The 120,064-nt window shown below is 44.2% G+C and overlaps 2 protein-coding genes and 1 pseudogene across 6 annotated transcripts; 2 read left to right on the top strand and 1 right to left on the bottom strand.

Annotated features, from left to right (window-relative positions):
• Positions 1–1,914: 1,914 nt before the first annotated feature.
• SMIM32 (small integral membrane protein 32) lies at positions 1,915–3,343 on the top strand. The gene has a single exon (XM_026507599.4). The coding sequence runs from the start codon at positions 2,262–2,264 to the stop codon at positions 2,571–2,573; it is 312 nt and encodes a 103-aa protein (XP_026363384.1). The 5' UTR covers positions 1,915–2,261; the 3' UTR covers positions 2,574–3,343.
• An 8,615-nt stretch (positions 3,344–11,958) lies between these two features.
• Positions 11,959–66,670, bottom strand: SMAD5 (SMAD family member 5). 5 transcript variants are annotated; one of them, XM_057307059.1, is made up of 9 exons: positions 66,405–66,542; positions 65,374–65,593; positions 62,760–62,859; positions 43,611–44,182; positions 37,826–38,077; positions 33,875–33,994; positions 20,595–20,816; positions 18,555–18,811; positions 11,959–16,983 (listed from the first exon to the last, which is right to left on the bottom strand). In XM_057307059.1, exons 4-9 carry the CDS (start codon positions 44,011–44,013, stop codon positions 16,840–16,842), a joined length of 1,398 nt encoding a protein of 465 aa, XP_057163042.1. In that variant the 5' UTR covers positions 44,014–44,182; positions 62,760–62,859; positions 65,374–65,593; positions 66,405–66,542; the 3' UTR covers positions 11,959–16,839. The 5 variants fall into 5 exon arrangements, with proteins under 5 accessions (XP_057163042.1, XP_026363826.1, XP_044243359.1 ...); XM_026508041.4 differs by lacking the exon at positions 62,760–62,859; XM_044387424.3 differs by lacking the exon at positions 65,374–65,593 and having other exon boundaries at positions 62,760–62,854.
• On the top strand, positions 32,004–32,355 carry LOC123001494 (60S ribosomal protein L35a-like; annotated as a pseudogene).
• Positions 66,671–120,064: the final 53,394 nt, after the last annotated feature.

The raw sequence follows: 120,064 nt of genomic DNA, 5'->3' as shown, positions 1-120,064 counted from the left end.
GCTGAGAAAAATGCCGTCCAAAATAGGTCAGGCCTTCAGAGAAAGGGCTACCTCCCCCCATTCGAGCAGCCCCCTCCCATGGCCACCGCATCACTCTTAATGTGGTGGCTGTCTTGTGCTAACATGCGTAAGCCTTGCTCCTCTCAGAGCCAGCTTTCCCTCCAGGAAAATAAGGGATTGGCCTAAGCATCAGCCAGGCCTCGGGGCTCAGCATCCTGTGCCCTAGAAGCACCTCGGGCAGCTCCCCAGAACTAAGGTGGGTGGAGGAGGCCGTGCTCCTTCCTGCCAGGTCCTGCTGTCCACGCCATGCACGCACATCCATCTCCCTGGGGAGGGCCCCCTCCACCCATCTGTGGGACCCAGAGGAAAGTACCACCCAGGACCTGCAGAGCCGGAGGCCTCACTTGGCTAGCAGTCGAACACTCTGGAGAGTCAGGTCTTGGACCCTAACGTCGGTGTTAGACAAAGAGGTTGCACAGGTGTTTCTCCCGGGCTGAGATGGGATTTGTGGGAATGACCTCTGGCCATGATTGGCCTTGCCCACCTCGGTTGGTCATGTTAGGCTTGTGGCCAGGTGTGGTCAGGGCAAGGGGAAGAACTACCTTATCTCTTCCTTCTGTTCACTCAGCCAGGGCTCACCAAACTCTCCCCACGCACTGCGCCTCAGGACGGGGTGAGAGACACAGCTATGAACATGGCTGACCCTGTAGGGATCTCAGACAAGTGGCCGGGCCACAGAACTGAGACTCTGGGGAGGGGTGAGGTATCTAGGCTGCAAAGCGGAAGGAGGTACACTCAGCTCCGACTGTGCACGTGCAGGACCCCGAAAGCGAGGGCCTCCATAGTTTCCTGCCCTGGGCTTCTCACCCGCGGCCCCCCAGCTCTGGCCCAGTCAGTGATAGTCCAGGGCGGTCAGTGCTTCCGAAGAGGTGCAGGGGCTCTGGCAGCCGGGGCAGCAGTTCTTAGTCCAGTCTGGGGGGCTTAGACAGTTTCTCAAACGAAGGGAAGAATTTGGACCAGGAGAAACCCTCTGTCCCATTGACGGCTCACCTCTCTTCTGGCCACCTGGCCTTTGCCAGGGCTGGCAGGTCAGGTGGGCCATCACCACCCTCACAACCCGCTCCTGCCCCCTGTGCCAGCAGAGACCAGGCAAGGGGAGCTGAGTGAGTGAGCTCACAGTGGGGGGAGCACACGCAGCTTCAGGCCACAGCACCAGTCCCAGCTTGTCAGGGAGTGCCTCTGCCACTGCCCCCGACCCCCCTGGAGGCAGTGTGTCCTGCCTGCGCTACCCAGCAGCCAGTGGGGCTCCGCGCCAACCTGGCTATGCTAGGAGGGAGAATATCAAGGAGAAGAATGGAAGCAGGTGTCCACGTCCTGCTGAGCCTTGCCTCTGAGTTGGTCTGCTGTCTCTGTTTTGCCTAGTCTCTCTTCATAGGTCTGTAACCATTTCTTTGTCCATCAGTCTTTCTGTAACCCTATTTTTCCTCCGTCCCTCTCTCTGTGTGTCCCTCTGGCCTTAAGTGATGTGAGGCCAGGCCAGTGCAGTCGCAGTGTGTCCTCTCTCGCCCCATTGGTTGGCAGCTGCTCCCTGGGGGCAGCCGCTGTCAGTCCCGCCCCCCACCCCCCCGCTGGGGACCTGAGCGCGCTCGGAGCCGCCTCGGAGCGCAGTCTCCTGCTCAAGACAGGAGCGCAGCAGCCAAAGCAAGTGGGGACAGGCTCGCCGCACACCAGGCGTCTGAGCGGGGACTCGCGGCTGCAGGACTGCCTGCTCCGAGACGCAGCGGCCACGGCGGCGCAGGAGGACTCCCCGTCACCCGCTCTCGGTGCATCTGGCGTCCCGGCGCTCAGCAGTCACCCCGAACTGCGGCCACACTCGCCGGGCACCTCTCGCCGCCGCTGCAGCCTAGGGGAGCCCCGAGCCCGGAGCTGACCGGAGCTGGGGGCCGGAGCCCAGAGCGCGGCTCCAAACCCGAGAGCCGGGTAATTGGCACCGCGGGGGGCGACGGCAGGACCTAGGGAAAGCCCGAGGGTCAAGGGCGCAGGGCCGTCCACCTCGGAGCCCCGGGGCCCGCCGCCCCGCGGGGACCGCAGCTGAGCGCGGAGGCGAGGGAGCGGCGCGGCCCGGGCTGACCCGAAGGCACCGGCTCCGGGTCAGGTGCGCGCAGCAGGGCGGGAGGAGCGCGCCATGGAGGCGCCCGGCGGCGCTGGTCGGCGCGACACCAAGTGAGGCGGTCCGACCGGGGTCGGCTGCCCCGCGGGCCATGTACGGAGACGTGTTCAACGCCACGGCCGGCCCCGAGGCGGCTGGAGGCGGCGCGCTGGCCCTGGCAGCCACGGTCAAGGCAGAGGGCGCTTTGCCGCTGGAGCTGGCCACGGCGCGCGGCATGAGGGACGGCGCGGCCACAAAGCCCGACCTGCCCACCTACCTGCTGCTCTTCTTCCTGCTGCTGCTGTCCGTGGCGCTCGTCGTCCTCTTCATCGGCTGCCAGCTGCGCCACTCGGCCTTCGCCGCGCTGCCCCACGACCGTTCGCTGCGCGACGCCCGCGCGCCCTGGAAGTCGCGGCCGGTGTAGCGGCGGGGGGAGCCAGGGCCGGCAGCCGCAGTGTCCCCGTCTCACCGGCGGCCGCCGGGAGGAGCTGGGCCGGGCGAGCCGGACGGCCGGGGTCGCTGGCCCCGGGGAAAGGGGCGCCCTGACCCAAAGACCTTTTGCGACCTCGAGCGGCCACCGGGGCGTAAAGGGAGCGGGAGGCGTTCGCAGGCTGCGCAGGGGCGTGATCCTAGCGGCCGCGGGCTACCAGGGTTCCGATCCCCTAGCGGAGTCTTTCTTCCCTCCGGACAGCGGGTCTAGCCCGGCTACCTTCCTGAAAGACGGCGAGCCAGCCAGGACGCAGGAGCCTGCCGACTGCCCTGCTTTGCACAAGGAAGGGGCAGGCACGGCTCGGCTAGGGCGCAACTAGCCGGGAGCTGCCTGTCCGGACTCCCTGGCCCCGCGGCTGTCTTCCCGCGGCTACTGCCGCCTCTTCCTCTCTTTGGCACCGAGGACCCCTCCCCCCCCAATCCGAGCGTGAACTCAGCCGGACTTGGAAAAGATGCCTTTGGGGGGCTGCGTCGCCCGGGGGAAGCGAGGGGATGCCGAGTTTCAGTAGGTCCCGCCCGGGTCCAAGGGCTCTGATTTCTCTGTGGGCACGGGCAGAGGGGAAGCTGGTCTAGAGGACAGGGTCGCACCTGCAACGCACGGTGGTCGGGGATCCGCGTCCCGCACTCTACAATAAAACCTCACCGAATTAGACCCAGTGCTGAGAACGCTCTGGTCTTTGGTTGCGCCACTTTGGAAAAGGGGATTAGGGCCTGGCGAGCGGGTGCAGCGACCCTCAAGCGCAATCCGCCTCCTACTTGGCCTTGACCCAGGTCAGTTTTAATGCTACTTCCTCCTCTCCAGCTTTTCCCCAGCCTCAGTCAGTCAGTTGTTCTGGGGAAGTGTTTTCAGAGCTGGTCTCAAAGAGGAACTGCTGCCTCATCTGCTAAAATACATTCCCTGTGAAGGCTCCATGGAGACCTTCCTACAGGCGCTTCCTTCCACCCGGTCCTCTTGCTCGCTGTCAGAGACGCTTGGGCCTGAGCCCTACCAAGAGCCAGTTCTGGGCCAGAACCATCTGGTGATGGAAGGACCTGGGTCCAGAGATGGGATCAGCTGCTCAGCTTTTCTTCCCAAAGTAGGCAGAAGCCGGCTCGGGAGAGCACAGGGGAGAAAGCAGTGTGTGAATAAAGCCAGCTATGAGGGGTGATTGAAGAGAAGCTGAGAGAGAATAAACAGAAAGATTTGTGATAACCTTGACCATTTTCAAAGTTAACCTAATTCTAGGGAGTCTACTTTAGGGGGGTTTAAAATAGTTTCAGGAGTTACCTGGCTCAGTAGGGCACTAGAGCTTAGAGAATGTGTGACTAAAAAAAGATGTGGTAGTTTATCTAATTCAGGAGTGCTAAACCACCTGAGGGTCACTCGGGGTTTGAGAATCTGAAGACGCTAGGATGTTGCATCAGGGCAAATGCAGACAGACACAGGATTCGGCAAACCTTTAATAAGGGTTGCCTAAGGACCCCAGCCAAGGGGGAAGGGGAGGGATTTCCTGGGGCTGGATGGAGTCTTAGGCCAGGGCTCCCCAGCGCTGTTTCCCCTCAGCTAGCGAGCGCCCGAGATTCCCTCCTGGCGCCTATCCCAGGAAGCAGGACCAATGAGCAGGAGACAAGGGCTCACGTTGGGCTTGATTAACCAGGTCTTGGAAAGCTAACACTGACGGTGTTCGTTCCGTGCTAATGGTGCTCATTCTATGAAGACCTCACAGAACATTTTAGTTGGGTCTTCGGAAACGTAGCCAAACCTCTCCAGCTTGTCCTAACGGTCACCCCACTCATCTGCATGACCCTTGGCTGCAGAGAAGATGAAATGACACAAATGTAAGGAAATACGAGGCCCCCTGGCCGGCGTAAAGAAATAGCACACTGCTGATAAGGGGGACCCTTTTTCGGCCTTGATCTGGGGGCTGAGAGGAGTAGGAGACTATGAAGAGACAGACTACCCCTTGTGCACATCTCCCGACAGGCAGCTCTAAAGGCACAAGCTCTGGAGTCGGACGGCTTTAAATGGCCGCTCACTGGCTATGTGACTCCAGGCTGCTTCCTCATCTGTGAAATGGGTATTCTGTCACCCAGCTCTACAGGTTGGAAACGTGGTAACAAATGTAACATGCTGGCTCGCTAGCCCCCAAACGTTAGCTCTTACTCTGAGCCTCAGGCTGGAGGCGGCCGTGCGGAAAGGCGAAGCTGACCCCCAAACAGTACGTGCTGTCACTAGGGCTCAGTCTCCGGTGACCAGAAACCAATGCAAAGGCTGGGCCCTGCAGGGGGAAATATGACTGGCTCAGAGGTCACCTGTGGTTCCTGGGCCAGAATCAGCCAGAGCCCGAGTGATACAGGAGGCTTTTGAGATCCCTTGGTACCATACTGGCCCAAGGCCTCAGGAGGTGGAACTTGAGCAGTGGTAAGATGGAGCCAGCCTGGAAAGCATCTCTGTGTGTCTGCAGGCTTGCAGCCGCTTCAGCCACCTGAGCCAATGGCTTGGCCACTTCAAAAACACAGTTCCTTTTGAAATAAACTCTTAGGTAACAGGGCCTACGCAGAGATGGACTCTAGGAACCAGGCGGGGTCCGTGAGAAGAACTAGACTGGGGCGCTGCTTTTGCCAGCACTGTGACCCCAAATACTTTCATTCTCTCTCTAGGCCAGTGTCAGACTAGTTGAGCAGTAACAGGCCTTTCTCATGTTGGACCCTAGCCCCAGATTCTTCCCTGGAAAGCAGGGATGTGGCTGAGTTCATGTCTACCCTCTCCTGACGGGCAGGGTCAGTGGAGTACAATGTGGCAAATGGACACGTAGATGGGGGAAGCAGGGAGGTAGGTCCATACACACATATCCTTCTGTCCTTTGCTCTTCCAACAATCCCATGAACCCTTGAAGCCGCCTCTGGAGTGAGCTGGACAGGGCAGGCTAAAAGTAAGAACAGGACCCACGACACAGGCAATGGGGCTGCTCCGCCATAACCAGCCACTGGGAGCAGGCAAGGGGGCCGAGCACACCTCCCTGATGGGGACTCGGGGGGGTGGGAGGGTGGAAATCAGGGAAGGTGGCTGCAGAAGCCAGGAACCAGGAAGAAGCAGCAGAGTGTAGGGACTGAGAGCCTCAGTCCTGCCCCTGGGTGGGAATCTGACCTGGGCCACCCACGCTACACCTTGATTGTGTTCCTGGATTTCTGGGAGCCTCACTTTGCTCACCTGTGAAATGGCGAGCACCTGGCTCACGGGGTTCTCAACATGGTGTGAGCCACGGCAGGTGATGTGCTTGGCTCATGCGTGTCACACAGTAAGCGCTCTGGATGGGAGCCCTCCCTATTGCTAACGAGGAGGACCGTGCCAGGTGTTTGCAGCAGCACTAACGTAACTGCTCCCCCCAAGGACTTGCAGTCCCTAAGCCTGTCCCTTTCCGGCAGTCCCGCCCAGGGTTGGAGGGCAGCTGTCCTGGGTTTTTTCTCTCTCTGCACAGTCTCGGTAAACCAGCTCATCCACTCTCATGGCTTCAGGGGCTTTTCAAATGACTCGCTCCTGACCTTATCCCTGGGCCCACTCGGTATCTCCACTTGGACAGCTCCTGGGGAACCTCAGACTCCGCATGTCTGAGAATCATCACCTTTCGATAAACAGCACATCTTCCTCCAGTCTCCACCCACTCAGTATTGCACCAGCATCTGGTGGCCCAAAGTCAAAGCCGCGGTGGTCGTTCTTGACCCCAAACTCTTCATCCTCCCACATGCAATCCATCACCTTCCAGACACCACTCCACCGCATCTACGCCTCTCCAGCTCTACCACCTGGAATCCAAGCCCGACATTCACTTCTGCCTCTCTCCAAAGCAACCTCCGAGCCCAGTACGTGGTTCCAGCTCCAGCTTATACTCCGATGGCTTTTCCTGGCCCTCTGGATTTAAAACAAAGCCCTAAGCTTGGCCTTCAAGACCCAGCACCATGTGGCCCCCACCAACCGCTCCAGCCTCACCTCCTCACATTCCTTCGTACCCCAGGCTCTAGTCACGGTGGCCTTTTTTAATAATATTTTTTTATTCTGTTAGTCACCATACAGTACAACCCTAGTTTTTGATGTAAAGTTCCAGTCACGGTGGTCTTTCAAGCCCTAAGGTCTCCTGCTTGAGCTATTTGTCTCCCCTCCCGCATCTTGCTAGTGCCTTCTCATCCTTCAGGTCTGACAGATCTCCTCCTCAAAAGGAGATCAGTTCCCTTCGGCCACAGCCCCCAGTCAGCTCTCTTATCATAACTATTAAATAACTGTGCAATTCAGAGCCTAATGCCTCTCCCCCTCCTACCCTGTAAGTTGTATGAGGTCAGGGACAACATCCGCCCTGGTCACTGCTTCTTCCCCAATGCCTAGCCAAGTGTTAAACACGAAAGAGACACTGAGTTTTGGTTGAATGAAAATAGAGTGGAAAGGCAGAGCTAGAGGCTTAAGGTGAATTTGCCTGTGGGTTCTTCATCTGAACGCTTTGCCTTTGATTTTCTGCCTTAAACTAAACTTGTATCAGATAAAATACTGAGTTGAACTCTCCTTATTGATTGGCCCTTCAAGTGGCCACTTTCCTGGAGGTGGTAATCCACAAAGTTGTTAGCAACTGACATTTCCTGTCTCCATCTATGTAACACCTCAGTTATTACTGTGTCTCCCGCAGAGACGAAAGAACGTGCAATTTAAGTTTGTACACTTAGCTATTACTGCATGAATCACGCTTCTTCCTTCAGGGAAGCAGAGATCTTTGCAGCATCATTCATGCTTTCTGGATTGTCTTGACTAAGAAGCAGTTAAATCACTGCTTCACACATTGACTTCCTCACCTCTTCCTGAATTTGGATCAAAGATTTTCTTCTCAATGCGACTTTCCCTGGATCCTTGATCTAAAACTTCAACAATCTTCCTCCCCCAACCCTGGATGTTTCAAAACTCCCTTTCCTACATTTTCTCCTTAAAATTTCCTACTACCCTATATATTTTATTGTTCTTGTTCTGTGTGTCCATTAACCAGAATGAAGATCCTTGAAGGAAAGAACTTTTGTTTTATTCCCTTTACCCTATGCCTGACTTCTAATACTAGCTGAACGAACGAGCAAACCACCTGGATACTGCTCCACACCAGAAAAAAAATACATTCAAGAAAACAGCAGCAGAGTCTATTGCTTCAGGTCTCCATTCTCCACTTCTGCTGCTTCTCCACCGTCCACACTGATCGGAGAACCCGAACTAGATGGACAGGGGTCAAAAACACTCAGCTGTTAGCTCTGCCTTCCACAAGGCCAGCTGCCAGCCCTGCCACAGCTCAAAGCTCAGTCTGGGGTAAAAGCACTCAGGGAAGAGCGGGCAAGAGTGAGGGAATGAGTCTGAACTGTCCTAACAAAGAACACTCCCCGCTGCCGAGCTCCTGTTTCACATCACCTTCCCGGAGTAGCAGAGCTTTGTCATCCTCATCCCCGGCCTTCCACGTCCATGTCCAAGCGGCTACTCCAGTTCCTGCCGCCATAGTTGCACTCCAGCTGTTGGGAAGGGGCAGGGGCAAGGACCTTCCTCTTTGGAGCATTATGCCAAATGGCACCTGTTTCTGCCCCTATCCTTAGTCACAAGACCATTATCTAGGGAAAGGGAGGCTGGGAAGCGTGGTGTGCCGCTGCACCTACGTGTTGTGTAATTAAGGAAGGGGAGGGTGGCTACTGGGCAGATTCGAGCAGTTTCTTACACAGACAAGGAAAGCAAAGCACCTGTCCTCCCATTTGTACGTAACTAGTCTGTGTTTGCATTCACCACCTTCCCGCTCGCTGCTATCACTAAGTAGGCTAAAGCAAATTTTGCAAAATGTAAAGAATTCTATGTGAAGAGAAAGCAATCAGGGAATGTCGACTATTAATCTTCTTAACAAACATTGGGATAGCCCTTCAAACTCCTCTGTGTTTTTTACCCACAACAATCCCACACACACTCTTCGGCAGAATTCATCTTGTATTTGGAAGCACAAACGCAGTCACTACGCTCTGTCTCTCAAAGGCGTCACGAGTGGTGCCCTACCCGAATGTTCAGTTAAAGGCTCTCATGCACAACTGGGGATGCTACGGTGAGATCGAAAACCGGGGTGCTAAAGTCAAACTGACTGCAGGGCTCTTAACACCACCACCCCTGCAAGCTATGAATAAGCACTTTTTGGTTCTTTTTCGGTCAAATACATCAAGTAAACTGTGCCCTTTGACTTTCTCTGAGGAAAATATTAAACACCAATAGGCTAAAGCTGTCAATTTTGTAGGTCTTCTAACCAACAATTCCAGGAACCTGATAACTTCAAGGTAAAGATCTAAAAGTTCAAGGAGAGGGGCGCCTGGGTAGCGCAGTCGTTAAGCGTCTGCCTTCGACTCAGGGCGTGATCCTGGCGTTCTGGGATCGAGCCCCACATCAGGCTCCTCTGCTGGGAGCCTGCTTCTTCCTCTCCCACTCCCCTGCTGTGTTCCCTCTCTCGCTGGCTGTCTCTATCTCTGTCAAATAAATAAAAATAAAATAAAATAAAAATAAATAAATAAATAAATAAATAAATAAAAGTTCAAGGAGAAAGAACAGATACTGGTCTCCTAATTTCTTTTTTTTTTTTTTTAAAGATTTTATTTATTTATTTGACAGAGACAGCCAGCGAGAGAGGGAACACAAGCAGGGGGAGTGGGAGAGGAAGAAGCAGGCTCCCAGCAGAGGAGCCTGATGTGGGACTCGATCCCAGAACGCTGGGATCATGCCCTGAGCCGAAGGCAGACGCTTAACGACTGAGCCACCCAGGCGCCCCTGGTCTCCTAATTTCTTAGTCTCCCCTTCTGCGATAAGGCATGCAATAAAGAGATCTAATATTTAAAGTGCTGAGCTATAAACCATCCAACTAAGAACTACCATATTACAGAACTCAAAAGATGAGTTCTAGTATAAAAACAAATCCCATCTGACTTCTGTCGTCTCATTCATTCCACAAATACTGGAGTGCTGACAATTTATCAAGAACTGCTCTAGCATTGGGAACACAGGTCTGGCCTCAGAGACCTTACATTCCCATGAGGTGAGACAGTCAGTAAATGGAGTAAAGAAAGAAAACCTATAGTACGTCAGGTGGGGATAAATGCCATAAAGAATGAAAACCCTTTCCCTTCTCCTTCATTTCCAAGGTCTTTTTTTCCTTCTTTCTGAAAGCCTTCTCGGATTAATCCCAATCGGCTTTGTCACTTCAGCAATCTCACTAAAATAGCTGGATAGCTAGGCTTGATGTTGTACATTTTGGAAAGTCTGCCATTTGACAAAAGAAGATACTGAAGAGAGGACAACGTTCTCTCGGGTATATAAAATCCAAGAAACACTTGGAACCAATTTCTCTGAGTGCTTTCAAAAAAGAAGCTATAGTTCCACTCCTACTAATCAGCTAAATTTTGGTCAAAGAAAGGAAAGGACTAATGCAGAGCAACTCCCCCACCAGGTTAGAAGGGAACACACGCTACACACGGAAATGTTTAATGGTTAGCTAGTGGCTTGGAGTTTTTTCGTTTATCCTTTTCTGTACTATTAGAATTCTCGGCATTTAGCTCAGATAAAAGTATTCCTTACAATGAAATAACATGTGAGATTTTTACTGGATAGGGAAGGGAGTAACAGATTAAAACAAAAGTATAAGGATGCTTTCAAAATCCATCCCCAAACATCAAAACACTGCCCCAGGAGCTGCCTCTCGCCGAACTTTTACACATAGCCACTTGATACGATATGGGTAATACGAGTCTAAACGCCCCTTCCCCCATTCATCCCACATAATTGAAGACAAGGATGGTTAAGGAAGCTACCAACTCTTCCTATACTTTCCCTATAGTCTCATCCTCCTTTCTTTAACTACAATCACAAAGTGATTTACATCAGAAGACACACCTTTTTTTTTTAAATCAAGTCTGTATTACCGATAGGCTTACAAATTCAACAAAAACACAGTAATATTTAACATGTTAAATGGAGGAACTTTAAAAAAAAAATACTTCCTGCTTTGAAGCATATATACTACAGAGCTTTCCAGATGTCCTTTCTTAAAAGTGTGCCCTAGCCTGCTGACAGCCTTCTTATAAGTATGTATAAAACCTGAGCTGGGGGCGCCTGGATGGCTCAGTCGTTAAGCGTCTGCCACGGCTCAGGGCGTGATCCCGGCGTTCTGGGATTGAGCCCCACATCAGGCTCCTCCACTGGGAGCCTGCTTCTTCCTCTCGCAACCCCCCCCCCCCCGCCTGTGTTCCCACTCTGTCAAATAAATAAATAAAATCTTTAAAAAAAATAAATAAATAAAATAAAACAGCCCCTGAAGCCACTACTGAATACCTTACGCTTAAAATAAAAAGGCCTAAGAAGGAACTGATTGGCAGAAAGTCTTGAAGTCTTGTCTCCAAAAAGAATAATTAGAGTTTTTACACTTATTCTTTTCGGTTAAAATATTTAGTTTGGGTCTTCCTCCTTTTCTAGCAGGGAGCACATAGATTTACACCATCCCTTCCTAATGAGAATGAGTTTGCATTTCTCCCATATACAACACAGCAGTGGTAAAAGCATGTAATTGGTGGGGCTGATAAAACTAATCTGTGACTTAAAGAAAATTTTTTTAAAGGAGAAAATAAAGAAAACTAATCGAGGGCATTTCTCCTAAAGTCAAGCAGCATCAAAAATAATTCCTCTCAAAGAAGCAGAAGAAATGCAAGAGACAGTAAGAATAAAAACGAGTTCTTGTGTGCCAGGCACTACCCTAAGTACTTTATTTGTATGACTTTTATCTAATCTTCCCCAAAATACCCTGAAGTAGACTGGAAACTGACGTACAGAGAAGTTAAGCAACTTGCCAAAGGGAAGGGCACAGAGCTAAGAGAGCTGTGAGGCCCAGCACCCTCGCGGAGGCAGGCAAAACCCAGAGCCAGTTCTGCTAAGAGCTACTCTCTCTCTTAACCATCCGGTCGACACCACCCATTTACAGACAGACCGAGAGAAATCAGTGTTTAAGCAAAAATACCCCAGACTAGATCTACTCCTTCAAAACACAACTAAATTAAACTCAACAACAAAGAATAATACATCAACTCTCTTACAAACAGAATGGAAAAACACTGATCATTCTGAGTAAATCCCCTGCTGAGTGGAAGGCACGGATGGTATACCCACTTTCCGTCGCCCGCGCACGCACAGATAACACAGCCGGTCACAGCAACTGGTCATCTCATCCTTTTTCGTAACTGCAATCACTGAAACACGTTAAACCAAAAGAGAGTACAAAACAAAAACCAAAAAAACCCACACACAAACTGAGCAGGTTTTGAGATTTATTAAAATAAAGTATTAGCAAACAATATGCAAAAACAAAGTTCTTAAGAGTTATGGCTTTGAAAAGCACAATATAGTAAAACCTAATACATTTTTATAAGTATCAAAAAGGCAACAGAATTGAAGCATGTTGCTAGAATTTCATTTTCTACAACATAAACAGAAGCAGAACAAATACAAATAGAAGATCTATAGTGCAGCCATTGGTTTGCTCTTTCTCATCTGCATATGAAATACCTTTTTAAGATGGGCAGGTACATACAAATATCCAGTTTTCCTGATTACAATCCTACCCAATTTTAAAATAAGTGATTTTCAAAATGCAATTTTAACCCACCGGATGAAGAAGAAAATCACTTGCCCAACTATTATCTTTAAGAGTCCCTACGCATAAAATACTTCATGAATAAATCAAAGCAACATCATCTCCAATGATATGAGAAGGGAAAATCTGATTCTAAAAAATTTCTTCTTTTATAAGGAACCCACGTGGAATTGTTTGGCCTCACTGTAGTTTTATTATAGTTAATACCAGCTAGTATCAATAAGGTGCTACTTATTAATGAAGGAAAAGAACCTACCTGTACACAAAATTTTGAACTTTTTAAGAACACCATCTTCAAATGAATCCTTAAAGGACAACGGTTTATGATGATCGCAAGAATTCTCAGAATTGAGTTATCTGGACAAGAACCGCACACACCTTTTTCGCTCTGCCTTGAATGACAGAAGACTCCTGTTCTTGGATCTTTTCGCCAAAACATCCCATCACTTGTTCTACAGCAACTGCTACCAGCAAGTATTATATCATAAGTTCTTACTTAAAAAACAATTTTTTTTTTTTTGCTATGTAAAATCCCTCCTATTGGTTTTTGTAAACCATCCAATTTCAGGTTAACACTTCAGTTATAACACAGTTGTATTTTAGAAGATATATTTCTATTATGAATCATCCAATATAACAAAGGCTTGATAAATACTGTTACCTCTTGTAATCAGGAAATGCTAAACTGTAATCCAGTGAATTCCAAAGAACTGTCCAGCAGGCACAACTGTCGACGCAGAAGAAATGCCTTGAATTGTCACTTTCCATACATGTATCCTCTGTGAGAAGAAAACCTGCCCCAAATCCCACCTGTATCAAGGAAAATGGCTGCGCTCTGGAGGAAACAGGCCTCCAACCTGAGATCACCCCCATAAAGCTGCCCTAGTTAGTATCTCAAGAGACCACCCATAAACCAATGTTTAGGAAACCTCCCTCCCATAAAAATCACCAAACATGCCGAAACCACCATGCTACCTCTTTAAAAGATCCTTGCTTATCTAGCTCATTGGTATAATGAGGACACATACTCATATTCCTATCTGAGAGTGAGTGAGGATTTAACTAATAAGACAAAGAAGGGGCTCAGACCCTCTTAAAAGTTAACAGATCCAAAACTGAAGTCATCGCTGGAAGGTGAATTCAAAATTATCAGAAGAGCCTTCCTTCTTCAGTAAGTACGAAAGATTTTAATATATTTTAACTGGGAAAGTGGTAACAATCCAAAGTAATGCTGAGCGAACAACTATAGAGAATACAAAGAAATGGATCTAAGCTGATGTATTAGATGCTCTCTGTAACAGAAAGACGGTACTTAAACAGGTACTATCAGACTTTTGGGAGGTTCTCTGCTATTGGTAGGATTTTCTTTTTTGTATAAACCTCCTCCTTCACCAGAATACTACTACAGGAGGTACCCTTGAGGGCTTTATACATGTGAGCCCCAGTTCTCATCTTGACAAGAGATTTCAGATCTTAACACTTATTGATCATTTTATATCTTAAAGGATATTTTACTCTCAAATGTTATGGAAAGTATAAAGGCGCTACAGCCTCTTTCTGTACTATGAGGTATACAGCTCACGGAACTACCTAGTAATCTTACTGTGGATTTCAACTCAGAAACCCAGCCAACTCTATTACCACGGTTCCCTTATATAACAATAAAATGTGAAAAATGATTTATATTCTGATATATATGACCTAACATTTTGATTGATGTCTGCTTTAATCTCTAAAGAGTAAGTGTTAGCTTCGGCAGATCAGTAACATGCCTACTGGTTGACATTCCATAACTGAAGCCAAGCAATACTGAAAAGACCATAATACTTTGTTATGTAGAGATGCTGATCAAATGCAACTCTTAATTTTCCCCCAATCATCTTTCTGTGGCATTAATTCATTACTCAGATTAATTTTGATTCTATTTCTCTTTTTGCATTTACCAAACCGGCTGTCATTTTATTATTTCCAGACTCTAGTCTTTTCAGCTCACATATGTTAATATCTTGTACAAGCTATAAAACGTGATTGTTCCAGTGGTGTTGATGTTTCCATAAATTTGACTATAAACCATTCTAGAGATTAAATAAAAATTTTATACTGTAGTTTTCTGAAAAGGTTTCTTTCAGAAGTGTCTTCTTCTCATTGGTCACTGGCAATTTTTATTTCCCATCCATGGATTTTGGGCACCCTCGGGAATTAGAGAAGCAGCTACACTGAACACAATTTTCACTTAAAATCCACAGATGCAGAGTTAATCACTTTAAGGAAATACAACAGGCTTATACTTTTCCATGAAACTCTTAACAGTTATGATCTTCAGTACTGCCCTTCATGAGATAAATTCCTTAGGGAAAACACAGAAAAGGCCAATAACATAAAACCCTGCCAACTCTAAAGGCTGTAACATGAATAAAAACAATTTTTAATTAACTCAACTGAAAACATCAATAAAACAATTCAATAGTTTCCACCAGTTCAAGCCCACTGAAGTTGATTACATGCATCTGTCATTCAACCCGGGTGGTTTTTTCTCCTATAAATTTGTCCCAAAGATTGTGCCATAAGCCTGGTAAGTAAAAGAATACTGTAAGTAGCTAGGTTCGAACACAAAGCAAATAATCCTCTTTCATGTGGCTGACACAACTCTGGAAGATGAAGAATGCATGTCATGTAAAACTTATGTTTAAGGCTCAGGTGACGGTCAGAAAGTATCCTTTTACCCAGCAAAGGACTGCGAGCTGAAACACATAGGGTTCCTCACCTGAAAGAACTAAAGCCATCCACTGGCTGCACTTTGTAAAAGCAATAAATAATGGCACAGAAAACAAAACGAACTGCATTCTCCTTTCCTCAAAAAAATGCATTTTTTTTCTTTGAAAAGCAGAAAGGGCAAAGTAGAAAGTCAAGCCAAACTAACATTTTAAATAGAAGACTGACATGGCTCCATGTATTTTCAAAAGGCACCAGAAAATAGCTTTCTCCGATAGGTAAATTAGGTCTTTTATTTTTCCCCCAAAATAACGGCTCTGTTCTCATGCCATAACAAAGTGTCATTTGCTCTCTAGGAAAAGAGGTCAAAAATTCTTCACCCAGAGACTTCAAGCATAACTAGATTGAATGGGTATTTCTGAGGGCTCATGTCTTTCCTCTCTTGAGGACTGTGTTCTGGGAGACGAGCATCCACAGAGGTGCAAAAAACCCGAAAAAAACCAGCATGCAGTAACTGACAGAACAGTCTGCCGTCTTTGATATGTGAATATTTTAAAGTCAACTATCTCCACAACCACTGCTTATTCATTCAAATACCAGACTAGCAGCCTCAGCTGGGGGCCAGACTGAAGAGGCTCTTCTGGCTACAGTACACAGGTCCTTTCCTTGCTCAAGGCAACTGACGCCACTAAGATCAACGGGATTAAGTATATGACTTTCCAACATAAGTAACGCCCATAAAGCGGTAGGGAATTAAAAAAGGCACCTGAAGTTGGAGCTACAGAATAACAGTCTTATAACCTAGGTAGAAAATACAACAAATGCTAGAAAAAGTATAACCTCCTACAACTGAAATCTATAAACTGCAGTGTCTGTTAATACAAAAGGGGACCAAGGAAGTAAGGATGAGCATCCAAGCCCAAGTCACTTGAGTGTGTTTCACAAAAGGTTACACTAAAAACTGTCACCCATCAAAGTGCAAAGTAAAAGATTAATGCATGTCCAAACTAGAGTTCCCGCAACACTGGCCAAAAGCAGCAAAGCTGAACAAGGCTGTGCGTGCACTGTCACTAGCTATAAAGCAGTACTTATGACAGATTCTGAGTGAATGACATATACTGGACATCTGTTGTTTACAATAATTTTTTTTTTAAAAAAGGAAATGTTTTACAAAAGATATAATGAGTGAAGTTACAACAGACTGACAAACATTTAGCTGTATTAAATGTAAATTTTATGACATCACCTAGAAAACCATCACTTTGCTTTTACTGAACACAACTGGTTAGAGCAGTGCATAGTGTTCCTTCAAAAAAAAAAAGGGCGGGTTGTTTTTTTTATAGTTTCTTTTCGGCCCCTACCATATGCTTTTACAAAACAATGAATTACACGTTCTCCACACTGGTAGGACAAAGAAACTGGTAAAAGTAGAGCGTCTGTAGGGTTAAGAGGAAAAGGGAAGACTTTTCATGGCATACCTATTATAATTTGTCATCATGTGATGTATTACTTTTAAAAAATTGAATAACAAGTTGGGTGGGACAAGAAGACAAAATTATGACCCAGTTTAAGATCAATGCTAAACTTGTGAACTGGGTACAACACTTACTTTGTATTTCTTACAACACTTCTGAGAGTTAATCACATGAACATGAATAACAAACAAATGTAGATTCATCACAAAATACAAATGTATTGGTCACAATTATGTAGAAAAAAAAATAAGCTGTAATATCTGTTTTCCATGTAAGCTCACAGTATCTGTACTGAAAGTTTCCCTAAAATTAAAATAAGTCCACTAATAATATAATCGACAGGACTACTTCTGCACTATGAGACGGAAGATATGGGGTTCAGAGGGGAGCCCATCTGAGTCAGGACTTTATCCAGCCACTGAAGAGGCCCATGAAGATGAATCTCAATCCAACACGGGGTGCTGGTGACATCCTGCCGGTGGTACTCGGCTCCCCAGCCCTAAGAAAAGGAAAAGATGTCATAGCAAATCCCTCTTTAAACTGTCAACCAGCCTAAAACAATTTTAACATACTAACAAAAAAATACTTTAACAGTGGAGACCACAAAACCAATCTCAGGATTCACCATGGAATTAAAAGCAGTAGTGCTGAAAGAGATAGGATTCCCTTAATAGAAACCCTTGGAGCATGGTATGTTTCAGAATTCTTTTTCTTTCTGAAGTTTAGAAAGTTAATACAGTACAATATCTCATAATGAAAACACTATTATTTCTGCAGTGAGATACATTCTCACTTAATGGGATAAATAAAACCCACAACAGCCTTATATAAGTTCACATCAGATTTTGGTATGAAAAAGTTTTGGGTTTTGAGGTTTGGGATTTTTTTAACTATCACTTAAGACACCGTAGATCTGATCAATGCATGCAACTGTAATTAAAGTAGCTGAGATGAATTAAGCTGGAACGCTTTAGCCTAAAATTCTAGATAAAGATTTTAATAGAATTTTTTTCACTTTTATTTGCCTGGATTCATCAAGCTCTCTGCTTTACAGCTTATGGTAGTGTTGGCCCAGAAAAATTAGGCTTCGGAGGGGAGGAGATGGGGGAGTAGAGATTAAACATATAAGTTATATCTCTGGGGCACTTGGGTGGCACAGTTGGTAAGAGTCCTGGGACTGGGCCCTGCATCCCTGCCCTGCATCCCCCACATAGTCAGGCTCCCTGCTCGGCAGGAAGTCTGCTTCTCACTCTCCCTCTGCTCCCCCCTCCCATACTCTCTCTCTCTCAAACAAATAAATAAAATCTTTAAAAAAAAAAAAAAAGTTATGTTTCTACGGAGGGGAATGCCTTTGGGGCTACTGATAAGCTGACGTACAGAAAAGACCGACAGCAAAGCAGCAAAGCAACACTGCTGCAGGTCTGAATGCCAAGAAGAAAAAGCCCACTCAAAGCATCTCACAATTGTTCTTCTTTGGTTAAATCCTTAAGGACCAAATGGACTGAGTACAGGATGCTTACATGTGTCACTAAAATTCTTCCCTAATTTTACCCACAAACCATCATCTTCGGAAGGCCAGTAAAATCAGGCCAAGAGCAAATGATAAATTTGAAAAGTTCTTTCAACTTTGCAAATCCTTAATAACAGAGGTTAAATGAAAGGAAGATAATTTTAGTCTTCTAAAGAATTTTTTAAGTCACTCCAGGGGGATCTAATAATAATTGAAAGTGCTGAAGCTAAGGAACTTCAGAAGCAATTTTAATATTAAATGCTTTCTAGCAATTCAGTCTTTAACAGAAGCTCTTTATAAACTCAGCCCCTATTCAATATCAAAATCAGTATCAGTATCATGCATTTTATAATGTCTGGATTATAAAATTAAAACTTAGACCTATCGTGTGGTTTTAAAGCTTGAAATTCAAGAATATCATTTAAAAGCCTATTAAAAGTCAGGTCAAAAGTAAGTAACGACTTTCATTTCACAAAGACATTTTAAAATCATAACCTAGAGAAATATAATATACATATTTACAGTAACTCTAATTAAGCTACAGGTTACAACCCACTCACCTTGACAAAACTCATTCGAATGGTACACATTTTGGTGAGCTCATACACGGCCTCAAACCCATGGTTGACAGACTGAGCCAGAAGCTGAGCAAACTCCTGGTTGTTAAAAATTTTGAGGCTGCAACTGCTGGGAATCTTACAGACCGTGGTAGGGTGAAAGCCGTGATGAAAGTTGCAGTTCCTACTCTGAACAAATATGCTGCTGTCACTGAGGCACTCTGCGTACACCTCGCCACCAACGTAGTACAGATGAACACCTACAAAGACGAGCGTTACAAGACTCACCTTAACACAGCAGTACGATGAAACCAAAGAGGCTGTATAAGGTACAATCAAGAATACCCGCTACCTTACAGCAAACGCCCAGCAGCCTGCAGACAGAAGCTACCACTAGAGGGCCTTACGCTGCCGAAGATAACCAAGAGGTCTCCCGAGGTCCTTAAAGAACGAAGACTTGAGCCTCAGGTTGGTAGCTTACTAGGTTTATCAGTTCTTAGGAGAGCTTCTCTTTGCCAACAATCATTTATGATCTCTATGAGAGTAAGCGAAGGCAAAAAGACAAAAAAGCACCTATGATGAGTCCTTTCAAAGGAACACTTGGTGCTAAGTTAGTTTAACTATCACAGTCAATTGGCAAAATGCTCTGCACTCTTTTTTACTAATGGAGAGTACAGGAGCATTAAAAAAGACCCTAAGTCACTTATGTAATTTCAGGTCACAGGAAGAGACTTTAAATGGCAGGTTTATTTTACTTCCCTTGAAAAGAATGGTTCTGGTAAATACAGTTTCAATATTAAAACTTCAAATTCTATAGCTAAAGCGGAACTTACTTCCAACTTTTCACCACCACAAACAGTGCTAAAAAGACCATTCTTGTACACTCATACCTCATACACATGTGAGTCAAAGACTTATATTAGGCTATGATACGAAAACCATGTTTTGTTTCTGAGCAAATAAAATGACCCATGGAGGAAGGGATCGTAGAACTGGATACTAGGAAAAATGGGAAAACAGATTCCAGAATTTAAGAATTCACCAGGTAGATTTCTCTTAATCAGTGTAGTGGGAAAACCAATACACAGAAGTGAGGCATTTCACCTACAAAATCAATGCCAAGTTGGCAAGAGAGTCAAAAAAGAACAGAAACTTTCTTTTCGACTTATTTTTGGCCATAGTATTTTGCTGAATCTCTTCTATAAGAAATCACATTACAATTATAATTGTATCTTTTGTAGGTACAAGTATAGTTTACCTTTTGTAGGTAAAAGGTGTACGTGTACCTTTTGTTCTAACTTGGACTAAGACTTTCTCAAGTCCAAGAAGCAAAACAGAGCAAGTGGCGAAAACTAAACTTACAAGACAGGCAATATACTCTACCTGGGATAGGTTTCCTTCCTGACCACTTGATGCATGAGACTCAGACATTTCACTGAGGTGGGAAAAGTTCCTCGTTTGTTGTGGCAACTGTCTTGCGGGATGAAATATAAATAAAACCTAGTTACCTGAATTTAAAAGGCAGAAGGGGTGGTGGTGAAGCCACTGGAGACTTGTTATCATTCAAACTGGACTTCTTACCTGTAACCCAGCTCTTCCAACATAACAGAAATTCTTACAAGACACCTCAACTCAAAATACCATAATTAAAAAATTCTAATCCTTCACACCAGCATTCATATATTCCACAAATATTTGTTGTGTATTTACTATGAGCCAGGCACTGTTCTAGCTGCTGAAAATAATGCTGTGAACAAAGCAAATTTCTGTCAAGTTTATATTCTAGTCAAGAAGGCACTCAAAAAATAAATATAGAAATAGTATGACTTCAGATCCTAAGTACAATGAAGAAAAAACTAAGCAGGATAAAGGAAAGAGGACTGATTAGGTCTTGACTTAATACATTCTCAAGCATCTGCAACTTGAGTGCACAGCCCACGCCTCAGGCTCATGGTATTCTCCAGAACCTTACACAACTCACGGTACACAGCGAGCACAATAAATGACTGATTTCAACTGAATGCAGGGAAATGACAAAATTACCTTTTCCGATATGTCGCCTAGTGTTTTCAATTGTTGAATTACGATTAACATTTGACAACAACCCCAAGCAGAATCTACTTTTGTTATTCGAAGGGTCTGTGAATCCATCTACTAACACGCTAGTAGAAGATGCATGAAAAGCCTCCCCAACACGATTGTTTAATTCATAGTAGACAATTGAACACCAATGTTTGGGCTCTTCATAGGCAACAGGCTGAACGTCTATAAACAAACCAGACAGAAAAAACGATTAATGAGTGAATTAGAAACCTCAGATTCTTTATGTGTTTCCCTTTAAGCCAACCCAAGCACTCCATGAAAAATATTTTCAGATATTTCACTTAAGTCTCACTGTCCTCCCTGGCTTTGAGTCTGTATCTTTAAAAAAAAAAAATCAGTAATGCCTTGAATATGATGACTTTAAAACTTACCGAAATACAAGGATAGGCAATATCACATTTATTTTATTTTTTTATTTTTCTTTTAAACTTTTTATTATTGAAGTAGAGTTGACATTCAATACCATAATGATTTCAGGTTGTACAACACAAAAACTAGATACTCCTATACAGTACTCAGTGCTCAACATGATAAATGTAGTTCCCATCGGTCACCAAACAACACTATACATTATTATATTATTACATTATTCTCTATGCTGTACTTTTCATCTCCATAACTTATTTAATATGTAACTGGAATTCTGTACCTTTTAATCCTCTTCTGTTTCATACACCTACTCCCTTCAGCAACCACCAGTTTGTTCTCCGTGTTTCTAGTTTTTTATTTGGTCATTTGCTTGGTTTTTTAGATTCCACATATGTGTGAAATCATATGGCACTTGTCTTTGTGCGATTTATTTCATTTAGCATAATACCCTCTAGGTCCATCCATCTTGTTGCAAAATGGCAAGCCCTCATTCATTTTTACAGCTGAATAATATCCCATTGCGCATATATCTCCTTTATCCACTTATCTATCGATGGACACTTCAGTTACTCCCATATCTTGGCTACTGTAAATAATGCTACAACAAACACAGGAGTGCATATATCTTTTCAAATTAGTGTTTTAGAAAAAAAAAAAATTAGTGTTTTTGTTTTCTCTGGGTAAATAGTTGAATTACTGGATAACATGGTATTTCTATTTTCAATTTTCTAAGAATCTGCACACTATTTTCCACAGTGGCTGTACCAATATGTACTTCCACAAACCGTGCACGAGGATTCTCTTTTCTCCATGTCCATGTCAACACTTGTTATGTGTCCTTTGATACTAGCCATTCAGACTTGTGTGAGGTGGCATCTCGCTGTGATTTGATTTGCATTTCCCTGATGATGAGTGATGCTGAAGGCCTTCCCATGCGTCTGTTGGCCAACTGTATGCCTTCTTCGGAAAAATGCCTATTCAGGTTCTCTGCCCATTTTTCTAATCAAATTGTCTGGTTTGGGGTTTTTTTGGTGTTGTGTTAGTTCTTCATTTATTTTGGATACTACCCTTTATCAGAGATACCATTTACAAATATCTTCTCACATCCAGCAGACTGCTTTTTCCTTTTGCTGAAGGTTTCCTTAACTGTTACAAAGCTTTTTATTTTGGTGTAGTCCTAACAGTTAACTTTTGCCTTTGTTTTCCTTGCTCGAGGAGCCATACCCCATAAATACGTTGCTAAGGCTGATGTCCAAGTGATCACTGCCCTATGTTTTTTGAGAAGTTTTATGGTTTCAGGTCTCACATTTAGGTCCTTAGTCTATTTTAAGTTTATTTTGGCGTATGGTATAAGAAAGTGGTCCGGTTTCATTTTTCACATGTAGCTGCCCAGTTTTCCCAACACCATTTACTGAAAAGACCGTCTTTTCCCATTGTATATGCTTCCCTCCCTTGTCGCACATTAACTGACCATATAAGTGTGAGCTTATTTTTGGGCTCTCTATCCTAGTCAACTGATCTAAAGTTGATCTTACAACTTTACTGATTTCATTTTTTAGTTCTAGTAGTTTTTCTGGTGGAGTCTTCAGGATTTTATCATGTAATTTGCAAATAATGAAAATTTTACTTCTTCCTTTCCAATCTGGGTGCCTTTTATTTCTTTTTCTTGTCTGATTGCTGCAGTTAGAACTTTCAGTACTATGTAGAATGCAAGAAAGGGGCAAGAGTGGACATCCTTATCTTGTTCCTAATCTTTTTTTTTTTTTAAGATTTTATTTATTTATTTGACAGAGAGAGAGACAGCCAGCAAGAGAGGGAACACAAGCAGGGGGAGTGGGAGAGGAAGAAGCAGGCTCCCAGCAGAGCAGGGAGCCCGACGCAGGGCTCGATTCCAGGACCCTGGGATCACGCCCTGAGCCGAAGGCAGATGCTACTGAGCCACCCAGGTGCCCCTCTGCTCCTAATCTTAAAAGAAAAAACTTTCAGCTTTTCACCACTGAGTATGATGTTACTTGTAGGTTTGTCATATATGGTCTTTACTATATTGAGGTATGTTTCCTCCAAATCCACTTTGTTCAGTTTTTATCATAAATAGATAATGATTTTCGTCAAATGCTTCTGCATCTACTGAGACGATTCTATGGTTTTTATCCTTCGTATGTTACTAAGGTAATATATCACACTGGTTGGTTTACAGATGCTAAAACACCCTTGCACCCGTGGAATAAAGCCCACTTGATTGTGGTGAATGATCCTTTTAATTTACTGTTCGATTTGTTAATATTTTGTTTAGGATTTGTGCATCTAAGTTCATCAGGGATATTGGCCCACAGGTTTCTTTTTTTGTGGTGTCTTGGTCTGGTTTTGGTGTAAGGGAAAGGCTGGCCTTGTAGCATTAATCTGGAAGCTTTCCTTCCTCTTCTATTTTTACAATAGTTTGAGAAAAATAGGTATTACCTCTTCTTAAATGTTTGATAGAATTCACCTCTGAAGCTATCTAGCCCTGAGCTTTTCTTTGTTGGGGAAATTTTTTGATTACTGATTCAACTTCATTACTAGTAATCAGTCTGTTCAGATTTTCTACTTCCTCCTGATTTAGTTTTAGAAACATGTCATTTACATGTTTCTAGGAATTTAGCCATTTCTTCTAGGTTGTCCAATTTGTTGGCATACCATTTTCCATAGTAGTCTCATATTCCTTTGTATTTCTGTGGTTTTAGCTGTCACTTCTCTCTCATTTCTGACTTCATTTATTTGGGCCTCTTCTTTTTTTTTTTTCTTCATGAGTCCAAGGGTTTGTCAATTTTGCTGATCTTTTCAAAGAACCAACTTTTGGTTTTAATGATCTTTTCTATTGTCTTTTAAAAATCTCTATTTCGTTTGTTTTCACTCTGATCTTTATTATTTCCTTCCTCCTACTAAGTTGAGCTTTGCTTGTTCTTCTCTTACTAGATACTTTAGATGTAAGGTTAGATTGTTTATTTCAGATTTTTCTTGTTTCTTCAAGTAGGCATACACTACCATAAACTTCCCTCTTAGAACTGCTTTTGCCGTGCCCCTAAGGTTTTCAACGGGTGTGTTTTAACATTTTAAATTGTTTCTCTACCACAATCTAATCGAGGTTTAAATTTGTAAAACAAGCCTCTGTATCAGCAACCTGAAAGACTTAACTACACCAGTATTTGTAAAATTATTCTAAACAAAAATATGAACTAAAAAACCAAGTGAGACTCTCAGGCAGGCTAGGGTAACTTCTACAGTTTGATAAAGAACATTTACAGGAACCTTATACCTAACTTCATACTTAATGGTGAGGAACTAGAAGATTTCCTGCCAAGATGAGTAACAAGTTAAGGATGTTCTCACCACTCCTTTTCCAACACTTTACTAGAAGTCCTAGCTAATACAGTAAGAGAAAGGGTAATAGAAAGTACACAAATTGGAAAGGAAGAAATACGATTGTCTTTGTTCACAAATGACATGACTGTCTACATAGAAAATCTGAAAAAAATGACCAAAAAAACCTCCTGGAACTAATTAAACTATTATAGCAAGGTTGCAAGATGCAAGGTTAATATACAAAAGTCAATCACTTTGCTATATATATCAGGAATGAACATGTGAAACTTGGAATTAAAAATTCATCACCATTTATATTAGCATTCAAAAGAAGAAATACTCAGGTAAAAATCCAACAAAACAGGTATAAGATCTATATGAAGAAACTATAAAACCCTAAACAGAGACATCAAAGAGGAACTAAATAAATGCAGAGATAGCCTATGTTAATGGAAAGGAAGTCTTAATACTGCCAAGAAGTCAGTTCTTCCCAACATGATCTACAGATATCAACGCAATCCCAATCCAAATCCCAGCAAATCATTTTGTGGATATGAACAAACCGATTCTAAAGTTTATTTGGGGCAGCAAAAGATCCAGAATACCCAACATAATACTGCAGAAGAACAAAATCAGAAGACTGACACTATTCAACTGCCCATAAAGCTACAGTTATCAAGACAGTATGGTACTGGCAAAAAGAATACACAAACAGATCAAAGGAACAGAAGACAGAGCCCAGAAAATGACCCATATAAATACAGTTAACCAATTTCTGATGAAGGAACAAAGGCATGGAGAAAAGACAGTCTTTTCAACAAATACTACAAGAACTGACATGCACATGCAAAAAAATTAATCTACACACAGACATCGCACCCTTCACAAAAATTACCTCAAAGTCAATTATAGACCTAAATGTACAACATGAAACTGTAAGAATTCTACAGGATAAAATAGCAGAAAATCTAGATGACCCATGAATATGGTAATCACTTTCTAGATACACCACCAAGGCATGAACCATGAAAGAACTAATAAGGCAGAGTTTATTAAAAAATTAAAAGCTTCTGCTTGCAAAAGACACTATCAACAGATTAAGAGGACAAGCCACAGACTGGGAGAAAGTATGTATAAAAGACATACCTGGTAAAGGACTATTATCCAAAATATACCAAGAATGCTTAAAATCCAACAAGAAAGTAAGTAACCCAATTTAAAAAATGGGTCAAAGACATAACCAGCCACCGCATCAAAGAAGATATATACATAACAGATAAGCATATAAAAACATGCTCCACATCATGTGTCATCAGTAAATGCAAATTAAGATAGCAATAAAACACCACTATACACCCATAAGAATGGCCAAAAATCAAAAGAGTGACAACACCAAAAGCTGGTGAGGATGTGGAGCAAGAGAATTCGCATTCACTCCTAGTGGAAATATAAAATGGTACAGCCACTTTGAAAGACAGTTTGGTGGTTTCTCACAAAACTGAACATACTCTTACCATAAAATCCATAAACACGCTCCTCAATGTTTACACAAAGGAGCTAAAAACTTGTGTCCACACAAAAACCTACACACAGATGTTTTATGGCAGCTTTATCTGTGATTGCCAAAACTTGAAAGCAACCAAGATGTCCTTTTGCAGGTGAATGGATAAATTGTGGGAAATTCCAGATGATGGAATATTATTCAGCTCTACAAAGAAATGAGCTATCAAGACATGAAAAGGGATGAGGGAACTTAAGTGCATGTTACTAAGTGAAAGAAACCAATCTGACAAGGCTACATACTGTATGATTTTAACCAGATGAAATTCTGGAAAAGGTAAAACTATGGAGACAGTAAAAATACCAGTGGTTGCAGGTTCGAAGGAGTGAGGAATGAACAGTATACTGTAGATATACTTCTGTATACCACCAGTACTATAGTGGTACATACCTGTCATGATTCATTTGTTACAATCCATGAAACGTACAACACCAAAAATGAACCTTAATGTAAACCATCAATTTGGGGTGATAATGATGTGTAAAGATAGGTAAGACTGTAATAAATGCACCACTCCAGTGTAGGGTTTTGGTAGCTGGCAAGGCTGGGCATATGAAGAGGCAGGGGGTGCGTGGGAACTCTCTGTACTTTCCACTCTTACTTGCTGTGAACCTAAAACTCACATAAAAAATAAAGTCTGTTTTACAAAAAACTAAAAGAAAAGAAAAAAAAAACACAACTAAGTGAGCATGAACTTTGGGTAAAAGGTGATATACATCTAATGTTAAACACCAGAACTGTCTATGGAAAAAGATATATACACAAAATAAACTACCGGCCAAACTCTTATTATTGTAAAGTTAACAATTCATAATGGACGTGATGGATGGGAAGGACACATGTAAATTTTTCACCCAGTGCTTGCAGATTATCTTTCTTGGGGCTGAAATCAGAAAGAAAAGACAGGAACCCTCAAGTTTCCTTTCAAAAAAGGCAGAAATTAAAAATGTCCAAAAAACCCTCAAGAATGGCTATGTGGCCTAGGTAGGCAGTACAAAATAATTGGTAAACTTTTAAGACTCAGTTTTGATTATTCAATTGCAAAGAATTCAGATAAGGAGGAACAGAAAAAATAAACGAATGTGGACCCATAAAGAGAAGTCCTAAGGGCTCACAATATAAAGAAGTTTATATAAACGATGGAACAGGGAGGGGCCCACAACCAAAGACACATACAAATGAGTTGCAAGCAGTTATAAGAATAGTGTCGGGAAAGCTAGAGCCGAGAATGAGCAGAAGCCTGTCGAGAAAAAACTGCTAAGCAAAACTAAAAAGACAATTTTGGTTCAGAGAAAAGAAGAAAAAGAAGAGCTCTGCTTCTGCTCCAAGAGTAGGACATATTGTCAACTGGCAATTCAAGGCGCTGCAGTTTAACTCTGATGTCCCTTTCGTCACCTCTCTGTCAAAATAAAAGAGACAGAAAAAACACAAAATAGAATTGAGACGAGAGGAAACTTTGGTGAAAAAAGACATCAATGAGGGTGAGAAGACTTGAGTGCCAAGTCTCCCTAAAGGGACTCAGCTGTTTGGCTACAACAAATGATAGTGCAAGGAGGACCTAACAGACAGCACCACGAAGCTGCACTCTGATCTCTGGACGGCCGGGACAAAGAAGGGAAGGAAGATGACAAGGCGGGTAAATCCAGTCCCAAGTTTCAGAAGGAGAATGAGAATACCATTTACTGGCTATCCCCTGATACGCGGTATGCGTTGCCCATTACACATAGTGTCTAATCCAATCGACAACCAATAATTCCTGTATAAAACTTCTGTTTAATGTACAAAATGGGGAAAGAGAAGCAGAGAGATTTTAAATGCTACCTGAGGCTGCAAAGTGAGCAGGGAGAGGTACAGGGATTCATATCGAGTCGCATTTTGCTCTAGATTAAGGTAGGTTCTATGAATTATCAGAAAATTAGTATGATAAAAGTCCTAGATAAATTCTAGACCTTGAAAAAGCAAAGACAGTATTGATACATTAACAAGACTACCAGGGAGGGCTGAAATTTAACTGTTCTTAGAAATGTGGGGCTCCCGGGAAAGCAAAGTATGACAAATACTCCTTCAGTATCATCACAAGCACGCAATGTAAACATCATTCTTTTAAGACATGTATAAAATGGCAGTACCTTACTTCTCCTAAACTTGTTACAGACTAAATAGATTAAAGTCTCAAAGCAAAGTGACTTTAGGAGCACCTGGGGGATGGCTCAGTCAGTTAAGTGTCTGCCTTCCATGATCATGGGGTCCGGGGATCAGCCCCACATCAGGCTCCCTGCTCAGCGGGAAGTCTGCTTCTCCCTCTCCTTCTGCCCCTCCCCCCACCCTTGTGCATGCGTGCGTACTGGTGCTCTCTCTAATAAATAAACATAATCTCAAAAAAAAACCAACAATGACTTTGGAACCAGATACCACTTCACATCCATTAAGGTGGCTATTTAAAAAAAACAACAACACGGAAATTAGTAAGTATTGGCAAAAATGTAGAGAAATCGAACTCTAAAGCACTGCTAGTGTTGGGGCGCCTGAGTGGCTCAGTCTGCCTTCAGCTCAGGGCATGATCCCAGGGTCCTGGGATCGAGCCCCACATTGGGTGCCCTGCTCCGCTGGAGCCTGCTTCTTCCTCTCCCACTCCCCCTGCTTTTGTTCCCTCTCTCACTGGCTGTCTCTCTCTGTCAAATAAATACATAAAATCTTAAAAAAAAAAAAAAAAAGCTCTGCTAGTGTTAATGTGTAAATGGTACAGCTGCCTTGGAAAACAGTTTGGCAGTTCCTCAAAAAGTTAGAGAATTACCACAGAATCCAGCAATTCTACTCCCAGGCATAGGATACCAAATGATTTAAAAAGCAGAGTCCAACAAACACCTGTACAACAATGTGCATGATGGCATTATTCACTCTTCTACCAACAGGCAGAAACAACCCATATGTCCATCGACTGACAAATGGGTTAACAAAATGTAGTATACGCGTACAAGAGAATACATTTAGTCTTGGAAAGAAATGAAATTCTGATACATGCTATAACATGAATAAACCTTGAGAAGATTAAGTGAAAAAAGCCAATCACAAAAGGACAAATATTGTATGATTCCACTTAGATAGGCAAATTCATAGAGACAGAAACTAGAATGGTAGTTACCAAGGGGCTAAGGGGAGGGGGGGTTACTGTTTAATGGGTAGAGAGTTCCATACAAGATGATGAAAAGTTCTGGAAATGGACACTGGTGACTGATGATTGCAAGACACTGTGGGTGTACTTAATGATATCGAGTTGTTTGTTCACTTTCCCAGCAGAGCCCCCAAAGCATATGAAGCAAAAACCAACACGAATGAAAGTAGAAATAAATGATCCAACAATAACAGTTGGGGGTATCCCAACTTGCAATGTCACACTCTCAACAACTAACAGAACAATTAGAAAGAAAACAAGCAACGATACACAAGACTTGAACAATACTATCAACCAACCTGATGTAACTAAAATCCACAGAACTTATGACACTCCACAGTATCAAAATACAAAGGTTTGTTTTTTTTTTCAAATGCACCTGGAATAGTCTCTAAAACAGACCACTGCTGCACCAGGAGTTGGCAAACCTTTCCTGTCCACCAAATCCAGGAACACATAAAAAGGATGAAATACGATGACCAACTGGAATGCAAATATTTTAGGTTTTACAAGCCACATATTATTTTTGTCACATATTTTTCTTCTTTAACAACTCTTTAATAATCTAAAAACCATTCTTAGATCACAGGCTATACAAAAACACAAACAATTCTCAATAAATTTTAAAAAGAACTGGAATCATACAAAGTTATTTCAATGCTTTGTAATCCCACACGGGAATGAGATTAGGAATCAACAGAAAAAACTGGGGAAATCCCAAAATATGTGGAAACTGATTAATGTATTACTAAATAATCCAAGGGTCAAAGTAAGAAATCACAAGGGAAATTTAAAAATATTTTGAACTAATTAAGCATGAAAACAAAACATACCAAAATTATGGGATGCAGCTAAAGGAGTGGTCTTGAATTCCTACGCTAAGAAAGAAGAAACAACTGAAACCAATACCCTAAGATTTCACCTTAAGGAACTATAAAAAGAAAACTAAACGTAGAGTAAGCAGAATAAAGAAAATAACAGCGAATGGATTTGGAAATCAATGAAAAAGAGAAAAACTGGTTCTTTCAAAAGATCAACAAAATTTACAATCCTTTAGCTAAACCAAGATACAAAATACAAAAACCAGGAATGAAGACATCACCACTAACCCCTACAGAAATTAGAAATATTGTAAAATATACTATGAAAAACTTTATGCCAGCTTATTAGACAATTTAGACAAAATGGACAAACTCCTAGCAAGACACAAATTACCAAAGCTGACTCAAGAAAAAATAGACTCTGAATAGACTGATCCAGCTAAGGAAACTGAATCAGTAATTAAAAATGTCCCCACAGAGAAAAGTCCAAGCCCAAACGGCTTCACTGTTAAATTCTATCAAATATTTAAAGAAGAAATAATACAAATAAGCTCTTCCAAAAATAGGAGGGAACACTTGCCAACTCACTCCATAAGGTCACTATTACCCTGATACCAATGTTAAAATAAAGACATCACAACAAAACTACACACCACTATCCCTCCCTCACAAATATACAAGCAAAAATATTCAACAATGTATCAGTAAATCAAATCCAGAAATACATTAAAAAGAATTATACCCCAAGACCACGTGGGAATATCCCAGGAATACAAGCCTGGTTTCACATCAGAAAATAAGTTCATGTAATACAACTTACTAACTAGAAAAAAGAAAAAAACCTCATCCGATCCTCTCCACAGATGCAGAAAAAGCTTCTGACAAAATCCAACATCCATTCATGGTAAAAATTCTCAGCAAACTAGGAATAGAACTAATAGTTTATGGCTAGACCCTCCAGAACAATGGTGAACAGAAGTAGTGAGAGGAGGCATCCTTCTCTTGTTCCCAATTGTAAGGGAAAAGTAATTCAGTCTTTACCATGGAAGATAACTATAGGTTTTTGATACATGCCCTGTAATGAGAGAGAGAAAAAAAAAATTTAAAGGCAACCAGATTGGATAGCGGGAAAAAAAAATGCTATTTGTTAGTGACATGTTCTTATATTTAGAAGATCCTAAGGAATCCAGATAAACACGCACACACAAAAAATCCCTACTAGAATTAATAAATGAATTCAGCAAGGCTGCAGGTTACAAGATTAATATATGAAAATCAACTGTATTTCAATATATTTAATTAAGAAGAAACCAAATTCCATTCATTTAGGAATACATCTACAAAGAGAAGCAAAGGTAAAAAAAAAAAAAATTATACTGAACAAAGGAAGATCTAAATAAATGGAAAGACATACCACACCTGTGCACTGGAAGATGATGGCAAACCTCCCCCAACTGATTTAGAGATTCAACGTGATCTCTATCAAAATCCAAGGAGGGGATTTTTGGGAGGCAGAAATTAACAAACCAATACCAAAATGATACGCAAATGCAAAGAATGAAGAAGTGCTAAACAATTCTGAAAAAGAACAAAGTTGGAGGAATAACACTTCTCGTTTTCAAATATGAAGCTTTAGTAAGTATCTTAAGACTATGAAGTATAGACATACCAATCAATGAACAAATTGAGAGTCCTGTAATAAACTCTTACATTTATTCCATTGATTTCTGAAAAACATGCCAAGGCAATTCAATGGAGAAATGGTAGATACTCTTTTCAACAAAATAGTGCTAGAACCAAATGAATGTCTACAGGCGCAAAGACGAACGTAGATCTTTACCATACAGAGAGCTTAACTCAAAATAAATCACAGACTTAAAAGTAAAAGCTAAAGCTATAGAATTTTAGAAGACGAAAGAGAAAATTTTCATGACTTTGGGATAGACAAAGATTTCCCAGATACAACACCAAAAACATGAACAAGGGAAGAAAAAAGTGATAAACCAGACTCCGTCAAAATTAAAAACTTTCAGCTCTTTCTGCCATCTTGTAGCCTGTAGAGGCCTGCTTGGAACAGGACTCCTAAAATGACAAATACGTCTGGAAGGCTGTGGTCCAGCGCCATTTTTGCTGGCTCTAAGTGAGGTCTCCAGAACTAGAGGGAGCACACAACTCTTCTTAAAATTGAAGGTGTTTATGCTCGAAATGAAACTGAACTCTTTTCTAGGCAAGAGATGTGCTTCTGTGTACAAAGCAAAGAACAATACAGTGACTCCTGGTGGCGAACCATACAAAACCAGAGTAATGTGGGGAAAAGTAACTCGTGCTCATGGAAACAGCAGCATGGTTTGTGCCAAATTCCCAAGCAACCTTCCTCTTAAAGCCATTTGCCACAGAATCCGTGTGATACTGTACCCCTCAAGGATTTCAACTTACTGAAGAGAAAATAAAGGTGTACCAAAAAAATCCACAAAAAACAAACAAAACAAAACAAAACAAAAAACCCTGAAAACTTTTGTGCTTCAAAAGACATTAAGAAAATGGAACAACAATCCAGACTAAGAGAAAAGATCTGCAAATCATACATCTAATAAAGGACTTCTATCTAGAATATATAAAAAACTCTTACAATTCAATAGTAAAACAACCCAGTTAAAAATGGACAAAAGATTTAAATATATGAACAGCTAGTAAATACATAAAAAATGCTCATCATTGGGGCGCCTGGGTGGCTCAGTCATTAAGCGTCTGCCTTCGGCTTAGGGCGTGATCCCGGTGTTATGGGATCAAGCTCCACATCAGGCTCCGCCGCTGGAAGCCTGCTTCTTCCTCTCCCACTCCCCCTGCTTGTGTTCCCTCTCTCGCTGGCTGTCTCTATCTCTGTCGAATAAATAAATAAAATCTTTAAAAAAAAAAAATGCTCATCATTACTCATTAGGAAAATGACGGAAAATTAAATGCAAATTAAACGGAAATGCAAATTAAAACCATAATAAGACACTACCTCATACCCACTAAAATGGGTACATTCAAAAAGACTGATAATAACAAGTATCAAGAGCACGTGGAGACGGGGCACCCGGGTGGCTCAGTCAGTTCCTCGTTGGGCTAAGCAGGGAGCCCACTTCTCCCTCTCCTCTGCTGCTCCCCCTGCTTGTACTCTCTCTCTCTCTCTCTCTCAAATAAATAAATAAAATCTTTTTAAAATAAATAAATAAGAGCATGTGGAGAAAATGGAACCCTCAGATGTTAGAGAATATAAAACAGCACTGCTACTTTGGAGAAATTTGGCAGTTTTTCTTAAATAGTTAAATTCACCATATTCACTCACAAATTCCATTCTTAGGTATTTACCCAAGAAAAATAAAAACAAAACCCACACAGAGTTATACGCAAATGTTCCTAACAGTAGTGGTCATACTAGCCAAACACTAGAAATAACTCAAATGTCCACGAACTGGCGAATGGCTAAAAAAAATGTGGTACATCCGTACAATGGAAAACTGTTCAGCAATAAAAACGAAAAAACTACTGATACATGTTTCAACATGAAAGAACCTTGAAAACATTACGCTAAGTGAAAGAAGCCAGATGCAAAAGACGACACATTATGTGATTCTACATACATGAAATGTTTAGAAAAGGTAAATCTGTATACACAGAGAACAGATTAGAGGGTCTCTGGAACTGGACAGGACAGGAGGACAGGAGCCAAGGATGGACTGCAAATATGTACAAGGTGTCTTTTTAAAGGATTATGAGAGTTTCTAAAACTAGATTGTGATGACGGTGCAAAACTTTATACATTTACTAAAAATCACTGACTCATACACTTGTAATGGATAAATGTTATGGTTTATGAATTATACTTCAATAAAGTTGTTTTTAAGAAGTGGTAAGAAGTTAAAAAACAAATAAAATAGCAGCAACAACAAATTATGATGAGAATTTCTCTTACCTCTGCTGGATATACTGGGCATAATCTGAGGAATCATATTATTGCTTGTATCCATTGGCTGGGAATTATCTTGACCCATTTGATCATCTGGTGGCATATAGGCAGGAGGAGGAGTATCAGCTAAGAAGAAGAAATGAGACAAGTTAAAGTCCCAAAAGAATAGTTAATATCTTCATCCTGCTTTAATGTATTCTAAAAGCATTAAAAAGCTCCTAAGATCACCAGCAGGATTTGTCACTGAGCATTACAGACAAACAAAAATGTAGGACGCTACCTGAGGCAAGAGAAAAGGAGAAAAGACAGCACACCCGTTAGTTAGTGAAAACATGGTAAAGGTCCTCATGTATTCGGTCCAACCCAGGATAGTAAGATCAGTGCTAAAATTCACTAAAATAGAATTCAAGGTCTAGGATTTTGTCTTTATGTGCTTAGAATCATAAGCTGGGAGAAACTGCAACAACTACAAACCGATCCGCAGGACACAGATTATCCTAGTTTGAGTGTATCTCTATAGAGATACTTCTAAATTATCAACATCATCACACACTGTATGTTGTTAATTAACACCGGAGATTAAAAGCTATACTCCTATGAAACGTACCAACATGAACAGCAGCTAGGCGTCTAATTCTTTTCAACATTCTAAAATAGCTGTCATGCCCTACTAAATGATTGGTAATTCTTAGGAAATCTGAATGTGAACTAGAAAATCTTTTTGAGTTCCAGCACTCATAGTTAAAAACCTTTGCATAAGCTACAGCTGTATTTCTTTGTCTCAGTAACTATAAATACTGAATAATATCTACCTTCCACTCCAAGGTTTGTACAAGGTCTATTTTGACACAGAACTGTAAGCAGACTGAATCTAGGGCAAAGTATGAAAATTAGTTTTGGAACAAATACCTAACAGCAAGTTAAACAGTTGATACTTAATTCTTCTTGGAAAAAAAAAATCAACATGCAGTAAAGAAACCAGAAACAATAGACTTACATATGACTCCACCTGCAACAGCAGGCATTCAACTATTTCTTGACAAAGTAACATAATGATGCACCCATATATGACACGCCCCTAACAAAATCTGGGCACCTTATAAAATCTACTTATGAACTTTCTCCAGGCAAACCAGTTCATCAGTTACCTAATTAAAGATAACTGGGGTGCCTTTTAACTTTCCAAAGTCTAGAGTGATGTGACTAGCAGTAAAGTTAAAAAATAAAAAAGCACAGTCTTTAGAGTCAGAGAAACCTAGGTCGGAAACTCCACGAAGGTACTTCAACTCTTGAAGTGAGTATTAATTTCTTTATCCACCAGTATAATCGGAGTACTATCTATCTCACATGGTTGTTCTGAAGATTAAATTTAATGCGGTATCTTTCATCACAGTACCAGTTATACAAAAGGCACTCAATAAATGGTACTTCATATTATAAATTATTTGAAAATATTTAAGTCAAATATGGCTACTTCTTTTCTGGGGGGGTAGAACTTTTATTTTTAATGCCTGGAAGTACGTAATTTAGGTGTTTGGGCCAATAAATGATTCAATGATACCTAAACACACTTCCAGTTTTCCAGATTACCTACTCCACGTCATAACCATCAAACACATAGTCTTTTTGTCTTCAGGTTTTTGATAACTTATTAGAACACTCTGCCTTTCACACATAGAGGACTCCCTATGAAGCCTTTCAAGTTAGCACCACTGGCTTCCCTCTCAAGCTGCAGTGGCAGCCACTTTGCATAGCTGGTTATAAATGTATGTATTTCTGTAAGTTTACCCATTCATTTCACAAATATTTAATGAGGGTCTACTGTATACCAGGCTCTGATACAGGGACTGGGGATGTAACAGTAAAAAAAAAAAGAGGCTAAAATTCCCTTTTTCGTGGAGTGTATAGTCAAGATAGGGAGAAGGAAAGGACAAAATATAAATACAGACAATCTGTTGGACAGTAATATAAGCTACAAGAAAAATCAAGCAGTGAGAGAGAGACGACAGGATGAAAAGAGAAAGTGTATTTTTTTTTCATTATTCTTAAAGGATCATCTCTCCAAAAATGCTTGTCTTTTTTTGTTTTGTTTTGTTTTTTTAGAACATTCAAATTATTTCAACTAAAAAAAAAAACAAAACCAGTTCATCCATTTCTCCTATCCCTTGACTCTGGCAACTACCAAACTGTTCTCAGTATCTATGATCTGGGATTTTTGGGAGTTTTTTTAGATTCCACATATAAAAAAAATCATATGGTATTTGTCTTTCCCTGACTTACTTCATTCAGCTTAATACTCTAAAAGTTCAGCCATGTTGTTACAAATGACAAGATTTCATTCTTTTTTATGGCTGAATACACCACAATTTCTTTATCCATTAATCCATCGATGGACACTTAGGTTGCTTCCGTTTCCTATTATAAATCATGCTGCAATGAACCTGGGACTGGCAGATGTTTTCAAGTTAGTGTCTTCGTTTTCTTCACATAAGTACCAAAAACTAGAATTACTGGATTACGTGGTACTTCTATTTTTAATTTTTTGAGGAAACTCCGTAAGGTTTTTCTTTTTTTTTTAATTTAAATTCAATTAATCAACATATATTATTGGTTTCAGAGGTAGATGTCAGTGATTCATCAGTCTTATATAATATCCAGTACTCACTACATCACGTGCCCTCCTTAATGTCCATCACCCAGTTACCTCCAAGCCCTTCTCTGTCATCAACCCTCAGTTTGGGAAACTCCATACTGTTTTCCACAGTGGCTGTACCAATCTGCATTCCCACCAACCGCATGAGGATTCCCTCTTCTCCACATCCTCGCCAACGCTTGTTATTTCTAGTCTTTCTGATAATAGCTACTCTAACATGTATAAGGTGATAGATAACTCATTTGTGGTTTCAATTTGTATTTCCCTGATGATTAATGATGCAGAGCACCTTTTCATGTATCTGTTGATCATGCGTATGTCTTCTTGGGAAGGCGGCCTTTTCAGGTCCTCACTTTTTAATTGGAATGTTTGTTTTTGTGCTATTGAGCTGTATGAATTCTTTATGTATTTTGCTCATTATCTCCTCATCAGATATATGATTTTCAAATATTTTCTCCCATTCAGTAGGGTGCCTTTTCATTTTTATTAATGGCTTCCTTTGCTGTGCAGAAACGTCTTGTTTGATGTAGTCCCACTTGTTTTTTGCTTCTTTTGCTTTTGGGATCAATTCAAAAAATCAGCACCAAGACCAATGTCAAGGAGCTGCCTATGTTTTCTTCTAGGAGTTTTATGGTTTTAGGTCTTATGTTCAAGTCTTTAATCCCTTTTGACTTAATTTTTGTGTATGGTGTCAGATAGCGGTCCAGCTTCATTCTTTTGCATGTGGTTGTCCAATTTTCCCAACATCATTTATTGAAGAGACTGTCCTTTCCCAGTGTATATTCTAAGCTTCTCTGTCATAAATTAACTCTTTATCTAAAGTGTGGCTTTATTTCTGAGCTCTCTCTTCTGCTGCACTGACCTACAGGTCTGTTTTAATGCCAAGCCCACACTGTTTTAATTATGGTATCTTTAAAACCATAGTTAATTATACTTCAATTTTTAAAAATTTGTTTAAAACATTACTATAGTTTTGCAATATAGTTTTAAATCAGGCAGTGTGATGCCTCTAGCTTGATTCTTCTTTCTCAAGATTGCTTTGGCTATTCTTGGGTCTTTTATGGTTGTATTCAAATTTTAGGATTGTTTTTTCTATTGCTGTGAAAAATACGGCTACTTCCATTTTTAAAAAACATATGGTACATGGCAAAATGAAATCCATAACTCTTCTGGAAATCAAATAATTACCAAAGAACACAGAGTCAAAAACAGCTACCTGCTAGCATGTAACAATTCACCCGGAGGGCCAGCAATATGAAAACAACTGCTGATTAATCAATAAAATCAACAAAATAAATTCTTACCTGGGAGCTGAAATGGACTTCCTGGTCCAGAACTTGCTGGGGAATTGGGATATGTGCTGCTAGCAGGGGAAGGGGGATAAGGGCTATTTGGAGATAAGGGAAAAGGAGTGTTGTTGGGCTGGTGGAAAGAATCTGGAAACGTTGCATTTTGTGGCATGTGCGGCTCGTTGTGGCTCAGGTTTCTAAACTGAACCAAAAGGCTGTGTTGTGGATTGAATTCATTGTGACGAGGCACTAATACTGGAGGTAAGACTGAAAGACAAAAATCAAAAGTCATCTGTCAGCAAAGACTAAAGCAAATATCCCATACACATTCAAGGGTAGATAGAAAGGATTCAGTAAAACTGTAAACTTATTAAACCAATTTACTTTCAGGAAGGGCTGCTTCGTAGAACCTTGAATGTATATTTACATAATAACTAAACCAAAAGCACTCTAAGGATTTAGGCCTGTATAAAGAGCTCTGGAAAACAGAAAATCCAGGAAAGATACCTCTCCTATTCAGGAAAGAAGACATATTTAAAAACAATCATAACACAGAGAATTTAATGTAGTGAGAGTTCAACAGAGGTGAGCACTTCCAGCTAGCAAGAATCAAACAAAACACTTTGGAAAAGATTACATCTGACTGGACATTAAAGAACAGGGAGTACCAGGGGGCGCCTGGGTGGCACAGCGGTTAAGCGTCTGCCTTCAACTCAGGGCGTGATCCCGGCGTTATGGGATCGAGCCCCACGTCAGGCTCCTCCGCTATGAGCCTGCTTCTTCCTCTCCCACTCCCCCTGCTTGTGTTCCCTCTCTCGCTGGCTGTCTCTATCTCTGTCAAATAAATAAAGAAAATCTTTAAAAAAAAAAAAAAAAAAAAAAAAAAGAACAGGGAGTACCAGGTGCAGGGATAGTAGAGAAGGAGATGGGGAGACTCCAGGAGGGAGATAAGAAAGCATATTCACAGTTGGCCCGAACACTGAACTAGGAGCTGAGATTAGAGTGTGACACTGAGGTCAGCTATTAAAATGCCCAGAAAGCCTCTGTGTTTCCAATTTTGAACATTTCAGATTTCACATTTTATGCTCTTCGGTCAAGTTTTCCCTAGTGAAAATAATATTTCCTATGTAGAGGGGCGCCTGGGTAGCGCAGTCGTTAAGCGTCTGCCTTCGGCTCAGGGCGTGATCCTGGCGTTGCGGGATCGAGTCCCACATCGGGCTCCTCAGCTGGGAGCCTGCTTCTTCCTCTCCCTCTCCCCTGCTGTGTTCCCTCTCTCGCTGGCTGTCTCTCTGTCACATAAATAAATAAAAAAAATCTTTAAAAAAAAAAAAAATATTTCCTATGTAGAAGTCTTCCATTCAAAATCAGTTTTCTAAACATGATCATAATGAAAATATATCCAACAAAGCCTAAATATTTTAAGAGACCTATTTTTAAAAGGTTAACTCTATTCAAACATTCAGTTTTTCTGAAGACTCAAACGACCAATCACATAGAAATATCTGACTACCCTTCCCTAAGGAAGTTGAAACAAACATGATTTCTTTAAACTCTTAACTGTATCAGTTCATCTCTTTTACAACTTTTCAGTATCTGTCAATGTAATTTTACTTCCAAAAATCTCACTTTGACTCGGACATCATTCAGCGGCAACAAAATCAAGCTGTTTTTAAGTTAACTAGGTCATACTTCCCTGCCTGAACTAGGGATGTACCTGAGGAATGAGGGGCTCTCTACGTCCGTATCGGGACTGTTTTTCGTCTCTTTTCTTCGTACTGAATCGGTGTTGTAATTATGTGGTTAACATCTGATTACAATTGTTTCGCTCTACTGTGCATTACCAACTGCTGTTCCCTTTACAGAATGATGGGACAGCTGCCATTGGTTAGGAGGCATTAGACCATAAGAATTCTAAGTTTAGCTGGCTAGCAAGCCGAAAGACGAAGTGAAATAACTAATGAGGAATTCAATCCAGTAATACCTTTATTTTTTTTTTTTAGAGGCAGAGCTAAAATCACTGACTTCTTATTATCTATACACATCACTTTTTAAAGACTATTTTAATCCAAAATACATAGTTTAAAAAGACAGATGCTACAAGAGATAACAAACTAGGCAACTTCTAAGCCTCCTCCCATACTGCTTCCAGAGACAACAAATTTAAATTCTTAGCCACCTCTTCTGATACTTACTTTGCGCATTGCTAAATAATATGCTTATATTGCTATTATTAATTTGCCAAGACATCATTTGCTGATTTGCTATTGTGGCAAATGGAACAGTTTTCTTATATCATTTTACCCCACTCCCATTCCCATTCCCCTCAATAAATTTACATAAAAAATGTTGGTTAAATCAACATCTGGTGTTTATTATATGTACAAATATTATTCATTCCTGAGCCAAGTATGTACTATGATTCTATTTTTTTTCTTGAACAGTGCTTTAAGTAAAGCTGATTACTGACTTGTCTTCATTTGCTTAATCTTAAGTACACACCACTAATATTTCCAGAAGTCTAATAGGTTTGTTAAACTCCTATCAATACTATTTTCCAGATGCCACAAATAAACAATCTATTAACTCATTTTTTCCCCTGGACCCTTCATCCTTCTATGATCTAGACTGGTAGCTCCCCTTAAGTCTCCTAGAGATCTCAAGTCCTTAGACTTCCCTTCTCTTCTCTCCTGTTGGAACCCATTTTCTAGACCTTCTGCTCTATTAGTTCCCTAAGAAGGGTAAAAGGAAGGGGGCACCTGGGTGGCTCAGACAGTTAAATGTCTGCCTTGGACTCGGCTCATGATCCCAGGGTCCTGGGATGGAACCCAACATCAGGCTCCCTGCCTCTCCATCTGCCTCTCCCCCTGCTCGCTCGCTTGCTCTCTCTCTTTCTCTCTCTCAAATAAATAAGAATTTTTTTAAAAAGGGGGGGTAAAAGGAAGATAAATTTTTAGTCCTTGCATATATGAAAATATCTTGTCTTTTGTTTGTCTGCAGATTCCAGAATAAACTTATTCTCTCTGAATTTTAGGGGTACTGCTTCACTGTCTTCTAGAATCCACAACTGCTCTGAGAAACCCAACATTCTCACTTCCAGTCCTTTCTATGTGTCCTGTTTTTTCTCTCTGGGAACTTTCAGAATCTTCTTTTTTAACCATGATATACTAAAATTTCATGCGTGGGTCACTTCTCCCTGACAGCACCATCACGACCGTTCTTTTAGCTAGTCTCCATATCCAATGTTATTTCCTGAGCCTTTTCACCATACCAGGCTTTTATTATCTCCATGTGAAATTCAGCATGGGAGACATCTTCTAAGGTGGCCACCATGATTCCTGCCTCTCAGTGTTCACCCTTGCATAATCCTCTCCCTTTCAAGGTATTATCTCTGGCTGTTCACCAACAGAACACGGCAAAGGTGACAGCATGGTATAAGAATATAATGCCCTTCTATCAAGAAGACCCTCTCTCTTCTTACTGTCTTTGAAGAAGTAAGCTGCCATGAATGTGAGCTACCTATGAAAAAGGTGGCAAACAAATGAAGGCAGCCTCTAGTCAACAACCAGCAAGAAGAGTCCAATAGCCCACAAGGAACTGAACCCCATCAACAATCACATGACCTGGGAAACAGATGCTTCCCCAGCTGAGCCTTACATGAGACCCAAGCCCTGACCAACACCTTAAATACAGCCTAGCAAAGGACTCAAGTTAAGCCATGTCTGGACTCCTGTCCCACAGAAACTATGAGATAATAAATGTGTATTAAGCCACTTACTTAATCTGTTATGCAGCAAAAGATAACTAATACACCCAACTAGTATCTCAGTTTACATAATTCATTCATTAAAAAAAATATTTACTGTGTACCACCTACTAAGTGCCAGGTAATACTACTATTCTAAGTACTGGTGATACAGTACAGAATGAGACAGAGGAAGTTCCTGCTTACATCAGTCAATAAATAAAATAAATATCTAACACAGCATCAAGCAGTGATGGGGGTATTTGAGCAAGGACTGAATGGAGTGAGAAAATGTACCATGAAAAGATTAAGGGAGAGAGTTAAGTAGAAAAAACAGAAAAGAAAAAAAAGTCTAGATGCAGGAGTAGGGCAAGTCCACGCAACAGAGGAAGTTTAAAGAGAGGTTATGTAGGGGCTTGTAGAAATCTGTTCTAACTGTGATAAAAGTCTTAAGTGTTTTGAGCAGGCACAGACGTCAATTTGGTATTTTTTCTTTTTCTTTTTTTTTTTAAGATTGATTTATTTTACATAGAGAATCTCAGGCGGACTCCCCACTGAGCATGGAGCCTGACATGGCTCAATTTCACGACCCTGAGCTCATGACCTGAGCCAAAACCAAGAGTCAGATACTTAACTGAAGAGCCACCCAGGCGCCCCATGATTTGCTATTTTCTAAAGATCACTCTGGCTGCTGTGCAGAAAACAGAATGGATTGGGGGGAAAGAAAAGAGGCCGGGAGACCAATTAGGACACTGCTTAAGGTGGAAGATGATGATGGTCTGTCCTAGAACAGTGATGTCAGAGATGGTAAAATGGGACATTATTAAGATATATTTTGAAGGTACGACAAACAGCATTTGCTCATAGTTTAAATGAGGACTTCAGATGGAGAAATAAAAAATGACTTCTTGGTAGCAATTACATGAATGCTGATGCTATTTACTTCAACAGGGAAAACTGGAGGCAAAAAGGACTTGGTGGGAAGAAAAAATCAAAAGTCCTATTTAGACATATTATATCTGGTATGTTTATGGGACACTCAAGTGGAGATGTCAAAAGGGCAACTGAATACAGAAGTCTAAACTCAAAGGAGAAGTTCACTCTGGAGTTCAAAATGTGAGCATGAGCTTACAGTTTTATGACACGTGACAGCATGAGAGCCCACAGAGGAAAAATATAGATGTAGAAAAGGTCTAGGGACTGAGTCATGTGAAAACAGGAAAATAAGCCAGTAAAGAGACTCAGCAAAAAGAGCCTGTGAAGGAAGAGAAGCAGAAGACTGTCATGTTTCAGAAGCCAATAAAGCAAAAGTTGTGAGTGGAAGAGAAGAAGAGCAAGTGTCTCAAATGACGTTGAAAAGGCAAGTGAGATGAGGACTGAGAATGACCCCTCCATCCAGAAGGCAGTCACCGGTGATCTTGACAAGTCAAATGGTAGAGAAGATAGACCAAGCGGTGGGGTGTCCAGAAAGAATGGGAGGAAAGTAACGTAAAGATTTAAAAAAAAAAAAAAAAAAAAAGGAAACTCCTATAAAAGGACTCAAAGAAACAGGAGACTGGGGGTGAGGGGATGTGAATGGGGTCGGGACCAGAATTCTTTAACTTCTGTTTTAGGATGGGCAGTAGCATGACATGCTTATGTGCTGACAGAAACAGTCTAATAGAGAGGAAAAACGCAATCCTAGGGAGAGGGGTGATAACTGTATGAACAAAGTTCTTGAATAGACAAAAAGGAGTGGGATGGAGCACACATATGGCGCTTAGGTTTTAGATAAAACAGAGACATGTCATGCAGAGGAAAGGCACAGCAAGCGTACAACCGACCAAGTGATTCGTGGACATATGACTGACTGCTTACAGCGAACATGAATTAGAATTAGCTACTTGGGAGCTATTTTATCTATATATAAAAAGCTAAATTCAAAATCCACTATTTTTTGAAGATTAAAATTTTTAAGAAGGAAACACAAGGCTAATGCAGCTTTTTAATTACTCAATCCACTGAAACGTAAATCAGAAAAAGACAAGTTTTTGTAATTCTTCTCAATGTAAAACCTACCTGGACTCTCCACTCTCTTATAGTGGTATGGGTTGATACAAACTTCTTTCTGCTTAGATCCAAAAGGAAATTCACAAATATCCAATGGCTTTAGCTCATGATGACTCTGCAAATCAGGCCAGCGCCAAACACGACAATATATAACATGGGGTAAGCCTTTTCTGTGGGAAACCTGCAGGCGTCCATCTAAAGATCTGGGAATAGTGACACATTTACTCGGCTGTCCTGGACTGCTCAAGGCTTTCTCCAGTTCTTCCATGGCACCCTTTTTCTTTTTTAGCTTTTTCACCAAAGCATCGACTGCTTTTTCTGCCCATTTCTCCTCTTCATCACCTTGCTTCCAGCCCAACAATCGCTTTACTGCTGGACTAGTAAAGGAAAACAAGCTGGCCATTGACGTCATTTGATATAAATCTTCAGAGACCTTCTTGCAACTCAAAGTCAGTGGCTACTCAAAGAACAGCTCACAGATGAAAAGTCACATACAGGTTCTAAGCAGAAGTTCCAATTAAAAAGGGAGGAGTGACATTTATCTTCATAAGTGCCATAAGATTCTTTCATTGGTTCAAGTCCTAAAAAAGAAAGAGGGAAAAGGATAAGACCCCTAACTTAAATGAATGCAATTAACATACATCTAAAATCAATATAATCGGAAAGTATGTTATTTTTAAATAAGAGTAGAAAAACATTACAAAGTAAAACAAAAATCTAAGTCTAAAAAGAGAAATATTCCCTAAAGTCCTGTGACCACTCACTTCCTTTCTCCATAACGTGAACAAATAACTCACTGGCAATGCCAAACAACCACCAAAAGCAAAAACAGATTGCTCTACCTCCTCTCCTACATATTTTCCAAACAAATAAGCCTCTAGACTTTCATTTCCTTTCCTCAGGCCAATAAGCCCCCAAACGCCCTTCTAAGGTTTGATTGTGAAGTACTTCTCTTCACTGAAACCCATGTCACATGCCATGTCAATTTTGAACACAGTATGTCCTAATGTTAACAAAAGTCTTCAGAGAAATCTCTTTCCTAAGGTCATTATTCTCTGTAAAGTGTTTCACAGACTTATAAGGTTTGGGGAAGAGCTTTAGTCCTATTTAAGACACATTATTAGATGCAAATTTTATCAAGCTTTGTATTAGTTTTTTCATAAGAGATAACAAATCCTCAGATAAATCATAGCACACATAATTGCTAGAAAAATGGGAAGTATCTAATTTTAAAACTAAAAATGCTGAATAGATTTAAAGGGAATAAATTCAAAATTTAACCCAGAAAAGGACAGTTTGTAATTTTATAATCCCTATTGCCTTCTGGGGTATTTTAGGCCTGTTAAGTTAAAGAACCTGCTCTCAGCAGAGCACCCGCTGCGCGCTTACGAAGCTCTTGGAGATGATGACAGGAGGAAGTGATGTGCAGCAGCACTGCACTGATAAGAATGGGTACAATTCCCTGTGGTCACTACACAGCCAACTACAGACAATGAGCAGCTAGTGAAACAGCAGGAGTAATGTTTGGAAAAAGGATGTCAGTAACAAACTGGAAGCCAAGAGGCTTCTTTTATTGTGCCTAAAATTGCAAATAATGCTGCAGCTCTGCCTTTGACAATTTCTACCAAACTTCTGGCATCAAGACCATTCTGGATTGGGATCCATCTTCCCAGAAAAGAATATGTGTGTTCAGTTAAAACCCAGGTAAACACAAATGAAAATAAAACTGAGTTAAATTCAACCAATAATAACTAATTGCTTGCTATGTGCCATACCCTGTGAACTGCCATGATGGTGCTTACAAAAAAAAAAAAAAAAAGTCACACCAAATTATATTTCATCTTAAGACCCAACAGATTCATTCACTCAACATACACTTACTGAGACCTAGTAAGTGCCAAGCATTGTTCTGGATACTGATCAACCAGCACTGGCTATCCAGACTGCTACGAACCATGGTTAGAATCTAGAACCATGGGTGCAAAGGTATGCAGAGTAAAGTAATACTCCTTCTGTGTGGATGGACTTCCCAACCCTACATGGGATAATTCTGCCAGGCAGGCAAAATTAAAGAAATATAAGGAAAGACTGGAAGTGTATTTGTCAGTAACAGGTCACGGACAGTGAAGTGTTATATGCTAGAAGCGTGGAGCTCAGGTGTAGCTGCATCAAGGATATAGGATAAAAGCCATCTGGGCCAGAGAGTAAAGGTAACAAAATAAACCAAAATATCATTGACTTGCCTAAAACAAGAGAAATTTCAGAGGCATAGGGACACAAACAACCACCAAAAAATATGTGAGCAAACATGACTAGAGCATTTCCTAAAATAGAGAACAGACAGCTCTGGCTAACTTATCCAGTAACACGGAACATAATGGAGAGCAGACAGGATAGTGCATGTGTGTGGGAGAGAGAATATATGAACAATGGAGAGAATAAGCTGAGGAAAGGGACAAGAGGAGAAAATTCTGAAGACCAGACACTAGACTGTAGTTAACCACTAGACGGTGCTTAATAAATGTTAATTACTAATCCCACTATCTTCATCCTCGTCATCAAGTACTAACCATACTACGTATTAACCAAAAAAAAGGGAAAAGTTACTTCTGCGTGTACACAAAGAACAAGGACTAGAAGGCTACATACTGAATTCGTAACTGCAGTTACCTTTGGGGAGAGGCATGGAATGGGGGAGAGGCATGGAATGGGGAAAGGCAAGAGAAAGGGGTCCTTGTGTTTTGTTTTATGTATTTCTGTATTGTTTTAACTTTTTCACAAAGGGAATCTATTAATGCATTACTTGCATAATACTAAACTAAAAATAGTAAGTAATTTAAAACAAATTGTCTTGAATAGCACAGAGTTACGAGTGACGTACAATGACGAGGTAAAACTAACGCATGCTGTGTTAGAGGTCAGGATGGTTTCCCTTTGAAAGGAAGGGTGTTAACTAGAAGAAAAACTCAGTTTCTGTCAACCCGGTAAAGTTCTGCTTCTCCTCTGGGTGACTCTATGGGAAAGCTCAGTTTGTGAAAATCCGGCTGGTGGGATACTTAAGATGTGCACACGCTTCTGCATGTTTTAAAATTTTTCTGGACATATAAAAAGTTTTTGCGGTTTCCTTCCCATTTTTCTCCCCAACATCAATCAATTCCCCTTCTCAAAAGTAATCCTTTTGTGTCTGTCTTTCATGTCCTTACAGAGAAATTTAACACAAATACAAACAAATACAAATATATACATAAAACCTCTTTTTCCATAGTGGTGTTCTAAAAAGAAAAAGGTACGGAAAAACATATGAACAACATATGCTCAAGATCTTCCCATTCTAATATAGAAAGTGCTTCCACATTTTTTTCTACTATACAGAATTCTAGTATACAAGTAATCTTACAAATATGTCAAATTATTCCTCTGCTCAAAAATTATTCAGTGGCTTCCCATTACACTTAGTATCCAAATTCCTTAACATCACTTTATAGGGCCTACAAGATCTGGCCTTTGGCCTTTCCTTCAAAGTAATTTCTTACCATTCTCCTACCCAACTTTGCACTAAATCACTCCTTTCCATTTCTCAAGTGCTCCAAGGTCATTTCTACCTTAATGCCTTTGCACTTGATGTCTCCTCCCTTGGAATTCTCCCTGATCTTATTTAACATGCTTACTCTTTCAGTTAATTCAGCTGCTCAAATGTCACTTCTTGAAAAAGGACTTCCCTGGCCACTTTTTATCTAAAATAGCATACATCACACTCCCACATCATTCTCTACTCCCTGATCCTGCTCACTTTTCTTTCATGCTATTTATCCTAACCCGATCAACATATCAATTTTATTTACTTAATATATGTCTTTCCTCACTGAAATGTTCGTAGGCAGGTAGCTTCATCTTCCTTATCCATCATCAAATTCCCTGGACCGAGAACAGTGCCTATTTATTAAGTGAGTGAGCAAGCAAGTAGTGAGTGAGTGAACTAAAGAAAAGCAACTCAGAAAAATATACATTCCTTTATCAGAGCAACCATATGAAAGTTAAAACATTGTATTTATGGATATGCACAGATACGGTAAGAGAATAGAAGCATGGATAAAAATGAATCCTATCAATCTCAGGACAATGAGTCCTTGTTGCCACTGCTAAGGAAAGAAGGCTGAAGAATGGAAAAGCTTCAGCTGTTTTAAAACCAAATTTGGTTTTAAAATATCTGGCACGTCATTGTTATATTCTCTCTTCTCTATGTTAAAATACTTCATAACTCAAAATATTCACAATTTTTAATTTTTATTTTATTTTATTTTTTTTTTTTTAAAGATTTTTATTTATTTATTTGACAGAGAGAGAGAGACAGCCAGCGAGAGAGGGAACACAAGCAGGGGGAGTGGGAGAGGAAGAAGCAGGCTCCCAGCAGAGGAGGGAGCCCAATGCGGGGCTCGATCCCAGGACTCCGGGACCACGCCCTGAGCCGAAGGCAGCCGCTTAACGACTGCGCCACCCAGGCGCCCCCACAATTTTTAATTTTTAAAAAGTAGTGTGATGAAAAGAGAAAATGATCAGATTCTGTCCTTTACAAGATATAAGACCATGACCGGTATCACTCTAAGTCTGATTCTTCTGAAAAAAAGGGATGATAGTTCCTAAGTAACTGAAATGTTGAAGTAATAAAATATGTAGGGGCGCCTGGGTGACTCCGTTAAACATCCCACTCTTGGTTTCACAGCTCAAGTCATGATCTCAGGGTCATGAGATCTCGGAGACCAGGCTCCATGCTCAGCTTAAGATTCTCTTTCCCTCTCCCTCTGCCCATCCCCCCTGCTCGCATGCACATCCTCTCTCTCCGAAATAATCTTTTAAAGAATAACATATGTGTGCACATATATGTAAACACACACACAACAGATGCTTTATAAATTAAAAGCACTATTCAAACATGAATTATGATCATTAGTTATTCAAAGGAAGAAGAATCAAGACTCAAAAAAATGGCTGGATCTGGGGCACATGGATGTGTTAAGCACCCAACTCTTGATTCTGGCTCAGGTCCTGATCTCAGGGTTGTGGAATCGAGCCCTGCATCGGGCTCCACACTGGGCATGGAGCCTGCTTAACATTCTCTCTTTCTCTCCCACCCCCTCTGCCCCTCTCCACTCCCTCTCTTGGAAGAAAAAAAAAAAGGCTGGATCTAGTATGAACCTAACATACCCACCACTATACCACTATATACACATTCTGATCCACCCCAAATTCCTGTACTTTTGCCCATCTGGGTCTTCCAAGAAAAATCTCTGTCATCCTTAATGATAAGCTCAAGGCCACCCCCTTTGGTGAAGAATTCCTTTACCACCCGATTCTAAAAAGGCTGTGGTCACTGAATATCATAAATACTAAGACAGTGATAACAACATAACTTTGCAAATGGAATACAAAATCCTTCCAGAAGGAAGTCTTCAGCACCTGGCACCATTCCATGCATCACACCACATACTAAAGAAGTATTTAATGAATGGTCATTGATTTTTCTATCAACGGTACCTTGAAATTAAAGATAACTTCAAATTGTAACCCAGGTGACTAAGATAATGATAACTCCATTAGCAGAATTAAGGACTCTCAGAAAGTAGTTGAGTCAGTAGAGAAGATGGTTAACTCTACTGGAAAAAGGTCATGACTGGAGATACAGGTTTAGCAAGGAAAAGATGAGAAAGAGATTTAAGATTTTGCACAAAGAGCTGAAACAGTAATAAAAAATAGGTTCAAGAGAAAGAAAAGGGCAGCATGTTAACACCTGCATATTAGGGAACACTGACTAGTACGGAAGAGAAAAAAGTTACCAATGAAGTATTGTTAAAAGGAGGAGCTTAGAATTAGATACAATGGTACTGCAGAATATCAAACACAAGGCAGAGTTTAAAAAGAGTGAGAACAAAGAAAAGGCCAATGACTGGTGAATGAGGATGTCATTAGCTCAACCTCAAGAGACCAGTTGCAGAAAAAAGAATGGGTGAGAGTCCAAAAACCTAAGACCCAATATTACTGTTTTCTTAAAACTAGCACTGGGAAAGGAGGGACAAACCATGTACTCAACTCTTTAAATGATTAAAAATCTTAGAAACCTCTCATGGTATTCTTTCCAAAAATATTTTATAACTTTGCAAACTGTGTAAGTGGTATGAGCAAGCAATCCAAGTGCTCATTATCTAAGTCCCACCTTACAAAGTTAAAAAGAAAGGAACAAAATTCATCATAAGAATTCACTGATGAATAAGCAAAAGAACTGACCAGGCATTTCACATAAGAAAATATCACAGTGGCCATTAGATGGTAAAATGGGTTCAACATTATTAGTTATCAAAAAAAAATTTTTTTAAAGAAAACAGTGAAATACCACTGTATTACACATAAATCCCTATGACCCAGCAATTCCATGTCCAGATATATCCAACAAAAACAAGTGGTACTGTCATCAAAAGCAAGTACATGTTCAGAGCAACTTTATTTTTACTAGCTCCAAATTGGAAATAACCCAAATATCCATCAACAGTGGAGTGGGACAATAAATCATAGTAATAAGTTCAAAGAATAGAATACTTCACAGCAATGTCAAAGAACAAACTAACATATGGAAAACATGGATGAGTCGCACAGGCATGATATCACAGAGATAAAATAATGAAGAAGTCCGATATAAAAGATTACACATTATATCATTCCTTCTGAAAGACAGGGAAAAACCTATGTCATCAGAGACAAGAAAGTTACTAAGTGGGGACAAGGGAGAGCCTTCTGGGGAGAAAGCAATATTCCATAACTTGATTTGGATGACGATGACACAGAAGTACACGTAAGTAAAAGTTCACTCAGCTATACACATAAGATTTATTAAAAAGTCTTTAAAAAAAGTGTTAGTGAACTGATCTCTTAAAAAGTGGTTCCCATTCACTACCATCTCCTTCACCATAATGACTTAAAAACCAACAGTGAAAGTGAGAGGTTTGCAAAATATGGTTAAGATTTCACAAAGTTTAGGGGCGCCTGGGTAGCTCAGTCCTTAAGCATCTGTCTTTGGCTCAAGTCATGATCCCAGGGTCCTGGGATCGAGCCCCGCATCGGGCTCCCTGCTCCGCTGGAAGCCTGCTTCTTCCTCCCCCACTCCCCCTGCTTGTGTTCCCTCTCTCGCTGGCTGTCTCTTTGTCAAATAAATACATAAATAAATAAAATCTTAAAAAAAAAAAAAGATTTCACAAAGTTTATTAAAATAGTGCCCAACAATGTAGCATTTGGGATTTACTTTTACCCTACCAGTCCCCCAAGCAAGTAAATTAATCTGTTAACTGTTTCATGAGTTCTGACAAAGGCCACAAGACTCCTGAGCCAGAGACAAAGGACTTTATCACTCATAGCACAGCAAGCAGCATAAGCCTCAGATTTGTGGTTCCCTTTCCCTCCAAGAGACCCATGGGCACGGGAATGATGAAATATGGCCAAGATGGACGGTATGCCTGCAGTGAGTTTGCAGTGATGAGGAACAATGAGCTTGGGGAATTCACCACTTTTACATTAAGCAAGCCTCTCTTTGTGGAAAGAGAACAGCTTCACTATCAAAGGATTAACACTGGTCCTTAGTAAAATCGATGTTTATTTTTTATGGATATTTTTGTAAAAAAATTAAAATGCTCTTTATGTTAGTAGCACAAATGACAAACATAAAGGATGCCCTATCATGCTATTAAATTACTGTGAGAAAAATTACACCTATTAGGGGTGCCCGGGTGGTTCAGTCGGTTGAGTGTCTGACTCTTAATTTTGGCTCAGGTCATGAACTCCGGGTTGTGAGATCGAGCCCCGCCTCAGTACCCACACTGTGCATGAAGCCTGCCTGCTTAGGACTCTCTTTCTTCCTCTGCACCCCCGCCCCCGCCTCCACTTCCGGCTCATGTGCTCTCAAAAAAAAAAAAAAAATTAAAGTCTATCCATCAAACTTGATTCATTCTTTGTTCATTGTAAGAATACATGTTTACAATTATAACCTAATGTTTTTCTAAAATTTTAATTTTTGAAGATAAAGTACCAATTATTCACAATTTAGTTTAAAATGCTGATCAAATTTTAAATGGTTTCATTTTTTTTTTAAAGATTTTATTTATTTATTTGAGTGACAGGGAGAGTGAGCATATGAGACAGAAAGAGAGAGAACCAGTGGGAGGAGAGGCAGAGGGAGGGGGAGAAGCAGGCTCCCCACTGAGCAGGGAGCCGGACAAGGGAGTGGATCCCAGGACCCCGTGATCATGACCTAAGCCGAAGGCAGCTGCTTAACCTGAGCCATTCAGGTGCCCCTAAATGGTTTAATTTTAAATGCGCTTTTTTAGAACCAATTATCATCAGTTCAGGAAAACCTACACATGACAATGACCTTTTCTTGATGACTTAGTTATCCTTATGAATCTCTCCACTGCTGTGCTGTGTTGGGAATTCTCTGTACAAAGCACGGGGCCTGGTCTGCATTGTTACCAACTAAACAGACAAAAGTGCATCAATGATCTTGCAAAGTTACTTACACACATGAAAACTTCTGGACATCTGGCTTTCTTAAAAGAATGTAGCTATTTCAAGGAATCCAACAGCTTCCTTTCTAAAAATCAGTTCCTTTGATGATGATGATAATGATGGTAACAGTAATAAACTACGAACGTTTATTGAACAATATGTGAAGCACCTAAGACCTTACACTGAGAGACCAAAAATGATTAAAATCTCAAAACAGCCATTTCAGGTAAATTACATTATTCTCATTTTACAGATGACAGAACAGGCAAAGGGAAATTAAATGTAACTTGCTTATTTCGATAGATAAGAAATAGAGCCAGGAATTGAACCCTAGCAGTCCTGCTCCACCCACACTCCTAGACACTATATACACTGCCTCCTAAAAAGAAAGCCTCCCACCAAGGAATATTCTTTCTTTAAAGATCTTTTCTATTGTTCTCCATAACTCTGACTTCTCCAAAATATTCAAATCATTATGTTACCACAAGATTATACAGTTTCAGCGACCAAGGATAATCCTGTTCAATATGCTCATTTTCAAATTGATTTTCTGTACCACTTAGCATATCTTATTAATTTCTTCATCTACTTTAACCGTCTCTTTTCTCAATTGAGCTAAGTCAATAGGTATGAAAGACTGTTTACTACCATTGTAAAAATTTACGTTTATTATGACAGCCTCAGTCCAAAGCTTTTTAAATTTTCATTAGTAATTTTTTGCCACAGTAATCACTAGAAGACAGTATGTGTGTGTATATGTCTGTGTGTGTGCACATATGTATACACTATACACACACTTTTAACAGCCCAACTCTATCTCACTCATCCACTTTCTTAATATTTAACATTTAGGGGCGCCTGGGTGGCACAGCGGTTAAGCGTCTGCCTTCGGCTCAGGGCGTGATCCCCGCATTATGGAATCGAGCCCCACATCAGGCTCCTCTGCTATGAGCCTGCTTCTTCCTCTCCCACTCCCCCTGCTTGTGTTCCCTCTCGCTGGCTGTCTCTATCTCTGTCGAGTAAATAAATAAAATCTTTAAAAAAAAATATTTAACATTTAAATTTCTAAATAAAATTGTTATACTGGGATTAAAACTTTTTTATTGTACCCATATGATAGATCAATTTTCCCCTGTAAACTTTCTTGTAGGATATATCAGATTCAAAATAACACCTTGATCCACATTGAAATGAAAGTATCAGAGTGCTTGGGGTATAGCAATAGATTCATTTCACTATCTTCACTTGAGTCCTTGGTTATGAAAGAATTTCTCATTATGTATACAAAAAAAAAAGGGTAAGATACTATACTTTTTCTAGCCTGTATATATTAGCATATGTTATGTGAACTCCAAGAAAACACGCAATACCTTTGAAAACAGGTTTTCCAGTGACCAAAAGGTTTCATTTTGAATCTCTTATCAAAAAGTTGGTTCAATTTTTCATACCCTTTTTGCCTTTCACTATATAAAATGAACACCTATTCTCAGTTCAGTCAGCTGTGTACATAACCATTCATAGAATTCTTTCCATAGTACCTCTAAACTTATCCCAGTAATAGAGAAAAGTCCCAAAAGGCTCGATTTAATAACTTCCGTCTTTAGAGGTTACATATCGCTGGGCAGTTAAACGTGGTCCTGCTCTGTGTTCCCTTTCTACAATGCTTTCAGAGTCTACTGAGGCACATACATAACCAGTGTTCAGAGTCTTACTCACACAACACACATTCACTGAGTGCACCTAAAAAGGGCAAACCACTAAGCCAGAAGCTAAAAGGCTGAAAGATCAATCAGGCCCAGACCCAAACTTAAAAGAATTACAAATTGATAATTAAAATATGCCCATACCTATCTACAATACACAATGGAGAATGGCAGATGCCCTAAGGGTGTATAAAGTGGTAAAAGAAATGCAGGGGATGGCCCTTTGGGGAAGGGAAGAAGGGGAGAGACAAGATGGGTGAAGTAGCTTTATCACAGGCATAAAAGCAACTGTGGGTAAAGGTACAAAATCTGAGTTTTTATCTACCAGGATGAGAAAATACTGAATTCAGTTTGCTAGTCATAGGCGGTAGTATTAAAGAACTGGCTAGAAATATACAGTAAGGCTAATCTATACAGGGATAGTAATATATGCACTGTAACACCTAAAAACACCAGATTTGAAGTCTAATCACATCATGCATCTAACATTTCCCCTAAACCTCTGTTTCTATTTTATATAGTAAATATCAGTTCTGAGAATTAAATGAGGTAAACACTTAACTCAGTGCCTGGCATGGTGCGCACGCAGTACTGTAGTTACTATTGTTACAATAATCATAAACATCTTGCTATCAGACCAAGATTTTAAAAATATAGCTGAGCTACTTTATTTCAACAAATATACAGTCATCTACCAGTATTTTATTAACCTTGAAGGAAGAACAAGCTGCCAATTAAACTATCACACAGTGCTTTCTTATCACTTAAGACTTTTCTTCACATTATCATCCTTCTGCCCACAAGACTGTAGGTCTGAAGAGTGCTCCAATATTACTCTAGGACTGTCACTCAAGCCAGACACCCACCCTGCAAGTTCTCATACTGGTGCTTCACCTGATACTTGCTTCACCTTCCCAAAGGTTGTGAATGGTAGAAATGACAACAACATGAACAGAAAGGCAGAGTTTATGCCCACGCAATGACAACTAATCACAACTACCACCTGGCCAAAACCAACACTCAAATACCATCGAATGTAAGACATATCCCAATTTCAGAGATGTTATAAGGTGAAAAAAATGTAACTACACCTTAGAATAAGGAAATAATGCAGCTTTTTCTTTTGTCCTCCCCCAAAGTCCCTTCTCCTGTTCCCCATCACCTCCCACCAGTTTATCTGTCACCCTCCTTTCTCTTTTCTTCTCACTCCTTTGACTCTTTTTACCTGCCTCCACTTCTTCATTCCTCATAGCTTCTCCCACGTTCTTCACTGCTTCCCTCTGTGCTCTCCTCTAAGTAGAAAGGAAAATGCATTTGACAGGCCAGATATGTGAGACCTGGCTTCTGAGCAGATTCTATTTGTGCCTCTGCCATCCTCATCCTGGGCCATCTAACACACTGAAGCTATCCTAAGGTACACCACTGGGAATAATACATATTTGCTATATATTTAATTCCTAAGAAAGCAAGGACACTTTAAGGAACTTAACAGGGAATTACTGGGGTGCCTGGGTGGCTCAGCCCTTAAGCATCTGCTTTCGGCTCAGGTCATGATCCCAGGGTCCTGGGATTGAGCCCTGCAGAAGACTGCTTCTCCCTCTCACACTCCCCTTGCTTGTGTTCCCTCTCTCACTGCCTCTCTCTCTCTCTCTCTCTGTCAAATAAATAAATAAATAAATCTTTAAAAACAAACAAAAAAACAAAATAAAAAACCAGGGAATTATTTTCTTTTGCAATAAACATCCCTAAAAAGCTGTTTCAAACTGATAACAGATAAATTTATTTAACATTTTTAACATTTTAATATTTTTTATAAATAGTAAAGCCGTATAGGATAATCAGGGACATTAAGACAAATTCTGTTTTCTCTTTTTTTGCTCTGAGGCCACACTAAACCAACCTTTTACAATTCTAAGTGTCAAAATGAGCCTTTTCCTTAAAAGCCAAGTCTTGTTAGGGTAATGCAGTGTGGGCTAGTTAATAAAACAAAAAACAGAAACTAAACTGAACATGCCCAAGATACGTTTCAGGGAATTTCTATTTCTACCTTTAAAACCAGAGATTCCCCCAAAATCTAAAATCCCATTAGGAACTACACAGGACAACCTGTGTAAGGTGAGCCAGTTAATTCTCAACAATATTGCAGTTTGAGTGAATAATTAAATCTAGTGATCAAACACCTTCAAACTGAGATTTAGGGGGATCATAAATATAACAGAAAGGAAGAGGAATTATCCCAATACAACTGGAAAACAGGGAGTGAGGGGGAAAAGGTAAAGCGATTACATACTTGTGAATAAGACTGCTGAAGAAAAAAATAACTGGGCTGCAAATGGCTAGTGACAAAGTGGAAGGCTTAGCCAATGTACAAAAAAACATAGCTCTGCCTAGCTCCAGGTCCCTCCCCTCCAACCACAGGCACTGCACTAAGGGGAAGAAATGCCTTACGGATGAGGTGTGGATAACTGCTCGTCATTTTAGCACGAATTCTGGGAACAATTATCACAAGATCAAAATACGAATATGACGATCTATAACTCACAATACAGTTGGTAATAAAGGACAAGAATAAGGAAAACCAAGTATCATTAAGCCAAATGAGGCAAGACAACGACACTTAGCCAGTTTGTGAAACAAAAGGGAAAGGCACCACCAAAGAATGGATGCCAAACAGGGAAGAATGAATATGAGGCTACAGTCAGGCTGCTAGAAAAAACCCTATGTGCAGTGCAGAGTTCTAAGCAGAAAGATATATTTCAAGAGGAATTTCAAAAAGTCAGAAATAACCAAGGAAGAGACTTAATCCAGGGGACAGAGAAGGTAGAGGGAAAACACGGTAGAAATCCAACTATGACGGGAAGACACACCAGCTCAGGGGTACACAGACCATGATAGTGATGGCAGTAGAGACAGAAAATGAAGAGCTGTGATGGGCATTACAAATAAACAATCAATAGGACTTGGAGACCACCTACAAGAGAAACAAGGGCAAGCAAGAAAGGTAAAGGTTTAAAAGCTAAAAAGGGCAATTGTAGTTATAGGCAAGATGAGGCAAGAAAGTGCTGGTGAAGGGCTGGCTGTAAGGGCGTAAGCACTGATACACCTCCAAGGAGATGTGAAATTAAAGCTCAAGAGAGACACAACATGTAGATTTGCAGGATCAAACAAACAGAAGTAAGGTGAATCTATGAGAGTAGGTATTTCATTTATTCACCATTTACTGGGTCTAATAAGCCAGAAACTCAGGCTGAAAAAAACACTATCTGTAATCTCAGAGATCTTGAATAATGGAAAAAAGAAGAGGTTCTACGAAGAACTTCATATGCTAGTTAGCACAACACTTAATTTTCTTCTAGCTCTGTTTCCATATGATAACAAAGATGGGGGATTAAAATAGAGTAAAAAAGGAGGGGGGCACCTGGGTGGCTCAGTCGGTTAAGTGTCCAACTCTTGATTTTGGTTCAGGTCATGATCTCAGGGTCGTGAGATCGAACCCTGTGTTGGGCTCTGCATTGGAGCCTGCTTCAGATTCTCTCTCCCTCTGCGCCCCGCCCCCCACTAGCTCAAGAGTGCTCACTCTCTAAATAAAAAAATAAAATAAAATAATTAAATTAAATTATATAGAGTAAAATACATATACAGCAAGCCCAGAAGGCCAGTAACTGAGCAGGCAGGAATGTGTGCTACTTCTTATGTCAGAACCTGGAGGTCCTTAAGAATGTAAGTATGAACTTATTATCTGCTATCACCTTAGCCTTCTATAGTCTACGTCTGGTTTACGAAGACCTGACTATCTAAGCCTCTCAATTATTTTGTCATTTCTCTGATGACCTCAGAGCTAGAGAGAAAACCAAAGTAACAATAAGACCAAGAAATTCTCGTGTGTTAAGTTCCCAGAAATTCTTCGAGAAACTGCAAACTACTGATGAGACAATAATGCAGAGTACCTAATAAATACAAAGAAAAGCAATGGTATCTAGCTATAAATGAAAACACTGTAAAATTAAGAAAGATCATTCATTACAAAAGGATCTAACACATTACAACACACACACACACACACACACACACACACACACACGTTAATTCTATTTCGGCTCAAGCATCCCTTCTTCAGGGAAGCCTCCCTAGACGCTGCGTGTACGTAAAATCCCCCTATTATATACACTTAATGCATGTATCATATACTTACAAAGCGTGCTACTTTGAAGCACTTAACATACCTATATTTTTACATTTAACTGTCCAACACGGAAAGAGTGCAAATTCTTCAAGACTATAAAGGAGAGGAACCGTAACTATTTTCACTTACCGCTGAAAGCCCTGTGATACATATGCTCACGAAATATTTGTTTTAACGAATGAAAGAGAATGTGCTAAAAAGCTTTTGAAAGGACCTCAGCTGAAGGGTTGGGGTACTTCTCACTTTCTGCTTCATACAACTCTGTACTTCTTAAAACAAACGTACTTCTTATATTAGTCAGGGGAAAAAAACAAATTTCAAATCAAAGTCCAGCTGTACTTCAGCCATTTTAAAATTCTTACTAAAAAGCAATGAGAAACGAGGGGCAAACACCTTCTGCTCCCAATTCATCTTTCAAAAGCATTTATCTTCCCATACTGGAATGTCTTTTGTACCTCAGAGATTCTACAAACGCCATTCTCTGCCTGAACCACTTTCCTCAAGCCTCAACCACTAATTTCTAAGCTCTCTCATCATTCAGGCTTCAGCTTCAGCTGTCATCCCAGAGACCTTCCCTGATCACCCCATAACCCTTTATAAAGTAGGTTTCCCCCAATCCCTAATCCAATACCATGCTCATCTCCTTCACTCTATGAACCAATGGGGAATTATTTGTTGACTTGATTTTTTTCTCTCCCACTAGAATGTAATTTTTAAGAAACAATACTAAGCATATTCAGAGAACTTGTTAAATTTATTCAAGTAATTCATTCAAAAGTATATTTTTTGAGGTAGCATTCTAGGCGCCGGGAACACACACGTGAATAAAGGGGACCAAAACCTTTGTCCTCATGTAGCATTACATTCTAGTAGAGGGAGACAGACAAAAGACAATAAACAAGTGATTATTACAGTTGGGTGAAAAGGGCTATGGAGAAAAATAAAGCAGAGGAACGTAGATGGGAAGTGCTGTGGGAGAGGTGTGATTTTAAACAGGGTTGCTGAACTGGGCCTCACTTGAATAGGTACCAACAGAGTCAAAACTTGAAGGAAATAGGAGCAAGCCAGGCAGGTTCTGTGGAAAATCACGGGCAGGCAAAGGCAACAGGCAATGTAAAGGTTCCAAGATGGGAGCATATCTGGCACTCTGGTAACTGCAAGACCAGTGTAGCCTGAGAATAAAATGAACAAGGTGGGGGAAATAAGAAACGGGGTTAAACAGGTAAGAGACCCGCATATAAGGACACTGACTGTTAAGTCAAATGAGGAGCCATTTGAGAGTTCTCTGATGGAGACATGACAGTTTTGACTAACAACACTAAAGAATTAACTCTGACTGATGTGTTGAGAATAAATAGTAAGGGTAAAAGTGGGAGACCAGTTCCAAGTTGCAGTCAGCTAAGTGAGAGATGATAATGGCTTAGACCAGAGTGATGGCAGTGGGTGGAGAGAAGTAGACAACTTCACATACATTTTAGGGAATAGTAAATTTCCTGATGGAAGAGATATGGGGAATGTGAGAACAGAAGAGTCAACAATGATTCCAAGGTGTCAGCACCGACTACTGGAAGAACAGGATTTGGGGGAAGGCCGATAGCAAAGCTAAAGGAAGATGAGGAGTTACATTTTACATACATTAAATGTATGAATGAAATGTTATTAAGCTTTACCAGGCTTCCATTTCAAATGAAATCATATAAACATCAAAAACCCAAAGATCCTGTTCTTACCTCCAGCTACTTGAGTAGGACCTCTTCATCAACTCCCATAAAGACATCCACAAATCACCTTCCACACTCCTCCCCAGACACAGACACACACAGGGCTCATGCCCAGACTTGACAAAACAATTCATAGAAACAGCTCCCTCACTTTCTGCCCCAACACCTCTCTAACTGCTTCAATCCAAAATAAAAGGCAAGCAACCAATCCAAAAATTTCACCCAACACTGTCAGCCAAAACAGAACCTGCTGAGCACATCAACCCACGCAAATAAATGCCCATGTGGGTCACAACCCATCAAATCTCAGTCAAACCTGTAGAAAAGAATTACAGATGGAGATGCTAAAGAAAGAAATTTCTTTTTTTTTTTTTAAAGAAGATTTTATTTATTTATTTGACAGAGACAGCCAGCGAAAGAGGGACCACAAACAGGGAGAGTGGGAGAGGAAGAAGCAGGCTCCCAGCAGAGGAGCCTGATGTGGGGCTCGATCCCACAATGTCAGGATCACGCTCTGAGCCAAAGGCAGATGCCCAACGACTGCGCCACCCAGGTGCCCCTAAAGAAAGAAATTTCTTATAACCATTCCACAAAATTCAGATTCATTAGGTTTGAGATTAGGGCCCTACCTCCCACCATTTTAACAAGAGTCCCAAATATGCAGCAGGTTTCAGAACCAGGGCCCTTAGGATCACCTGCAATGGAGGAAAGTCACTTGCCTATATATACATAGGCTATAAATACATATATATACATATACACATATACATACATATATATACATCTCCAAGGTAACTTTTTTGTGGCTGGTGGGGGTAAAGCTTTAAAAAAAATCCTTCCCTATGTTTCTATTACCAATAGTAGTCACCAAGTATCAGCACCACTAGTGTCAAACCAATCTCAGATCCAGACATACAATTACTAAAACATGTAAGTAAGCCACATGCATGGCAGCAGGCAGAAAAGAGAAACCACGGGCAAGTTGCCTACAAGCTTTCCTAGATTCAGAAATCCCATTCTTTATGGGAACATCTATAAGGAAGAGGGGCTACAATCAAATGGGCATTGAAAAAACTTTCGGTAGAGAAACTGAAATCTCCACTTTTCCCAATCATGGCTCTTAATTTCCAAAGATACTAAAAGTGCTCATAGTGGATTTCAAAGCCATTCAGGAGCTGAACTCATGTTCCCTGACACTTCTCACAGAATAATCTTACACAGTCTCTCTTTGTGCCCACACAAGTCTCTATTTTTTTATCTCCCACATCCAGACTTTTGTTTCCCAGTTTTTAATCACTCTTTAAACTTCACCTGCTCTTCTAAGTCCTCTAATTAAGCAGAGCCTGATCTAGATGTATACTCACCCCCACAGAGCCTGCAAGATTTCCTATATTACTACCAGATGTGCTTGAGTATACTTGTACAGGCTTGTAGGCACAGGAATAGACACAGAGCTGGTCAATCACTACACTGCTTTCCTTTAAATTATAAAATCGTCCAGGGCAGACACCAAATCATTGCACTGTAAAATGTGTCTCAGGACACAAAGCACTAACCTGTATACATAATGCTTTAGGAAGATGTTCTCCAGATACCTCATGTGCACCCCCCAGAGTTCAAGTCACAAAGAAGAAAAGGGAGCAAATATGGCTCTGGGTACCTTTTCAGCTCCTGTCATCATTCATTTAATTTACACTTCCACCTCCAAAGAGTGGAAATTAAGCAAGCACTCGCTAAAGTGGGTAAAGAGATGTGAATAAAGGGAAAGAAAACAGAAGACTAGCTTTGAAATATTTCTACAGTACCCCCTTTCCTGGGAACATACAAACCAGAATAACTAGATCTCAGGTTATACAGCCTACCAGTTAGGATGCAAGACAGATCCTAACACATCATGAAAACAAAACTGACAAAACAAAACTTGCCTTGAAAGCACCAACCATATTCTGAGATCATAGTTAAATTTGAAAAGTGTAAGACACTTTTCAGAACTCCAAGTGCTATGCTTAGAGAAAGGTGGGATAGTGACACCAGTTTTTTTCTTACTGTTATTTTCAGCAATAACAAAACACACACAGAAATCAAAAGGAAAAATATAGTTAGGATCTCACAACACATCAAACCACTGTCAAATTTTCATAGAGTATACTAGTCTGGAAGTTGTATATACACAATAGACAGAGACTGGTATACCAAAGAATTCAAGAGCAAAACCTGTTTACAAAATGTACTTTAAAGGAGGGCACATATTGCATGGTGCACTGGGTGTTATACACAACTAATGAATCATCGAGCCTTACATCGAAAACCGGGGATGTACTGTATGGTGACTAACATAATATAATAAAAAATCATTATTAAAAAAATAAAAATAAAATAAAAACAAAACAAAACAAAAAAACAAAATGTACTTTAACACTAGCTTCCAAAATCAATTACAATTATAGTACTGCCCATAGAGAACTAATAAAGAATTCCTTCTTCTAAAATAGTATCACAACCAAGTTAGGAATACTATAATAAAAGCAGGAAGAAAAGTCACTTAAACTGCCTCTCTACTATGATAGGACCAAAATTTCTCCACCTAGCTGCCCAAAGCAAAACAAGACAAAACAAAACAAAAAAACAAACCTACCAAAACTTAAAAGCTAGGAACTAGCTTACTATTTCTGAAAAACCTACTATGTAATTACCCTATCTTTTCAAACTTATAAAACAGTAAAATTTTAGAATATGAAGGTGACATACAAAAATGGGAAATATCGTCCTAACAACAATCTATTTCTTAACAATTCTTCAAAAAGAATTGTATATCTTAAACTTCCAACTAGTAAACATACCTCTCAGATTCACAGTTCTAGACAATGGCAATAAACTGGATAATCTAGCACTAAAAATTCCAATTCTTTTACTCTATTAGCTTTGGAAGGATAAAAACAAGGTGTGAGAAGCCATGGACAGGCTTCCTGGGGTCATGCATCATCTTTTAAGTGGGAAAGCACCCTACCTCTGTGCAGCCTTCTTGGGTCCTATCCTTCCAGATAACTCTCTTCTCCAGAATATTCGGACTGATAGAGATAAAAATCATCTCTCAGGCTGCGACTATCCTTTATAAAAGGAAATTTTCGTCAATGCCTTTGACTTTACAAGTAGACCAGCAAACCCAGGGGATGTAAGACAGTGGTAACATCTGAAGAAATAAACTATTTTGGCTTCTTCTTTGTGGTTAGTATGAAACACACACACACACACACACACACACACACACACGAGAAGACAGGGAACATGGACCCTCTAGAAGAAAACAGTGAAGTATGATAAACCAAAGGAATAAAGGTGGCTATATCCTAAAGTATACTTAAGCAGGCTCTGAAATTCACCCAAATGTGTGGCTCAGTGCCTAAACCAACATATACATCTGGTAATAATAAACACTGATAAGTCATAAACAAAAAGGGCTTTCTTAATTCAAAAATTCTAGAAACTACTGGTATAACATTAAAATTTACATAAAACCCTATCAAACAATATGTGTGAAACAGATGTTTTTTAAGATAGTATTAGTATTTCAACTTAAATTACTAAGATGAAAAACTGGTATTTTACTGCCTAGTCTTCAGAACACTAAAAAGCCAGTATCTTTGATTTGACCAAGTTACAAATCTGTTTTCAGTAGACAGAGAAAACATATTGCCTCTGTTTAACGCAAAGGACAAAAAAGATCATCACTGCGAATCATAATGTTTGGGTTCATGATGAAAACAGGAAACAGACAGGCTGCCCAGGTATAATTATGGTTATAGTGTAATGTGCCTTCAGGTTCAGCCAAAAATTAAAACCCAGTGAAGAGTAAGCAGAATTTACTTGCCTCTACCTTGCTGTAGAAGGGAACTTTTAATAATACTTCCAGCAACATGTTACATAACCAACAGTAAACAACAATCTGATTCAAACCTCATTAGTAACAACATTCTGCCACTGTCTCCCACTGAAATTAATAGCTGACTTTGCCAGAGGGGAAAGAAAAGCAACACCTATCTACCCATTTCTGTGGCGCCTACCTAGGTGAACCAGACAAGTAGATAACACCACCAAATCTGCACAGAACCTACAAAAATAATTTATTCTTCTCTTTTCCCCAGTTCACTGCTGGCTTTCCTCCTTTTTACCAGACTGTATTATATAGATGCATTTAAAATCTAAGAGGAAAGCGAGCTGAAGAAGTTCACCTAACTTTTATTGCCTATTTTAGCTATTTCAGATCTGAAAGGAATGGAAGGATAAACGATGAGTGAATTTTTGTAACAAAGATACGTGGTAACGTTTATGCAATAAAAACAGCTATGTGAAAAAGAACTGCACACTGACTGAGAGATCCGCAATATAGAGGGAAAGAAAGGAGGATGTAATCGTGCAAACAATCAAAACAAAAATTAAATTTTTAAAATCTAAAACGTATTATGTACCACCTTTGTGAAGGTTAAATTTTGTTAAATTGTCTCTTATGAGTTGTTCCCTATTCTTATAATCTCGGGGTTCACCACAGAGGGAAAAAATAGCTACCAAAAAAAAGAGTAAAAGAAAAAAAGGGAGAGGTGCCTGGGTGGCTCAGTCATTAAGCGTCTGCCTTCAGTTCAGGGCGTGATGCCAGGGTCCTGGGATTGAGCCCCGCATCGGGCTCCATGCTCCGCTGGGAGCCTGCTTCCTCTCCCATTCCCCCTGCTTGTGTTCCCTCTCTCGCTGGCTGTCTCTCTCTCTGTTAAATAAAGAAAATCTCAAAGAAAAAGAAAAAAAAGAATTTGTACAAATCTGTAAATAATCCCTTATTAATTTGAACACACTAATTTCCTAACAGTATTCTGATCAATACATGTGAAACTGTCACATTTTGTCTAGGTATTGTTTTCCTTACAACAACCACTACCACATTGACATCTAGCAGAAATTTCACCGTACTTGCAATGTCACTACATCTACTGGTACTAAGGTTTTTGAGCCTTTCAGGTTTCAAATTAAAATTGAAAACTCGCTCTGGGCAATTTGGACTCTAAGGAAATTCAAGTACTCTAGTTTTCAAGAACTTACATTTCTTTTTTTTTTTTATTTTTATTTTTTTAAAAGACTTTATTTATTTATTTGACAGAGAGACAGCCAGCGAGAGGGAACACAACCAGGGGGAGTGGGAGAGGAAGAAGCAGGCTCCTAGTGGAGAAGCCTGATGTGGGGCTCGATCCCAGAACCCTGGGATCACGCCATGAGCGACTGTGCCACCCAGGTGCCCCCTTAAATTTAATTTTTAAAACAGCAACTCAAGCACCCTTTCCTCTCAACTTCTGTGAAGCCAAGCCGCAACCTACCCCTATCCAGCCTTTGTTGCTAGATAAGAGCACTTCTGGCAGTGCTAGGCAACACGCATGATGTGACAAACCCAACCAGACTTCAAAACTTTTTCCACAGAAAGATAAGGTAAACAAGATATACTTAGCACCACACCCATTTAAACGCACAAGCAGCCAGGAATGTCCCACCCACCCCCCCCTTCTAGACCTCCAGCTGGTCAGGAAACAATGTCTCTGCAATCAAGATAGTGATCTGGCCCAGGGTGTTCGGGCATTCCTCACCTCCAGGATGGCCTACAGCTCCATTCTCCAATGCCATCAAAAGCAGAATTGGAACATTTTGTTAGGAATCGGGCACACGTCCAAATACCCGGGCTATCCTTGCCCCAGTTCTTTTTGCAACTAATATCTGTTTTTGGCTACTGAGCATGCTCCGACTTAAGACAGGCGCCACATGGGAGTTTTCAAAGCTTAGGCTCCAAACTCCACGTAATAACAGCAGCTGAAAGGGGAAGAGAGGGAAAAGGGAGGGGGAGAGACCGGAATATGAATTTGAGTGCTGATACTAAAGTGAAAGACCGGGCAGAGACCGAATATGATGACGGCAAACAGGCACAGCTTGGCATTCTCCTTGCACCAATGCAGAAGTTCACAAGAAAGGAAAAGAAATTTTTGCAATGGTGAACACTGGCACGGCAAGTGGCAGAAACCAGGTCTAACTACCAGTTGAGTGCAGTAGCAGGTCACAAGTGCCCAGAGTGTAATTCCCACCGATAAGCGTGGATCCTTATCTCTGAAACACAAAGCGACGGCGGCACGGATTCATCAAGCCATTGGACAGCTTTGCAGGGTAGCAGATCAGACGGCTCGACCGGACACGGCGATCCTACCAGGGGTGTGACTGAGGGTGGCGCTTAGATGAGGCAGAACAAACCGCTCCTCCGGACCCAAGCGGGGCCGGGGATCCACCCCCCCCCCCCACCCTCTGCCCCGAGAGCGTCCGGAGCGCCTCCCTCCACAGTCCGGGCGGCAACGGCCGCGCAGGGAACAAGGCCTGCCTCGGGACGCCCCCGACCGCAGTAAGGCCTCCGCAGCCGTACGGGCGGCCCCATCCTCGACAGCTCGAACCTCGGCAGGCCGGGACTCGGCCTACCTCCCGCCCCGCAGGCCCGGGCGGTTTCTGTTCCGCCCGCGGCCCAACGCCCCCGCCTCGGCCTGACTCCAGCCACCGGGACCTGCGGGCCAGCCGCGTCCCGGAAGAAGGGGCAGCCCCCGGCCCCGCTCGCCCACCCCGGGGCCCCACACTCACTCACCCGCCGGCTGGACACACTCCCCCGGCGCCGGCGCCGCGCTTCCCCTCAGTGCAACTTTATTAGCAGCTCGGCCGCGGGACACGCGCACGGCGCCCGCTCGCCCAGGACCCGGATGAGGGAGGGAAGGAGCCGGGGAGGACGCCGCTGGGGTCTGCGCATGCGCGCGAGAGGTCCAGTGACCGCTCTAAGGGGCCGTAAGGAAGGAAGCCTCCGCGCTTGGCTCCGTGCGGCAGAGCCCGGCTTCCGATCCGCCCAAGGCTCTTATGGCAATGGCCAGGCCCAGGGAGTCGGTGAGCTCCCACCGCCACGATGGCCACTAGTAGTCTCCACTAACCAAAGCAACCCACATTATGAGAAAATAAAACTATTGCCCTCCATAGAGACAATGGCAGATTTTCTCAGTCATATAAAAACTGTAGAAAAATCTTCAGACACGAGTTTGCTACTTTCATTGATTTTTTAAGTAACTATATAAGTGAAGAGAATCCTCTATGAAAACAAGCTTCAAAACAAACTTCTGAGAGCTTACTAGATGCAGCCCTAAGACCCCTCCCATATGGAAATCTTGGCAGCCTCTGTTCTCCCCAACCCTTCTGGCAGAGCCTGAACTTGGAGTTTCCCAAATTAGGACTGTCCTTGTATTGGGAGAGCTACCCCAATAGTTAAAGATACACACATGCTTCTGGACAGGTGAGGCCACTGCCTTGCCCAAAGGTTACCTGTAGGCTGGTATCCCTCCCCTCCACCTCCTGGGGCAAGAACCTGTCTCTTCCTTAGTAGTCAATCGGGGCTCTTCTCGTTGCTCTTTTCCTCAGAATTCCCCCAAAGCGTCAGCATTTGATATGATACGTGGTACCACCTAGGGAGTCCAGTTTGAACAGTACTAGTGAAGAAAAACTTTTATAATTTTGTTCTCATTTTTAAAAGTTCAACACGGGTTTTCCAGTACTCCACTGTAGGTTTCCTTTTTAAGTCAACTAATCTAAGTAAAAATGAAAATTGGAGTCATTTCCAAATCTTCTCCCTCATAGCCTAATTCTATCCATCATGAAATCTTACCAACTCTACCTTCAAAATAGATGCCAAATCTGATTTCTCACTGCTTGCTATTATCATCTCCATGGCCTGAGCCAGCATCCTCTCGCACAAATGAGCCGCTGCTATTTTGCTCAGGGCTCCCTCAGTTTGTTTCCACAGTGAAAAGACTAAGTAAATGTTGCAAAAGTCTCTGCATGAGAGGTGGCCATCTCGAATGGGACAGGGGCCCGGTGAGGAAGTGCAGTGGGCCACGTGGGGAACCAGACAGTGCGTATTCTGATCAAAGGGGCAGCTGCTGCCCCACTCCAGCCAACTGCCACCATGGGGAAACGGAATAAGGGCCAGTATTAGCAGATCTTCTGATTTTTCAGAAGAAAATCTGGATGTTAATGCAAAAATCTGGATGTTAATCCAGAAATCTGGATGTTAATGCAAAAAAATCTCACTTTTATATGCTTAGCCACCTCTTTCATTCTTTCTCACTTTTTTCCCTTTCTCAGACATTCAGGAGGCCAATCCTATACAAGCCAAGCAAAACAAATCCATGGTCCCAATTTAGCCCATTGACCATTGGTGTGCAGTCTCAGGTCTACATCTTAAACCTCTTTACTATGTCATAAATTTTGTGAAAGTAAAGTCTGTGTGCTTTAACTCTTTGTCACACTCACTGATTATTTGTTGGTAATTCAGAAGTTTCCAGTCCTTGGAAGGCACATATTTCTGGAGACTGCATGGGTTTACAACTCCCAGAAGGGCCCATAACCCTGCTTTGGAGGGTGCCTTTTTTTTTTTTTTTTTTTTTTTTTTTTTTTTGGAACTAATGTTTGCAGAGTGTTTTGTTGAACATCATAAGACATAACAATTTGGTTTAAATATTTTGTATACTACAGCCATTGTACACTTCAAACAGCTAGTAAAATCCTCCCCCAAACCGTTTGCTGTCTTGCAGTCACTGCATATTATGCAAGGAACAATTTGTGATTACAGAATTCCTATGAATGCTCACATTGCTAATCTCAAAGCCGACAGTTTTGTTTCCTGAAATATGTGTTCACGTAGCGATCAAAGCAACCAGAGACTCCAACCTCTCCCAAGTCGCTACGTGGGCTCCGCTTAGGTCTGAAGTTGGAAGAGATGATAACATAGAAGGAGGAATAGAAACTTTAAGAGCACAAAAGATACCTCCCAAAGAACGGAGAAATTACCCAGGCACAAAGGATATAGAAAATCAGAGAGATCACTAAATGTCTAGATAGTCGAAAAAATTATCAAACCGTCAGTGAACTGGCATGCCGGAGCCCTAGGAATGGAGTAAGCTAGTTCCTGTTTTTGACAATCAAATGGATTCTAAAAACAAATGTAGAATGGGATGATCTGAACAAGTACATACAGTCTCTGTGGGACATCAAAATAGATAAACTGATTTTTCAGTTTAGCATTCTCCCATGAGAATCCGATAAAAGCGGCTTCAATTCTCAATCTTACTTTATTTATAAAGAAACCTCGTTCTGGGTAATATAGGCCAGTGCTTCTCCACCAGGGTGACTGTGCCCTCCTCCCCGGGGAACATCTGGCAATGTTTGAAAATAATCATGACTGTCGCATCTAGGAGGATGATGCTGATAGCATCTCTTCTCCGGAGAGGCCGGAGAAGCTGCTAAATACTCCGCAATATACAGGACAGCCTCCTTCCACCAAGAGTTATCTAGCCCAAAATGTCAGTCGTGCTGAGGTTGAGAAACCCTGTTTGAAGTCCCAAATAGGTTTTCTTTAATTAAGTTGATGTTTAGGGGGGGAAATGAGCCTTTTCTTTGGATTTTTTTCCAAAAATAAATAAAAACAATTGTTTTAGTTATTCATTAGGTGGAACAAATCAGCCTTAATGTTTAGCCCATGACCTACTCCCACCTTGAATTTTCCAGAACCAAAAAGAAGGTAATTTTCAGGAAAGATGGGACCATATATGAAACATGAAGAACTGGAATAATTAACTCAGTCTTTGCATATTCTTAATTTTTAATGTAAAATTTAGGGTAATTGAGGCAAATTGGTTTTGGTGTCAAGTATCCTTAATGAATATGTCAATTCCATCCTTTGCTATAGTTCTGAAGATTCTCCCTTAACAACTAGTGCGCACCCAGAGAAATGGAAGAATGTGATGATGTCTGGAGGAGTCACCAGTGGAGAAGGATTGGTGAATGACCACAGAGATCCGTAAAGGGTCCTACCTAGTAGCCACCACAAAGACTCCCACTTCCTCAGACAGTCCTGGCAAGTGGACACGAGAGGAAGAAATGTCTGAGTTTGAGTGACTCCTCTGAACAGTGTCCTGGAGACAATAAAGCTGACTTTCCAAGTTCTAAACATTCTGCGTATGTTCTTCAATTGACAGACTGGCCCCACCTCCAATCTTAATATGAGAAACAGTGCAGGAGGCAGAGCTAACTGGAGAAAAGTGTGAAGACAGTGAGATCCCAAAGAAATGGTATACAAAAACCTGAGAGAGGGATGCCTGGGTGGCTCAGTCCGTGAAGCATCTGACTTTTGATCTCAGCTCAGGTCATGATCTCATGGGTTGTGCGACTGAGCCCCGCATCAGGCTTCTTGTTCAGAACTGAGTCTTCCTTCTCCCTCTCCCTCTGCCCCTTCCCTGCTCATGCTCTCTCTCTCTCTCTCTCGCTCGCTCTCAAATAAATAAATAAATAAAATCTTTTTTTAAAAATCTGAGAGAAAGAAAAATCATTAAGATTTTCCAAAGAAACTTCACGTCACTGTTTTAACAGAATGAGCCAGAAGGTTCTGTACAAACCAGAGAATACACTAAACTGATTTTATTCAACATTTGAAAGGGGTTTTTTTCCCCAGTAAGATCTGAGTGTTCTGGTGCAAATGATCCCTTAATAGTCCACAGACCCTTTAGTTTCATAACTCAGATGTCGAGAGTCTTAATGTATTTAAAAAAAGAAAGAGAAAGAAAGAAAGAAAGAAAGAAAGAAAGAAAGAAAGAAAGAAAGAAAGAAAGAAAGAAAGAAAGAAAGAAAGAAAGAAAAGTAAAATTAAAGAATGACAGCTGCCTCTCCTAGAGGCTCAGGACTCTGCAGACCATGGACCCCCTGAAGCCTCAGGGACAGATATGAGAGACCCTATCCACTCCTCCCCCCGGAATGAATATGCACATTTTTGTGTATATAACTATGTACACATTTTCTGCAGAAAAAAATCCAAAGCTTTCATCAACTGCTCAAAGGGTTTGCCTGACCCCCGAAATGTTTGCAAATGCTTAAAGCAGTGGTGACTTTCTGTGTGGTGCAAATTTAACGTGTCCATTTTAAGTTCTCTTCTCTTTTTTAGAGCAACGTAATCGGGAGATTCCTCTCGAGGGAGCGCTGCTCGACACAGACTGTAGGAACCTGGCTTGCCCGTCTGCAGCCATCTGCTACATTAAAGAAGGCCTCCTATGGCTGGAATCCAAAACACAAAATTAAAAGGGTTGCTTGCACCCAGAGTCATAAAACAAAGAGGCTTTCTAAAGCAGGACTTGGAGTGAATGCTCATTTCTTCCTGTCTTAAACAGCATCTGTTCCTCCTGACGGCAAACACCCTCCAGTTAACTCAACTGAGCTCCCCAGTTCTACATTCTCAGTTTTCATCCTCAGAGACTCAGTCTCAGATGAGCCAGCCCACAGGAGCACATCTGCCGCAAATCCAGAGCAGCAGGTGAAAATCTGGGCGTGCTATGGAATTGGGGAGAGGGGAAGCAGACAGAAGTTCACGTTCTCTAGAATGCCTAAAATCTTGGTCACCAGAACTCTGAAGTCAGACTTCCTGGTGTGAACACCGACTGTCTCCCTTACTCCCTGTGTGACCTCGCACAAGTTCCTTAGCCCATCTGTGCCTTAGTCTCCTCATCTGTAAAATGGGCGTTTAACAGTAGGATCCACTTAATAAAATTATTATGAGGCGTAAATTAATAGAAACTTGATAGGCACTTAGAACAGTACCTGGCACATAGTACGTACAATAGAAGGCATGTGTTTTCACCAATATACCAGCAACCTCTCAACAGTCTTCGCAAATTCATTTCTTACACAAAATGTGCATGTATTTTACCCAACAGTAGACCCTCTTCTCTTCTTACTTTAATAGGTGAGTTCATTCCCCCTCAGGCCTACGGTACTATCTATTCCAGACAATTCCCAAATTTTCGTTCCCATCTTGGACTTGGCTAACAAACTCCAGGTCCTTGAACTCCCCTCTAATGTCTCCACTGAACTGTAGTAATTGTGGATTTTGTCTGCCTGCCATACTCTCCAAACCCCTTTCTCCTGCCTCCTTTGTGGTACCATTCCGCTTTGGTATGAAGCACGGTCCCTGACACCCCACCCCAGAGATGGGCACATGACCCAGGAGGGTTATCACAGTTTCCCCCAGCCGGGCCACCACAACTGTTCATCGACAGGCATATGACCCAAGGAAAGTAACATGTATTATCTCTTAGATTGATGTATGGATGTTGAGAGAGGGAAATCCTCCTCCTTACTGTTGCTGCTAAGCTAAGGGTGTGTCTGAGGCTGCCAGAGGCCATCGAGCCACCACGTAGAGCGAGTCCACTTGGCAATGAAGCCAAGAGAGTGAAGCACAAATGAGATACAGTGGAGAAGCCATGACAAAAAGCCATTGATCTGGCTGGGCCTAAAGCTCGAAAGTTCTTCCTTAGACTTCCCGATTACATTAGCCTCTACATTCTGCTTTTGTTTAAGCTAGTTACACTTCCGCCTCTTGTAACCTCTGCCCTTGGTAGTCTTGCTGGATTTATCAGGTGCAAATGTGAACTCCTGATACTTGTCATTCTGCCTTCCCAGCCTGGTCCTGCTCCCATCCCCCCCACATCAATGCGTGGCAGCTCCATTCACATAGTTGCTCATTCTGGGCAGTCATCTGTGGTAGATTGGATTATTGTCCTAAATCTTCACTCCTTCCCTGTTGTGGAATTACACATCTGCACTCTCTGCCACGTGACCTTACACTAACTTTCTCTAGAGAAGGTGGAATATACTGACTTCTCTGTCCCTCTGATGTTGGCTTTGGCCAGTAGATGTGACATGAACATCATCTTTAGATGTGCTTGACAGTGACTTGCTTTTCTGTGCTTTTGCCATCTATCATTGAAAAAAGTAGACCCCAGGTAGCCATTGGTCCAAGGGGGATGAAAATACAGGTAGAGCAGAGCTGACCCCAACCCACAGCCTAGAGCCTAGCTCAGCAGACCGGTAGCCTAAGGCACAGCCGCCCAAGCTGATTCATAGACCCATGAGTGAAAGATTAATGTTTGCTATCTCATGCCACCGAGATCCTGGGGTGGTTTGTTATACAGCAATAGCCAGCTGCAACATTCTTCACTTACCCCTACCCCTCAACCTTGTTTATTTCTTCATTTCTTCACTCCCTCGTTTAATAATGTGACAAGTATTTATGAAGCAACTACTATGTATCAAGCATATTTGGGCACCAGGGAAAAGACATTAAACAAAACGGAAGAAAATCCAGGCTTTAATAGAATATTAAAGATACTTTTTTAAATATGAAAAGTAAATTTTAGTATGTTGCCTGGGAAAAAAATAAAATCATAAATGGAGGACGGAACAGGTGCCGGGATGAGGAGGGATGATCGCTGCTACGTTGATGGTATAGTCAGGGTTAAACAGGGCTGCCCTTCCACCTCCAATCCAGTATAAAGTCTTAGCATTTCTACCGTCAAACCATCTCTAAAATCCCTCCACTTCTCTCCACGTCTACTATCTACAGACAGTCAGGTCCAGTCACTACCATCTCTCCCCAGACTCTCTTCTGCTTCCACCAGCTTTGCTCCAGCCCCTTGACCACCCAACAGCTATCATATGGTGAAAATGTAAATCAGGTTATGATCACTCTGGAATTAAAGCACTTCAAGGTCTTCAAAGTCTTTCCTTGGCATATAGCATAAAATTCAAACTCTCTACCACAGCCCTGCCCTGCCCTATACGGTCCCTGCCATCACCAACCTTCTCACACGTGCCTTGTACACACTGGCCTTCTTTCTGTTCCTCACATGTCACAAGCTCTTCCTTCACTTCAGGCTCCGTACACGCAGTTCCCTCTGCTTGTTCTCGCTTTTCACCTTGGACAGCTCTGAAATGCTTTGCCTACCACTCCCCACCTGTCTCACTCTTTCTCAGCTTGAAGGTCAATTTCTTACAAAAGCCTTCCCTGGCCACTTTTGCTCCACTGAACCCACTACCCTGTCTAGATTGGTTCCCCCATTATATATCCCCAAAGCATCCAGCTCTTGCCCTCTTCTCACATGTCACGATTTGCTCAAAGTCTATCTTCCCCCCGGGAGTTAAGCTCCCCTTCACAACACAATCCTCAACACTTCGATCAGTGCCTGGACTGCTGTAGGCCCTCAGTAAGGAGTCACTGAATTTTCTGCTTCAATTTTGGTTTTATGCTTGCTTCTAATAAAAGCACTTCATTTCCATTTAATTTTTTAAAAGTTCTTAAATCAGATTTTACTACGTAATAGGGTGTCACTCCCCTTATCTCCCAAACAGAAACTTAGCCCTTAGATTTAACATTTGTGCATTTGCTTATGCATTCAACTTAAATATTTATGCAGTACCTATATGTGCCTGACAGTGTGCCCACTCCTGGGCTACAAAGATGACTGCCCTGTTGAAGCTCACAGCGTCCTGGGGGGTGTTTGCTTCTTTTCTGTCTCCAAGATCCTTGATCAAAATCTGTCATTTCAAGGGTGTAAGCCCAAGCATTCTCAGGGGAGGACACTCTTCAGACCTTTGAGGAGCCTTTCATTTTATAAAAGCTCCCACATGTAATAGGCCAATTATGCCGATGTCAAACAAAGATTACGTTCTGAAGGAGTAAAACTAAAGTTTAAACAATTCGGTACACTCATTGGAAAGGTTGTTACAGGGGGCACCTGGGTGGCTCAGTCATTAAGCGTCTGCCTTCTGCTCAGGGCGTGATCCTGGCGTTCTGGGATCGAGCCCCACATCAGGCTCCTCTGCTGGGAGCCTGCTTCTTCCTCCCCCACTCCCCCTGCTTGTGTTCCCTCTCTCGCTGCCTGTCTCTCTCTCTCTGTCAAATAAATAAATAAAATCTTTAAAAAAAAAAAAAAAAGGAAAGGTTGTTACAGGAAGAGCTACATCCCTTCAGACTGTATTTCCTGGATGTTTCATTCCTAGGTATGAATTTTTTAAAAAAAAATAGCTTTCAGTTTTATAAAAATAATGCATATTTATTGGAAAAATTCAAATTATAGAGAAAAGGCAACAAAAAAAAAGAGTAAAAATTACTTGAAATCACAGAGAGAGAAACAACCATGGCTAATAAGTTGATATAACATCTTGCCAGATATCTTTCCATGTGTATGATAATAGCTGTTATTGATCAAGGATGTACTTTATGCTCAGTACAGAGCAATGTGCTTTATGTATTTTATTAAATGCCACATTAACCTCAAAATGGAGTTACCATTGCTAACTTTACGATCCTCTTTTTTATAAATGGAGAAACTAAGGATGTGGATGCATGTATTTCTACAGCCTCATTGGGCTTATGACACCCAGAAATATTTCTAACCTTGGAGGGCCCCTTTTTTTAAGAACTGGTGTTCATAACTATTTTGCTGATCATGGAAAGATATCACAGAATGTGGTTAAAATATTACGTACACTAAGCTCATTCTTCACTTCGCGTGTTCCGTAAAATCTTGCATTCTCTGCTTTCTATAACCCAGTCTCTTCCACCTTCTCCCACCACCCCACACACGGCTCTTCTTTCCCCTGTCAGTGAACTGGCCTCTTTGCTGTCCCCCCTACTCCCAATCTGCCATCACACTCCATCAATACACCTTTGCCTTCAAGGAACCTCTGTAGGAACGTCCCCTCCTGCAGCCTGCCCGGACCTCAAGGACCTTTCCCAGGTGCATGGCATCGTGGGACGAGCATAAGAAGAAGAGATCGGCGATGTTCAGATGGTGAGGGACGAGGGGCTTCCCGGGCATTTTACAGATAAGGAAGTAGAGACTCAAGAGAAGTGAAATCAGTTCCTGAGTGTACAGACAGTCAGTGATGGAACTAGAATTCAAATCCGGTGAGTCTGATGCCCAAACTCCTGCTCTCTCACCACTGTGCACACCACCCGCTCTCCTGAGTCACACTCGCTGAGATACTCTACACTTGTGCACCCCCACAAAACGGTTCTTGTAACAGTCAGGGAACCACAACACGCAGCGAACTGAGCTGGAAAAACAATAGGTTACTGAGTAAGAGAAGGAACGAGTGAATGAACATGTCAAAGCACACAAGTGCCATTTCTAAAGCGAGTGTGTGTCATTTGGTGACGGTGAAGTCACACAGAGCAAGCAGGCCATAAAACTTTGTATTTATTCTAACAGTCAGGTAAGGACCCTGAGCAAGCTCAAAAGGCCCTGGATGAATGGAGGTACTGTTCCAACATGTTTATCTTGAAGCGTAGTGAAACCTATTCATTCTATTTGTGTAATGACTAAGGCCACTGTGGATGTATCGTTTACAATACGATGGCGTTACTCATGTGCCACATTAAAGCTGATTTGAACTGATGAATCAAATCAGTTAAGTTCCTCTAAGTCGACGCTGGCTACCCAGGTCACGTGGTGTAACGTTCCCACTGCAGAGAGCAGCCAGGCCTGCTGCTCTCGTCGGTGTTACTTCCACAAACCTGGTTTTATAAGAGCGCTATCGCACCATGCACCAAAACCAGGCGTTCAAACGTTGCAAAAATGAAGTAAGAAGTCAACAGAGTCACCTGCCCCAAATGTGTAGCAGATAGAATAGCAGGAGCCTGATCATGTGGTCAGAAATGAGAATTTACATGAGGTCTGAGCTCCAGTGTGGTTCTGGCTGTGACGTCTCTGAGGTCTTAGCAAAAACCATCTGGGGGCTGCTACTGGTTTTCAGGACCACAGGAAAGAACCTCATACAGGTTAAGGTGTTTATTTTACTTGCTTAGGATTGCTGGATGAGTTTCTCTTATCAGCCAGGCACCACGATGATAAGGAAACTTTATTTATTCATTCCTATTTTGCATTCCTCTATTTACTCAAAGAAATAGATGTCCGTAGAAAAGAATACCCACCTCTCTCCTTGAAACTCTCTCCCGGTCTCTTCCTGCAGTCAGGTCTCTACTCCTGTCTCTGGCTTCGTGACTGAAATCTGATTCATTTATTCACTCAGCCTGCATTTGCCGAGTGCTTGCTCTGTGTCGGGCCTTGGACTCTACACGGGGAATGCCTAAAAATGCAAAAGCAGGCACTGTTCACAGGGAATACAGTCAAGTCAGGAAGATAGACGTAAATCCTCCATCTAGAATCTGCATGCTTACGATGATCCCCAAACACCCCCTTTCTTCTTTTGATCAGCACTGGCTGAGCTCAACTTTTTAAACTACATGGCTTCTTTCCCTTCCTCTACTTATCTCATTAGCACATGGCAGGAAACTAGTTTCGAGGTCTATAAGCAACCTCACAGAAAGATATAGATTCACACCTCACTTGCTTTTGTCGTTTTTGCAACATGGACAGAGCCAAAAACAAACTGGAGTCACCAAAGGCCCCCGGACACCCACGCAACCACACCTGCTTTGCCTCCCAAGGGAGTTAGGAGCTGGGATGCGGGGACTACTGCTGAGTCGCAGAGAAGCCAGGTCTTCGCTGGGCTGCTGGAGTGCACCTCAAGGGCCCAGCGACTCTGGGGCTGCTAGGCTACCAGAAACAATTTTCGTCATATCAGGAAAGCAGACACTAGACATAGGTTTTTGTGCTGAGTGGTTTCTAGAGGCTACCTCTGGAGACTCTTAGCAGCCTTAAGGAAGAACCAAAAAGGTCAATTTTTTTTTTTCTGCATAGCACGTAGTGGGAACAACCACACAGCAACAAATCCGTTCCTCCTTCTCGCACTTGGGTTATTCTTACCCTTTGAAATTGTAAGAAAGGGATGAACAGGAGCTAATGTAACGGTAGAGAAGCCAAGAATATGTGGCGGAAAACATGGTTTCGTTGGCGAGGAAGTCACGTTGGTCCCAGGGCTACCAAGACTGAGCTGTCTGGCAGACTTCTAGAACAATACCCCGGGTGTGATGAGGGATTCAGCCAGCCCTAGAGGGACCCTCCTCCTCTTTCTTCACTTTTCTAGAATTCTTGGCGGTTAGACTTCTCAAGAGACACTTCCAAGGTCTCCACCGTCCAGAATGAGCTCTATCGGTCGATTTCATACCCAGCCTCCCGGAGCACGATGGCTTCTTCTCCCGGCAGCTCTTCTGCAATCTCCCGAGGACTCCAGGCTCCTCCTCTAGGCGGCAGCGGCCAGAGCTAGAGAGCTGCTCCCACTCCAACCACACGGCCCATGTCACCGCCACGTCTCCAGGAACGCAGGGGTCAGGTTGCTCTCCCGACAAGCTTGCTGTGGGCCCGGCGGACACCCTGTGCTTTCTGTAGGCCAGCCCGGCCTGCGAAGTGAGGGCCGGGGCCTCTGCTCAGTCGGGATCGGGGCCCCCACACAAGGCACGCATTGATTTGTTCTCTCCATCCAAGCGTTTGTCATGCTTTCGCTAACAGCCTGCTCTGCGCAGGCGCCGTGACAGACGCCAGACGCCGCGGAGAGAAGCACGCCCAGGCCTTGCCCACTATATAACCTAGTGGGAGGGGCACGTACGCATCACGTGACCACACCGTGTGTCACGTGAGGGTGACGTTTGGGTGCGGTCGAGGGTGAGGAAAGCCTTCAAGGCACGTGTGAAGCCCCCAGGGCGGGAAAACCAAGGCGGGACAGAGAAAGCAAGCACGGCTGGGCCTGGAGACCCGACGGGACAGCCCAGGGCTTTGCAGGCCACGGCTCGTGTTTGGCTTTGTCCTAACTGTGCTTCACACGTCGGAGCCGGGCCTCACACAGCTGCCTGCCCGGTGAGGAGAAGGGCTGGTGGTAGCAGGGAAGAGAAAGGGGTACAGAGGAAGATGGGGTTACTCGAAGAACAAACTCTCTATCAGCATTTCAGGAGCACTACCGTTAGTCTCCCCTGTGACTTCTATCCAAGGTCAGTCCAGGACCTTGGCCGCTCCAGCATATCCCACTTCCCAGGCCTTGTGCCGCTTTCTTGTGCTGTGGCCCCGTGACTGTAGGGACCAGGTCACCCAGCTCCCTGGCTGCTGCTGGGGAGGGAGGGGCAGGAGTGAGCTGGGAAGTCTGGGGAGCTGGAAAGGTATGTCTGGGGCAAACCAGCTCCATGGAAGACTGAGCCCACATGCTACTTTCACCCTTCCAGAGGATGGGAAAAGACACTTCCTCCTGGGGGAGATCAGGGAGGATGCTTCCATGACTCCTAGATGACACAATATCCTGGATGGAGTGACCGTGGGAAGACTCATCACACCTGGACTTACTGCTGTGATGTCAGGAAGGGGTAGGGACACGTCTATCCAGTTCTTTCCTGTGGTGCATGGTACAGTGGTCCACAGAAGACCCACAGTAAATGTTCGCTAACTGAATTCCAGTGCAAAACATACAGAAGATAATTTTATTTTTCCCTTACTACCTTGAAGGAAAAATCTGGGATACCCCAAATTAATAGGGAAAACAATCCCATTTCTTGACCTCTGAGTTGGGTGAGCTCATTATAAACGTTTTAAATGGGTGAAGAAGTCTTAGACTAAACCAGGGCTCCTGCAGACTTTGCTCTCATTATCTTATAAGACGTTGATTTTGTTTATTTAATTGCGGATACTTCTTTTATTTTTGCCCAGGTCAGTGTTCCAGCAAAGGTTGGAGCCCAGACAAGTTTTCACTCTAGAGACAGGTCTCCTGGCCTTTCCGTGCACGCGTGTCTGTGTGTGTCTGTGTGTGTCTGTGTGTGCCTGTGCGTGCACACGATCCTCTCCTTTGCAGTGACCTAGGAAGGAAGTCCCTACATCTGGCTGGCCAGCCAGGAGTCAGCAGATTATTTCAAGGCTAGGGGGTGAATTTGGTAGGCCTTTCCCTTATAAAAGCACTAGGAATAGCATTTTGCTTACCTCTGGACCTGGAAAATTCTTGCTCAGGAGCCCTATTTTAAATGACAGTAGAGAGGAGAAGCCCAATGTAATGGGGCTATCCCTAAGAGAGAGAGAAAAAAAAAGAAAAAAGGTACTCATTCACTTGCTCTTCCCTGCAGCCAGGACCTAGGGACTGGACCCTGAATGAGGCTAGGTTTCCCTCCAGCTCTCTAGTGGGGGAAGGGGGTCTTGGGTGCCCTGCCTGCTGACTGGCTGCCAGCTTACCAGGGAGCCCAGGCTCTCTCCCAGCCCTTTGCAGGCTGGAGCCCTGGTGCTGTCTGCAGAGCTTTGTACACTTTTGCCTGTGAATGTTTTTCTGGGGAGAGGCCCTTTTACCTAAGGGTTTGTGATCGCCAAGAAGCGAAGAACCTCTCATCTTTATAAAGAGAATTTTTTTTTCACAATTTATCTCACCTTCCAGAAACACAGATGACCCTGGCCTCATTCCTGTCTGATCATCTCAGAACCCCTCCAAGGACAGGTGGCACACAGTGGCCCACTGAGTCGATGAAGGAAGGTGACAGAGTAGGAAACTTCCTGTGGGACTGGAAGGTGGATCTCCCTGGGAGATGTTTGCTCCTTTGAAACAGAACTCACCATGAGGAGCTTTCTACCCCCACACCAAACCTGCTACCTTGTGCTTCTCCTCAGGCCAAACAGCTCCAAGATTCTAGGTCCAAGAGAGCTTCTTCAGATCCTCCCAGCACCCTTGCTTGCTCCAGGTGGCCCCTCAGATCTCAGTTCCGATGGGAGCCAGGCTACTGAGGAGGAGGTGAAGAGAAGGGGGGCAGGGTGTGGGTGGGGAGTGGAGAGCCCAGGGTCTTGAGACGGCCCTTCTCTTTCACCTCGTTTACTCCCAGACTCCAGCCTCAGCAGTCTGGTCAGAGGGGCCTTCAAGTTTGATCTGGGACAGAGAAAATAAAATGGAGTGAAGCATCAGGCCAGGAAGGAGGGTGAGGGGAGAAGAGGTGGGGATTCATAAGGAAGAGTGTGTGTGGCACAGAGGAGGCTGGAGGTCAGAACGGAGAGTCGGAATCCACCTGAGGGAAAGGAGCCAGGTTTGCCAAGACGAGAGCAAGGCTGGGTTCCCTGGCACAGAAAGAAGTGTCCAGGCTTTGGGTTCGGAGCTCTTTGGGTTGGAGAGGGAAGTGGCCCGGGAGTTGGCGCCTGTGGGCAATGGCCTGGGTTTCCTGAGGAAGGAAGAAGGCCCAGGAGTCCGGATGAGAAGTGTGCGGTGTTGAACCAGACGGTCTGGCATTCTAGATTCCTGTCCAGTAAAAAAAAGACGATTAAAACTAGACAGTCAAGCGTACGCTTTTATCAGGCTCATTCCAGGTCCTCTCCATCCTCATCATTTCTTAATTAGCAGGTACTTGAGTCAATTTCATTCTTCATGTCTCTCAGTAAGGGAATGAGTGGTTAGTACACACAGGGATCCAGCCCTGTGAGGACTCCTTTGGTCTTGGCAAGTTCAGCCTCCATCTGTTTCCAAGTAAAATATTCGGAGGCTGTGTGTGTGTGTGTGTGTGTGTGTGTGTGTGTGTGTGTGTAAAAGGAGGAGTAGTGGCTGTAGTCATGTCTATCTCCATAAAAGCCATCCATTTCCTTTATGTTCCTCACTGCCCCCTTGTCATCCCCGTCCACTCTCTCCATCTCCCTTGCTCCCCACCCCCCCAGCTCATGGCCATTCTCTATATGGAGGGCCTGTCTACAAGGGTGATCACTCCCCACCCCCTCCACCCCTGTCTGTGTCTCATCTCTCAGATCCCAGCACCACTCCCTTAAGACAGCCTTCCCTGAGCCCCCAGTCTAGAGTGGTTCCTTCATTCTAGGTTTGTGTGGAAACGTGTTGGATTTTTCAGGACCCCGTGTCCCTTTGCTCTTGGTCATTATTTGATTGAAGGTACCTCCTTCAGCAGACTGCAGTGTCCGTGAAGACAGACATGCCTGTTTACGTTCACCGTGTATCTCTCGAAGCTCACACTGGCCCACGGCAGGCGGCCCTGCTTCTCTTCCCCTGGAACTGTCACCCATTCTTAAGACGGAAGTACACGCTCTGGAAATCCACAGATTGGGTCAAATGTCTTTTTCCAGGGGGTGACTTTGTAAATATTCAAAGGTTGTTTGCACGACTCCCCTGTAACCTTCTCAATGTCAGAAAGTCTCCAACGAGGGTTCTGGCCCTTCTGCGGAAATAACATGAAAGTGGTGGAAGCTGTCAGATGAGGCAGAATTAAGGGTCCCAAAGACTTCCCATCCCCTGTCTGCTTTTCAATAGGTCCAGCTGATTTTACTGCATCAATAGAGGCACCAGTTCTGTTCCTCCAGCTCAGGAAGCTGTTGCTGGGGAGAAGGGCCCCTCCGTGATCAGCTGAGCACGTCCTGAGAAGCTACACAGAGATGCTGCCCGGTCATCTGACGCCCAGAACCGTGCCCTGTGCGTGATCAGATTTTTCTTTTCCTGCTTACCCGGAACCAAAATTTTAAAAATTTCAGGGTCCTTAGAGGAAACATGACAGTTCTTCTGGGCCTCTGGGAGGAAGGGGAGAAAGGAAGACGTGCTGTGTGGAGTTCCTAGCATGTGAGATGGATAGGGGCCCAAAGGAAACCCTTCCTCGCAGTCTCAGACCTGGATCTGCTCCCAAGGGGGAGCCAGCTCGGACCAGAGCCTCACTGCACCCCAGATCCACAGGAGCTTCCGGGCAGCCAGACCAACAGCATCTCCGCTCTGAAGCTGGTCGACTTTTGCTGCCCTCAGCAGGGAACGGATGTCCTGGAGCTGCCTGTGCTCCCGGTCCAACTTGACCACTGCCTACCAAGGATTCCACAGAGCAGCCCTACTCAAACCACCTCTCCAGATCCTTGAAAGTGCGCGCCAACCTAGCTCCATGTCCTGAAGGCCAAGCGTGTAGTTCAGCCGCATTGGCTTAATTATCCTTAAGTTTGTGTGCATTTTCCTAATCATCTTTGCTGCTTTTTAAAAAAGATTCTATTTATGTATTTGAGAGAGAGAGAGAGAGCACAAGCAGGGGGAGCATCAGGCAGAGGGAGAAGCTGACTCCCCACTGAGCAGGGAGCCCCACGTGGGGCTCGATCCCAGGACCCTGGGATCATGACCTGAGCCGAAGGCACACGCTTCACCAACAGAGCCACCCAGGCCCCTCTTTACTGCTTTTTTTTTTTTTTTTTTACATTCAAACTTGATACACCTCCATCGTGAAGAAGTCCAGCACTATAGAAATGAATAATGTCGAAAGTGCAAGTCTCCTGTACTCTCCCCACTCCCCCCTACCAGCCCCATCAAGATAACGACTAGGTCAGTAGTTCTATTCATCTGGATCCTGTTTCTGTACACATACCAACAGAAAGCATTTCACTACGTTTAATATTTTGCAATCTACCTTTTTAATTTAAATATCTGGAACCTTTCTGTGTCACTGTAGTCTATGCCCTAAGTCACCTCAGTATTTTCAACATCTCGTATAAGTGGGTTTTCCATGGTCTCTCTCTTTTCTTCCCTGGGATTACAAGCCCGGCGCAGGGAGCATCTTTGCATCTTTGTGCATTTGGACGGGCACGTGGGTTGATGCCAACCCTATGACTGGCAGGCTGCGGGAGACAGGTTTGTGCCCCTGCCTCTGGGCATGCACGGGCATGTTTCCGCAGGACAGATTTCTCGAAGGAAAAGCTGGGTGAAAGGGTAGGCGCATCCTTAGTCTTGAGAAATACTGCCAAATTGTGTTCTACAAGGGTTGTGCCAATTTTCAGTCTTCTTGGCACCGTGTGAGTCGCTTGCTTGTGCTTTAATGCCATCCTGGCTCTAACAAAGGGTGTACCAAGGCAGGGCCACGTGGATTGCGTTCCTGCGCTTGCCATGGGATTCGCGCTCAGCATAGTGTGGGCGGCACCACGCAGCCCCTGCCATAAAGTCCCACTCGAGGTTGCACGTGAATAACAAGACGGTCCAAGGAAGCTTCTGGGACAGTCTGAGAGACGGAGGAGGAATGGAGGTGGACAGACAGCCAGGGAGATGCCTGTGTCCTCATTCTTATCCAAGAAGCCCATCATTTTTTCTTCCAGGCTATTCTGCAGCTCCCCCTGCCCACAGACACACACAATCACTTTTGCCGGTTTCCTGTACCCTGGACTCCATCACTTGTCTAGATAGATGGTCTGAGGCTCACTGTAGATGGTCTGAGGCTCACTGGAGATTCCGTTATGTCCCTGCTTGGCCCTGCAGGTGGACAGGCCTGCAGTGAGCTCCCAGTGCGGTATGATCCTTAGGTTCTGGGAAGACACAGGCATTTCAATTGGTTAGATCTCAGCTGTGTTGTCAATCATTTTGTCTTGCAAATTTCCCATTGCTCTATCGACTCAGCCCGCTCCTCTCTGTATGACGCAGGCTGCTGTGGGAAGAATGGGCGTTTGATCTGTGTGACCAGAAATGGTTGGAGAAAGAAAGTACAAGCCCAAACGGGACCTCTGGCCACACGCTTGGATTCGTCACTACAAGACAAGGCAGCTCTGAAAATAACAACTCACCAGAAGGAATAGTTGACGTGTATTCAGTGCTTACCGTATGCTGGCTACCATTCCAAATACTATCTATTATTATGTACAAGATATATTTTTAATTCTATCTTCAGTCTTATGATGCAGGAATTATTTTCTGAGTTTAACCCAAGTTAACTAGGCAACCTGACCCCTCCGTTCGATGCAGAGCTTTTCTAGTCACACGTGTCTGATTTTGTAGCGCATTCCAGACCCATCTCATTTGACGTTCAAACAAAGCAATACTGAGAGGCTGGGGGAAAAGGTATTAATGCGCCCATTTGACAGGTGGGAACACTGAGGCCTGGAGATACGCTTCGTGTCAGACCCCGTCCCCGTGCTGGAATGTGAACCAAGTCCCTGGATGTTGCGATTTTTCACATGACACCCCAGTTGAGCGTCTGTCCTTGGGTCCCAGGTATTTCTTCAAAGCACAAGGGTGTTCTCAGGGCTTGAAGCACTGGGCACTGAGCCAGCACAGGTGGCTGCCGGCCAGGTGACGGGATCTGCAGACAAGCTCGGTTCCTGCCCGCAGCCTGGTATTCCTCGGGCAATTATTTTCAGAAGCCATTGACATCGTGGTTGGCTAGCAAGCCTGGCTCTCACCCGCTGCCCAGGAATTGAACTGCTCATTGGCCCATGGCTTTATGAGTGTCAGCTGCTTTTTCTCATTACCACTTTCAATTAACTCATTGTTCTGCGTCCAAGCTAACGGCCCCCCTTGGGATTCATTTACATTAATGTTGGGGCCCTGGTTTCTTTCTTTTTCTTTTCTTTTTTTTAGAAGAAAAATTCAGGTTTTGTGAAGTGAACAATTAGAAACATCAGGGGTAGAGGCCCTGGTTGTGGGTCCGGGATAGAAGGGGCACTCATTTCCCACAGTGGTGCTGCCAGGCCACTAAGACACATTGAACACATCCTTCAAGGCCCAGTAGAGATAGCTGAGGCTGCAGGACAAAGACGCAGGTGGGCGGGGAGGCAAAGTGCTATGCAGCTTGAGGAAGGCACCTTCCTACCCTGTTGGGACCCACTCGAACAGAAGCAGTCACAGTCTTCCGCTACAAAAGGAAGAAAACTGTAAGAGAACAGAAGTTTATGAAACACCTACTACATGCAAAGTGTGATCGCCTTCGTTTCACATAATCCCCAAATAAGAACGAGTATCCCCCTTTTATAGGTAAAGACACTAGGGCACAGAGAGGGGTGGAGACTTGACCAAAGCCACGCATCTAGGTTGGAATGGCGGAGTGAGGATTTACACCAGCAAACAGGGACAAATGTGGGGAAAGGGAGTGTGGGGGATGGGAGGGGCACAGGACTCTCCGAAATGAGTGATAATTCCTTAAAACCCTTTTTAAAAAGTTTCCTGTGATGACCCACCTACTTTTCATGCATTTCTTTGGGAATCACTTGTTCCTTGCCGCCATATAGATAGACCAAGAGTGCTCACCTAAAAACCAGAGTCTTTGGGGGTATTTCCTCGTATGATTTTTTTTTTTAAAGGCTTTTGCTTTTCCTCCCCTTCAAGGTCCCTGCTTCAAGGTCCTCCCCATTGGTCCCTGCTGCTGTTGCAACATGGCTGTGACCTGTACATCAGAGTGACCCCTAAGGAGGAGACCCAGACGACCGTTCTGAGAGCGGAAGACAGGAGGCAGAGACGTAGGCAGGCCAAGCCCACACCTGGGACTGGCACCCTGCTTTTCCAGAAATGTCTCAGGGGAGGTCTAAGTACACTGAGAGTACGCCCTCGAGCTGGGAAGCCCCACTGTGCCATCCACCAAGGGACCTGGGGTAAGTCCTTCCCACCGAGGCAGAGCCTCAGTTTCTCCACCTGGAAAGCGAAGGAACGAGATGAGCCACCTTCTGGGACTCTCCCAGTTCCAAAGTCCTCTGCTATGTGTCAGAGAGGATCCAGGTCTCATTACTCCAGAAGCTGACAAAGCGGCCTTCCCTATTATTTTTTCACACCCAGTAACTTGGACGGTGACAGATTTTGCATTTTTTCCCCTTTTACGTGTTATTTTAAGTTGTGAGCTTATTTATCTCTGTCTTTGATCAAGGACACCTACTCTGAATTTATGGGACCTGAATTTAGCGATAGAGCAAATGAATCCGAGAGCTGAACACCCCCCGACCCACCCCCAGCCGCCGCAGCATCCACCGCCCCTGGGCTCCCTGAGCGCCGTATAGATAAATCCTCGGCACGTTCGCGGCCCTTCGCAGGCTACCTTTTGTTTCTCCTCTGGAGGGTGTTCGTGTGTACGAGCGAAAGGAGATGGAGCGTGAAGAAGCTGAAAGATCTAAGGGAGAGGAAAGGCCGGAAGTTTACAGGGAAGAGGGCTAATCCTTGCCAAGGGGGTGAAAAAGTCAGACATCTGGTTGCTGGTTGTGTTTCCTGTCGAAAATCAGGGCAAAAGGTCCCCTACAACTTCGGGTCTGGGTGGGAGGAGAAGAAAAGGAGTAGGAGGGTAGATGGGAGAGAAATCCTGTAGCCGGGGGAGGGGGAAGGGGCCGGGGGAACAACTGATCCTGTATTCTTGCTGCTCAAATCTTCTTCCAAGAGTGGGAAGGAGGTTTGGCAAAATATTCAAAGCAACCCAGCTTCCGGGGAGTGAGCAGTCTCTAAGAGGCCCTTACAGGTTTGCCCTTGGCTCAGCGACAGGTTTTACGGAGGAGCTGCAGGGCTATGGTCCAAAGTCCTGCCAGATAACAGGAGCTGGGAGGTGCCCGGGAACTCTTCATTAACGGTGCAAACGAGCAAGAAGGAAAATAAACAGACACCGGATGCTTCGTGTGTGCCCTGACTGCAATAAGCCCTTACGTGTAGACAGCACTTTGTACTTTGTATTTTTACAAAGGACGGTGTCCTCCTTCCAATTCCCATCATCCCACCTTGGTGAGCAATGAGGGGGTCAGGCCTGGGATATTAATCCCCATTTCACCAAAGAAGAAATCAGATGAGAAAGGAGAACTAATTTGACCGACACCGCAGAGCCTCCGGAGGCCTTGATTAGATGCCCCCCCCCCCCGACCCCAGCCAGGCCCAGATGTGTCCTTGTCCCCCCAACACCCTGTGTCAACGAGAACTGAGGAAGGCCTCAGCCCTGTGTGTGGGGACCTGCCGCTTTCTGTCCAAGGTGCTGCTTCTGGGCCGTGGGGGAGAACTGGATCTTTGTAACTGAGAACTCCCAGAGCATTTGGTAATGAGTGCTGGTCACATGCCTAGTGTGTCACAGCCAAGCAACCCAGCTGGAAATTCAGTTTTCCAGGGGCGCCTGGGTGGCTCAGTTGGTTAAGCATCTGCCTTCAGCTCAGGTCATGATCCCAGGATCCTGCATGGGGCTCCCTGCCCAGTGGGGAATCTGCTTCTCCCCCCACCTCTGCTGCTCCCCCTGCTTGTGTCCCCCCCCCCAACTCTTGTAAATAAATAAAGTCTTTACAAAAGATATTCAGTTTTCCTTCACATGAATTTCAATCGGTAGCTCTTCATTTACGTTAACTATTGTTGAATTTATGACACAATTCTTTCACCTTTCCAACATTTTCGTGATAAAATATCAGGGCAAATAGTTTCAATTTAATGTTTGACCCTTCAAATAAAAGTGATGAGTTGGCCTGCCTGCCTTCCCTCCTTCATCATTCCACAAATATTTAATGAGCGCCAGGCCAGTGCTGAGAACACAGCAGGGAGCTGAACAGGCACAGACTTGGACGTCATGATGGGGAGGACCGACAGTACACCAGTTAACATGTTTGAAACTATGTTATCTCTTCATACGTGCCTAGAAGACAAGGAAGTGCTATGGTAGAGAAAAACGAACCGAGGACCTGTATTTAAGACGGGGAAGGAAGAAGACCAGAAGGGAAAGCAGGATGGGCAAAGGGAGGGCAACAGCAAGGGCCCCTCGACGGGCTGGAGCGTGAGGGGCCTAGGAGTGTGAGAAGAAACCCAGTAGGGCCTGAGCTTCTGGGGGCTCCGAAGGCAGCCGCGCATCCAAGTACATCCAGCTACACGCTGGGGAGGGCACTTTCACCGGGAACCTCAGTTTTCTCATCTGTAAAGTACAGGGACTGAGACCAGCCTCACTGGCTGTTTGAGACCATCATGAAAGTGCTAACAATGGAAATCCTAAACCGAGACATGCAAACGTGTCTTTATCACTTACCGGATCTGCTTCATCAAAACGTCTCATGGGTTCTCCTCGGTGGCGGTTGGAGCACTTCGCTTTGGCTTTCTCCTACCATCAGAGTATTGAATGATCTGTAAACACACACTTGAGAGTTTGGGACCACAAAAGGATGCCACAGAGCTCTGGCCCAGCACACTGTCACCCTCCCATTGGTCATTCCAGTGCTGATGGCAGGTCTAGCCTAAGTAATATACAAGGATGGCCTTTGCATCCTTGCAAAGGATTCTTCCCATTCTTTTATCCCTACCACATACTTGGGAGACTTTGAAAACTTAGGGGACAGATGGAAATTAATACAGACAATTGTTCTATTTACAGTAAGGCAGTGTTTCTTAACCTTAGGTCATCCAAATGTCCCCTCTCCTTTGAGGCACCCACATCTTTGAGAATCACAGAATCTTGGGTGGTTGGTATTATAAATATAGGGGTGTTTTCTTGTTTCCTAAGAATTATATTTTATATCATGCTTTAGAGCTTACAAAACCTTTTGATGAAACTTTTTGAAGGCCTGGCAACTCTGGGAGACAGGCGACCTATGATGTTCAAAGGTACCACCCCACTTAATTGTCTTCATAGAACTTTCTGGTAGCCCTGTTATCTGATGGAGGATATTAACTGGTGAATGCATTTTGTTTATCACCACTTTTCCCACTTGTAGAATGTAAACTTGAGGATGCCTGTCTTGTTCACTGTTATGTGCAGAGCGCATAGAAATTTGCCTGGCCCACAGGAAGCATTCGGTAACAAGGAATTTGATGAATTAATTAATGGATCTCATTTTACAGATGGAGCACCTGAGGCTTAGTTACCAAGGTTCAGTGACTTTTCCAGGTTCACACAGATGTTAAATGGTGGGGCCAGGACAAGAAATCAGATCTTTGCAGTTCTCATCTAGGACTCTGAGATACTACCCCTCTTTTTATGGTATAACCATAAGTTCGGAAATACATGAAATATATTATCATGTAGGATCTGAAATATCTGAGATCACAGTCCCAAGAGCTCACTCCTATCATCGACTTGGTGTTTTGTTTCCTCAACAAAGGAGATCAGAAACACCAACTAAAGTGGGAAGGAGCAGGAGGGAATGCCACCGGCTGACATCCAGGGAGAGGCAGAAAGACCGAGGGGCAGGCCGGGAGCTCCAAGGCATCAGCCGGCCGGGGCCATTTAGCGCACGGATAAAATGTACCGCACGTTGTCATAGGTCTAGATGGGAGCATCCCAGCATTTAATGGAACTTTCTCGGGGAAATTCCAAGTTGGGGAGGGCACGCCATGAACTCTAAGAGTGGTTACCTGGAAAATTGGAGCACACTGGGCAGATTTCCAATTTTGACTTTGCAGACCCCTGTGCTGTTTGTGCTCACAGAGCGAGGTGTATCAAGCATAACCAAAGCCCAACAAAAGCAAAAGAATTCACTGTCTCTAGTATGTTCTATTTAATAAGCCTGGAAAATATGCACTTCAATGTAGAATGTTTCCATAAAAAATAATTAAAGTCTGAAGAGAAATAATTAAAATACAAAGGACGGGATCATTTTCACTGGCAGGTCGAGTTGCTGCTATGAAATAATAATGCGTAACCAGTACTGAAAGCCTGTGACCTGACAGGCTCAGTGCTAAGCATTTTGCTTACTCATCTCATGTAGCTCTTTTATCACCCCACATTTATGGGAGAGTTGGGCTCATAAGATTAAGAAACTTGCACAGAGGCAAGCTACGGAGCTCAGACAGAGCTCGGACTCCGACGCAGACCCTGGCAACACCTGAGCTCAGGTTCTGTAACCAGTGCCCAGAGCTGCTCTGTGTTTTATGCGAATCCTGTATGCAGGGGGTTTCGGCAGATTAGAGGTTCATAGAAGTGTCTCCATTCTACAAAACAGCATGCCTTCAATTCTTTCCCTGCTCCCTGCTGCTTACAGATGTTAATTAGCAAACCCTCTCTCCCTTCCAGCTGCTCTCCCTCCCCCAAACCCGAAGCCCCTTAGCACCAGCTCACCCTGCCCAGGAACTCAGGGCTGTCTCCTTGCGAACAAAGGGCGATGATAACCCCATGTTCACTGGATTTAACGTAGTAACTCCTCTGTGTCCTGTAGCCTCGAAAAAGGTTGTTTATCTTGCTATCTATTCGACATTTACAAAGGAGCATACGAAAGTGAAAAGATATTTTCCTTTGGATCCAAAAAAGGATTTGGACACTTGAGCTGTGAATTCCTCAAGGGCCCCAGTTTTGCTTTGTATCTTTATGATGGAATGTGACATTTTGAAATATGGAGATGTTTGTCATGGGTCCAGGTTGTACGTACTTACTGAAACAATAACAGCAACAAAAAAAAGATGAAGGCGAATTTTTAGTATTTTCTGATAAAATCATTTGCTTTTTAGCTTTGAAATGTAACCTTGATCTGCTGGTGTCCGCTCAGAAGAAGGTGCTCTGGTGCTGCCTGAGGCTCAGAAGATAAAAGACCTATCCCTTCCTGGAGGGAGGGGGGAGAGAGGGAGAGGGGGAGAGGGGGAGAGAGGGAGAGGGGGAGAGGGGGAGAGAGGGAGAGAGGGAGAGGGGGAGGGGGAGGGGGAGAGGGGGAGAGGGGGACAGGGGGAGAGGGGGAGAGGGGGACAGGGGGAGAGGGGGAGAGGGGGAGCCAGCGAGCTTGGCTTCTGGATCATCCATCAGCATAGAAGAAAAGCCTGCAGCTCTCAGAGGGGCAGTAGCCGGCCAGTGGAGGCAGCTACCAGCCCCATCATGCAGGACCAGGTGTTAAACCTCTCTCAACTTCATCGGCTTCCTTCTCTATAAAACAATCACAATAAGGGGTGCCTGGTGGCTCAGTCTGTTAAGCATCTGTCTTTGGGTCCTGAGATTCAGCCCCACATGGGGGTTCCTGCTCAGTGGGGAGCCCCCTTCCCCCTTGTGCTGTCCCCCTCCCTCCCTCTCTCTCCCTCTCAAATAATTTTTTTAAAAAGCACAGTTAAAGAATCTATCTCATAAGGTTATTGAGAGGATGAAATGAAATAAAACATGTTAAAAGCACTTAAATATTTCATAACAGAAGTAAATTCTCAGTAGAAACTTCAGTTATCACTATAGTCTCAGTGAGGTGCCAAATACTGAATCCACAAATCACACAAATTGTCACACTATGGTTCAGATAAATGCCACGAAGCGTAAAGTGCAATGGCAATGATAATGAGAGGCTGTAACCTAGGCTGGGGGGGTCAGAGAGAACTTCGAAGAAGTGGAGGTAAAACTGAAACCTAAAGGGTAAGAAGAATCCTTCAAGTGGAGAAAGCCAGTACTATTCCAACTGCAATTTTCAAAAACCAACGACAGTGTGTATGGTAAGTTTCAAAGGCTGCAATTGTGAAAAGCATTTATATGTTAGTACTGTTTTTTATTTGCTTATCTTTGATTATTAATGAGATTGAATGCTTTCAAACATTTATGGGTCATTTGAGTCTTTTTTAAATGATCTTTGCCTAACTTTGTTATTGAAGGGAACTGTATTTTTGTTTTTAAAGGCTGTTTATATATTAAGGATGTTAACTTTGTCATATTTATCATAGACAGCTTTTCAAATTTGTAATTTATCTCAGTTTTGTGATGTTCTTCCGAGTATATGTGCAAGTGCATTAATATTTTGAGAAACCATTTGCTATTGTTGTTCTTTGTTAAGAGTTCTTGCCCCTCCTGACATCACTTACCTGTATTTTCTCCCTTTTTGATGGTTTTATTTTTGATTCACACACTCAGAAGATTTTTTAAAACTTCCTGCAATATGTTTTATTGGTTCTGCACCCACTTATTTTGATTCTTACTTGTTGGAATTAGCCTCTATCATTTATCCTCCGTGTAGATCATTTCCTTTCTCATAATCTTCATTGCTTTTCCCATTTCCTTTGCATTTTGTGAAGACCGATGAAGTTCAACCTCCATGGTAGTGATTTAATTTTCCGGGCATTTAGCTCTGAATAGCCTCCCAGCCCGATGATTTTAATCTCACCATTAATACACGAGTTTCCTTGCCTTCTTGATATCCCTTTTCATCTTGTGTTTTTTTCTCATGATTTTCTACTTGTATTCATGGAAGTATATTAATGAATGAGGCCAAACAATTTTCAAAACTGTTCTTCTGCCTTTTGCCATACATCATTTCCATCGTTACATTCTTCCTGTGAATTTGTGAGATGTTATTTCTACTCTGGTATTCTTCAAGAGGGCTTTAGCTGTCCCTTGTCGGTTCCTCCCGTTCAGCTTGGTTCTGCACAGAGGGGGATCTAACTACAGGCTGTCGTGTGGGTGTGTCATCCAGCTCCACTTCTCTTGGCTGTGACAGCTCAGGACCCAATTCCCAATGTCCAGTAGGAGTAACTGTCACGGTTTTCAACAGAGACTTTTTTCAGAAAAAAATCTTACTTGGAACTCCAAGACAAACACCTCTAAAGTCATAAAAGTTTGATTGAAGCAGAGGATAAAGGCCCAGACTATCACTCTGTCACATGCCTCTCTTGTCCTCAGATGGATTTTCTCCTCCTTCCCAGATCCTGGCTTCTTGACTCATCGAATTGCCGCACAAACGAGAAGGGCAACCCCTCATCAGGTGCCGTTAAAAGATTTCTTCTCTCTTCCTTATGGTCCATGCATCGACCTTGGGTCCTCAGCACTTTGAAAGCTCCTTATCCTCTTTCTCTCGTGCCCACCCCCAAAAGCCCTGCTCTCCTCTGTTCTGTTATTTGCAGCATCTGGAGGGGTGTAGACATGTGGGACTAGGGGTGGGTGGGCGCCTCGGCCCGAGAGGTTGAAATGCCACCTTGGGGCGCTCCTTCATCCTTCCCTCTGGACCCAGACCCCAGGAGAGGGGGAGGAGGCCACCTGGGCAGCATGCCTACTGCCCCAGAGGCCCCCACCAGGCTCCATCCCCACCCAGGGCTCAGACGCAGGTGTGAGGGCCCCCTTTCTTTCCAGTTTGCTACAGCTATGACCTTGCTTTAGGATATTTCATTCTGTTCCAGAGCCCCACAAAGTCGGCATTTAGCTAATGAGCACCATATTACTGAGTCCGTAAAAGACCCCATTGTTTCCCCCTCCCCTTTATGGAGGGACGTGGCTTCCTGAGGTAAATTAATTCGCGGAAGGAGTCAGAATAACAAATGGGTTTACAATGAGCGCAGCTTGAAGCCCCTCGTGCACGGGGTGGGGCTTGGGGAAAATATGACACCGTGGATTTCCAGAGAATAGGTGATCCCGGTTTTATAACTGTCAGAAAACCAAGTATATGTATATATACACGTGTTCATATACCAATGTTCCTCTTGCAATGAGTTCTTTTATGAAAATAAACGAAGGAAAGCGTTTCTGTGAGTTCTTCAAACTATTAACTCTAAACAGTTTGCAAAAGCCAACCTGAATCCTACGTCTCTCATCTTTTCTCAAAGATGAGTACTTTCAGAAGAGAAGTCTTTTTTCAACGTAAAATACAACAGGGAAATACAACAGATGAAACTTTTAACGACAGGACGACGAAAGCCCGCCAGGTAGCAGACACTCATTAAATACTTATCGAAATGGCAGGTCATGAAATAAAACCGTAACGCTCTTCTGCAATCTGATTTTTTCTCTCGCTAACATCTTGGGCGTCTTTCATGAGGGTCAGTGGACTAGGGAAGCTAAGTGCTGCTACGTGTTACGTTGTCGGAGGCTCCGTCAGTTGACCAGACACACATGGCGGTGGGAGACGGGGTGGAATTTCAGAGTTTGAGTCCGAGGACTCTACGTAAAAAGCCGGAAATAGGTCAGGACTCCTCGACCCCGTCCCTTCATTCCGGATACACTTGGAACGTTTTAACCTTTATGGTTGAACCTGAAACCAATGACGAGAATGGGCCAGGGATGAATATTGACATCCACGTTCAAGGTTAAGAAAGATGTGAAGGAGCAAAGTGAAGTTTAAATAGAAACGTAGGAACAAAAGTTTCACATGGGGCATCACTGATAAGAGGAAAAGAGGTTTATGTTTCTTTGGAAAAAATTAAAAGTGAATACTGTTGGAGTTAAATTCTTCTACCAAATGACTACCCAAAAAGCCTATAAAATACGTATATGTCTGCGTTCATGTGTGTTTATCATTAACGGGATAGGCAGTAAAATGTTAACGCTGCATTGATTGCTTTATGAGTCACTTCTTTAATTTATAAAAATAATGCAACAATAAAATTCTACATGCGGAGGCAGGACAAGTTTCGTACCCCTTAGGTACCAGGGGTCCGGTCCGGTCTGCATATAGCCCTCTGGGGAATGACCCGTCCTGAATTCCATACTCTCCTGTCTGATCCCTGTGGCCGGGTGTCATGACCCCAGGCCAGCAGACGGTTTGTCCTCCTGACAATCAGCTCAGAGATGGCTGTGTGATCCAAGGCGAGACTCAGACATCAGACAACAGTCTAGCTCTTTTATCTGAAACAGCATGGTGTCATCTTTGCCTGTCCCAGAATGAAGCCACATCAGAGTCAGTCAGTAAGGAGAAGGAAAAAGAGAACAGAGAGAGCTGGAAAGACTGAGAGAGAGAGAGAAAATAGATGACAAGTTTGAGCCTCTCTTTCTTGCCAGTTGACTCCCTATTGTTTGAATCAATACATTTCTCTTCCTCACCTAAGCTAATTTGAGTTGGTTTCTGTCACTGATAACTGTAAGAAGCCTAAGGCAACATCTCAGCCCCTAAAAGTTCAGGACGCATTTACGGACATGAGCTGTCTGGGGGTACTTTAATCAAGAAAGCTCATGGAATATTACATCAAAAACTAAGGATATATTGTATGGTGACTAACATAACACAATAAAAAATTATTATAAAAAAAAGAAAAAGAAAAAGAAAGCTTTCCCCTGCCAGTATGATGTGATTTTAGCCCAGGATAAATTTTTCTATGAGAGCCACTGCCTCATGAATAAAGAGAGCTTTGGGGACCTTCTCTTGCTATTATCAAGTGGTTTGTTTGTTTTGCCAAAGGGTATTTTTCTGGAGTATTTCCAGCGCCCTCCCTATGCCCTAAATCCTCATCAGCACTTGCTAAATAGAGACCCTCATTCCTACAAAATTTGGCCCACTCCCACCATCCAACCTCATCCCCTTTCACCCTCCCCCTGTTCACTAAATTCCAGACAAGATGTTTTTTCTTTCATGACCTCAAAAATGCCAAACTGTCACCCAACCCCAGGCCCTTACCCAGGCCGTCCCCTCCTGCCTGCAATTTTCTGCTGAGACCCTCTCCTTTTTTCACTTGGCTGCCTCCTCCTGAGTCAGCTGGGATTGTATTTATTCCTTCTTCCTGCTTCTTCAACAATTGAACCTAAGATCTGTTATCAGCTCTCACCTTCGTCTTTGCTTTCATGGCATTTACCACAAACAAAACATAATTACACAGTTAGCTGTGTAATTTCTGTATTTGACACCTGGCTGTATTTTCTGCAGCCAGGTGTCAAATATCTCTCTCTTTCCAAAGATGACAAGCCCCACGAAGGCAGGGTCTGGATCCATTTCATCCACGACTCCTTCCTCAGTATCTAGAAGAGCGCCTGACCCACGGTTGGCCCTCCCTAGACAGTTGCTGAGTGGGTGAGTGAGGGCTCCCAGCCAGCCTTGCAGACACTGGAGAGTTCTTCAAACACAGTCAGAAGGAGGCCTGCTTTCAGGAACAGCGCGTCTCTTAGGAGCCTTGCCCACAAGACACTGCATAGATTAACGGCCTTTGCATTGACTTCAGTACGACTTAAAAAAAAAAAAAATCAGGAAGGAGAGTTGCCAGGAAGGCTCTGGAATATGGACAGCAAATGGATGGCATGGAGTTCCGTGTTTCCATTTGTCTCTTCCAGACATCAGTCAGGACTCACCTGAATCCTCTTTAGAGGGTATTTTGGGGCCACTGTTCAGTCAGATTAACTAGAGAACTCCTGGCACAAATTTATTTCCACAGCATGAGAAAGGTACCCATCAAACACACTTAAGCAGCAAAGTTGAAGAAATTTGGCTGATGAAGGTGTTGGACCCTCAGATCAGAAGGGAGGAAGGTGCTTTTAATATTAGCATGTTTTTAAATTTTATGAGCATTTTTGTATTATTTCGTATTATTTCTCACAGTGTAGAGTAATACCAGAGCAAAGGCTTTGGAGTTAGCAAGACCGGGTTTTAATCAGGCTGTGGGACTTACTAGCTGTGTGACCCAAAGCAAGTTGCTTAACCTCTCTGGTTCTTCTGAAAATGGAGGATAATATCAGAACCTCCTGCATAAGGTTATAGTGAGCAGGTGGGCATGGAAATAGCATCATCAATACAAAGCACTTAGCACCGAGCCTGGTACCTCATGAGCTATTGTTGTGTGACTGATATTGCTGTTGGAGATAGAAGTAAAGCAGCTGGAATGGGGGTGTCTGGCACACAGCAAATATCCGTGGACTAGTGTTACTCTTTTGGGTCCGGCACAGGTGATAGTCCAACGTTTACCACCCCTGGCACGAGCCAATCAGAGGGAAGCAAGGCACTGCCCCTTGGGTGGTTGGATTTCTGGCGAGGAGTGACACAGGGATGAGGGATGGCAGGGACGGCTGGGAGGGTGAAGAGTCATTTTGGGGGATCCGGGCAGTGGCTCGTCCCAGCCAGTGTACAAGTGGTTCTGCAGTGAACCCCCAGCACACCGCCCCGGGGGCAAACCAGCTCAAACCAGCTCACGTCAGGCCGGGAGCAGGTACTGCGTTGAAGCCTGGGGAGCATCCCAAGGGCACAGCTGATTCCCCCCCAATTAAAAAATCGGCTCACACACACCACCGGGGCATTGTCAGGCCTCGGTCCCCTTTCTGGACCCTTCTTCTTCAGCGACTTCCTGCGCAGGCACCAGGAACGCTGTCCACGCCCAGACACTGGAAGCCTCTACACCTCCGGGGCTGCACTTTGCAAGGAGCGGCCTCAGCCCAGGTTCCCCTCCCTCCCCACCCCACCCCAGGCAGCAGGGGGAGCCGCCCCTCCCCCACCAGCAGGATAGCAGCCATCTCACTGTCCTGGCTGTCACTCCCCACGCCAGCCTGAAGGGCCCTGAACTTTTGCCCCGTTTCCCCGCTTTCCAGCAGGGCTGCCAGACCCTCCGATGGCCCAAGGCTGAAGGGCTGGGTCGGCCTTCCCACCCCCGGCTGACTCCCACTCAGGAAATGGCCAGTCTCTATTTTGAGCAGAGGAACGTGTCACACCTCCCTGGGCCGGGACACCTCCTCCCTTGCCAAGAAACCACACTCCAACTGTGCTTAGCCAAAGACATTTCAGTCCTGATCTGCAAAGGCCTTTAGGACCTTTCGAGTTGCTTCAATCCTCTGAGCCTCCAAAAAGTACATCTTATTTTCTCTGTCTCCCCCCAAGGCAGCTATATATAGCTCCAGGCACAGCGGCTAACCTTGGAGGGCTGGACACTTGGACAGGGTGGACCTATTGTTTCAGCACCCGCCCACTGCAGCCAAAGGCCCCCACCCAGCTGGGAGCTGGAGCGTGCAGGGAGAGGTGCACACAGAGGGAACGAGTGCGGCCCCCTCAGGCCCAACACGTCCAGCCCTGCCTCTTCTTCGCTGTGCACTTCTGGACAGTTGGCTTGACGTCTCTGAGGCTCCTTTTCGAGATTGTCAAAAGACTACAAATTTCTTGGACGGGTCAAAAGGGTGAGTGTCTGTATCTATGTCAAGAATCCGGGTCAAGGAGGGGGTCAAGTCAGATGGTCAATAAATACCTCCTGAGAATTATACCATGCGGTGACTTTTGGAAAGCTCTAGGTATTTGGGCGCTTGAGAAGAAGGTCATCTGTGTGTCTCACAAACAGCACACTCACATGTACACTCAGAAAGGTCTATTTGCTTTTTCTTAATGTTTAACTCTCCCTCCTGCCCCATCACGAAGCTTGTTGCTAACATTTGTGGAACAAAAGGTAGAAGAACAGGGAGGCGGACATTCCAGGCGCCGACATACTCAACAGTGCTATCGAGGTGTGACCGACACACAAACCGTCCCCCGTAGATTCAACACACGAACACACCCAAGCAAGCATGGCTGCCAGCAGAGAGGGAACACCTGTCATGCTCCCCAAGGACCCCTCCTCCTGCATAATTCCACCCTGCCATACCTCCCACCCCACCTCTACCATCCCCAGGCAACCACTATTCTGCTCTCTGTCAAAGGGATCAGTCGGCATGTTTTAGACGTTCCTGTCAATGGCAATGGATCCAGATGGTCCGTACTCCTTTCATTTCGCTTCTACATCTCAGCATCATTATTTCGAGATGCATCCATGCCCATGTAAATACCAATATTTCACTCTCCTTTATCATCACGTAGCATCCCACTGCATAGACGTCCCGCAGACTGTTTATCCACGGACTGGTTTTTGACTATTTTTTTCCTATTTGGGGCTATTATGGATAAAGGTGCAAGGAATATTCACGTACGAGATTTGGTTTCTATATATGCTTTCTTTTCTCCAGAGGAAACAGCTAGAAGTGGAGTAGCTGGATATGTTTTGTGCATGTTTACTTTTTAAGAAACTGTCCAACTTCTGCTTACACATGGCTGTACCCTTTTCCACTCCCACCCTTGGGCATGACTAACACTTGGAATGGTCTTTTCCATTCTAGCCATTCTGACGAACGTGTAATGGAATCTTACCGTGATTTTAACTTGCATTTCCCTCAAGAATAATGGCGCAGAGAATGTTGCATCATGTGCTTATTTGTCACCTATGTATCTGCTTTGCTGCAACATCTGTTCAAACCTTTGGCCCTTTACTGAAAAATGAGCTGTTTTCTTGATACGGAGTTTTGAGAGTTTTTCGCTTCTGTATATTCTGTACACCTAATCAGTTGTGTGATTTGCAAAGATTTTTCTCTAGTCCGTGGCTTGTCTATTTATTCTCTGAACTGCATCTTTCAAAGAGTAGAGTTTTAAATTCCAATGAAATTCAAGTCATTTTTTTTCTTTTATGAATCATGAGTTTTGATCTCGTATCTAAGAACTTTTTGCCTACCTCAAGGTCAAAAGGATTTTCTCCTACAAGCTTTATGGGTTTTGGGTCTCACGTTTAGGTCTGTAATCTATTAGTTCTTTAAAAAAAATTGTTTTTTAAGATTTCATTTTATATATGGTGGGAAGTATGGTCTTTCTTTGCACATGGATTGCCAACTGTTTCAGCCCAACTTGTGGAAAAGAACACACCTTCTTCACCAAATTGCTTTTGCAAATTTGTCAAAAACAGTGTCTATTTTTGGAATCTCCATTCTGTTCCATTGATCAATCTCTAGGCCGGTATCTTCGTCTTGAAGATCGTAGTCTTCCAATCAGGTAGTATTAGCCTTCCCATTTTATTCTTCTTTTTCAAAGTTGTTTGGGCTAATACGGGTCTATTACTTTTTATATGAATTTTAGCATGAGCTCATCAATATTTAAAAGAAAAGCCAGATGGGATTTTGATTGGGAGTATAATAAATTTAGAGAACAATTTGGTGAGAACTGACCACAACACCGAGTCTTCTGACCCATGAACACACTATGTTCTCTCCATTTATTTAGGTTTTTAAAATTTGTCTCAGCAAAGCATAGTTTTCAGTCTATGGATCTTGAACATGATTTGTCATATTCACCCCTAAGTATTTGATAATTTCTGGTACTATTGCAAACAGTATTTAATTTCATTTTTGGTTGTTTATTGCTGTGAATGGAAATGCAATAGATTTTTGTATGCTGATCTTGTGTCCTGCAGGCTTGCTAAACTCGTTTATTAGTTCTGGTAGCTTTTCGTAGATCCCATCAGATTTCCTGCATAAATGATTATGTCAATGGCTAATAAGAACACTTTTACTTCTTTCTGATTTGGATGACTCATTTCTTTTTCTTGACTTATTGCACTGACTACAACTTTAGTAAAATGTTAGTTCAAAGTGCTAGGAGCAGACGCCACTGTTTACTACTTGATCTTATAGGGAAAGCCTGTTAGTCTTTCATACTGAAGCATGGTGATAGATGTAGACCTCTTGTAGATACCCACTAGCAGGTTGAGGAAGTTCTCCACCATTCGCCTAGGTTTCCGAGAGTTGTGTTTTTTTTTTTCCCCATCAGGAATGGATGTTGGATTTTTAAATGTCATTTCTGCATCTATGATGTCCTTTTTTGCTTATTAATACAGTGAACATGTCAATTTTCAAATGTTCAACCAACCTTCCATTTCTGTGATAAACCCTACTTGGTTATGATACATTGCCTTTTTATAGGTTGTTGGGTTTCTATATGTTAAAATTTTGTTTAGAATTTTTGCATCTATGTTTTTGAGGGCTATTGGTCTATTGTTTTCTTGCAACGATTTTCTGGTGTGGAATAAAAGTAATGCTAACCTCATCACATGAGTTGGTTTCCCCTTGGGTATGGTCTGTTCTTGGGAGGGTACCCTGAGGAAAAAGCTCACATAGACCCCAGAAAACCCTCAGGGCCATTCTGTCAGGTGACTTGAGTGTTCCAGTTACTTGGAGTATGATCTAGAAGAGTTCTGCACATGGTTCCTCTGCCACTTCCTTACTGCACTGTGCACAGCATGACAGGCAAGGCTCTTTAAAGTACCAGACACAGGCTAGGGCCCCTAATGCCCAGGACTAAGGCGCACCACCACCATAAAGCCTTCTGGAATCCTGACTAGCCATCATCTGGAGTCTTTGCACAGTATGAAGCTAACTTCTCTCCCTTCTAGAAGCCTCACTGTATGAGTCATTCTGGTGAAAACACTCTAGTGAGTTTTCAACTTGCCTTGGCTACGACCACCTTCCCACTCAGACAAGCTCAGGGCTTTCATCCTAAAAATCAATAAAAACCAAAGCTCGGGAAGCAGGGTCTTCAGGACCCTGACCACCCTTGTCCCCTCTTTTCCATGGCCCAACTTCCAGGAAGAGCTGAACACCCTCACTCTGTCCCCACATCCCATTCCACAAACAGGAATCTGCCGCTCACTCTCACCACTCCTGCCAAGGTCACCAAGAAATTCCTTGTTGCCGGTCACTTGGGAGCCCTTCTCTGCTTCACGAGTCACACCCTCGGGCACTGCTGGCTGCGTCTCTGCCTTGGTTCATCTTCTGTTGACTTCTGTAACAGCTGGTCCTCCTCTTTCACTGGCTTTTGTGTCTTTCACAGACACCAGACAAACTGGTGCTCCCCAGATACCTTTCTCCTATTCTTACTCCTTAGATTGATCCCCCAATTCCAGGGGACGTACCCCACTCTCACCAGCAGCCACACGTTTGCTCAGACTGACTACAGGCAGCCCTGTTCCCACTGTGCTCATTCCGCAGGGCAGAGCCCAGATTTGAGTTATGCACAACCTGGCCATATGTGACCGCTCTGCCTCTCCATACTCCAAACGTACCACGTGACACCCTCCACAGCAATGGTCTCCAGGCTGTAAAGCTTTCAAATGCTGAATTCACCCCTTCATCGTCTTTGACAGGCCTGGTCCGCAGATGATTTTGAAGGGTGTGCTGTCTGGCTAATTCCAATCCCCAATCATAGCCGGGGTGGGTTTCTCCACTGAGAAAGGTCACCACATCCTGCGGCAGGGGTTGTCCCTCTTTGGGACTGTGTGTTCTTCTGAACCAGAGGAAAGGATGATGCCTGATGCTAGCTGTGCCTCTCACTCTGCCTCTTTGACACCGAGTTTGCTCATCCAGCAAATAATACGGTCTACCTTACAGACGGTGGGGAGGAATATGGAGGCATGGGTATGGAAATGACCCCTGCCTTCTGTCCCCCTCCCTGTTCCCTAGGGCACTCAGGACAATATCTCTGAGCAAAAGATACCTCAGGAAAAAAATTTACCCCAGGGAAGGAAAAGGAGCCAAAACCTTGGAAGGTATGTCCTGCCTGACCCCTGCTAGCTCTCAAGGTCTGTTCTACTTCTGTCGGTGACAGTGCCATCTACGTCTTCATCCATCCATTCAGGTAGCAAAGGCTCAGGGCTTGCTGCTGCCACGTGCCGTGGCGGGCACCGGGAGACCAGGACCCTGGTGAGACAGATACAGTCCCAGCCCTTGGGACACTGCACTCTGCCACGCTTGGGAAAGGTCTGAGTTCTCTAGGTATATACTTGCTAATGGAGGAGAAACACTAGCTTCTGGGGCAAAGCAGCAGCAGGGTGGAAAGGAGAGAGGTGGCCCTTTAGAGTATTCAAGGAAGGGCTCTCTCAAGAGGTAAGTGTTAAAGAATGAGATTGGAGGGTGGGGAGGTTTCTGAGAAATGCTGGAGCCGCTACCAGGGGCGTGCTTCGGCAGTGAGGGAAGGCCCTGTGGTAGCCATCCAACAGGGAAGGAAGGAGGGGCACCCGGTACCATCAGAAAGGTAGCGAAGCACCAGAGATCATCCAGGGCACAGAGCCCAGGCTGGATGCTAAGAACAAGAGGCCTTCTTCTGAGCAGGAATGGATACAGTTTGCTTAAGGGTTTCCAGGTGGGGGATTTCCTTACTGTCAAGTCCCTCCACCAGGGGGAGCACCTGGTACGCACTGGTTGCCGCCTCCCCTTTCTGCGCGCCAGTTCTTATTCCTACACCCAGAGCCCAGGCCCCAAAGCACCGGCTTCCTCAGACCTGGAGCTGGGAACGGACAGGAGAGACAAGACTGTTGGTAGTAAACAGAGTTCATTGCTTACGGGGTCCTACGCACCTGCCTGAACGAGTTCCCGGCCTCTATCACACACAATACTATTAATAGCCCCATTTTTGGATGGCAACTTGGCAATTACAATTTTAAATGTGTATATTACTGCCGAGCAATTCCACTGCTGGGAATTCATCCTCAAGAAAGACTTGTCTATTTCCATGAAGAGACTCCTGCAGAGATATTCATTGGAGCGCTATTTGTAAACTGGTTAGAAAAAAAAACAAAACAAAAACAGAACAACCCAGAAACAACTTCCACGTCCAATCCTACCAGGAGAAGGGCAAAATAAATCATGGTTCATGTATTCTTGGGGAGCTATTATAAATAATGAGACATCTCCAGACAGTGCTGTGGGATCATTTCCCAGACACAATGAAGTTTCCCACAAAGCCAGGGCACTGCCATCCCGTCATAGCAAACAAAACACAGACATAAGCAAAATAAAGCTATTTTTATTTACCTTCATATGTAAATTTATAGAAAGAGGACTAGGAAGGAGGCGCAGCAACTTTTTTAAAAATAGCTGTTTTCTCTGGGGAAGGGATGGGAGGGGAAGGGACGGGATGAGTAGCTCAAATTAGGTCAAGGGTGGCTTTCATTACTTGTACTGGCTTTAATTGCTCGTACGTTTTTTGTTTCATACAAAATTTACCAAACCAATCAAACGTTTGAGCTTGAAGGTATAGAACTAGGAATTGGGAGAGCTGGGATTCAACCCAGGTTGGAGGGGGAGCCCGGTTTCTGGTACAAAGCGGTCCCACTCTTCCTAGGCACCCACTCACTCATGTTCATTGAGCATCTGCTGTGGAGTGGGCGCTGTGCTAGGCACAGGGAGACCGCGAAGAACAAAACTGAAGGTCTCCGTCTAGTGGAGCTTACTACTTGTTTGAAATATTTTTTAAAGGTATTTTTTTTGTTTATTTGTCAGAGAGAGAGAGCACGCACAAGCAGGGGGAGCAGCAGGCAGAAGGAGAAGCAGGTTCCCCTCTAAGCAAGGATCCCAAAGCAGGGCTGGATCCCAGGACCCCAGGATCATGACCTGAGTTGAAGGCAGATGCTTTACTGACTGAGCCACCCAGGTGTCCCTGTTTGAAATATTTTATAGCAAGACAGGCACACACACACCCTACAGTTACTCTTCCCCTTCCCCGAGTTCAAACTTTGGTTGGGCCACTGAATAACTGGGCCGCTTGTTAAATTCCTACCATTTCATTTACTGAAACCCTGAGTCTCTGTAAATTCATCCACAAAATGGGGCAACATTACCAATAAGGTTATACACGAGACAGAAGCTTAACCCAGGGCTTGGCACAGTGGTGTATGCTCAGTCAACGGGGACATTATTATCCTTGAGGTTCTAGTCTTTTTGTTGACCATTGTATAGGTGAGGTCTCTATCCAGCTCTTGAATGATCCAAGAGGGAAGAATTGTAAAGAAGGGGTGGGGTGGGGAAAGGGAAAGATAATTCATCCTACTTCATCCTTGAGAGAGATTTTCTTATGAGCTATGAGGCTTTAAAGTTTTGAGCTTCTAAGCTCAATCCTGGGCTTTATCTTGAGGCCCAGTACCGGGAGAACCCCTCAGCAATTCACCCATGCCCCTCCAAAAAGCATTTGCCCATCACCAACTCTGTCGCCAGGGGCCAGCTCAGGGCCGGACTGAGATGAAGCGAGCTGGTCTCAGCCCTAGCTAAGATCACACGCTGTAGAGGGAGATTTTACAGACTTGGGCTGCCCGCTCTGCTCGGGGACACCTTGAAAAATTTCTAGGCAAGGACTTCTGGAATCCCTCCTTCCCTCCCGTCAGGAAGTCTCCCCTTTCCTCCACTCGGCGGGGAGGGAAGGGCTGAGAGACTTTGGACAAGCTCGCGGAACACAGGGAGCAGGCAGGACTGAGGGAGGCGGGCAGGTCTGGGGGCGTGGAGAAAGCCCGGCCGGCCCCTCTACGTCACTCCTCTCCTCTGCAGTTGAGAGGTTGAAACTGCATACCTCCCGGCGGGTCGGCTTTAGCTCAAGCGGTTACTTCGCGCATTGTCTTCTGACTAGCAATCCCTTCACAGGGGTTCGAGACCCGCGGGTGCTTTCTGACCCTTTTGTCACGTTATGCATAATTCCCTCTCTTCAAGAATTTTAAGTTTTGTCCCGTTCATTTTGCCCCATTATTTATCTGCTGGTAATATATACTGTGGTAGCTTTACTAGCCCGAGGGAGAATATGAAGAGGGTGACTGCTGGGCCCAGAGTCAGACTTATCCTGTACCACAGAGAGGCTGAGCAGTCTTAGGACCTGCTGCTTAGCTGGATACTTGGGCAGCGGAGGGTGGGTGGGAGGGAGTGTGAGGATGAAGACCTGGACAAGAGAACGACTGTTGAGATCAAGATCAGAACCCTGTGGTATGGATTATGGATTTCAAATACAAGACAGTCTCCCGAACTTTGATTAACAATTGGTGCAATTTAGTGTTATTTTACCCTTACAGGCTATTTTGTTTGAGTATACTAAGCTCCATCAGAATCTGCTGGATCAACCACAGCTAGCGAGACGTCCCCCTCCTTGCTCGCCCCAGAGTTTTCTTTCAAGTCCTAGAACACCCCCGAGGTCTCCCCTCATACCCTGTAGCTGCTCGGTCTTATGCGGACTGCTCCTGCCCAAGCCTCCCTCCGCATCAAAACGCAATCTCTCCTTTTATCTTTGCCTCACCCCTTACCGGTCTCCCTCATGGCGCCTGCACAATTCCCAGACGCTTAATGGGACTGTGTTTAATGTGGGGCTCTCTCTGTACCCAGAGCGTCTAGCCCTCCTCGGTACGATCGAGTGAACGCACACTTGAGGGCTTTATAGACGTACTGCCCAAGTTCCGTCGGGAAAGGCCTCTTTGGGGGGACGGGCGGGCCTTGGTCGTCAGGGGACAAAATCCTTGCAAACTGGGCGGTGAGACTGCGCCCCGGGCAGGGATCCTGACGGCGCTCTCGGGCTACAGTTCCGCGCCCCGCTCGAAGCCCCGCAGCCCTTCGGCGACGGCCGACCGGCGGTCCCTGCTTGCCGCCCACCCCCCTGGGCTGTGACCCGCCACACACGCCACCGATCACACCACGGTGACGCAGGCTTCGGAGTGTTCGCAGGAGCGCTGTTCCATCTCCCCGCCGCACAGGCTCAGCCGTGTGGCCTCCGCACCCGCCTCCCGGGGCGCGCCGCCCCTTCCGCCCGCACCCCGGGCACAGACCCCAGGACCAGGCCACCGTTCCCCCCTTCCCCCCCTCCCCCGCCGCGCAGCCCATCCTCTCCCTGCCCGACCCGCGCGGGATCCTGCAAGGGTGCCAGGGGCGGCGAACAGCCGGCGAGCACGCACCTCCACCGGGGCCCAACAGCCCTGGAAGAGCGGGATGGACCCGGGATCCCAGCCCTGCCCGCTACCGAGTTCCCCCCGGGGGCCTGCAAACTGGCCCTAGCGCGGTCCACCCCCTCCCAAAACGAAAGTAAAATATACACCAACGAAAAGGGTTAGAGGCCCATGGCTGTGCCATCTTTTCTGTGACTATCCTACCCCTCTTCTCTCCCTGTCACCAGCTTCAGTCCCCCAGGCATTCAACTGCCAGTCTGTGGCTGATTTCCCAGTGCAGAACTCTCATCAAGCCCAGGTCTTTTTTGACCTTCAAATTTTAATATCCAGTTGCTTCCCTGAGGTATCTCTGACATTTCAAACTTGATTAACCCAAACTCTTGAGCCGCTCCCTGCTACCCACCCAAACAGGTTCCTTCCTAGACTTTCCACCTCGACTCCTTGACAGCAGAGCTGGGCTCTGGCTTTGGGTTAGCACGCATCCTCCCCGGGGCAGTGTCACCCGCTAATTTATTATGAAAAAAGGAAGGTAATGCTCAAAGCTACTGGGGTCCTGTTAGAAGGGTGCGGAAGCAAGCTGCTACAGAGGGGCAGAGATGTGACACGAGCCCATTGGGATCCCCAAACCTCTTTCTGGGAGGATGGCTGGAGACTCTCCCACCCTTAATGCAACAGCTGGGGCAGGCTGGGGGTACACGGTAGAGTGAAAAATCCTCACATTTGGCAGAGGGTCAAGCGCAGACCACGTGCTCCTCTGCTCTGCCCTCCACGGCTCTCGGTGGATCTGACGCTCGCTCTATTTCAGACCTGGAAGAGCATTACAGCAACACAGTTTCTCCTCTCTCTGAAGAGCTCTCATCCCTCAGCTCTCCAGAGACCTGGATGGGGCCACACTCTGCTCTATTGTCTGGCCCATCTTGTTGGTGTCCTCATTTTTAAAAACTTCCATGCAGTGTCAGGCAGAACAGGTGGGCCTCGAAAGGGCGCCTCATGTGACTGCACCAGCTCAGAGAGTAGGGAGCTGGAGGACTGGGCTTGTTCTGCTGGACTGAAAGGGCCACTTGGCCCCCAGTGGCCTGACACCCTTGTTCTCTCCTGCTCCGTCTGCTTCCAGCTGCGCTTGAGCCCCCCTGTCTTCAGGGCCCAGGAATCCAGCTCAGAGAAGCCGACCTATACTAGATTCTTTTAGAAAAAGGGGACCAATGAGAATGCCCCAAAGCCCCTGTCTAAAAGCCAGAAGTTCCTGGGATGCAGTCATGTATCCTTGTAAAGGTTATCCTGTGTCCTGTAGGGAAGGGGATCCTGGCACCTACCTCGGGGGTAGGCATGGGGCTGGTGGGATGGGGGTCTCTCCATGCAATAAATGGTACTAGCATTTCTCCACCACTTTCTAGCAAAGTGCTTGGTATACAACAGGCATTCAATACATACGTACTGAAAGGAAGAATGCATGAGTGTTCAGAATGATTATCCCACCCCCTCCTGTCAGGGCGGTACCAACTTTCCCTATGTCCTCACGCTAGGGTAATCCCATTGCTTTCCAGAGACAGGTGTTTAGGCTCCAGAAACTGATGCACTGAGAAAAAAAAACTCAACCTAACAAACTGTCTTGCATCCCCCTGGCAGCTATTAGTGAACCAATAAAGATCTAGAGAGAAGGCTGAGCCAGATCTCTTCAAAATCAAGTCAATGGTTTTTCTTCCAGAATGTTCATTTTTGCCTATCTGCGTAATGATACCTATCTGGTGGCCCCAGATCTTGTCAGGAACTAGGGAATTCTTGCTGGGTTCCAGTGTGGCCACCAGAAACCTTGTCTGCTTCCTGCTGAACCTGACCTGGCCTCCGGAGGAAACAAAGCCCAAAGCAGAGACAACAGAGACAGCCGACACCCCTTCTCAGCCAGCCTGGAACTGCTATCCCGATGCAGCCCGTTTCTCAAACAGGGGTGCTCCAACTGTACCCTGCATCCGAATCACCTGGAAGGCTTATTCAGAATGCTAGCTCCAGCTCTGTCATTTAGCATCCAGTAAGGTTGAGGTGGGGCTCCCCAGAGTTCATTTCTGCTAAGTCCCCACATGATCCCCACACTACTCTTGGAGAAACACTGGTCTAGGGCAGTTCTTCTAAGTGTGCTGGGACATTTGCCACTTAAAATGTAGCCCCTGGACCAGGACCATTCAAGCCAGCTGGAAGCTTGTTCTAAATGCAGAATCTGAGGTTCCTTCTCAGGCTTATTGAATTAGAATCTTCATTTTACCAAGTTTCAATAGCACGGACCTGGGCTGTGTGTTAAATATGCAAATTCCTGTCTTTACCCCGGCCAACTGAACCAGTCCCAGAGGGTCCCCTCTGCTATCTGCATATGTACCAAGGCGGAGGGGGGATGCTTTTGTATGATGGTGGTGAACCTCTGTTCTGCCCATTAAATCACCCAGGAGAGTTTTTGAACTACTAAAGCACATATTTCCTTAAAGCCAATTAATGTCCAGCTAGCCAAGGGAGGTCCTCACGTGCAGCAGGATTGAGAACCGCTGCTCGTGGGGCGCCTGGGTGCAAGTGTCTGTTGAGCGTCTGACTCTTGGTTTCAGTTCAGGTCACGATCTCAGAGTCCTGGGATCCAGCCCTACCTTGGGATCAGCGCAGAGCCTGCTGGAGATTCTTTCCCTCTCCCTCTGCCCCTCTCTCCACTCGCACACACTCTCTAAATATATAAATAAAATCTTAAAAAAAAAACCAAATCACTGCTCTGTGGGTTGTTGCTGAATGCCTACCTCCTACCCAAGGTAGTGGCTACAAGAGTCTAGAGTCAAGAGTCCGTTCAGAACCCCGATGTAATTTTTTTTTTTAAAGATTTTATTTGTGAGAGAGGGAGGGCAAGGGGGAGACAGCACAAGCAGGGACGAAGGGCAGAGGGAGAGGGAGAAGCTGGCTTCTCCACTGAGCAGGGAGCCCAATGTGGGATTCGATCCCAGGACCCTGGGATCATGACCTCAACTGAAGGCAGATGCTTAACCGACTGACCCGAGGCACCCCTGTCTTAATCAACGCTGCCTCCTTGAGTCAATTATACAACCTCTCTGGCCCTCAGTTTCTTCCTCTCTAAACTAAGACACTAAGATAAAAAAAAAAAAATGTGAGTAGAACATACATAGCGCAAGTCTTTGCACAGCTCGGCCTTCAGTAAGAGAGGTCTCTGATTATTACGATTGGCACCAGAGTGGGACGGGTGGAACTCCAGGGTCTTGTGACTCAATTTCTCTCCCACCAGCCAGCCCTAGAGCCATGCTTCGCTGCTATAGGACAGAAACTTGCAGGCTTTTATGTGTGTGAAAATGCAAGGTGGGGGTTTGTTCCCAGAAGGTCAAGTGAATGCTCAGGGGCTCAGCTGGAACGCATCGTGATTTGTCGAATACAGTGACACTGTGCGTGCGGAGGCCCTTACGGTGAGCCAGCCCGCCAGGGGGTGTACCTGGGAATACCTCCAGCCTTGAGCTGGTCTTTTGTGAGTCTGGGAGAGTTTTAAGGGGGGGAACGCCCCTGCTTTCTGGAGCGGGTACACAGAAGGGCCTTCACACAGCCTGGCGCTGAATCCCAGCCTCGGAGACCCCATCTTGACCCAGGCTTTTCTTGGAACCAGGGCAATTGAGAGGCCCCTGCAGGTGCTGAGTGGAAAAAATAAAACTAAATTCACAGGATCATTTCCCAAAATGATTTCGGTAATATTGAAAATATAGTTAGAAAGATGATAAATGTGTTTTTCTTTTTAGTCGTTCAGTAGTTTAAAGGACTATATTAATGTCTATGGCCATGTGAGAAATTATCACAAACTTAGTGGCTTAAAACACCACCAACCGTTTCTCAGTTCCATGAAAATTCTGGGTGGGCTCGGGGTCTCCTAGGCTGACAATATGACGTCGGTGGGCTCTTACCTGGAAGCCCTGGAGAAGAATCCATTTCCAACTCCTTTAGGTGGGTAGTAGAGTCTAGGTCTTTGGGGTTGTAGGTTCAAGGTCCCCATTTCCTTGCTGGCTCTCAGCAGGGGAGACGCTCACTCCCAAAGGCTGCCTGCATTCCTTCCCTCTTGACCGGCTCCAACTTCAAAGAACGTGGGTCCAGCCTTTCTGGAACACCACTGTCTGCCTGACGTCCACTTCTGCCACCAGCTGGAGAAAATTCTACTTTTAAATCCCTGTGATTAAATTGGCCCCACCTGGATCATCTCCTTTTCGCAAAAGAGGGAGTATCACTAGAGAGCCAAGGTCACGAAGGCCCCCCTCCTAAATTCCATCTACCACAACACCTGTTTTGTTTTTGTTTTGAAACTTATTAATTTGTTTTAGCAGAATAAAGGAAGGTTATGAAACCTCACGTATGATCACATATGCCTCAAAATCAAAATCTGGAAGAATGTGCTTCAATCATTTGACAAAGGTTATCCCTGGTTGGTAGAGTTATAGGCGACCTTTACTTTTTCTTTCTGCTTCTATTTTCTAAAACTTTTACAAGGAGAAAGTGTTAATTTTGCAAAAAGAAAAAACTTATCTTCAAAAGCAAAGAAATCTGACTCCGAGATGTTAAAAGACATTAAATTAACACCAATTTAAGGGTGTGGTACAGGTGTGAGCACCAATATGCAGATCAAAGGAACAGAAAATGAGAAAATATGGCCCTGAGATACAAGCTGACACGAATGAAAATCAAATGTATCTCTGAGAAGGCAAACAATACAATGGGGGGGACGGAACTGCTGAATTCCTGGTGCTGGGATAAAAATTGGGAGGTGACGTTTTTCTGAATTCTCGTCTCAGAGTAACTCGAATTCAAATTGAATTTAAACATGAGCAAGAAAATGATGGGTGCATTAGGAAATAACATTAAATTCACAAATAAGAGTTTTCTAAAGCTAAAAATGGGGTTAAGATAGATGACAAAAGGGCTTTTATTTTTAATCATTTACTGGTGTAAAGTCCATGATTTCCCAAAAAGGTATAGGCTCTAGAGAAACACCTTCAAAGAATGACTTCGCATAAAGGGTATGCCTCCTGGTTGAACTGTCATGACTGTCTATAAACGACAGATAAAGGTGTTTCCACGTCACTCGAGGGCCCAGGGGTTTCTGTCAGTGGATCCTGTCATGTTGAAAATGTTTTGAGTTGGGAGTGAAGGTCTTCCCACACTCCTGACAGCCACGGGGCTTTTCACTTGTTAGGTTTGCACAAGTGGGGCGCACCGAGAGCCCCTCCGAAGGCCTCTCCTCCTCAGGCCCGGTGGCGGCGTGCTCTCTCCCCTCTTGCTGTCGGCCTGCCTCTGTGCCATTGAGGGACCGCCTCTGTGCTCTTAGAGGCTCAGAAGCCGGGTTGCTGTGGATGCCCACTCATTTTATATTTATCAACGTGTATTTATTAACTGTGTGTCTAAGTGGGATGCTTCGGAGGCAGAGGACTTGCCGTACCCTCGGAGCTCGCAGTGCTAGAGAATTCGGGTCTGTATGAAGTGTACGTGCAGTGGGGCTCAAGGGGGAGTGGTTGTCAAACCGTGTACCAGAGGTACCCTCCCGAGGACAGGGTCCCAGCTTGTATCCAGAGCTTCTGGCTCAGGAAAGACCAGGAACCCCCGCTCTAGGCTTGAAGTTAGTAGTGTCTGAATGGTGGTGTTTCCTCTCAGAGGAGGGCTGGGATTCGAAGCTGCATCTTGGCAGTTTAGAGACTGTTCTTGCTTTGCTCTCAGACATGTTCTGAGGAGCTGTGCCTGTGTGTTGGAAGACCTGAGGACACGGTTGTGTGTGTGAGTGTGTGTGTGGTGTGTGTGTGCACAGTAGCCCCGTGTTGTTCCCCTCCCTGACCGTGGTGTGACCAGGCCACCCCCAGGGCTGTCTCCCTTACCCTCCACTTCTTGGAGCCAGACTGAGAGCTGTCACCTGGGAAAGGTCCCCGAATGCAGATGGCTTCCTTGAGCTCGAATTACTTGTGGGCTGTTGCCAGGAAGCCATAGGGACTTCCAGGCCCCACTGACAGGGGGAGAGTGGTTTTTCCATCTGTTCACTCAAAAACTCATTTCCGCCCAAATGAGGATATTTAATCAAAAGTCTTTCCCCTCTGTCACCGCTGCTCCCAAACCTCAGACCTTCTTCTTTCAATACGACTGGAGGAAGAGGATCTCAGGAATGGGGGAAACCACCTAAGCGTGAAACCCCAGGCGAGTCAGAGGATCAGATCACCTGCTCAGGATTAGGTCACCTGCTCGGTGGTGTGATTGACCAGCCGTTTGTTTGTTCTCTGGACCAGATGTTCTCCTCCTGGGGCCTGCAGGCCCACGGGTACCCCCTCTCTGTTAGGGAGGCATAGGAGCCAAAGTGGACTGAAGCAGAGCGGAGCAGGCCACCCTCTGCTTTCCTGGGAGAGAGCTGAGGAGAGCACTGGGCCAGGCTTCCTCTAATCCACATGCTTTACAGCCTTCTGGGAGGAGCCCCCAAGGGTCTGGGAAGCCTCCTCTTCCTTTTCAGAGAGCAACAAGGGGCTGGGCCCACCTTGTTGAATGAAGGGGCTATTGCCTGTCCAGAAACCAGGCTCTGGGGTAACTCCTTTTGAGCACTTACTGTGTGCCAGGCCCTGCGCTAGATGCTGGGACAGAGTGGTGGGACAGAGGGCAGCTCACACCATAGCAGGGGAAGCCAGAAAGGAAGTGGAAAATGTCTCCGAATAAGTTATTAGGACTATGATAATGGATGCACAAGGGATGGCAGAAGGGGCTTCTGAACGAGGCGTGAAGGATGAAACTGAACGAGTAGACAATTTCCAGATTCTCTTTTACCTATAGGGTTCTCATTTCCAGAAAATGGCGTCTATTCACACACTCAAACCACAAAATGTATCCATCTTGTCCTTGTTCTATCTCACTCCAGATGCAGTCCTCTTGTCTCTGCTGACCATGTGCTTGCTGAGACTACTGATGACATTCACGTGGCCAAATCCAGTGGGCATACCAATAACTTAACAAGGCTGACACTCCATCCCTCTTGGAAGGCTCTCCTCCCTTGGCATCCAGGTCTCCACACACAAGTTCTCAGGTCTTTCTGCAGCTTTCTCTTCCTCTGCCAGGCCTCTGGATGCTGGAGAAACCCAAGGCACTCTTCTGTATCTGTGCACTCTTGCTAGGTGATCTCATCCAGGCGCTGTGTGTGAATAATTCTTGTGTGCAATGACTCCAAACACCTCAACTCAGTCCTGACCTCTTCCCTGAGCTCTCGGCTTGGGTATTGAAAAGCCTCTTTGACATCCCACTGGGATGTTTAACTGGCTTCCCCAACTTCAAATATCCAAAGTAGAGCCATCAATTTTCTCCTCTTGACAACCTCTCCCTCACTCTTCTGCATTTTAGAAAAACGGGCACCATCTTTTAGCCAGCTGTTTGAGGTGGAAACATTAGCATCTTTTTTTTTTTTTTAAGATTTTATTTATTTATTTGACAGAGACAGCCAGCGAGAGAGAGAACACAAGCAGGGGCAGTGGGAGAGGAAGAAGCAGGCTCCCAGCAGAGGAGCCTGATGTGGGGTTCGATCCCAGAACGCTGGGATCACGCCCTGAGCCGAAGGCAGACGCTTAACGACTGCACCACCCAGGCGCCCTGAAACATTAGCATTTTTGAATTCTCCTTTTCTTCCACACCACTCCTCCAGCCCAATTCCAAGTCCCGTCTGTCCCACCTCCAGGATAGACCTCATCCTTCCATGTCCTCCTGTCTCTAGTGAGACCACCTTGGTCCTCCATCATCTCTTGCCTACATGACTAGAACACCCTCCTGACTTGTTTCCCAGCTTCCACTCCTTCCCTCCACCCTGAAGCCAAAGCAATCTTCTAAACACAAACTGGGAAATTTAGAAAATAATGCCATTTACAATAGCATCAAAAAATTAAACACTCAGGAATTAATTTAACCAAGGTTCTATGAAGGATTTTATGTGCAAAAGGGCAATACATTGTTGAAAGAAATTAAAGGAAAGAACAATAAACTGAAGACACCCTGTGCTCGTGGGTTGGAAGACTTAATATCGCAGAGATGTCTATACTACACCAGAAGGTGATCTACAGATACCGCAAAATCTCTACCCAAATCCCAACGATGTCTTTTCGCAGAAATATAAAAATCCATCCTAAAACTCATATAAAATCTCAAGGGACTCTATATAGCCAAAAAAAAATCCCAAAAAAGAACAAAGTCAGACAACTCACATTCTGGATTTCAAAACTCACGACAAAGCTACAGTAATCAAAAGAGTGTGGTTTTGACATAAAAACTGACATATAGACCAATAGAAACAGAGGGCAGGCATAAAACCCTGCATTTCGGCCAAATGATTCACAGCAATAGTGGCAAGACCATTCAAAGGGAAAGGGACCGTCTTGCCAACAAATGTTACTGAGAAAACTGGATGTCTCCATGAAATGAATTCAGACTCTAATACCATACACAAAAACTAACTCAAAATGGGTCAAAGATCTAAACATAAAAGCTAAAACTATAAAAGTCTTAGAAAAAAACATAGGGGAGGGGCGCTTCGGTGGCTCAGTCGGTTAAGCGTCTGCCTTCAGCTCAGGTCATGATCCCAGGGTCCTGGGATTGAGCCCTGAGTCAGGCTCTCTTCTCAGCGGAGAGCCTGCTTCTCCCTCTCCCTCTGCTGCTCCCCCTCTTGTGTGCTCTTTCTCTCTCTCTGTCAAATAAATAAGATCTTAAAAAAAAAAAAAAAAGAAAACATAGGGGAAAATCTTTATGACATTGGATTCTGTGGTGATCTCTAGCATATGACACCAAAGATACAGGGAACAAAAGAAAAACAGATAAATTGGACTTAGTAAATTGGACTTACTAAAATTGAACATTTTTATTCATCAATGGGCACTATCAACAAAGTAAAAAGGCAACCCACAGAAAGGGAGAAGATAATTTGCAAATCATATATTTCATGAGACTAATATCCAGAATATATAAAGAACTTCTCTAACATTCAAGAAGCCAACAACCTGATTCAAAAATGGGCAAAGACTTGAATAGATATTTCTCCAAAGATATACAAATGGCTGATAAGCACATGAAAAGATGCTCAACATTGCTCATCATTTGGGAATGAAATGAAATCAAAACCACATCCATTGGGATGGTGGTTATAAAAACAGAAAACAGCAAGGCAAGGATGACATGGAGAAACTGGACCCTTGTGCACCGTTGGTGGGAAATAAAATAGCACAGCCGCTGTGGAAGCAGTATAGCAGTTCTCAAAACCTGAAGGATTTTTACTTGAGAGAGAGAGAGAGAAAGAGAGGACGTGGGGGGAGGGACAGAGGGAGAGGGACATGCAGACTCCCTGCTGAGCGCAGAGCCCAACGTGGGGGCTCGATCCCAGGATCCTGAGATCCAATCAAGAGTCAGGCGTTCAACCGACTGAGCCACCCAGGCGCCCCATTTCCTCAAAAAATTAAAGATAGGATTACCAAACAATCCAGCAATCCCATTTTTGCGTGTATACCCCAAATAATTGAAAATGGACTCAAATACTTGTACACCCACGTTCATAGCAGCATTCACGATGGCCTGAAAGTGGGAGCAACCCATCCTCAATCGATGGATAAATCAATAAATGAAACATGGCATATGTGCAGCGGAATATTCCTCAGCCTTGACAAAGAAGGACATTCTGACACAAGCTATCACGTGCATGAACCCAGAAGGTATCCTAATGAAAAAGCCAGTCACCAAAGAATAAATACTGTACGATTCCATTTATATGAGTTTCCTAGATGGTCAAATTCATGGGGACAGAAGGTTGAACATTGGTGACCCAGGGCCGGGGGAGCAGGAGGAATGAGAACGCTGAGCTCCTGTTTAGTGCATTTCAGTTTTGCCCAATGAGATGCAAAGAATCCTGGAGACCACTGCACAACAATGGGAATGTGCTTCATGCCACTGAACTATACACTTTCAAAATGGTTGGAAAGGGGCGCCTGGGTGGCTCAGTCGCTTGAGCGCCTGGCTCTTGGTTTCGGCTCAGGTCGTGATCTCGTGGGTCGTGGGACTGAGCTCTGCATCGGGCTCCCCACTCAGTGCAGAGTGTGCTTGAGAGCCTCCCCTCTGCCCCTCCCCCAACTCATGTGTACTCTCTCTCTCAAGTAAATAATCATTTAAAAAATGATTAAAAAGGTAAATTCCACGCTGTATTTTACTGCAATGAAATTTTGATCACGGCACACCCCCCTCCCCCCCTCCCCCAGGTAAACCCTCCAGTGGCTTCTCGTTGTCCTCAGAATCACATCTCAGCCTCTCACCATGGCCTCCAAGGCCAGGCGGTCTGGCTCCCAGACACCTCCCTCGCCAGAGGAGTTTTCTCTGCTCTCCCCCTGCAGGTGCCGGACTCTAGTACTTCACACCCACTGCTCTTTCAGCCCAGACCCCCCTCGCTGCCACCCCCCCCCCCCTCGTCATTCTTCAGGTCCTGGTGCTCGCTTCACTCACTCCACCACCTCTCTCACTACTGGTGAGCTTCGGGATGGCAGGGACCTCACAGTCACAGCTGCCCGCTCTGGATGGCCCACGTGGCTAGCCTCCAACAAGCCTGAGGCCACACCAGGAGGTTCCTGAGGAGCAATCATGGCCCTACCTTCCTCCCCCAGGTCCCAAAGTCCTCTCCCCACCAGAAGTTACCTATGTCTGAGGCTCTGTCTGGGGCCCTTTAGGCCTGCCGAGGGGTGTGTGTGTGGAGGGGGGGTGAGAGTGTGAGTATGTGACTGTGTGAGTGTGTGTGCATGTGAGTGTGTGAGCACTTGTGAGTGTGTGTACTTCCCTGACCCATCTCAGTCTGGGATTTGGCCACAGGATCCCACAGAGGGGATGTGTTTCTTTCCTTGCCAGGCAGGCATGGCCAGAAGTGGCCTCATTTGACTTCCCGGGAGAGGGCACTGGGCCCATCCCTCATTCCATGGCCTTCTTTCCTGGCTTTGGAAAGATTTCTGAGCACAGTATTCCGGGCAGCTCCTTCAGACCGTGATACTGAAGTATGGCTTCAAGCACAGAGGCATCTTCCCCTGCAGGAGAAATCCCTTTCCTCTCTCTCCTATCCGGACAGGCTGTGCACACAGAGATCAGTCCTGCTGGGGTTCTCAGAAGCGGTGGGGGTCTCATGCCCTTTCTGGCCACCCTGGCACCTGAGTCCTACTTGTCCAAGCACCTTGGTGTGGGGACAGAAGGAGCAGAATGCCTAAGAGTGTGGGGTTTGGAGTCACACGGGCCAGGTTTACGGGCCAGCCTCTGCCTATTCTGTGGCCTGGCAAACTATCTCTTGAAGCTTCCATAGCCACAGCAGTAAAATGAAAACTATTCATACATACCTGTTAAATAGGACTGTAAGGAAAAGAAAAGATAATGCATTTCAGTGCATAGCCCAAGGTGGCAACCCCTCCTCTGGCCCCAGAGCTGGGCTGGCCTCTCGGCTGGCCAATGAGACCAAGTCTAGAAAGCCTCTGTCCCTGCGTGGGAGAGGCCCAGCCCCGACCCCCAGGCACCAGGGCCCCTGTGCTCAGGGTCTTTGCGGTCCTCTCTACCCCAAAGGCCCAGCAGCTGCCTAGTGACAGCAGAGACAGAACGGAACTAGCAGAACACCTGGCCCTTCTCCCTCTCCTTCCTCTTCCTCACTGGGGCTCAGCGGGCAGGGGTCAGCCCAGGCCTGGGCAACCTCCTGGCTGGGGCTGCCCTCTGGCCTCTGTCGAAGGGAAGCACAGGGCAAGCATACACCTCCCTCTGGCAGTCACCCATCCCCCAAACATCCAGGGGCCTACTCCTCAGGCCTGGGCATCCATTCCCAGATAGAAGCCCCTAATGCTCAGCCCAGGGTCTCCAAAAAAACACAGGTGGAGGTGAGGGGTATTCAGGACCCAAAAAAGGTTATCCTTTTTGGCTGGGAAGGGAAGGCAGGGGCTCAGTCACAAGGGGGACACTCCAGCTGAAAGAATGGAGCCCCCCTGCTGGGGAGGCTGGGAGGGAGGCAGGGCAGGGATCACAGGCACAGAGGGAGGGGTTTTGGCATTTTTAAGGAACTTGTGTTGGTTTTTATTTTAAATGAAGGGATCTTTAGAAGTGATACTAACCACTTCTTAGGGTTCTGATGTTTTCTTGGAAAGTCTGGGGTGTGCATTTCGGGTACTTAAATGAAATATAGCTGTAGCAAATCCAGCAAGAACTAGCCCTCGCTGGCAGCCCAGCCCGCATGAACCCCAGGCCCCAGTGAGCAGGGCAGAACAGGACTGGGAGCCGCAGAAGGCTAAGCGTCATCTCTCAAGACACCCTCTTTGCTAAACCCTTTGCCTCCAGGTTAGCTCCTGCACCTGCTCTCCTCTCCTCCCACTTCCGAGAGCTCCCTGCATCCCCTCCTCCACCCCTACTTCTTCAGATTCTTCCTCATCCATCCTGGAAGCCTGGGCGGGAGTGCCATGAACGAATTTGCAGTTCCCTTCCCCATGGGCATGGAAGCTTCGAGAGATCAAGGCCTCACAGCGATATCTGTGGAGTGACCTATGAGTGCCATGAGGTGGTGGATGAGTGATCGTAAGTATGACAGGTAGTGTCTGTCTTCCCCAGACTGGGTGGGAGGGGTTCCCTCTGCGCCTCCACTGCTCTATTCCCAGCTTCGGCGCTGAATTCCCTGGGTCTCCTGGTCCTGTAGGTGGAATGAGCTCCACCTGCTGGAGGCAGCAGGTAAGGGGGCTGTCTCCAGGTAAGGGGGCTGTCTATCTCCAGGTAATGGGGCTGTTTCCAGGTAAAGCGGCTGTCTCCGGGTAAGGGGGCTGTCTCTGGGTAAGGGAGCTGTCTGTCTCCAGATAAGGGGGCTGTCTCCGCATAAGGCGGCTATCTCCAGGTGAGGGGGCTGTCTGTCTCCAGATAAGGGGGCTGTCTCCGCATAAGGCGGCTATCTCCAGGTGAGGGGGCTGTCTGTCTCCAGATAAGGGGGCTGTCTCCAGGTGAGGGGGCTGTCTGTCTCCAGATAAGGGGGCTGTCTCCAGGTGAGGGGGCTGTCTCCGCATAAGGGGGCTGTCTCCAGGTGAGGGGGCTGTCTGTCTCCAGGTGAGGGGGCTATCTGTCTCCAGATAAGGGGGCTGTCTCCAGGTGAGGGGGCTGTCTGTCTCCAGGTAATGGGGCTGTTTCCAGGTAAAGCGGCTGTCTCCGGGTAAGAGGGCTGTCTCCGGGTAAGGGGGCTGTCTGTCTCCAGATAAGGGGGCTGTCTCCAGGTGAGGGGTCTGTCTCTGGCAGAGGCACCGAAGGGCTCTCGGCTGCACTGATCAAGATGCCCTAAGGCCGTGCTAGGCATCTTATGAGGATCATCTCATTTCTTCCGCAGGACGGACCTGGGACGGAGACGCCCGGGTCAGCCCCCTGGTACTGATGAGGAGCAGGCCTGAAAGTTCCAGGCCACACAGGCAGGGAGCAGTGATGCCCCTGCTGCACCAGCCTGTCAGTGCTGAGGACATTTCAAAATGGAGAAGACAAAGGAGCCGGGGAAAGGATTTATGTGGGGGTCGGCAGAGGGGGTATAGTCCTGGAAAACCTGGGCTGACTCCCATGCCGAATGGTGGTCCCTGGGAGGCAGGAGGCTTGGGTGCCGGTCCCAGCTCAGCTATCTGCTGTGCTGCCAGGGGCTCCCCCTTTCCTGAGCCTCAGTCTCCTCAT

Source organism: Ursus arctos, unplaced genomic scaffold (assembly GCF_023065955.2).
Source record: "Ursus arctos isolate Adak ecotype North America unplaced genomic scaffold, UrsArc2.0 scaffold_5, whole genome shotgun sequence".
Lineage (NCBI taxonomy): Eukaryota > Metazoa > Chordata > Mammalia > Carnivora > Ursidae > Ursus > Ursus arctos.
Note: the sequence above shows the minus strand (reverse complement) of the source record. Positions and strands in the feature narration are given on the sequence as shown.

Excerpts from the sequence above, each read along its gene's own strand:
- SMAD5 (XM_026508039.4), bottom strand. The coding sequence starts at position 44,013 with ATGACGTCAATGGCCAGCTTGTTTTCCTTTACTAGTCCAGCAGTAAAG. Across the intron at positions 38,078-43,610 it reads TAAGAGAGTGGAGAGTCCAG|TCTTACCTCCAGTATTAGTG; the intron begins GTAGGTTTTACA and ends TTTGTCTTTCAG. Across the intron at positions 16,984-18,554 it reads TTCGAATGAGTTTTGTCAAG|GGCTGGGGAGCCGAGTACCA; the intron begins GTGAGTGGGTTG and ends TCCTTTTCTTAG.
- SMIM32 (XM_026507599.4), top strand. The coding sequence starts at position 2,262 with ATGTACGGAGACGTGTTCAACGCCACGGCCGGCCCCGAGGCGGCTGGA.